Below are 125,592 nucleotides of genomic sequence, written 5' to 3'. Positions count from 1 at the left end.
TACAAATTGAATTCAGGTGCTCAATTTTCAAAAATTTCGATATATTCTCTTTTATTCCTTTTATTTGTGCTTGTACACTTTACCTAATGAATGTAAGGAATACGATAAGGCTAATCGTCAAGTGTGACGGTCCAACTTGTTTCTTGTGTGTCACTTACGGCGACTGACGAGACACCGTAACCAGCTCCACGGCTTCTTTAGCAGTAAGAGTAATGAAATTCCCACAGAAAACCTCGCTAGCGGTCTCTCATACGGGGGATTTGTTGACATATTTCAGTGTGGTATATATGGTTGATACAAGATTTTTTCAACCAGATGAACTTGACGCGCCTTGAATTCATAAAAAGAAGAAGGAAGACGGAGTGTGTGGGTGAAAAAAGGAAGGACGTGTGTTGCAGCGCACACGTTGCAAACATCGGATCAAACAACTTCGACACCAACTATGCCGTTTAAAGGATAAAAAGGATAAAGTCACTGGCGTACCAATCCATTTGGGATACGCCAACGCGTTTTACTGGAGTTCGTAATCGTTGAGGTTTTGGAACGCGTGTTGGCCTATACAATGACTTGCAGGGGTCAGGCGATGATCAAGTCAGTGTTTTTATCCTCCCAGACAAGTCTAGTACCGATTTATCGACCCCAGATGGATGAAGGGCTTGGTTTGCATTAGGGCGGTTTCGAACCCTGGCTACAACGAACCTCTATCCGACTGCGCCACACTCGCCCACTATCCCGTTCAGATGCTTTAAAGGCACCACCCCACGAATCTGGGGTGGCACGGTTTTCAGTTGGGTTATGCCTATACAGAGTCGTAGATTATGGAGAGAAGGGTGATTCCGTCCATTTCTTCCTAATTACCAAAAAAAAAATCCGGAAGATTTGGGTCCAGGCATTCCGGCGCGCTATTTCCTACAACGAGTTCGATTGGAGCGCGCCAGCCTTGTGCACGCACCGCAACTTCCGATCCGTTTTTTGCGGCAATTAGGAAGAAATGGACGGAATCACCCTCCTCTCTATAATCTACGATAGGAACTGTCCTTCTGAAATCCGTACCAGCCCAGATTCGTGGAGTGATGCCTTTAAAACATATGTATAGTCGGGTCAAAACGACAAGAAGCTCAGTGCAGTTTAAGTAAGCGTTTGCGTTCCAAGCGGCTTAACGGACCTAGATCGACGTGGGATCATCGCGAACTGCAGCGATGGGCGGTTCTGCCACGATCCCTACCGCTGCGCTACTCCGCGCCGCTTCGAGTGCAGCCGCTTACGTAACTACACCGATCCTCATGCCCTTATAACCTGAGTATAGCAAATTGTTCAGCAGAGGCTGGTAAACAAATTTTAGATTATCAAGCAGACGAGTGCCGAACAGGTCCCAGCAGGATACGAGTAGCTCGACAAGCAGATCCCTTAAGCTCTTACATCTCAACGATGCAGAGTGTCCAGTCGTTCCAGCGATCTAAAGCTTTTCTAGAAACCTACTAACATCCAACATCCATCATGAGTTAAGGAGGAAATGTTCGTTAAACGCTAGTGCGCCATTTTTATAACGTAATAATGCACGATCTCAACGATGACCACACAATCGTCAACAAGGTGTGCTGTAACAAATGAGCGAATGCACCAACTCTCGTGCAACAACTGACCCTAGTGTTGTTCTGGTTTTCTTCCACGTAGACGTGCTTAAAATAGGCTCCGTAGTTGCACCAGTTTTTAATTTGTGACGTCAAAAATTGGTTTTATCCTGAGAACTCGGAGAATTTTTTGTTATTCTTAGAAGGGTTGCTTTTCATTATTGCTCTTGACTATGTGTTTGATCTACTCTCTCATCTTGAAGAAAGCTTCGTTCATCAATTTCGTCTTCCGTATTCCACGTAGAATACCACAAATCTATAATGTTTTGAACTCTCTTTCGACTAATCGCTTTGGAGGGCAGTTTTTTTTTGCTCCATCACTGTCTTCACCGTAATTTCCTGGGTTTTCTCAGTACAGCTAGTGGTTTCGTTCATCTGATCGTGTACAGAAGTTTCCCTGCAGCTTTTCGTTTTGCGAGGGAAACGAAGAGCAAGAAAACAAGGATGATCGTGTCTGACTTCTTCATGCAATTCTTGTCTCTTGTACGGCAAATTAAAATCCGTTATATTAAGCTTTAGTTCAATCGAAATACTTTCCGTTCGATAAGATCTGAACTCTGGATGTTTCAGGTTCTTTGTTCTTTTTATCTTGTCATGGCGTGTGATAATATCTGTGTTGCTGAACTAACGAACTTATTAGGTGGGCAACTGTATTATTTGTTAGACCTTAGCTTTTCGAAGTGTCCTTATTATTCTTATTTCTTCTTCACATTTTCTTATTTCATATTCTTCTATATGATGTCTAACCATGATATACCTACTGTAGTTTGCATTATAGCCATGTAATATTGCTAAGAAGAATCTTTGACTCCAGGTACTTCTTAATTGTTTTACTTTTATTCTTTTTATATTCCTTATCTGACTTATAAAGTAAAATGTTGTTTGGGGAGGGACACTCGATGCTGCCCTTATTTCTCGAAATAAATAATCAAATCATTCGGGGCCCTAAGGCGTAAACATTAATCTTAGAGGATGATTGAATATGGTTTGACTCCAAAAGCGTCTCTACAGTTCGAAGAAAAAAAGTTGAAATTTGGAACAAATGCTTTGCCTGAGCCAAGAATGGTAGTGTTGATAGTCCGTATTACGAGAACACGTGACATGCAAACTAAAGTTACTAAGAGAAAAAAAAGTAAGTTAGAACGTCAGGAAATAAGCGCACCACTGAGTAGTCCCCCAAACTACTTTTTTTTTCTCAGACTTATGTGTTTTCGTTCCGATTTAATCTCTATAAACTCTTGAATTACCGTTGAAACATCATGTGTTCGATCTTTTTGTAACATAAATGGCTTTTCACTGTTACAATGATCCATAAATCAACTTGCCAGCTGCTTCGCTCGCTGCTTACATCTGCAAATTTGCACGTGTTCTCGTAATACGCACTATCAACACTACCATTCTTTGCTCAGGCATAGCATTTTTTTCTTCCAAATTTCGACTTTTTTTCTTGGAACTGTAGAGACGCTTCTAGGGTCAGACCATATTGTTCATATATTCATACTTGCGTCTCTTTTCATAAACGTTGCAGACACTTCCATGTTACTATGAACACTATGCGAGTAATTTCAGTTGTGCTCGTAACATGCCTCACATCATACGCATCCGGTCATGGTGATCCTGACAGCAATCCGCTCAACATCTCGTAACAGAGGTGGGTAAACGCTTTCCGCATGCCGTAATTACTACATATTCATCGATTCCTGTTTACTCTCCATGCTAAATTGTCACCTGCAAACCTCTTGCATTCTAGATAGTAGAAGGTAGAAATAGTTTTTTTTTTCGGGTGATGATCTTTTCTAAAATGTCTCTGTAACCATAAATTTTGACGTTAAGAGATAGTTTTGTATTTTTGAGCGACTATTTAACAAGTTGAGCTCACACTACTTAAGTATAATCAAATAAATTGCTTCAGTGAGGTGTTATATTTGCATATATGGCCTTCACGCTTGATTTTACGAGGAATTTTGCGCGGAAACGCAGTTTCAATTTTGAGAGCCACCATCGCCTTATTAGTTTCCTACGATGAGTCATTCGAACGTTTGCTCGAAAAACTCATAAACTCTCTCACGAAATGCCTCTATCGTCTTTCTGTATCACAGATCCAGAAGGGTTCCACAGATGTACAAATCCTGTTCTTGAATCACGAGGTAATATGTAGTCATTGCTCCTTCGCTGACGGCTCCACAAACGATTGGTCCCTCCACCCAAAAAAAAAGAAATCAGTTTAACTTCCTTAATTTTTTTTAGCACGCTTTTCTTTGCTTTAACACGATTTCTACAATCTGTGGCCGATGGTATTTGATCTGGTTTCATGACGTCGCCATCGATAGTCCAATTTCTTATCTTATTCGCAGTCATCACCTATAAATACAGCGCCTGACTGCATTATTAGTTGGTTCACTACAAAGTAGCCGTGATTTTTTTTGCCATTCCTACGATTTCTGGGCAATTTCTAAGCATATGTCAATTGATTGAAAGAAAGAAAGAAAAGTAAGGACTTTGTAGTTTCTCACATGAATTAATATTAATGTGATTGAAACTTATCGCTGCGTGTGAACAACGCGCACATTTCTGTTTCACTCTTGTCCGCTTGCACTCTGCTCCGCATCGGTCCAGCACACGTTGCGGTCGTCGAAGCAGATGTAAGTGTAGGCGGCTGGGTCACGGAATGCGGTAGATGGTTGTTAAATAATTGAATTTCTAGGATTTTTTCCCCAATTATTAGAAATTAGCATCAATTTCCTCACGGTCCGATAAAGCGATGAATGTTATATGATTTCCATTTGCTTCCTCTCGTATAGTCTCCGTCATATCCAGTTTACTGCTCGACCGTAGTGCAGGTGAACTCTTACTGCGCCGCCGCTCTCCTTCATTTGTTCTAGCGGCTTATTTTTCTTGCAAAGTTCTTTCCATTCTAACTCTAGTGTCTTGTGGGAAAGTTTTGTCATTTCTTATTGTCAATAATTGATTGGGGGGTTGATGCTAATATTAGTCCCAGAAGCAAGTGTCCGTTTTAGTCAACCCATTAAGATATTAAATGAATGTAAAACAAAGTGTTTGGTCACACCTTCTTCGATCTTTCTTTATCATTCGCAAATGCCTCGTTACCCTAAGTGTGATTACCCGTGCCAATACATTTAATTGTTCTTGTTTAAAATTTTCTCGAAGTACTTGTTAATGTTGATATCAGATCTCGAAGTTTAAAGTTTAAGTAGTAAAGTCCCCGGACTAAATTAGAAGAAAGATTATGATTATTTCGTCTGCATTTACATTTGCGTTCATTCCTGGTATTATCAAAAGGGAAGTTTTTGCGACAGTTATTCTTTTCAAAGCCTCTATTTAGTGCAATGATTAACTTATGCTGTTTTGACCTTGTAACGGTTGTAATGTTATATCCTTACTGTCTATATCCGTCCATGTATCCGCTACACGTTGTGGTATCCACACGCTGTACTTACTCTGCGGCCAACATATCATTGTCCGCTTGAAATTTTGCATTCGAAGAACCATCCCGTAACAAGTTTGGTGAAACATATGGAAGGTTTTTCTTTTTGAAAAGTACGGTAAAGTCTGTCTTGTTTTTGTCTCAAGTTGCCCAATTTGAAGCATTAATTCCCATGTTATCAACACACTTTTTTTTCAAAGGTTAGGTGTTAATCTCTCCGATGCATGCAAAGTTCTTTGGTACGAACTGAGAAGTTATTAGTGCATTTAAAAACGATGAGAACGTTGAATGTGAAAAGGAACAAAAAGGCGTCGACAGTGGACTTACTGGTCTTGTCACCAACTCATCATCCATTTATTTATTTATTTACTACGCTTAATGGCGTGCCTAGAAGATGTGCCAAGGATGAATACAAACAAATACTGAAGATACATAGTTTAAAAAAAGCAGCAAAAAGGATAGCATAAGCAGGGATTAGCCACGTGTACGATTCCGGCACAAAGATGATTTAGTACTCAAGCCCATCCAAAACTCAGGATGTCAGGTATTGAGACCTGAGTAGTTATCAAAGTGTAGGAAGTGTATAAATATAACGCAAATTCTGAAGTGAATTCTCAAAAGTTTAGATGGTGTATTAACTGTTGGGTTTACGCGGTGCTTATAATTGTTATGTGGCACTCTATTTTCCATTTTCGTTCTTTGAAATTAGCACCAGGAAGCCAGTGTTCGCTCTGATTTTCAAAGTGGTTAGATGTAGCATATCACGAACTTGATTGTGTTGTGATCTCTGTGGGGCAATATGGAGTTCGAATTCTGCACTACAAGCACAGGGATGGCCCCGCTCATTCTTTCCTATTCGTCCTCAAAACGGCGTTGAAACTGTCTTGCTTCCTAGGTACGTTAGAACGTCCAACCTTCTTTCCGTTCCTCTCACCAGCCTTCTCATTGCTTGAACAGGCTGCTGAGGAGACCTCATTGACTGCTGACCGCTCGCTAGTGGATGCGGCGCGTGCACAAGAATGCTAGTTTTCACGTACCTCATAGTGTTTTCAGGACAATTACGGTGAATTGAATGGAACCATGGTGATACTCGTAATCTAGAATCCGAACTGTGTATTGCCCCACATACACCCCAACGTTGGCAATTTCCTGGTATGATTTCTTTAAGAATTTCGAAATGCTATGGTGCGAACATTATTCGACTTTTTTAATTTTGCTAAGTTTTCGTCCAGGAGAAGGTTATGAACTTTCATTGCAGTAGTTGATTGCTAGTAGTTTATTCAAAACTATTGCAATTTCAATGTTTTCGCTGCGATGGTTCGAAAGTAGGGAAAAACCAGCTAAAAAGTGACGGAATTTTATTTGGTTGAGCATAGAATGCTCTGTGGTAATCAGAGCGTGAGTACTTGCAATTATCTTCTGAACTTTCTTATGTTCGATTTCCGCTTATTACTTGCACTTTAGAATGACGTTATTTTTTCTCAGAATTCCTGTATTTTATACAGTCGGTAAAGTCACAACGAGTCTCATTCACTTCCGATCGGCGAAACCAAAGCAAATCACAAAAAAGAAAACAAAGTTGGACTTTACACTTGCAGACGTTATTGTCCTTTCTTTTCTCTCTTTGTTGCAACTGTTGCAAAAACTGTTGAAACTCTCGGCATATCAATTTTATAAGTGTTGTGCCTTGTAACTGAAGTTGTTTTTGACTTTGAGTTTGCTTTTTTTTTCAAGATCAGTGAATTCGTGGTTTGTTTGTCTTCACACCCACAGCTAGGGGGTGGCCGCGCTTTAACAAACAAATGGATTTTAGTGTCTGATATTTCGTAATGCGCATAAACCGTATTATAATAATTTCATAATATATTCCGCATTACGTAGGAATTGTTCAACCGCACATCTTCAGATCGTGCAGAAATTGTCATTCCGTGTTCAATCAGTGTTTAAAGTGTACGCTTGTGCGATCACTTTTCCTTTCCTTTTTTTTCAAGCGTCCTTCTTTCACAATAATTAAAATGCTCTCAGGTAAATCAAGATGACATATAGTGTGGTGGTAGACGGCAGCGACAATAATTCACCACTGAGGTCGCCATCACGAATGCACCGTTCCGGTCATGTAAGGGATAACATTGGAAAGGATTTTGGGTGAGTTTTCGTAACGTCTTGTTCTTTTTATTCACCACACATATTAAACTAATGAAATACAATTGAAGACTTGATAGAGCATGAGGTGTTTTGTGAAAAAATCAAGTACAGCTCTTTAGCCAATTTACGATCGAAAAGTAGTTTTATTGCGTCTGAAAAGTTGCAGTCTATACAATTCGTCCTTCGAGGAGACTGTTTTCAGAGGATAGGCAAAATCTTTTGTGATAGGAATTTAAGGGGTTGTCATATACTTTAAAGACGGCTACGCATGAATAACACGCAGTTATTAGGCGTCTTCCATGTTCAGAGGAAATTAGAAGAAAGTGTGATGATTTATTTTTTCAGATTCTAAATTTCCACTCTAAATTGTAAGGAAAAAACTAATAGAGTTGTACACGAGTTGTTTTTTTTTTCTTGGGTGTAAGCTTTTTTCTTCGCAATAACATAATGTAATATTATTGGGTTTCAGTAGGTGTGTTTTGGTGTCTTCAGGTGCTTCTAAATCTGTATTGCAACCATGTTCCAGAAAGTATGAACTGTGCGTGTTGGTGATTACACAACTGAGCTACATACCAATCACAACGACTATGTTATCTACCGCATTTTACGAACCTACACAGGTTTGTGTACTTTAAACATTTTTCCCCGTTTTGATTGACCTTTATTTACTTATTTGAAATAGTTTCTATGGTAAACCGCGACATTTTCGCCTTTCAGATTATTTCCAAGATGTATTTCTTTACATAATTCAACGCTCCGTTTCTTTCCAGCACACATGCTCGCTTTTGAATCAAACAGGGGATGCAGAGAATTCTGTTCCAATTGATCCTGAGGTTTGCCTACTCATTTTATTCTTGGAATGAAATAGACTATAGAATTTTTGGATTTGTAAAATACTAAAATTGGATAATTTTGGTATAGCTTAATTTTTGGACCGTGGAATAGCCTACTATTCTGAGAATATAGTGTTTTACTAAATGCATGTTTGAATAGAAGGTGAGATAAAGATGGACTATCATTCAGAAGCACTGGGAGTTGTAATAAACTTTTCGATCGAATGAAATTTCGTATCGATCGGTATCAGATCGTAGCGGGTTGCATAACAAAAAGCCACCTAAAAAACCGAAAACAGTTTTCACCTTTTCTCCTGCAGCATAGGTGCGACAGAAAAGAGCAGCACCCCTTTCCGGTGAAGGGAGTCTAGCTCATGAGGTGCAGCTTAAGTGAGGAGGATCCCTCCGCCAACCGTCCAAATGTGAAGGGGTCGGAGCAGCGGCTCTGACTACTGACTGACTGCATGTACGTCCTGCGGTTTGAAATGTAGTTCAGGGAAAGTCCGAAATGCTTGGGTCAATCACAACTAGGTCTACTGTAGGTAAATAGTAAGTCATGCAAGCACACGAGTTAGCTTGTGTCTGTCTTTTCGACTTGCTCACATCATGCATGACAACCTGCCTTAATTAGTTTCCTCTCTTCAGATGACTGATGCCGATTTCAATTCCATACTGCTTGATTGGGGTGAAGCATGCCAACAATCCGCCTTGACTGCATTCATGTCGACGACCTTAATGGCTGGTGCTTTGTCCGGATCGTTTGTTGCTGGATGGTTGGCTGATGCTTATGGACGATTGCTAGTGGTGAAAGGTGTTTATCATCAAGAGAACAATGTTATGACATAGCTAAACTAATATGGAAGTTTTCAGCATGTCTACTGTTAGTATGCGCTGTTAACGGCATGTTTTCTTTTCTTGCCACCACATCATGGTTGCTGTCAGCCGCATTTTTGTTTATCCTGGGTGCTGGATGTGGCGGATATATGGTATGTAATCGGTTCAGCTAAATGTTTTTTTTTTTTCGGAGAGTGATCTGAGGAATTATTATACACTTCGCAGAAATTTATTTAAAATATCTCGCTCGTATATGTTTGAGATTTAAAGCAAACACGAACATTTTTGGCGAGCATTTTTTGCGTTCGAGATGTTTTCTGACGTGTTATTCTAGTTAGCTGAAATTAATAGGGCAATCGGCAACGTGCTGTATTTTTAATGCAAATGATTCGAGGGAAGTTCAAGGGGATTTGTACACTTTTTGTAATACGGATTGGCCCTTATTTTTAGAGTCTAACTGAAAAGCGCTGTTTTGAAAATATTGGACTATTAATTTTTGTCTATGTATTGAAAAGGTAGCTTTTTTTTCTGAGAATCTCGAAACCAGTAGTTATCATTCAAGAATGTTGATGTATTGTATGAGAAAACTGTATAAGCGATGAAAATACTGTATTATGAAAGAAGCGAAAGAAAATTGTCATTTCTAGTTAAGAGTTTGTTATATCAAACGATATTACGGTACTTTGCTCGGCCTAAATTCGTCACAGGACGTGCGATGATGAGTGTGTTCATTGGTTCTAAGATATTGCTTTAAAATATTTGTTCTGTTTATTTTGAAGGTTCCGAGTGAAAAACTTCATATCAGGCTGAATTTCTTTTCAGGTAACGAATCTGGTCCTTCTCATTGAATGCTTAGATCATCCCAGATCGAGGCTTTTGGCTGTATCATTGAACGGATGGAGTTTTTCCATGGTGAGATTAAGTCATTCTCCCATTACAATTCTTTTTTTTTGCTAGTTTTCTCATTGTTAGTGTAGTGGTTGTCTATTTCCAATTTCCACATACCCAATGTAGGTTACGGTACAAAACGGTTGTGGTCCATTGCTCCTTTATACTGATTTTAGGACTCTACTACTCAAGATTGCTGGAATATATAATAAGGAAATTAAATGTGGTGTAGTTGCGTGTGCGGTGTACTCGAAGCAGCGCAGTGGACCGTAGCGGTTAGGTACGTGTTGGGGCCCTTGCAACCACTGTCTCCACCGCACCACTTCGAGCGCAGCCGCTTACGCAACTGTACCGTGATTCACTTTGTTTTGATCCTTATATATACATGTATAAATGTATATGTATCTTTTTTTAAAATTTATTTTCAACGTTTTGATGATACCATAGGAAGAATTACAGTCATGATGAAGTTTAAGCCTGAGGGAAATGTATCCCCGGTAATTTTTTTTTTTTGCCTAGGTTTTTGTTGCTTTCCTGGCTCGGTTCACGCAGCACTGGTTCTCGTTCCACCTTCTCACCGCTTTATTGGCTTTCCTTGCATTCCTAGCATTCGTGAGTTGACTTTTCAAAAATTTCATCACTTTCACATATTGGATCTTCTTGTTGTTACCATTTAGAGATGCATGGAATTCTGTCGAATAAGTTTATTCGTAACCTTTTCTAGCAAATTTGGGTTGTGGAAAGCTGCCGATGGCTAGCTGGTGTGCACCGCACTGCTGAGGCCAGATCTACAGCCATGCAGGTTATGTCAAAGCGTGCAGAGGCAGTGCAGTCCTCTGCTGGTAGGATGTTTTCACCAGATATCACAAAGGATTGTTGCAGCAGTTACTGACTGTAGTTACTATTTTTCAGATTGTCACTGGTGGGAAATACTTGGATTCTCTCAGCCAATGATATCTGCGCCGGATAGAAAGGATGCTGCGAGGAAATATACGTATTCGGATCTATTCAGGTGCTGTTCATATATTTTTTCTCTAGGTGTTGTAAAGGTGTAGGGCTTCTGCTGTGTTCCGCATGAGCATGGTTACTTCTATCTTTACATAGTGATAGTTGCAGTCATCCATCTGTTTACATTCCGTTGATAGCGTTGTGCTACTGCTTCGTGTCATCTTCTGTAGTTTCTTTCGGGTAAGTTTCTAGCGTCTTAGATTTTTGATAAGTTACATTTTCTTAACATATCAGAGCTTCATAATTATTTAGACTTTTGTTTGGTGTTTTCTTTGATACGTTTTGTTAGATATTTCTTTTTTTCTTCGTTACAATGATGTTGTTTAGGTTTTATTTCAATGCCGATGCTTTACCCGGGAATCGGTATTTGAATATGGCTTTCATGGGACTATTGAAGTTCATCCTAGGTATATCCCGTAGTTATATTGGTTTCATTCTTCTTCATCTCACTATTAATTGAAGGTCTTTTACCGTTTGCTGTGTCATCATTTGTTGGTCGCCGGCCAATAATTTCTACATCTGTCGGATTAGCATGCTTAGGAGCATGGCTTACTGTAGTGAGGTAAGAGAAGCTTCTTCATCATCTGTTTTGCACTACTAGAATAATCTTATCTTCGAGTAAACGATTAAATAAGTGAATTAAAATCATTTTTATGCTGGAATCATCATTGAAGGCATAAATTTCATAGGATTGTATGCGCTTTGTTATAATCACTCACTTAAGCAGTAAGCTTTAAGAAAGCTCTTATTGTTAGTGATTTGTATCTTGCTGCTCAAGTTTTGTCAAAAGAGATGGTGTGGAAATGAAAATTTTGAAGATTTTTGATGTCTTGCATTTTAAGTCAATTATGTGGTGCCTCTGCTGGCCACTGGTCGCTGGCTGCCCTATCCTTAGTTGTTTCTGGTGCACTGGACCCAGCGTGGAAGATCAATCATCTGTACTCGGCCGAGCTCTTCCCTACCGTAGTTCGAAATATGGCACGAGCTGTGTGCAACGTTGCTGCAAGGCTGGGATCAGTAGCTGCGCCAATGGTTAGTTCCGTTGTTGTGTTGAAATGTTGCAGAATTTGGAGATCAATGGCGTTGCTTAATTTTAGGTGGTTCACCTTCGGACAACACACTATCTTATACCGTATCTAGCATTTGCTGCATTTCTCACGATACAACTTGTCGTTGTGGCAGCTTTTATCCCCGAGACTAAAGATAAACCTCTTCCGGAAGAACTACCGCCTTCGACCGATGCTGCAGCACAAAGTGAGCGAATGCTTGAATGCAAGGAAGTTAGCTCAAGATCACTAGATGTCTAGTCGCACCTTTTCAGCTAAATTTGTTTTCTGGTGCATTTTCTCGTATTCTCTGATATGTAACAAAGCTTGTAGGTACTGTAATTATAAATGCCTGTCGTATTTAATGTAGTTAATAACAAATTTCCGGGTACTTATGGGTTCATAAAAAAAAGCCTTTTTCAAAAACCCATGCAACCTCAAGAGGAAACATTCTGTTAAGATTCCATATTATTCTATCGTGGTAAGAAAAGTCATCAGTTGTTTGGCGCTTTTGTATCTTAGAAAACTACAAGTGATACAAATATTTTTTCCTAAATCATAGATCTAAAGGCGTAGAGCTTTGAAAAAAGGCATTGTTTACGTTTTCCTTGGTCTTTACTGTCAATGAATGGAAGCGCGATAAAAAGTGCAGTGCTCTTTCTGTAATTGCAGAATAAGTGGAAACAATGCATAGATTCTTGTAATGTTTGCACATTTACATCCAAATATAGTAAGCACATCCGTTATCGTTTTTTTTTAGTGTTGTTGTACATATTGCACAGTAAATCCTCTTATTGTTGTTCATTATGTGATTTCTTAAGGTTGCAGTGGCAGGTAACTCTTTGAATTTAATTACAACGATCCTATTGCTGTTAATTTTTCTGAGCCGGTGGCTAATGCTCATACGTTGCTTGTAGTATTTTTCATCTGTATAGTTGTATACCTTGTTATAATTTCATTCGAAAGTGATCTATTCCGTGATATTTTCGTCCTTCTATACTGTTGACTAATTTATTTTCCTGTTAGAGCTAAGATTCTGTTATATCAAACTGATAAATATTGCACTATTCGTAGCAGAGTTCAAAATACATTGTATTGTTTATGATTGTAATGATAGAGGTGGAATGTATCCAGTCAGATATCACCATATACTAGCCGGAGAGGGTAGCAACCGTATTTTTGGCCAGTTGGGAAAATTTCTAAACCGATGGTTTCTATTAGGCTAATCATTCAAGTTAACACGAATGCGTGAACTGCATAAAGTGAGCGAAAAACTGAATATTAACTCTAATAGTTCAATCAGACTCTTAACCACCTTTTGCGGATCACAAAAAAAAAACGCAAAAGAACTCTCATTAACCATATTCTATTGCTGGTGTCTGTACTAATATTAGCAACACATGTGCGCAATGAAGGTAACTTAACCCATCTTCTCATACAGTAGGATCAAAACCATATGAAGCACCGTGCAGTTGCGTAAGCGGTTGCGCTCGAAACGGTGCGGTGGGCCGTTGCGGTTAGGATTGAGTGAGGACCGTTGCTACCATCGTTTATTGCTGCAGTTCGCGATGGTCCCACCTAGATTCCAACCGCCTTCGCCAGCGCGCCGCTTAGAGCGAAGCCACTTACGCAACTGCGCCGTTCTTAACGTCGTTTTGATCCGACTGTAGCTATAGTGGGCAGGGCAGAAAATAACATAAATGTATTATTATTCCATTCAATTATTGTATTCAGTCGATTTTTAGAGATGCGTTTGCGAACGAATTCGCGGATTCGTATTTAGAAATGATGACAGGTGGTAAGAAGTCTGTATTGGAAAAGGAATAGAAGGTAAATGAAAAGTATCTTTATGTGTGATAATATGTTATAGAATTTCTATACATTTATTCTATACTTTGTTATAGAATTTCTATATAAGTTTATAGGTTTTTTACCTCCGTAGGAGAACCAACACGAAAACCAAAGAAAGAAGGGAACCAAGGAAATGGTAATTAGATGTTTACCTTTAAGAATTCTAATGGCGTCACCATGCTTATCAAGAGCATAAAAGGAGCAATAACCACAACTGAGCTCGGCGCGATTCCTTGGTAATAAATAGGAAAGGTGATAACTGATATCAAAGGCTGTTAGGAGGCCACCGTTCAGTTTTTCATGCGATGTATCTCGTGTGTTACCAGCACTTGAATGAAAAATCAATATCGTAACATATTGCGTTGAAGGTTATATGATGGCTAGATGGTAGTCGAACGTTCGCTGCCGTGTTCAATTCCTTTCGCGAAGTTTCTCACATCGATTATGCATGGAACATATTCACGTTTTTGTTCTTACAACATTCGTGTCACGTTTCCGATTTTAATTGGATTCTTACATTTTTCGATATTTTTAGCACATTGACTTTTTAATATTCATGAGACATGGATGCAAAAAAACTGTTTTTGATCTTTCGTCTTCACATCTTTCATATGTGGCTTAGTGGTAATGTTTTTGTTAACTATTACGTAAACTATTTCCTTTTTTTTTTGTTTTGGTAGTTTTTCATTTTTTTCTCGTATAATACTGAATGGATATAGATTATATACGTAATTAAGTAACAACCCATCCTTGAGCTGTACCCAGTTGGACGTATAGAACAATACGTAATTACGCAAGTAATTCCATTCAATGCGTTACGAACACTTCTACGACAATCCGAATTTTCATCTCAGAAGGCATCGGAATGGGACGGGGAAACTTTCAACTATTAGGGACTATAAAACAAAAAAACAAAAAAAATGCTAAAGGTATAGTAGGGTTAAAAAAATGAAGCATGGCACAGGTGCGTAAGCGAGTACACTCGAAGCGGCATGGTGCGGTTAGGATCGTGGCAGAAACCCTGTTAGTACCACTCATCATTGCAGCTCGTGGTGGTCCCAGATTGATTCCAACCGCTTTCCCCACCTCGCCGCTCCAAGCGCAGCCACTTATGCAACTGCACCATTGCTTTGCTGACCCGACTATAGTAAATATATTTTTTGTGAATCGTCTTGCTCGTTTGCGTTACCATGTCATAAGGTTTGAGGTTTGAGGGTTGACTGATACAAAAAACCTGTATATCTGCGTGCAGTCTGATCGAACGCCTCAAATCTTATTTATGTGCTGCTCTCTGTTGTCGAGCACCCTGTGGCATCCTCGTTGCAAGACCTTCAATTGACGCTGCAACTTTGTAGCGCTCGAAGTCAGAATGCTGTATAGGGGTCAAATGTTTTCAACTCAACTATGCCTATACTGCTTATTGGGAAAAAATTGGAGTGTGAGAAATCCTCTTTTCATCTTATTTTACTGACCTGGTCTAAAGCGTGAAGTTAGTGCGATTTTTTTGTGAATAGGAATGAAAATTCCCTTTTAAATGTGTACATCTTTGTTGTTCCAAGTGGAAATTATAGGGTCAGATAAATCTTTTCCTTTGATAGATCTATGGAAATTTTTCCCGACTCTGCGGAAACGCTGATTATTGATCGCATAGGCTCGTGAGAGGCTGCGTACTAAGTTGAAATGTTTGCATGAGTCATCCTTAACGCTGTAATATGTGTAAAATATCCTTGGAAACATATCAAAAGTGTGAAACTTTGGTATCTTTTAAACAAACAGGATTTCTAACAATGTAGCGCTCATCTTATTCTAATGGAATTTTCTTCTGTAAATCATTTTTTTTTCTGACTTTCATCCAACTATCTACTTCCTCTTCCAAGTACTGTTACATCTGTTGCCTCGTCGTCACTGCGTTATATACAGATAAGCTTTCGAGTTCTACTATGTCCGCAGTCACGGAAATCGGAGAATTAGAGTCAGGACAAAACGACATGACGCACCGTACAGTTGCGTAAGCGGCTGCGCTCGGAGCCGTGTGCTGGAGAAAGCGGTTAGAATCGAGGTGGGACCATCGTGAACTGCAGAGATGGTTGGTGCTGGTAAGGGTCCCCTTGGACCCTCACCGCTACACTCCAACGCGCCGCTTTGAGCGCGGCCGCTTTGAGCGCGGCCGCTTCCGCAACCGCACCATGCTTCATGTCGTTTTGACCCTACTATACCCTATATCATATTTAGCCCATTGCATGTGATTGCGTAGTGGACAGTTCTTCTTCTGGAGAAAATATTCAAAATTCTGTAATCTTTGCTCTGAAATGTGTCTCAAAGTCAGTCAGCTCTTTTTCTATGGAGGATTGTGAGTATTTTATGAGGATTTTATTTTTTTTTTGTCTTGGTAACTGTGATTGTTATGGTTTGTTAAGGTTATTTCAGAGAGATTTTTGCTGAAAAACGAAAATTTGGTTTCTTCTATTGAGAGGTGCTGTCTGCAAGTCATCATTAAGAGAACACAAATTCCCCCCTTTTGGACTGTCCCATAAATATTGTGGTATTCTCAATTGCAAAAATTAAAATCTGAAGGACTTTTGAAAGAATGTCATTGAAAATCTACCAGAAAAATGCAAAAGAATTGTAGAAAATAACGTAGAATTTATAGTATAGTCAGAATGACATGAAGCACGATGTTGCGTAAGCGGCTGCGCTCGAAGCGTAGCGGATGAGAGTAGCGATTAAGATCGGGTTGGGATCGTAGCTGCCAAAACTCATCGCTGCAATTCGCAGTGATCTTACTTCGGTTCCAAGAGCCTTCTACAGCGCGCCGCTTCTGGTGCTTCCGCCTACGCGACTGCACAGTGGTTCACGTCGTTTTGACACTATTATATTTCGGAATTAAATTGCTTTTTTAGGTCCTAATTTTGGAAAACAAATTAAGTACAAGATATCGCACCGATATCGATATTTATGGGACCAGCCAATATTTTAAATTAGTTTAATTCAACCTAGTTCAAGCTAGGTTTCTCACAGGCAGGAACTAAAGTGGACCTTGAACTGCTCTCACAAGTTAAGGACCAGGTACCAGCCAGGTGGCTTTACATCTGTACAGAAAGCGGTGAAATTCCTTCTCGGCCAGGATAGTAGCGATGTGCATTAGATTGGAGCTGGATGAAGGAGAAAAAAGTGTGTGTCGAGCAAAGAGAGAATATGCGTTTTGGAGATGCTTCGCTGACGCTCGGGCCATTAATTTTGGTGCCGACTATACTCAGTCTCAGCGACTTTGACGTAACTTAAAAAGTTGTTTGGTCGTACTTTATCTGTGACTCTCTCTCTAGTTTACACTACATTGCTACAGCAATCAAAAAGGTGCCTCCTATTTACTTTGTTCAGAGGCCTACTTATATCGTGGGTAGCGTTAGTTTATCGCTACAACGATCCAAGCACAAGGACCACACAGCTGTATGAGTGAGTTTTTCTTCAGATATTTCTGGAACGGTGTGAAATTTAGCGTTCTTGATCACTTTCAACGTAGATTACCTCTTCGTCCCGTTCTTGAAGGGCCGACAGCAGTTAATGAGAAACTGCAGAATGTTGAGTACATATTAAAGGGCAAAATTGAAGGGCCAGAGTCACTGGTTGTTGAGGGAGGTACGTTCTTTTTTATGCGCAGGTTTTCTAGAATAATTCCCCTTCTGGAATTGCAAACATACAACATACATTAGTGTTGAGTATTACAAATCTCTAGGTTTTCAATCCAGTTCTCAATACTTGCTAACTCCTCTGCTTTCTTTTTTCGATTGCCTACTTCTCTTTAGTGGGCGTTTCTTTTTCTTTAGCGAATTTCATAGGGTGGTTTTAACCACCAGATGTTTGTAATGTTCTTTTCTATGTTGGAAGTTTTAATTTTATTGTCTTGTCAAAACGATCAGAAGTTCGCTGCAGTTGCGTAGGCTGCTGCGCTCGAAGCGGCACGGTGGAGGTTGCGATTAGAACCGAGGGAGACCCTCACTAGCTCTACTTGTCGCTACAGTGAAGGTAGTGATGGTCCCACCTCGGACCTAATTGCTCGCTCTCCCGCGCCGCTTCGAGTGCAGCAGCTTCCACAACTGCACTGAGCTACTGGGCGTTTTGATCCGACTATACCCTCTTGTTTTCAGACTCTATATACACTGGCCTGTACGATGGAAGAGTTGTCCACATTAAAAACGGGAAAATTGTGAAGGAGGTACGATTCACAAAGCAAACGAAATGTGGTTGGTTGCTTCTTTTTGTAATTCTCTATTTCTTTTTGAATTTTTCCTCTACAAATTATCTTCTCTCTTCTTGTTGCAGATGTGAACTTGTGTTTTTTGTAACTTGCATTGGTTAGTTGGAGGGTCTTCGCTTCTCTGCTTGCATTCGATTGTTCGATATTTCTGGAGAATCCTCATTTTCTTTACCTTGATTTTGATTTCAGAATGCTCGTTTTTTCAGGATCCTTCGAAACGGAACCTTTATGTGGTCGTCCGCTTGGAATTCGTCGTCTTAACAAGAAAGAATTCGTAGTTGCCGATGCTTATCTAGGAATTTTCGTTGTGGATTTGAAGGCTGGTTTGTGTACAGCTGTAAAAATTCCGCCATCTTCAATTTGAAGATTAGGCAGTTAATACTCAGCAATGTGGTTTAGGTACTTTCCGACATCTTGTTAAGAGTAACATACCTATTGAGGGGCGCTATATGAAATTTGTTAACGATGTGGAGGTGAGCTAGACCTGCAAATGTATACATATACGTATATTTAACACGGGGACTGCAACACTTTTTATGCAAGGCATAGATTTCCTCAGCTTGGTGCTCTCTCTCTCCCTCTCTCTCGCTTTCTGTTTTTTTCTCTTTATCCTCCCGTCCCAGTCGGAAATACATCACTGTTGTTCTAGTGAACATACCTGGATGAGAAGCCTCTCTGCATTTAATCGTTTTCCTTTTCCTTTTTTTAATATGCATTATTTAGGTGCTTGATGAAGATACAATCGTCTTCACGGATAGCTCATCCAGATGGGATCGACGCCACGTTCTTCATATTATCCTTGAACATGAGGCCACTGGAAGGTCCGCAATATCCAAGACGTTCTTCAGAACTTTTTTCCTCTAATTTCAATTTTTCCTCGCAATTCATACGGCTACTTTCTTCCTTAGAGGAACAATATCACGAGTTTGATGGTGCTGGGGTCTCTGTGGGATAATCTATTGTTTGGCTTCTAGACTATGAGTGTTAGCGTGGCTACGCCCTATTTCCATTTATTTCCACGTCCTCGAAAACTGCGTGGGAACCGCCGTATTTCCTACGATATACGTTAGAATGCTTCACCCGTGTACACGCTCCTGTTCCTTCATTGGTTTTACTTAGGTAGGTCTAGGTAGATCAATGGGGAAAAAATGTAGCCGAGGGTGGAAGGGGAGGGGGGAGGGGAGCGGGAATCAGTGGCGCCCTTATTTCCCGAGGCTCTAACTTACTTTTTTCTCTTAGTAGCTTTAGTTTACATGTCCTTTAAGCCCAATGCTTTCGCCTTGGGACCCCGTTTGATTTGATTATTTACTTCGAAAAATGAGGGCGCCCCTGAGTGCCCTTCCCCCCCCCCCCCAACTACATTAATCTCGAATAATTGATTATCGACCGCTCATTCTTGGACGCAGGACATTCTAACGTACCTTATAGGAAAGGAGGCGCTCCCACAGCGTTTTTTTTTTTTGAAAGATTACGGGGGAATTGAGGGTGGTCACGCTAACACTCATAATCTACAATCCCCAACTCCCTCTTGCCTCAAAAAGACCTCAATCTCGTAATGTGATGCCTCTAAGCACATCTGAAGTAAGAAATTTCAAAGATGGTTCTTTCAGAATATTCAAACACAAAATCTCTACCGGAGAAACGACAGTGCTCGTGGATAACTTATTCCTTCCGAATGGAATCCAGGTAGACCAGTATTGAACAAACTGTGGTCACTTAAGGGCAACATACCACGAATACCATAATCCGACGTGGTGAGGGACGGCACGGCAAAAGCTAGAGATGGAAGTTGCAGATTCCATACAGATCAGGGGAGGTTTCGCTCATCTCCCCCTCAATATTACTAAATAAGGCGTGGGAGCCGCTTTAGTTTCTACGAGGAACGTTAGAATGCTCCTCTATGTATTCGTTCTGGTCCACTCAGCAACCTTTTCATTGGTTTCACTTGAATAGGCAATCGAAGAGAACTCACTTGCTTCCGACCGCTGCGCATCCGGATGCGGCGCGTGTGCAAGTGTGGAGCGTCGGAACTGAAATCGTTGTGAAAAGCGGAGTCTTTCACGGAGTTTTTTCTTACTACGATTACGGAGAGATGTGCGGAGCCGCCCCTGATCCTGCAATCTACGACCCCAGATGGAGTTTGTCCATCGGAAATCCATACCGCGACAGATTCGTGGGGTGATGCCTTTAACCGTGAAATTTTACAATTTCACGAGAGTCATGGTTCTTTTGCTGTTACTTTATTTGTTACTTGGGATCTCGACCTACTTTTTTGCTGTCCTTGCTCGTCCACCTTATTAACGTCGTTTCTTCAGCTGCATCCCGATGGCAGATCAATATTGTTCGCTGAATGTAACATGGCTAGAATCGGCCGGTAGGTATTGGTACCCTTTATATGTATTTTCTTTCTTACCGGAAATTCTTCCTTCCACTATGTCCAACGTAGTTTCTACGATTATGGAGAGTTTCATGCTGCTTTAATTACAATGAATGAATAATTCGCTCGATTTTTTCCGCTTCTGTTCCAAACGAAGCATTGTTGTTGCAAAATGCATCGTGGTTTCTGATTTTGCTGCTATTTAAAGTTAATTTATTCACTTGATCATGGTATTCGAATAATTAGAAATTTGAAATGAATTGATGAATAAAATTATGACTTTTATTTTCTGCTGGCAAAAAACCCAACAACTCCGTAACTTACTGGTTTGCAGGGAGTAGTCTTTGGATTTTTTTTTTGTTTTTCAGACAAGCCGTATTTTGCGAGTTAGCCCATTAATTTTAGTGAATTTACGTAAGTAAAAATGGGATAACACTTTTATCTTGGCAAGATTTGTTTAGATTGAATCTTGAAACAAACGAAGTGACTCCGTTTGCTCTCAATTTGCCAGGTCTGCCGGATAACATCCGTCCAGGAGCGGACAGCACACTTTGGGTAGGAATGGCTGGTATGTATGCTGCAATGGTCCCTATAAAAGTATGGTGAATAAGTTAAGAGGTGAGCAGAATCGAAGATGTTTAGGTGTTCGTCATTCGGGTGCCCCATCAATGATTGACGCGGCTGGTCCGTACCCACTACTGAGACAAATTTTCATGGATGTGAGTCTAAAATCCAAAAAAAAAATATTTTCAAAAACCCGACAAGTGATGGTCGCAAATTTTTTTTCTGCAACGCGTCTTTATTCGATAAAATGTTCTGAGCGTCTTTTTGTGTACTCTCTCTAATTTTTTCTCCTTTTTTTTTATTTGCTATTCGTACTCTATTTTATTCTGGAAGAGTTGCTAGGTCATTTGGCCTTGTTCATGGATGAAAGTGCAACCTTTTTTTTCCGCACGCTCTCACTAATGCTTTTGCTCGCAAGACCTTTTTGTTAGGAAAGAAAAGTTATTATCCATTTTTCAATTATTCCAGCCTTACTTTAGTTCATACCTGAGAGCTGGTGGATCAAATACGTGCATATGGTCCGACCACGTCATGCAATGGTTATTCAACTGAATGCTGATGGAGAAATTGTGCAATCGCTGCACGACACTAAAGGAGCAAATATTCAAGATGTATCGCAGGTGGGACCGAAGTGATCCTTTGAGGCTTCTCACTAGCAAAAAAGTGACAAATTTTAAATTTACTCCGTTCGTTTCTAGGTCTCACAAGAAGGTGATTATCTCTACTTCGGCAGTTTTCATAATAAATACATTGCTCGACTATATATAGGGAAGTAACTGTGAGAGAGGTCAACCTTCCCTGAACCTTGGCATAGAGATCGCAACTTGTCGATTATCAAACTGAAGCAAGAGCCAAGATAATTAACATACTTTATTACGGCTAACGTTTCGGCGTCGTCGCTTTCGTCAGAGCCTAAGTAGCCGCGTTGTGTGATATTAGCGGACCTCCACGCCATAAAATCGCTCCTTAACGCTCCTTATTAAAGTTTTTTTTTTTTAAACAATCTTGGCTCTTGCTTCAATTTGGCAATCGACAAGTTGTAATTGTAAAGTTTTTCTTGTTTTGAATTGTACCTATTTATTTGCTTACATTATATATTTTTGCATTTTTACCTGCGCGCATCGTTCTTTTATACTCGAATGAATTGTTTTTGACCATTGCTGTTGTGCATCAATAATTCGAATATTTAAAGAGTGAGGTCACCAATGTTGACTCGATTTGACATTTCAAAGCAAGTGATAACAAGTACTAGAGGAACTGGTTATCTTAGCGAGTAATGTAAATATTTGAATGGGCAACCATTAGGAGAACCTCATATATTGATTTTTTTCGAACTTTTTTCTTCACTATTTTCTCTGTGTAACACCGAGATAGCTCTTTACTTCTGGTTGTTGGCTCCTGAGCTGCCCGCAGGGCATAATTTGAAACTAATGATAAGTAATAAATCGTAATAGGGTGAAATTTAGGAACAAATTCAATTCTCCTTGTTTGTATTATCTTTGCAATAACAACTTTACAGGCGTAGGAAAAGGAGAAAAATTAGAATTACTACAAAATTCAACTAAGGCTAGGTCATTTTTCGAAGGAGAAGTTGAAGGAAAAGTTAGAAACTTGTCAAATTACAGAACAATGAAGTGTTTTTCATCTGTTTTCTCGTTTTAAACAATTGTGTTTCCAAGATTCAGTTAATTATAATTTCTGCTTTCCTTTTTCTTCTGCATACCGTGTAAGTGCTGTTTATGATTTCTGTGCATATACTTGCTTTTCCGAATTGTTTGAATCGCATATTCAGCTAAAAAGAAATGTATTCTTGTCTGGATGCGTTGTTCGAACCAATTCACCACTGAAATGATATTTTTGATAGGTATCGATCATATATTTACAAGAAACATACATTTCTTATGGAAATGTCTTCTTTATTCTTATGGAATTTGCATTTAAATACTAACGGAAATTACCTTAGAAAAATGCATGATGAGGTAATCTTGTCAGCTGATCGTCTCCAGTTCTTCTGCGCAGCTACTTTTCACTCGTCTGATTTCGATGTGTTTCGATTTGATCCGCATCGATCGATGAAGTAGATCGATAGTGTTTCCGGAGTGATGCTGTGCTCGGAAGTTATGAGTCAGTCAGTCGTCGGACGTTGTCAGCGTTTTTGTTATTGGCTAACATGGTAACGCTTATAAGCGCGGGCGGAATTTTTCTCTGTATAGTCGTTATATTTGCGTTGCGTTGCGTGCATGTATGTCTGTCTGTCTGTCATTTTTTCGTCTGTCTATATCTCTTTAAATATTCCTTCTTCTTCATGTACATATATCAATATCTAACTGCACTAATTTTGAAATCCAATTTGAATTATTTGCCGAGTGTTGTCCTTTTTCTCTGCTTCTCTGCAGTCTCTAAATTCCCCTTTATCTTTAAATATGCAATTTTGCTTTCCCAAATCTGCAGGTAACTGGTTGGACGGCAATCGATTCATCGTCTCTGGATGATTCTTCTGTATGTGTGCACGTTGCCGAACCTATATTCCCGAAATTCTTCCTGCTCTTTTCCCTAACTCTCACCGATACGTGGGGTTGAATCTCTTTGATAATCGATTTCATGTTTTTACGAGCCGGTGGTTGATTGAGATCATCAAAACAAATGATCATCAAACAAAACACAAGAAAATCATCGAAATATATGAGAATGTGGAATAATGTCATTTCGAATGATTTTTGCACATTATTTTAAGATTAGAAAAATATTTCCACATGAGCAGTTTTAGTGCCAAATTTATTTGATGTGTTTCTTTTTTTTTCGGGTGATTTTGCTTGGTCACGTTTCTTTTTCTCCTCCTTTCTATAACTGCTGACGTAGAATCAATCATCCTACGTAGTACATCTGTATTCAGCGACAAATTTCTCATATACTGGAATATTTGAGAAACGGAATATTTTCGTGGCTTTTTTGAGACACCCACATTCTTCAAATTAATTTTATCTTACAATTATGTTTTTTTTTCTTGATTCGGTTTCTGTTTTTTTAAAGTGAACTTGTTTTTTTTTTGTAATTTTAAGAGACTCTGAAGGATTTGACGAAGTGATGAACTATTATATGTTATTCAAACTATTATGAAAGAAAATTTAAACAGTTATATAATAATGTGGGAATAAGAGTGATTAGCGAGTGTTTCATTCCTTATTTGTTCTTAATTTTTTTAGATTTAATTTACTTATTAAGGTTAATATAGAGCGACTGGAAACGATCGATTTGATCGATAGAAATAAAAAAAAAATTTGTGGGTGACAGATGATAACAGCGTTTTTCTTCTGGAATAATTTAACGTTTTCTGAAAAAAAAATACTGCTTCATCATCGATTTATCCGATTGGAAGGAGGAACCGCGTGTTCTTCTTCCCTCTTGGGTTGTACGGGAGGTGAGTCCAAGGTTTTTCGTAACATGGGTGCGGTGTGCACGTCTTGTTGGTTAGAATATTTGAATGAAAATTTATCATCATCGAATATCCGTTTGCATTAAAAGGTATCCAAATCGTGGATATAGATATTCACAGGTAATGGAATACAAAATAATCGAGATCCACGGGAGGCGGGAGTTTTAAATCAATCCTGATCATGATCGAATCAATACTGATTTTCTTTTTCTGTGAAATCTATAAAAGAGAAGGTGAGTATTGCGCTGTTGCTTTCGTCCGATTAAGAAAAGAATTTTTATCTTCACTTGTCTTTCACTGCGGGTTTTTTTTTTTGCTGTGAAATGTGGAAGATTTCTAGAACACAGTTGTACAAAACACATTTGCTCCATTTGCGTCCAATTCAGCTTTATCTTTGGGATTTTTACCTCGAAGAAATTTTTCCTTTCTCAGCGTGGGGATTTTCACTTCAAGCAAGAAAAAGTTGCCAGCTCGAAATTCGGCGCAGATGTAGATGATTTTTTATTTTGATCTCATTATTTTATTTACTTTAAAATTGAAAAAATTAATTGGGTTAGAACGAAACAGAGTAAAACTATTCACATCCACTATTTCCTCCAATTGCATTAGTTCGAAACGTCGATAGCTGGAAGGGGTAAATTTGGTCACGGTGATGTTAAACGTATGGGAAACATCTGACATCTTCCGCCTTTAATTGTGTTTATTTTACCAAAATATGTATTGTATGACAAACTGTTTTATGTTATCTTCATATTACTTTTGAACTGAAGTTATTAAAAATGAAAACATAAAATAAATTGTTATTAAAAATAATTATCATCTGCTTGAGTTTTATTTCATACCAATTTGAATAATGAATAACATTTATCACATCGTCAAATAATTCAGAGTCTCTTAAAATTACGAGAAAAAATAAGTTCATTTAAAAATAACGATTTACCATTTCTTGGAAATTCTTTGCAGAAAAAAAAAACTTTTTTTCATCTTGTATTCATTTTTTGGAAAGGAAAGGTGATGGAACGGGTCTAGGCAAGGTTTAATACAAAAATTACTGTTTATTAGTTATCAGCATCACAATGCTTCCCTTCCGGAATGGAAAGAGATCGATGAAACGTGAAGCTTCTGGTACTGACATCATTGATTGATTTCCTGGAAATCGTTTGGGCAGTGCCGCAAACGTCCACGGCTGACGGTTTCTTTATGTGAAAATGTTGAACAGAAAAGACGATGAGTCATTGTTATCGGCAGCACTCGGCTTCTCGAATATACGAATACATTTTGTTGACGAACGTCATCGTCATGTACATAGTTACATTTGTCGTTAATGGAATCGCTATGAATGTCACGCCCACTCTTTTCTCTACAGTAATCACATGCTAATAACATCATTTATGTCGGCTGCTGATCACGGACTCATCGAAGTGTTCGACACTTTTAGGAAAAAAAAATCCCTTTTCAAAATATTCCTCTATGACTTACATATGTTATTCCATGACATCAACGAGACGAATCGTGACATTATTTTAGGTTACGGTAGTTTTTTTAATGTCTGCAAGAGTTTAAGGACTTCGTTTCTCAATTTCCAAAAAACTCTTTTATTTAACTCTTATTCCTTGAACCATGGCCATCTTTTAGAGAATCTTGTGATGGAAATGTAGTAAAAAGTCAATACTTCGCCGAAAAATGAAAGCAAAATAGAATTTGAAAAAACATTTAGGTAGATTTGAAAATAAAGGAAATCAACGTTTTTTTTTTCCTGTGAAGTGGAAATGAAGAATAAGGTGATTCCTAATTTTATAGGTTTAGTTTGATGAAAATGAGAAAATACTCAAAAATTCATTGCTGAATTAAAATCTCACCAATATAAATGTCTTTTCTTCTAAATATTTTCAAAAATAATTTCTATTTTGCTTCTTTGTATTATTCCGATTTGCTGAGATTTGTGGTTTTGTAAATTGCTGACACTACCTCACAGTTCTAGTTGACATTTAAAAGCGTGACCTAGCACCATTTTGCTGCTCCGTGACTAAAGTATACGGTAGGGGGAATGTGGATCTACGTGGTATGGACGTTTTTCTTTAATTTCATTATTTTTTGCGCCGACTTAGCTGATTTATATCATCAGAATTTTTCCTTTGTTGTTTTTATTGTAGTGTACAACAACAGGAGCCGAACACTATCCTTTAAAAAATCCTTCTAAAGACACCGTGCAGCCCCGCGTTTCTTCTTGTGTGGTGTCTGTATCTCTGTCTATCTACACTCCTCAACAAATACCTATTCGTTTCATAATCGTTTATGTAAATAGAGCTATTCACAGTGTCACCGATTGATACGGTATCCCCGGTGCTAAGGTCAGCGATTATGATATGGGCGTGGCCAAATAGGACACACATACAGTCCGTAACAGTTCCACTTCTCAACTCAGCTGCTCAGCTATTGTTTTTGGTCGTACTGCATTGAGTCATAGGAGCTCTTCCCAGCAGACCACTATTTGTTCACACATCCATCCATATCTTACATATACAAACATATATTTTGCATATTTCCCATACCTAACACATGGAGAAATGTTGAAAGTGGTCCAATACAGATTTCGAGCAAAGTCAACGAACATATCTGGATTGTTCCACGGAAATAACAAACAATCCCCCTGTAGTTTTTTTCAGCGGACGTCACTTTTGGCGAAAAGATTCTTTCTATCTCAAAGAACAGGATGAAAATCTACTCTGTTTTTGAGGATTACGGTAGTCAGAAAATTCTGTAGAGCCGACGGCTGTGAACATCCTCCACGCGTCATCGGGAAAAGTATAAAGAGCGATTATTCGAAGTAAATCAGAATGTTCCGTTTCTTGAATAGCTCAGCGGAGAGTTGTTTTGTTTCCTACGCTTGTGATAATAAGAACAACAGTAAGATAGGGTGAAGCGGCGCAAGGCGCGGTGATAACATAGTCAAACATTTTCAGAAAAATCTTCAATGATTTTCAAGCGCTGTATTGATGATTTGAGGTAATAAGAACTTTTTGCAGTGATGAAGATGCGAATAATAGGTAACCATAGAAGTTAACAGCACAATAACAATAGTTAGGAAGCAGTGTAGTACACTCTGTAAAAGGTTCCGCTGTGGCTGCAGCGTGCGCGATCGGAGGTTCGATTCCACCCTAGTGCCAACCAAAGCTTTCACCTCTTCGGAATCGGAAGTCGGAAGTGGTACAAGACTTGTCTGGAAGGATAAAAACACTGAATTGATACATTGGCTGGGTCCTACGAGTTATTGTGAGGCTGCACAAGCGTTTATGGACCACAAACGATTCTGAAGTGGAATGCGTTGGTGTCGATGCATTCGATTCCTGGATGGATTGCTTCCTTTTGGGGACTTCCTTTATCCTTTACGGCAGCAGTTCCTCTGGTCGGATTGAATTTTTTAGTCAATAATAGTCAATTTAAGTATCTTCAACTGTATGTACGCTTTTTTATTTTGTTGTTTTGTGTTCTTTTAAAAATATTTTTTGTTGTTCTTGTGAAGTTTTGAGCTTTTTAGTTGAAGTAGTTGAATGAAGCAGCACTATAGCAGCGTAGTAGCGCGAGTATCTCCGGAAATATCGACACGAATAAAGTGTTAGGATGGTAAATGTTGCATGAGATGATTGTTACACTTTTTCGTAGCCGTACGATAGTGGCACCTTGGCAGCATCCCCGAGACTCTAGTGGTTGGTTCCCGTCAACATTTTGGACTGGCAAATTCGGCAGCTTACAGTTTTTTCCTGAATGACGAAAAAAGCAGTTAGAAGACGCGTGCAAGCGAAACGATAGTGCGTTCCTAAGTGATCAGCGTAAAAGGACGCACGACATTCTCAAAAAAAAAAAGCGCTGAGGATCAGAAAAGTATCTTAACCACTACTGGGTGGATTAGCGGCTCATTGAACACTTTCCATCTATGGACACATAGGATGCATACATATCGATTGAAATTCGGATGTTTCACGAGGAAAATGCTGTTCTTAATTCAGAATTTTCGCACAGGGGAAATTAAATAGGGGAAATGAAACAATTTCGGGATTAATCGATAACGGAAGTCATCCACTCAGTTCTCGCAAAGCTTGATTCAGCTGTACTTTATGACATATTTTCATGGAAATCGTTAATATAATAGAATGGGGACCGATTGAAAGGATTTTTTTCCCCGAATGTTTCCCTCACTCCAACATTTATTGGCGCAATTTTGCATAACATAGGGACGTCGGAACCTTGCAGGGCCATAAAACTCAAGGTGAGATCCAAGGATGTGACTGGTCACACCTTCTGTTTATGACCCACCTCCGCTTGTTCCGCTTTCCCCATGTCCGTCCCACAAGTGTATCCTTTCGTTTTCGGTCATGCTCTATTTGTTCGACGTCTTTATAGGCGTGTGCTCGCCGTGTAAAGCTGGATATTCACCGCGTCTCGGAGGTGAACCGAGAGGTGATCTGATGTGATGATGAATACAGGGCGTGGTCGCCGTCTCTCACCTCACCGCACAGAGCCACTGCGCCGTTCCTTCTTTTACCGCACTGTTGGGGGCCGGCCCGAATCGTCCTCTTTCCCCTCGAGTCTAGTTTCTCCGTGAAAAACTGGAGCCGTCTCAGATATTTCTATCGAAAAATCGTCAACAACAGTTTCTTACTAGTTATGGACGAGTTTCAACGCCTTCTATTTCACATTCCTTCATTCACACTCGAATAACTTCTGGATATCTCTGACCATTAGATTTTCTTCTTGCGTCGGAGTTGAGTTTCCGCGAGAGAATGCGTTTTCTCATTAAGATATTTGGTCGCTGAAATCATCCAGGAAATTAGCGTTATCAATCCGCTAAACGACAAGTCAGCAAGAATCGTAAATTCTTTAAAATGCGTAGTCATTTTTTTAAAATAATAAACAACTGTGCATTTGAATAAAACGGGATTGTTTCTTCATTTGCAGAAGTTTAGTCTGTTTTTCTTTTGTGTCAGTCGCGTACACATGGATAAATAATAAAACCGGGACCTCAAAATCATGGGTCCCATAATGAAGCAACTAGATAGGAGGATATTTATCAAATATTTCTCTTCATGGGACTATCTCCCTCCCTATTTGAATGACTTCATTCGAATGGCGGCTGTCGACTGCACCGAATATTTATTGTAGTGCTTATGAGTGCTGTACAAACTATATTTTAGTCTATTTTAGTCTATTTTTAGTTAGGATTTACATTTTCAATAGGCATACATAGAATGAAAAATAATTAGCAACAAAACCTTAAAATGTAGGAAGCTATTCCAATGTATTTTTTGTTCTTTTGATCATCAGATCTCGTTGGTACTGAGTGATCACCTTTGAGTATTTCATAGACTTTTGACCTTCTAGGGTATTCTGTTGGCTATTTTTTAAATTTTTTCTTTTGGGTTTTCGTATATTTCAGTGGATTTACAGTTTTCCATAGACCACCTTTCTTTGCAAATCCATCTCAAAATTATGCTTAGAGCAGAGTTTTTATTACGTTTCAAAATTTGGAGCAAATTCCACTCTATTGAAGTCTAAGGTTTTTCGTGCATTGGTCGCATTTTATAGTAGTTTCTGTGAACTGCTTCCACTCTCCTGAGGAATTCCGGCCCTTTTTCTCGAATATTCCGAAGTTGTATAGTCTCCTCCTACATAAATAGATAAACAAAGTAATTTAAATTGAACTCTTCTTTTATTTCGAAGTCTTTTCCTGATCATTAACATCTCTCGTAAATTCGCAAAACGTTTGAGTAAGCAGTCGTCTCCTTCTGTTTTTGAACCATTCGCTACTTTCTGCTGATTAGGTTTTTTTGAAAAATAATTTCTGCCAGAAGTATTAGCACCAAATAAATAAACAATACAAATGAATGATGTATGCATAATTGAAATAATAAACATTTTTGGTAACCTCTTAAGAATTTTTTTAAAACTTGAATTTTATACCTTATTTTTATACCATGAATACCGTGAATTACTAATTACTGAGAATTTCCAGGAAATTCTCCTCTATTGTTATTTTCTTATTTATTGTTTATACATTGCATATTGTGTTTATTAATATTGTATTAAGCAAGCATAAATTTGTGTATGGAAGTGTCCAGAAATATCCTACAGAAGGTCAACATAAGCCTTTTTCATCGCCTTATTTCAGGATGGAGCGAAGAGCATGCGCTAAGCTGTTGATCAAATATATGTAGAACAAAATCGATAGCACACCACGTACATACACACCTAGCAGACATTCTCCTCTCCTATTCATTCATTCCGGGGGCGGGGGCATCGTTCTTTCGACACATCTCATTCTCTCCTATTTCACTTTGAATGCTGAGGCAAACATTCGCTTACAAGCTCTTCATTGTTGCCGAGGGCGCCGCGTTCGTTTCAGCTTCTAACGTGCATACGAATGGGCGTATGCGAGAAATGTCTTTTTTTCTATACATTCACTTGATAAATGATAAGCGAAACCACGAGACATCAAAGCAATTGCGAATCGATATGTATGAGAAGTACTTGATTGTGATCAAAGTTTACTAATTACTTTGTTAGCTCGCATGAAATATAGCATTTTTTCCCCCACTATCAATCACTATCCGCTTCCTGCACGATCGATCGGAGGTTCGAATCTGCCCCAGTGCTCACCAAACCTTTCATCTTTCCGGGGTCAATAAATTGGTACCCGACTTGTCTGGGAGGATAGAAACGCTAGGATTTGAAACATCGGCTAGCCCCCGCAAGTCATTGTATAGGGCGTTCGTTAGCCCCAAACGATTCCGAATTAAAGTGAACCTGGGGGCGTCCCAAGCGGTTTGATTAACGCCAGAAACTTTATCCTTTATCCTTTATCAATCACTGTAGACAATTTCCTCCATTCCAAGAATAAAAGTAGTGCTTTTTCACTTGATTTTTACTTCTTTACTTTTCACGTGCTTATATTTTCAAAATTTCTGTCTATCCATCTATCTTTAACTTCGTACATCTGTTTGTTTGTCTGTCTGTCACATTGTCTTTGTTATCCAGGCGTCGGCTGAATCACTGCCTCATATGTACCGCTATGAACTTTTGGATTTTAGTTTGGCAATGTTGTTTGAAAGGAGTTGAAAAACTTCATAAAAAATGAAAAGGCACTGTGTCTCGCCCTTTACACAATCAATTTATGTTTTTTTCTTGATTTTCTCCTTACTAACTTATCCATGTGTTTATTTTACCAGTTATATGTCGGTGAGTATTTCATTCTCTGTTTATCTCTGTGATTTTACCTCTATGACTTGCTGCCAGGTCTGCTAACATGGAAGTTTTCCTTTCGGCTCCTCGTATATACTAACTTCATTTTCTTTCCTACATTTCCTCTCCACAATTTTTCCGTTATCTTCCCTTTCTATCTCGTTCTCGCTTCAACAATCCTTAGAAGCTCTTAACGACGTCTTTATACTGTGTCCGCAAAGTTTACCTTATTACTAAGCGGTCCGCTTACTCATGCAGACGAGGTCATCCGACGCCGCTCGTTAAACTTCATGGAGCTTGTTTTCCATACACGCTTTGAAACCCCTTATCACGAGGCAATGGAACAGCGATAAACAATTTGTCGCTCACTCTTGAATTTCTCTTTTTTTTTTTTTGAAATTCAAACTCTGCTCTCTGAAAGAAGAAAACATTTCCGAACATTTTACGAGGATCTTTACTTTGATTGCTGCTCAAAAGTCCCTTCTAACTGATCCAGGAAACTGTAGGAGAGCAAAGAAAAAACAAAAAAATTTTAGAGTTTTTTCTCGCACTTTTCCGATCGCTTCACGTAATTAGCAAAGTTTCGGTTTAGTTTTTACATTAACTCAATGATTTTCCAAGGTCTTCTTTAACTTGTTTTCTTCAAGTTTTTTTCCGCAAAAGGAAAGAAACAGAACCAAAACACCATTAACGCCTTTGATGTAGTAATCCTTTAGTCATATGACCGTCCTTTAATGAAATAACTTCGACACGTTGATGTTTTTCTCCTTGAAGAAGAAATAAAACTGACAAATATTGACCAAAAACTGTTCGAAGGAAGCATTTAGTCGAATAGTTCTCGTTACGTGATCTTTGAGGAGGAACCAGAAGAGTTATTTCATCGACTTTCTCCCTTTATGCATTTTTCCTGAATTTTCCAAAATTTACATATTTTCATAATAAATAGCGTTGTTTCGGAAATTTTTCTACTTCTGCCGTTAATCAACCCGTTCGGAATGTGGCATCGCTTTCACTTCGATTCCGAATCGTTTGAGGTTTACGCGAAACACGTAAAGCGCTTGGTTTGGCACAAGGCTGGTGTAGCACAGTTGGTAAGAGGTCCGGTGTTGCCACACGGTTGAGGGTTCGGAACCGCCCTAGTACAGACTAAGCCTTTTATACTTCTGACTACCGATAAATTCGTATCAGACTTGTCTGGGAGGACAAAAACACTGACTTGACACATCGACTAGCCACCGCAATTCATTGCGTAGGCCAACAAGCGTTCCAAAACCTGAACGGTCCTGAAGCGAAGTGAACGTGGTGGCGCATCCCAAGCGGGTTGATTAACGCCAGTGACTTTATCCTTTACTTCTACCAGTTATTCGCGAGTAATATGCAGAATGTGGCCGTCTGAGAGTCCAGTATAAAAACTATTACTATTTATATATTTATTATTACTTGTTTAATGCTGTATACTGCTATACTGCTGTTATTATTATTATTACTATTACTATTATTATTATTATCACTATATTGGAAGTTGTTAGTCCTACTTTCTTTGAGCGATGTGGTGTTTGCTCCTTATTCACTAGTATGTTCAAGTGGCAGTACGTGGAGTAACATAACAACGTTCTAACGTTTACTCCGACTACACTTACATATCGTATCCTTAGAGATTCTGTTTTTCAATTGAGTAAAATGACTGACTTTCAATTAAAGATGACATCTTTTCATGTGGGTTAAAATAAACGGTGCGTCTTCTCGAATGCACCGTTTATTTAGTGGTGTTTTACGTACAACTCATTCCTCATACAGACTTCACGGGTTTTTTTTTTAGATTCTCGACGCTTTTTTTTCTGTATTCAACAAAGAAAACAATAGTTTAACTAAATATGTAACAAGTGTGATGTAGCAGATAATAAAATCGTAATTAAGTTTCTGAGCGAAGCTGCTACACCTTCAAAGAAAATTATATTATTGGTCATAATTATTTGTACCCGAATAGTATTTGAAAAAGAAATTTTCGTACGTACGTAGCAACTATAACTACGTACGCAGAAACTATAACTATTCTTAGGAAAATTATTGTCCTCGGAGTAAGTTACGGGAACTTTCAGGTGTAGTTAATTCCTAGAATGTCCTTTAAAATTCTTAAAATTGCAATTATTACGATTTTTTGTTTTTTTAAAGCTAAGCTGTGCTTCTGAAATATTCCATTTATTTACTTCAGAGATCCAAAGTGTATTATTTCCGACTTAGCGGCTTCTAATTCGTAATTGCGTACAAAAAAAATTGTGTCCTACAGTCGAGTGAAAGCGATCTGCAGCCCACTGGAATTGTGTAAGCGGCTGCGCTCGAAATGGTGAGGAGGAGCTGTGATGAGGGTGGGACCTTACTCACCTCTGCAGTCCAACTGCAGCAAGAAAGGGTCTCACGTCGATCGCAACCGCTAGCTTCACCGAACCGCTTCGAGAGCTAGTGCACCGGATTTCAGGTCGTTTTGATCCGGTTATAATTTATTGTCTGTTCATTCGTTCATATTTTTTTGTTTATACTTTTTTTCTCACCGATCTTTCGATATTGTTCCAAACTATGTCGTTTGGATTTTCATTTCATGGATGTTACTTGAAGCAACCTTTCCACCTCATCGCTGATGACTTTAAATAGATTTGTTAACAAAAACTCGGTAACTACCCTTCTTCTATGTTTTTCTTTGTATTTTTTTCTCGGATACAAGATTTTTCGTCACGCCACAAAAACGGTGTTGAGAGGAGGGTCATGCAATCTATTTTAGCAATCTGTAACACATTCTACGCGTTCAATTAGCGCTATGCGACGCATACGGGGCCAATTCCTCATTTTTTGAATAAAGAAAACTGCGGTGAACTATCGACCAATGTCTAACGTTCAGAATTTCGTTGAGAGGCTACTCGGAACATCATTTCCTACGTTCGCTGCGTTCGCGTCGCGTTAGCATAGTTGAACGCGTTTGGGACCATCTATATTCACTTCATGGTGACTAAAACAAGGCGGTACCATTTACCACCTGTACTCCTGTTATTCCTCGATTCGCTCGAGTGAGGACCACTAATTTTCTCATTTTTTCCTAACACTCGCAGTAGTTGCCCAATGGCTTCTCTTCTCGCAGGGGACATTCTCCAGAGCTTTCGGAGACATTTTATTAGGGGGTTTAAAACTTTTGGATTTATTAATGTAGCGATGAAGATATTTCATGCACCGATATCCATGATTTATCTACCATTATTTACGCTATCGATGTTGTCCATTGGATAATCTTCTCAAAAGCCGGCTAACGAAACGAAGAGGTGTTAGTTAATGCTGGTTTCAGCTAGTGTTTAATGAAATTCAAAATAGTGTTAAAGCAATCACTGGGGTCCGCAACATAAGTTCACGTGAACACATGATTCTCAGTGAAGTCTTGTCGCTTTGGCGTTATACTTGCTTCTTTATCTTCCCTACAACTTATTTATAAATTAGGTTTGAACATTCTCGTTGATTTTCGTAAAGTTGTAAAGATCATTTGAAATATGTTTATGTCCAATTTCTTCTGTTTCTTCAATTTGGTGGCTGCGAAAGCAGTCAGTGAATATAGTTGGGAAATTCCTAGATCCTTACTGGCCATTTTTTTGTATTTGAAGAAGAGAGAAGAGGTTCATATTCCAATGCGCAAACGATTAGATCGAAAATAACGCTCTTGTCTGCTTCTGGGATGTTTAGACATCCCTACAGAAAAATTTCACTGCAGGACGAAAAACTACCGTAATTATTTTCCTTCTACTCCTACATAGTTGTTGATACTTGTTTTACTTTGTTATAATCACTTTTTGTGAACAATTCCATAATGTACAGCTTGATTGTCTGTGAGCATTTCCCAAGGCGGAGATGATCTTAAAAGGAGCCGTTGTGTCGTCTTCTAAATCCTATTTTTTTCCTAAGACCAAACCCTGACCTTTTACAGCACAAATGGGCAACAGCCAATCCTATGATGTTACCAATGTGAGCAGTCGGGAAGCAAAACGACAGGAGAAAACTGGCTCGGTAAAACCATTACAAGACGACTTACCACCGCGAATTCTCGAATCCAATGAGGTTGGTGTTAGAGATGGGAGAGGAACTCTTTCCACTGACCACATGTTGATTCTCATATTTCTTGTACTTTTTTGTATTTTATTGTGAAATTGCGATTGCCACTTAAAGGCATCACCCCACGAATCTGAGGTGGTGCAGATTTCAGGTGGAGTATTCTTATAAGGGATAGTAGATTATGGGGAAGAGAGTGGTTCCGTCCATTTCTCCCTAATTGTCGTAGAAAACGGCCCGGAAGATACGGCTTGGGGCACTTTGGCGCACTTTTTTCCACAAGAAGTTCGACTGGGACGCGCCAGCCTTGTGCGGCGCCGCATCTTCCGGGCCGTTTTTTACTACAATTAGGAAGAAATGGACGGAATCACCCTCCTCTCCATAATTTACTATCCATTATAAGAATACTCCACCCGAAATCTGCACCACCTCAGATTCGTGGGGTGATGCCTTTAAACATCACATAAGCCCTTGTTTTTCCTGGCTACAGTCCATGCAATGATGTTCATACGGAATGGTGAAATTCCGGCGATGCGGTAGTAAAGTGACTGTATAACTACCGAAGTAAGTACCCACTTGGTAGCTTTTATCCCGAAGTCTGCGCTTGACCTAAAAGCTACCAGCTGGGTGCGAGTGATATGCTCACATTCACATGCGAACGGTCGGAAACCGCATCGCTTCCGAAGCGACCTTTGCATATTGCAGCAGAATTCAGGTCATATTGCAACGCTCCACCCCTTGCGCCGCCTCCACCCACCGATTCGTCGAAAATCAATCCGGACTGCCCCGATGGGCAGTAAGGGACGCTACGCGTGCAAGGGTGGCGCGCTGCAGTAAAAGGCATCGTACAAAACAGCATTCTGGAGGCGGCTGTTTGCAGTGATGCAGGGGGAGATGAGCGGAACCAACCCGGTCTCCATAATCTACGACCCCGTATATGGATACTCCAGCTAAAATCCGTACCACCCCAGATTCCTGGTAGGCTGCCTTTAACGATTGCGCAGTGTGAGTCGAACTTTCAAAGAGAATACCGTAGTAGTACATGATGCGTAGATCCAGCGTCAACCTAAATAGCTTAGTTTTGCGAACCTTCAAGGCATCACATCTATAATAATTGGCGCTTCCTGTGCTCTGCCAGTTCTTGGACTGTTAGATAGAGAACTTTTTTGAAGAAAAATTTATTCTATATAACAACTTATGCTTACATCGAATATAGAATGCTATATGTTTAGCATGAGAAAGCCGAAAACAAGGCCCCTACGGAACACGGAGCGCATCATGACGAACACCATATAGAACATCACAAATCGCATGCTCCAGAGCCCCCGATAGAACCGGCGGTTGTGGTTGTATCGCATGAAGAGAAGAAGAGTAATCCAGAAATTGGTGACGGGGTGAATGTGACAGACTTAGAGGTAAGCATAGTGAAAGATCAGCTGAACAGGTGCTATCCATTATTTGTCCTGAATCGAATTATTTCTACTACAGCTTCTTTATCGTGTGGAAGAGCCGGATGCAATACCAGTGGATGCATTCCCCGCTCAATCTCGCTATGACTAATTCCACGACTATTGATTGATGTTGATTTTTTTTTCAGATTCCTTAACTCAAATTGTTTTGTATTCAATGCGTCTAAATATCTTTATACTTTATGTTTTGTATTGTTTGGTTTTTTATTACCTACTACTTAAAACTAGTCCTTACAAGTAACTTTGTTAGTGACTTTGTACTGTTGGGTGTACTATTTGCATGACACATACATTTCCGTAACTATGCAATAAATAAATGCTTTACGTGAATTTATTTCATTAAAGATAGGGTCCTGGTTCGTTTTTTGCATATTTTTTTTTATGCTTGATTCAAAACGACTCAAAACGATGTTCCTGAAGCGCCATTCGATACAAGTATAATAATGGTGAGGAGTTCTTTCTTCTGATTTACAGTTACAGTCGCTTGAAACGTTTAACTTCATGCTACAATGCATATACGGTTACGTATTAAGCGCCGGGTATTCTACTTCTCGCATGTGACCTCGTAGTAGCGTAGCTAACATCTGGATTCTTCGTTGAGGACGAGGTAAACGAGGATTTAGCCACACATACATTTGCAGGGGACACGTTGGAACTTTAAAAAACCGGAAATCCGATGCTTCATCTGCACATCGCACTTATAATCGCTGGACGTGAAGTTCCCCACATACGATGAAACTATTTCAGAATTCCAAATTTGCGGCTTATTTCCATAGAATGATATAATTCCACTGCATGTTAGTTGTTAGGACAAACACCAGCCGTATGATCATCTACTGTTCAAATGGGATGAGATCGAGAATGGATGTCAAGCAATATTAATGGGGAACGGCTTCATCCATAGTAAAGATAGAAGGATTTGTCTCCATGTGCGACTTTCGATAATCCTCGACATGTTGATGTTTCCATAATTGTTTCTTTAATTGAGCCGGACACGAGGTTGTTACAATCCTTTGTTCGTGGCTAACGTTTCGGCAATATCGCCTTCTTCAGAGACTGAAAGGGTGAAATCGAACGTGATTAATCCGATCAAACGCCTTATCCGCCCAACAAAGAAAGTCCGTTTACAAACAAAGAAGAACGTTTACTGTTGGGCCTCATAGCTACCAGTAGAGGACAACATCGTACCTTAGGATTAGCCGACTATCCTGTCACTGCTAGAAGGACTTGAAACATTCGTACCTAAATATCCGCATACTATGTTAAACTTTCATTTTGGAAACGAAGTGGGAGTTGGCGGAACGAGTCTCGAGTTTTCAACTGGGATGTGCCCAACGCGTTTCATTTGTTTCACGATTTTAAAGCTCAGTCCAATTCGCGACGCTTCTTGCTTTCATCTCGCTTTCTCATTCTTGCGATTCTTGGCGGAATGGGTTTTCGTGCGCAGAACACAGTGATTATATGTTAGAGGTCACGGATTGTATGTTAGAAGTGATGATTTCAACATGTTCTTGGAAGAGTGCAATTTGCGAGAGGCAGAAGTTTTTTCAATTCGACGAAATACTCGTAACTGCAACGTTTTTCAAGATCTGCTACCTGCACAATCGACAAAACGATGATGCATGGCAAAAAAAAACAGATAAGCACAGAGGAACGTGATACATATTTCACAAATTAGCTTACCATAACTATTTAAAGCTCCAGATAATCTCAAAGTGGGACATTCACCTCCAACGAATATGACTGATATGTAGCTGACTTGATGGTGGACCAACTCGTGCACGAGGGCATAGAGACGTACGTATTGCATCCGATGCATTTCGTACGAGTCGCCACTGGCGGTTCTGGTTGCTACTTCCAACATCGCAGACCGAGTTTCTACGCATAGAATACCACGATGGTTAATACTTTCTGGTTGCTTCCTGTGGAAAGTGTTTAGTTTAATTTTGAGTTCAAATTCTGGACAAGACCATCACTCCTATCGTATCAAAATTGGCGGCTGGCCGATTTAAAAAGCAGTCTATGATGTACTGCATTAAAGGTATCACCCCACGAATCTGAGGTGGTACGGATTTCAGGTGGAGTATTCGTATACGGGATAGTAGATTATGGAGAGAGAAGTGATTCCGTCCATTTCTTCCTAACTGCCGTAAAAAACGGACCGGAAGATAGGGCTTCGGGCGTTCCGGCGCGCTATTTCCCACAAGAAGTTCGATTGGAGCGCGCCAGCCTTGTGCACGATCCGCATCTTCGGGGCCGTTTTTTTACGGTAATTAGAAAGAAATGGACGGAATCACCCCCTCTCCATAATCTACTATCCCGTGTACGAATACTCCACCTGAAATCCGTACCAGCTCAGATTCGTGTGGTGACGACTTTAAGCCACGCTTTGGATCACAGGTTGTTACCTAGAACGTGTGTCATGCTTTTAAGCCGTTGAGGACGATTTCAACACGCATTTTGTCTCCAGAGACATTAAAATGTTATTCGTTCTAAAATTTGCGCCACCACATATCTTATTTCTCTCTGGCTAGTCTATTGTTATAGTAAAATTGATTATAGGTAATTTTTCTAATGCAGCAGACATCACCAGGATTCAAATCCACATCTGTTTGTTGTGTAGAATACCCGCACCGTAGTTGACAAGCACTTCAGTTGTGTCGATGTCACTCGCACTCTGGATGATGATTAGGCTTGGAGCAGCAAGTGATTTGCAGTTTACAAAACGGTACGAACGGAAAGGGAGCACCGGTAATCGCTAAACGCTCGTTCCGATTGTTCATGCTCAGGTTTGTAGCAGATTTTCAAGTATAAACAACCACGAACGACATGATCAGAATGGTACAATGGGTGTTCTGTCGTTGCGTTTGATTTATTATTATACGTTTCAAGGGTTAACCACTTTGTAGGTCGAATCAATTTCGTACGTTTTTGGGAGGTAAATCATTCAAACAAGGTCGGATCAATTTTGGCACTCTTCTTTCATTGATGACATTGCTCTTACGCGGTGCGAATAGTAATCGTGTGTTGTATAACCATTAATTTCAGTTCATGTGCGCGATAATAGCTGAGTTTGGAGTTCAAAGGTACTTGTACTTCCTCTTGTTCACCTATTTGGTGCACCAACGGCACCGCAAAGGTGAGCTGAGTTTAAAAATTAGTTCAAGGGAAATATGTAGATATAATGGCTGCTAGGTTTTTGGAAGTTTCTTTGGAGGTTTTTTTTGTCCGAGGTGTAGATGCAGCAAATTTTAATATCGTCTGCATACATTTGTTGCGTAATGTTAAGCTTAAGGAGATTTAAGAAAAGTTTGTAGGGCTGTAATAAGTATATTAAAGGAATACTAAGAGAAGAGTGCTCACCAGTTTTACAGCGGAATTTGTTGGAATATGCATATCCTAATATAACAGTCATGTATCTCTTAGTAAAGTATTATCTGATCCATGCTAATATTTTACCTCCGATTCCAGTAGTTTCTAACTTCGTTAACAGCAAATTGTGACAAACTATCGAGTCTTCGATAAGTTGATATCACTTTAACAGAATTCCCTTTGCAGAGAGCTGTGCTCCAGTCATGGATGGTATCAATCAGGTTAGTGCATATTTGGTGAGGCGCCGGACAAGAAACCATGTTGTTCCCTAGGAAAAACATTAGTTTTCAGAAGCCAATACAAGAGCTCATCCATCAACATTCTCTCATGACTTTTACCTGAGTTTAAGTGATGCTTATTATTATTATTATTATTAATTGCTATTGCTATATATTGCTTATCATTATATATTGCTATATATTGCTTATTGCTTATTTATTATATATTATACATCACTCGGACGTTTTGAGGATAGCTGTAGCCAATGCTTCCCTGGATGGATGCTTTTAAGTGTTTAAGTATGAGAAGATCTTTTACACTGGAGTCAGATTCCCTTTCATCGAAGAAGAAATTTACAAAGAAAATAAACAATACGGAATATTCACCAAAAGCTTTGTCTAAATCATGAAGAACTTTATTGCCAGTTTGGTCAATGATAAAAGAACATTTATTTTTGGACTTGACTTTGTTGTTTACATAGGGAAACAGAAATCTAGAACATGCTCTTTTGGCCAGTTGACGTTCGTAGATTGCACTGAACTTCTTGGAGTGGTAATCGAGATTAGAGCAGAACTTTTCGTAATAGGTATTAGGCAGGGGATCCCTAAGTTTCATAACTAATCGGTTTTTCTGTCGTAGAAGGGAGCGTATATGTTTTGGACATCGAGAGCTATGGAGGTCAGGGTATTTTAGTGGGACTACTTTTAAGAATGTCTTATAAATAACACGACAAAACTCGAGATGTACGTGAGAGAAGGAATCGTATTGATCAAACAAAAAACCAATTAAGACGACCAAGATAATTATTAATGCCGACATAGCCAACGTTGTGAAAATAAGGCGATGGCAATGCAATTGTGCTGAGGGCTTCTTCAAAAATCCTGAATCTAACGTGATTGTAGTTAGAATAAGAAAAAGAAGGAAGACGCTGAACATGGGAGAATAAAGCTGTCGAGGAGAGTATTAGATCGCCTAGGGTTGGTTCCAAGATTCCTAGACTGAACTTGACCAGAATTTTCAAAAAAACTTGAAAAATTTCACCTAAGAGCTACTCAAAGGAATGGAATATTGCCAGTCAATTTATACATTGAAATCACCGAGAAGTGCAGTAGACTTCTGTATTGAGTAGTGCCGAACAGTATTAGCCAGAAGGGACTATTTGATAATGCAGTAAATCAAGCCAATCCAGAAACACCGTGCAAGTTTAGATGTTTTCCGACCTCCTAGAGAGTTCGGATACACGTCGAAGCTCATCTTGAAAAACAACTCATTCTCGGTCTTCTTTGCACTGACTGTTTAACTTCATAATTTTAAGCAAGTACGAAATCATTCTTGTCTCTTTTCATCAAGGTTGCTTCGTTTAATTCAAAGTGTATATTTCACTATTACTGCTGTATTCAAGACCTGTTGTTAAGAACAGATAAGAATGTTATTCTGCCATTTGGATTACACTGTAGCCTTCAAACGGATGTTTAAATACAAAGTTCTGTCTCAAACATCCAAGCGTCACATTCCGAAATAAGCACATAGAATACAAACGCTTCGGAGTCATACACTGTGTCCCATGAGTATTAGGTGTAAGATGCACTGTTTTATGTGTGGTTTGGCGCACACCACACAGACTCTTACAATACATCAAAAAAAAAAAAGCGACACCGATCAGAGCTATTTCATTTGCGCACAGACGAAATATAGAGAAAATAGAAACTTACCTGCTAGTGAGATCTTTTACGTAGGTTAGAAATACGTCTTGATAGCGAAAATAATTGTTCGACCACCCGGTTAAGAACAACCTCAGTTCTTTTCATTTTTTGCTTACATGTTTGTTATTACATGTTCCTACTTGTTCTTACAGATGTTGAACAACCTCAGCTCTTTTCTTTTTGTGCTTATATGTTTGTTATTACATGTTCTTACATGTTCTTACAGATGTTCAACAGCCTCAGCTCTTTTCATCTTGTGCTTACATGTTTGTTATTACATGTTCTTACTTGTTCTTACAGATGTTGAACAACCTCAGCTCTTTTCTTTTTGTTCTTACATGTTTGTTATTACATGTCCTTACATGTTCTTACAGATGTTGAGGTGCGCAGACGTCTCATTATGACACCACTAGGTGAGTGATGTATTTTCTCGAGTTGTGGGGTTGGGAGCGGATACACCTACTACACATGTGTATTGTTAAACTTGAAAAACCTAAATTCTGAACTTAAATTGCTTACTTTAAACTTAAACTAGTAAACTTTGTAAGGAAAGAAGAAAAGGTTGAAGTTTCAACTTCGCATATGGTCGCACGTACAACAACGCAAAACACATGCAAAATAACCAGAAACAACTAACCTGAACCATCCTTGGAAATGATGAAGAGATGACAATTAAAATCACAAAATCAATCTTGATATCGAGTTGTCTGCATGGTTTGTGCAAACACTGAGCGTTCGTCCAGTGGAAGTGGCTGCTTGCTCCTGGATCTGACATTGCAACATACACATATGGCGCTTGTCATTATCTGGGCTTCCGCCACCTCTTGGCAGGGTCAAGCTCGAGCGGAGTTGTATGAGGCGTCGTTCGCGTATTAAAGGCATCACCCCACGAATCTAAGGTGATGCAGATTTCAGGTAGGAGTATTCTTATAGGGGATAGTGGATTATGGAGAGGAGGGTTCCGTCCATTTCTTCCTAACTGCCGTAAAAAATGGTCAGGAAGATTTGGCGCCGCCCAAGGTTGGCACGCTCCAGTTGAACTCTTTGTAGATGATAGTGCGCCAGGGCGCCTGAAGCCGCATATTCCGTGCCGTTTTTCACGGCAGTTAGGAAGAAGCGGACGAAATCACTCTCCTCCCCATAATCTACTACCCCGTATACGAATACTCCACCTGAAATCTGTACCACCTCAGATTCGTGGAGTGATGCCTTTAAGGCGCGTTTTTGAGTACGTGGCTCTCGTCCATGTCTAACGCTGGGCTCTTATGAGAACAGACGCCGGCTTGCTCTCTCCTCCCCTTCTCCCCTCACCGGTGTCTCCGCCCAGAAACAAGATGTTTTAACACATGTTTTAACATTATCGATTAGTCTAACAAGCTATGCATCGTGCAACGCCCATCATTTACATGATGCACAAACGCCCTCTGCTCACTGTGTCGAACGTGTTGAGGATTACCATTTTATATTTGTCCCTTTTCAAACAGTATTTCCACAGTTTGCTCCGAGTGGTTATCGTGCTACGTGGAACTGTATCTTACATGCTATTCGCACAACGTTGTGTGTGGAGCAGACGGTCACAATTTGGATTAAAGCTGATTCTTCTTCCCTGTCCCTTGTTACTAAGGAGCATTTGTTTTCGATCTTCGTTCCAGTTTTTTTCCATTCATTAATCTAGGAAGAAAACCAAATACTGTTGCAGATTTCATTCAGTACACCTTATCAAGATAGAGGAAACGTGATCAATAACATTATTTAGTTGATCTAGTAAATATTAATGTTTGTAATTGAATGGGGAGATTTTGTTCAATTTCACTCTATTTGGGTGCGTGCTTAAACTTAGCGCTTGAACTGTCAATTTGTATTTTGTGCACAATAAGCAAGGGTTCAGAACGGACGGAACCTACTCTCATAGGATTATATAGTCGGGTCAATACGACATGAAACACGAGTGTAGTTGCGGTGCATTTGCGTACGCGCTCCAAACGGCGCGACTGAGGCAGCAATTGGAACCGAGTTGGGACCGTCGCAAACTGCAGCGATAGGTGATGCCAGCAAGGATTTCACCACGCTCCCAGTCACTACGCTCAACCGAAGCGCCTCGAAAGAAGCCGCGTACGCAATTGCGTACGTGTTTCATGTCGTTTTGACCCTACTATACTTACTTGCATTCGACCGCTTACAACATGGACGAAAAATTGTCCGAGAATCTAATGAGGAGAAATTGGTTTGAACTAGTTCATCCGGGACAAGGAACAACCAACCAGTGCAGATTCCGTGAATTACAACCCCATCTCTAGCTTTGCTCCTGGGAAACCATGTCACACACCAGATTCGTGGTCTGCTGCCTTTAAGGGATGATAGTCGCGAGCTAACAAGCTCACAAAACACCTACTGAAGCTTTTGTGTCCATTTTGGACGGAATCATATGCTACAAAAAATGAGATCTGCTCTCATTCTAAAAAAAATGCCAACTTAGGAATGCATTACCACCTCTTCTTTCATAACATTTCATCAATGATAAATATTGTTGGATAGAAATGAATCCTCATGCAATACGCCTACGAGAATTACTTCAAGAATATTGAAGGGAACTCGTGAATGTTGCTTTCATACAACTGTTAAAACTGGTAAATGGTGTCGAAGTTGAATGCTAACTAAGGTACATAATTGTGGCCCAGAACTTCAATGAAAAAGGTAATGTGTAGACTCGGATTATTTCCCAGAAGATTTTTATTTGTACGAGTCTAATGCAAATAAAACGATGTGCATCACCCATAAAGAAATCAAACCACCTTACTATACAGACACATTGATTTATTTTCTATACATATTGTATAGAATTTATTGGACATATATCCAGTCATCGTTTGATGGAATTTTCACGCGTGCGACTGCCTTGCCCTCGGAATAGAGCGCCGTGACTACCTTCCAGTCACCCTGAAATATTGTAATTAAACCAATGCAAACAGCATCGATGTTCTCAGATTTTGCATTGCTAGTTCAGAGCCAAAAGCTGTTTTTGCAATCTGAAGATAAACACTCAAAGAACTAGTAATTTACATTAGCATTCTCTATATTAAACTTTTGCAAATTTATTTTGAAAGAATTTTGTATTTTGAAAGAAATTGAATTTATTTTTTTGCTCTTGTTTCACATTTTTCTATCCTATACCAATCTTATATTTGTGAGGATAGCGCTCTTGTATAATCCCATATTCAATCGTGCCGCCATCTACGCTATCCCGTGAGCGTATGCCCTCAAAAAATACATGAAGCGAACATGCAGACAGACATATTTTCCTGATTAGTAGAATGGTAGTAGTTGAATGCACTGTAACACATTTTGGATAACTGCCAAAAGTCTAAAAATGAACAGAAAGGATGAATGTGTTGCAGACACAAACGAACAACCTCCATATCAAGAACTGAGCAGGTCTTCAACTACTAGGAGGGTTGAAACGGGAGAGGGTTACTGTCAGATCCCTTATATAAATCCTAGTGGTGATCTGTTACGTTGCCAAGTTAAGCAGAAGGGGAAAGCAGTAGCCGATGTTTTGTTCCTTATCCGAACAGTAGCCGATGTCTTCTGTAGGGTGATGAGGATACTGATGGTTTTGATTTTTCAGGCTCTGTCAAAGGCGAAACGCTAGCTGTTAAGGAAGAATCGACAAGTACGTGATTAAAACCTGAGCGGATCTGCGGTTGCGATGTCCGCATCGATTCTACTAGCTTCTCACTTTGTGGGAGCGAGTATACAAACAGCTCAGAAAGCAGGTAGGATTCAGTAGAGACATTTCCCTCGCCAAGGTTGGCAAAAGTACTACAACTCACATCCGTACTCCTGATGTACTCATATTATTGATTGCGAACTGAACCAACCTTAACGAAGATCTTTTCAGCAGCATTGATTGATGGGAGTTTTATGAATGATCCCATGCCGGATGTTGCTTCTATCTGAAAAACGATGAAAGATGAGCCAAAGCTGAAAGAAACCACAAAAAGTTAAGAATTCATCCCCAGTGAACATCTACCTGAGCCAGATCGTAAGTACCCGGTGTGCTCAGCATGGTAAGGAACCCTTCATCAAATTCCGATCCTAGAGGCACACGGCTGAATGAGGTTAGAACATAGAAAGTAGTTGATATCTCTTTTAGAATAGGTCAGAGAAAAGACCATCGCTTACCATTTATCCTTCCCAACGAGTCCATTTAGTGGAACTCCTTCATTGCAAACAGTGCTAAGCACACGCGAGTTCTTAGTGATAGTCATGCGGGCTTCAATAGACTTTGTTATCTTGGACGGAGCTTTGACGACGACTTTGCCTGGAAAAATTAGGGGACTTGAAACAATCGTTTTGTGCAACAACATCGCCTTATTATTCGTCACCTTTCATAATTCTAATGATTCCTGGAAGTGACACTTTAGCACGACCATTATTACAAGACGGATAGAAGTTATCGTCGTACGTGCGAGCAACGACACCCTCGGTGCGAATATTCAGTTTATCCGCTGAAATAAACCGAATTTGTAGCCCTTTAAGTGCTCAATTTTAAATCGCCTAACTTCACAAACCATCGAAGTCAGCCACTTTAATAACATTATTCACTCCATCCACACATGGTCCTCCTCCGGCAGCCTCAAGTTCCTCCTCAATTTGGGCCATTAGGAAAGGACCAGGCTCAGCTGGTTCCAGTGTAATAGGTTCAAATTCCATCAGTTGAGGATCTATCAGTTTGGGTTTTGCTGGTTTTTGATTCACGGGTACGGGCACAATCGGTGGGACAGCATTGGTGAATGCTGTGAGAGCCAAGAATACAGGAATGACACGGAACATCCTGAAAAGAAACAATTAGCAGGGTATAATCAATTAGGCGACGATATAGCTACATCGAAGAGACAAATGATAGATCCTAATTTTTTTTTCCGTTGATCTCTCCATTTTATTCTTAATTCCTTGTTCACGTGATTATTAGATTCTATACCCATTTATTTGAAAACGCAACACAAATGTTTATTATAGAGAAGATTAAGAGAACACAGAACTCAGCTGAATTTAACTTACAAACTTTACAGAACAAACTTGGGATTTTCTTGCAATTTCTCCTAGACTATGCTTTATTTTACAATAATAGCACGTTATTTGAGTCAAATGTGTATCATTCTCGCATACATTACTTTCAGTGATGCCTGTAGGATGTTATTATAACTGCAAAGCTAGGAGAAATCAAAAAGAGCTAACAAAAGAGAGGCATCGTCTCAAGAAGAATCTATGAAACAACGCTTTGTTGGACACATTCTACTGTAGCTGTATTATATATGTGTACATCTTATCACGGAATGTTTACCTACCATTTTTGGCAGAAGTAATTTTTGCTCCTCATGATTGATAAGCCACATCACACGATTCTTTTGCAAAATGCTACAATACATCACTGTTCAGCTGCACTTTTAGTGCGATTTTTTAAATCGAAAACCAACTGAAGGGTAAGAGAAGTAGGAAAAGAATATTCAAATATCTTGTTGTTCACAATGAGAAAAAAAAACCTAAGCGGAACTTCTGTCAAAACTCTTGAAGATATCGCTCCACGAATCTGGGGTGGTACGGATTTCCGGTGTAGTATTCGTATGCGCGATAGTAGATTATGGAGAGGGGGATGATTCCGTCCATTTCTTCCTAATTGCTGTAAAAAAGGGCACGGAAGATGCGGCGCGTGTACAACGCTGGCGCGCTCCAACCGAACTCGTTGTAGAAAATAGCGCGCCAAAACTCGAAGCCGTATCTTCCGGTCCGTTTTTTCGGCAACTAGGAAGAAGTGGACGGAATCACACCCCTCTACATAATCTACTATCACGTGTACAAATACTCCACCTGAAATCCGCACCACCTCAGATTCGTGGTGTGCTGCCAAGAGATTTTTTTTTAAATCGTATGCCAGGAGAGAATCAAAATCATTTCATCAACTTCGTATGACTTTATCTCAATCGACAACCATATGCTGAGCATTTTAGGTTATCCTGGTCCGCATTCAGCTCTGCTTAAGACTTCACCATGGTACTATGGTCGGGTCAAAACGACATGAAGTTCGCTGCAGTTGGGTAAGCGGCTGCATTAGAAGCGAGTTAGAATCGAGGTGAGACTATCGCGAACTGCAGCGATGAGTGGTGCTAACAAGGGTCCCTTTCTTTCTTACGTACATGCTCCACCGCACCGCTTCGAGCGCAGCGCACCGAGCTTCATGTCATTTTGACCCGACTGTATGTACTATACTATATTCACTGATCAAGCTCGGTGCAATTGCGTAAGCGGCTGCGTTCTTCGAGGTCGAATACTCGTTAGCTGCGCTCATTACTGCAAGCCAATAATCTGACTGCAACGATAAGTACGGATAAAGAGGGTCCCACCTCGCTTGAAACGCTAGCACCACTGCATCGGTCCGAGCACAGCCGCTTACGTAACAGCACCAGGCTTCAGGTCGTTTTGACCCGACAATAGGTTGGCTGTTGCAACCAGAAGAATATGTTATTTACCATTAAGGACAGTTGAGTAGAAAAATAACGTACGACGCGAAGAGAAAGCTGTTCCAACTCCAATTTCTGAGGAATTCGGTGGTGGCTCTAAACTGTTAGAATGCTCGCTATCGTATTGTAAAGCGACGACGGCGTCATTGACAACGCTACAGTAGGATCAAAAATTTCTGAACCACATGGTTCGTTCGTCTGTCTACCAAGCAAATCTTTCTGCAGGAACCTTCGTTGCAGGATGTCGCTTGGCAATGTGCCAGTGAGACCAAATTTTTGATCCAACTGTTTCAAAAAAAAAGAAACCCCTCATGAAACCTATGGAAAGATTAATGGTTTTGTTCTGTTTCCTTTATGGAGAGTCTGCTTTTTATTGACAAGTTTGTGTTAATTAACGAGTAAAATATTCGAAAAGAACTTTTGTTCCAAATCACAAAAATGGGGACAAAATTTGAAAGCACTTTTTTGAAAATTGAAGGATTGATCCTTCTTTGATACGTGCTTAAGATTTTCACATGTTCTTTTTGTCCAAGAAGCTTAATCTTTGCATCAATGAGGTGATACACATATCAGAACAGCTGACATTGCATAATTGACAGCTTTCCTTGTAATCATAAAAGAGTGACGTTTTTTCTAAACCATAAAACAAAAATTGGTTTTCTATACAAACACGCCCTGCAAATCACTGCTCCATGTGGCGTTTTGATTAATGTCAGGAGATCTAAGGAATTTGTGACTGATTGGTTCAGGATGATTTTTTACCCGACCATTGGCGATATCCTCAAGTTACTTCTGATATCTGAACGTGAATGCGACTGATCCCGGTTGAATCAACTGTATCAAATGCCTGCTATCACAAATACCCCAATAATTATTTTAATTTATAGTGCATTTTTTCAAAAATTTTTTGCTCGATTAGAAAATGTGCTGATGCGATGTCCAGTGATCTTAGCCACATTTTAATCCCGAAGTTCAGGCACATATTATGCTGATCACAAACGTCAAACGGCTGTAAGAATATCAATATCTTCTCCGATATTCCAATATTCTGATAATTTTGACTCTGATTTCAAATTTCAGAAGTTCCGCTATTTTTCAGCTTCAGGCCTTATTTCAAACATCTCGTTTCCGAAGAGGTGACGCAAATTCGGAGGTTTTTTTCCCGGAAATTGGAGAGTCCTTTATCTTTCTACATATTCTATTATTTTTGCCGTACTGTCCTTAAAGGAGTGTGTAATTTTACGTCCTTTAGTGAGCATCTGGTTCTTTACGTGACATCTGTCCCTTGTTTTCCTTTCATATTTGTTGATAACAAGAAAACCATTGGAACTTTCCTTCATGACAATCTAAATTCTCCTCACTTGGACCCCTCATATTGCTGCTGTTGCTTGTTAGCGGAGGTATGCCATATCTTGCGTCATTTTATGCGAGGACATCATTCTGTCATATCGTTGGAGAGAACGGGAAGAAAATCCAGACTTTGAGTAATGCTTTCAAATTGCGTCTATATTATATCGAAGGAGTGAAACTGAAGCTTGAAGCTGAAGTTTGAATGGTCCCCAAATGTAGAAGTGACGTGTTTAAAAAGAAAACTATGAAATCATTCGGCTTTATTTATAATAAGAAAGAGGAAGAAAGCGGACTTCCGGACTGGTCTTTTTTTTTCTAAAAACTCACTTGAAGTCTCTATGGAAGACACCAGTGCACATTTGTGGATGTACAAACTTTGACCTATGAAAATGTGTTTTCAAACTGCTTTTTTTTACACAGCATGCCTTAACTGGAATATTGATCGATAAAGGCAGTTTTGTGAAAGAGCGAAAAAGGAGGGATGAGCCTCACCACTAGATTTCAAATACACCTACAAATATCAATCAAATTCTTCAAAAGATTCACCGTAGTTCAAATCAAGAACGATTTAAATTGCACCGCACTTCAACTAAATTCTAATCCACACTGTTAGAAAATCCACATCGATTAAAGGCATCACCCCACGAATCTGGGGTGGTACGGATTTCCGCGCCAGCTTTGTGCACTCGCGCATCTTACGGGCAGTTTTTTGCGGCAATTAGGAAGAAATGGACGGATTAATCCCCTCCCCCCCCCCACCCCTCTCCATAATCTACGATCCCGTATAAGTAATACTCCACCTGAAATCCGTACCACCTCAGATTCGTGGGGTGATGCCTTTAATGTAATCAGCGAAAAAAAATCGCTATACATGGATTTGAAATTGCATCGATCTTTGTTGATCTCTTTGTCGTTGACCGATCTCTAAAATTCCTTCTTACTCAGAGTTTGAAGCTACAGCCGCAAATAGAGGTATAATGCTTTCTACAGCCCGTTCCATCTTCTTTCTTATTCTAGAAATACAATTTGAACAGATTTGTGGAGTCCAACTGTTTCAGTTCTGAATGATTGCGACATTCAGAATTGAAACAGTTGGACTCAGTTCGTTTTATTTAGTTTGCAAATCCCACACTTTCTGAAAATAATATTTCACAATCGCTGCACATCGGTTTGCAACTGCATCGATTTTCGTTTGTTAATTAAATGCATCACCCCACGAATCTGAGGTGGTACGGATTTCAGGTGAAGTATTCTTATACGGGATCGTAGATTATGGAGAGAGGGGTGATTCCGTCCATTTCTCCTTAATTTCCGTAAAAAAACGGCCCGGAAGATGCGGCTCGTATACACGGTTGGCGCGCTCCAATCGAACTCGTCTTAGAAAGTAGCGCGCCGGAACGCTCGAAGTCGTATCTTCCGGGCCGTTTTTTACAGCAATTAGGAAGAAATGGAAGGAATCACCCTACTCTCCATAGTCTACGACTCCGTATAGGCATAACGCACCTGAAACCCGCAACACCCAAGATTCGTGGGATGATGCCTTTAATAGAAGTTTTCATATTTCTCCAGACTAGTTCAACACGACTCAAATTTCAACTTCCATCCTCCATTCTCCTCTTCGTGTAGAGCAGTTTTGTCCTCCACAAGGGACCAAAGTCTAAAGGTTGCATATAGACAAATGCAATCATTCAAAGCTGTCCGCACTCCGTGATAAGTGGCGCGCTCCAATCGAACTCGTTGTAGAAAATAGCGCGCCGGAGCGCTCGAAGCCGTATCTTCCGGACCATTTTTTACGGCAATGAGGAAGAAATGGACGGGATCACCCCTCTCTCCATAATCTACGATCCCGTATACGAAAACTTCACCTGAAATCCGTACCACATCAGATTCGTGGGGTGATGCCTTTAATTAACAAACAAAAATCGATGCAGTTGCAAACCGATGTGCAGCGATTTTCCCGCTGAATAAGTTGAGATCGGCCAATATAAAAGTTACAGCATGCTGTGGAAAGGTGTCTGAAAACAGGTTTTCATGGAAATGTGTCAAACTTTGTACATCTCCTGTTGTCCTCTATGAAAACTTTAAGAATATATGTACAAAAAAGGTCCTTCTTCTTACATTGCTCCAGTTACCGACAACAGAACATTTGTATTTCGAAAAATATTGCGAGTTCTTGTAAACACGCAAGTTTAACAGTCTATGAATTGTCATTTGACTGGAATTTGGTAAATGTCCTGCAAACCTGTCCGTCGAAACATAACCCATAAGCCAAAAATTCTAATGTTCACCTTACAAGCCAAGAAACCTTTGTCAAAAAGCACTTGAAAAAACCTAACTTCCACTTTTTTCGTGGTTGGGAGAATTGCAGCCGGTGGTCTTTTCACATCAATGTGAGGGATGAAATAGACGGTGATGACGCGCTGAGTTCAAAAATCTCGTTCAATAAAAAAAAAACTACAAGTTCTCGGAGCTGCTTATTAATCCACGATTTATCAGCGATATATGGGAATGGCAGGATAGCGGAGGTGTGAAAGTATTATAATTAACGAAGATTAGCAGAACTTCGCCTTTTTCAGTTGTTGAGTAAACTTCAACCCTGAAGACATATTTAGAATCAGCTGCTTATTAACTTTCGGACGGTGCCTTCAAAGTCTAACTATGGCCACTCCCAAGAGTTCCGACGGTATGCGACGGATTTTGGAACAAAAGTTAGTAGCGGTGCTGTTTCTAGCAAACGAGAATCAGGTCACAGCCAAAACGCTGAATGCGCGTTTCAAGGATACCTTTTTCGTGGAAGAAAAAAAAACCTTCATCACTACAAATGGTTGAGAAGGTCGCACGGAAAACCGCTGTACACGCGACCAATTCGCCGAGGAAGAACGGCCTATCAATATGAATGATTCTTCTTCCACTTAATTGAAAGGGCCCTACAACCAGTGAACATTGTAACAACTTTTTAGAGTAACCATTCACATGAAAACTAAAGGGTTGGTGGCAAGCGCTACTTTTATAACAATGATGCGTTCCAGAACCACATTCTCCTCTGTCCTCTCCATTACTAAACTGCTGACGTAAAAACTGTCGCCATCACATTCGCATTCTAAGATGTAAAAATTTCTTATTTTTGCAATACTTATATTGTTAAAGTCACTGAAACGTTATGAAACGTTTTTTCTATTTTACACTGCACTTATTTCTTATCCTTTGAGAAATTGAGCTTCTCGTGCTGACATGAAAGAGGCGGTACTGCAAACGTTTTTTTTTTATTGATATTAAATCGTAGATAACTTCACTTGACAAGTGCACTTAGGAGGTGGGAAAATACCTTTCAAAAGTCTTGCAGTTCAATTTTTCTAATTTTTCAATTTTCCAGGCATCCACGATTACTTCTGAGGTTATTTCATATGTTGAAAACGAATAAGGTATCCATTCAACATATGAATTGAATCGGTAAGGGGTTTCGAAGAAAATTCGAAATCAACGAGAAGCGCTGGTGGGTAACTTACACATGTCTTTTACGAAAACTGCGTTCAGATCCACATTTTACAGTATTTAATTTAATTAATTTAATGTTATACCCATGTTATACAACTGACATTGTTCTGAAAGAACCCTCACCAACATCGAGTCCCGCCTTCTGCCCCCATCCTCCAACTACCTTAGCATCTGTCGCTCTTCAATAATGATTCTTTTGAATTTTTGAACTACCGATGTCAATGGTGGCAAAGGTAGCATACCATGAATCTGACGTAGTATGGATTTCTCATGGAAACCTTCTATACGGCGCCGTTGATCGCGGAGAACTACGTGGTTCCGCTCAACTCTCCGTGATCGTTGTAAGAATTGGCATGGGAATCGCCGTAGTTCCTAATGCGTTAGAACGCGCCTCTATGTACACGTTCGGGTTCCCTCATCACTATTCATCATTAGTTTAACTTGAAGAGACTTTATTAATCCTTGAAGGCTCGCTCTCGAGGATTAAAAGCATCACCCAACGAATCTGGGGTGATACGAGTTTCAGGTGGGTTATGCCTATACAGGATCGTAGATTACGGAGAGAAGGGTGATTCCGTCTCTTTCTTCCTAATTGCCGTAAAAAACGACGATACGGCCTCAAGCGATCCGGACGATACGGCCTCAAGCGATCCGGCGCGCTATTTTCTACAACGAGTTCGATTAGAGCGCGCCAGCTTTGTGCACGCGCCGTATCTTCCGGCAATTAAGAAGAAATGGACGGAATCACGCCCCCCCCCCTCTCCATAACCTACTATCCCGTATAAGAATACTCCACCTAAAATCCGTACCACCGCAGATTCGTGGGGTGATACCTTTAATAAGGTCTCTCGTTCGTCGATGCGTCGCGTGGCCAGAGGTGCCGCGTTGCAATGCAAGCCGTCGTAGAAAAACGGCGGCTTCCGGGCCGTTTTTTACAACGACTACGGAGAGATGAACGGAACTTCCTGGTTTTCTGCAATCTACGGCCGTCTCTAGAAGCTTTCCATGGAAAATCCATACCACGTCAGATTCGTGGTATGCTGCCTTTAATTTACCACTAATCAAGGTCCCGGCTGGTACGTATTTGTCGGTCCCCTCCATTTCGACGGAATGTGACCAGTTGTTTTTGACCGCTGTATTGCGAGAATATTGTAAAAGACCTACGAAAGAGAATGCATTGCAAAAAAGTTTTCTTTCTCTCTATAATACTGCCATTCAAGGCCTTCAGTAGTTTTCTATCTGGAATTCGTTCCAAAAAGTCTGATTTTTTTTATTTGTAGTACTGATGTTTGAATGTGATTTTAACTTGCATTTTATGCATCACTTTAATCGATGTGGATTTTTTAAGTGTGTAGACTAGACTTTAGTTGAAGTGCGGTTCAAGCGTCTACAACGTTCTTGATTTGAACTACGGTGAATCCTTTGAAGAATTTGGTCGATATTTGCAAGTGTATTTGAAATTTAGTGATGAGGCTCATCTTTGTTTTTTCGCTATTCCACAAAACTGATAGTGCCAATGTTTTTTTTTTCCTCAATACAATGTTTTTTCCCTTCACTTTGTTCTTGCTTTAGTGCTCTTTCTTTCTATTTTTTTCTCGGCGAATATGTGTGCTGTTTGTTTTTTTTTTTGTTTTTCTAGGGTTTTTCTTGAACACCTACAATGCAAGAAGATGATTGTTCCACTTGACTGACTTTTTTTATCCTTGTCACGATTTTTTTTTGGTTTTATAGTGTTTTGCCTTACGTTTAAGAAATGAAGATTTCCACTATTATACATCTAAGAGGATCAGTGTTGCCAACACTTTTTTTTGGGAACCGACTGTGTACTTCTGGTTCCGACCTCTAGTTATTTCCTTCTGGATATTCCTAGTTTTACGGCCGTTGAAATTCCGACTTCCGACTTCAGAAATTTCCAGCCCGAATTTGCTCATCCTTGATCCCATCTTAACAACTCAACAACTTCCACATTTGTGTCGTGGTACAAATTCCATCAGAATTAGAAAGACATTTTTCAATGTGTCATCCGCAAGAAGATGTAATTTTTGATGTTGTTTCAAGGTATGACAGTCCCCGGTGTATGTACATAAAATTTAACAAATAGTCATGAAAGACTAAATAATGATCCCCGTCAAACGAACAAACAATATTCCGGATGTAATTATCACGGAACAAGTTCCTACAGTTCCATTCTTTTCTCTGTCAAGACATTTGACACATTCAAAAAAAAATGACGAGTTCAACCAGACATTTCCTTTGTCAACCGCTGTTAACTTGCAATGGACACATCTACAGATAGCTCCGTTTTGTGCCACTGTGATTTCTTCAATAAGACATTGAAAGCGAATTTTGTTGCCGTGTCTACAACATTAAATCTCTACTATTTATTCTATGTACAAATCAATACATATGAGAAGCATACGCGTAACACGATAGAAGAAGAACTTCTATGGATACGATGACTTCGCAATAATCATAATTTTAGCCGCATCGTTGCCCGCCCAAACATTCCCCTTATCATCAGTTTCATAGCCATAACCCTGAAAAAAAGTAGTGATAGTGAAAAATCGATAGTGATTGAATGTGTTGTTGAGATGTTTAGCGGCATCATTCTCATGGATTTAGTTGAAATAAAGAGGGTGATTTTTTCAGTGGTGTTTTCCTCTCTCCATGTACGTTTCCCCTCCGATCACAACCTCCATAATCTCTGCTACTTACTTTGTAGTAATTCATATAAGACGGTGCTTGAGTGGGGAACTGTGGAAGTAACTTGAGCCCTTCCCATGGATTGTAGAACTGTTGCGCATCTGACAGCGAGACGAGAACAAAACCAATAAGTATCAAACTTTTTGGCAGCATTTTACCTTAAAAAATCCTACAAATCGATTATGCCAGAAAAAAATTGCGAGAAAAGGAAGGAGAACAAGATAAACAGAAAGAAGGTGTGTTGGAAAAAACACTGTCAACTCGAAGTGTTTCTTTGGTCGGTCAGTGGTTCTTTATATAACCACAACGACCTTGTAGCAACATCGCGTCATCGAATTTTACGGCTTCTCCGTCGTAAAATCCCTTGCTTACGTATGTTTCTGCCGGTCAAAAACTTCCACATAATTTGCCTTGAAAAACGACAGAAAATTTCAAATGAACTTGTGTTGGCCCTATTTGGTAGTTCTTCAAATGATCTAAGTGAACGGAAACATTTATATCACTTCCTGAAACAATACAGATAATTTTGTGAGCGTAACCGGTCAGCGATCATTCGGAGACAACTTCAATTTTCACTGATCAAGTTGATCAATTTGATCGGTGGCGCCAAATAGATCAAGTTGTTTTTCGGTTTCGTATAGATCCTCTTCTTACAAATGAGACATCAGATCTGGAATTTGGAAAAATTACTAGAGGCTTTGAAGGAAAATAGAGCAATTTTAAGGGAAAGTGCTTCAAATTTGATCTTCGTCACGGTGTTGGATAGGAACTTCTATTGAACTGTCAAAGATGTGTTGAACATACCTACCTTAGGTAAGGGCAGAAAGGAATTCTTGAATTCTTTGCGTTAAAAAAATGCAATTTATAATTTCCCCTACGTTATCAATACTTAGAAGGGTAACTCCCCCTTCACATTAATCTGACCGACAAATTGTGCACAAAGAAAGTGGTTTTTGCTAGGTTGGAGATGATTCGGTCGCCGTATCAATTCTGCAATCACTAGAACTGATTTTCAAGTAAATAATGAATACATATTTGGACACGGTGCCCTTCCATGACCGTGCGGCTTCGCTGCGATTTCAACTGGTTCACATCTCCTCAAGGGAACTTTTTCTTTACTGTACTTTTGCTATCAAACTAGAATTTGTGGGAACACGAGCACCGTTCACCGTCGTATAAGAAAAATTTCAAAAGTTGGACTGGGGGAAAAGTCGCTACGAGACAATATCTGTGATGCATGTAAAAATCATTTTATTTGTTTATTGTTTACTGACAATGAGAATAAAAAGAACTATCGAATGAATTCTTATTAAGATACAGAAATAGTAACAATCAACAAAAAGAATCAAAACAAAATCAGCAAAAAAAACACTCATAAAACCCTCCAGAATTTTCTTCTACCACTCCTAATTTGAAATTTCACTTCACATATGATTAAGGCATAATAGGAAAAAAAAATCGAAAACAATAAATAGCAGAGAATAGAGCGAAAGGTCACAAATTCAAAGCTTGCAGGATCAAAGAAAAACGTTTTTATACGCTTATTGTAACGTATGAGAATTTACTGTGACATTCTTCAAAGTCCACGCGATTCGTCCAGCTCTCGTCGGATAAAAATGACCCGACGATCGGCGCTGCTACGCAAATGGGTGCGCTCTGAGCGGCGCAGTTGTGCTGGCGGTTGCGGAGCTACGGACACGATGTCGGTTCAAAACGACATGAGGTTCGGTGCGGTTTCGTAAGCGGCTGTGCTCGAACGTTGCGGTAAATCTAGCGGCTAGGATCGGAGTGGGACCATCGCCAACTGCTCGACGAATGCTGCTAGCATGGGACACCTTCGATCACAATGCGCCGCTTCGAGCGCAGCCGCTGACCCAACTGCATCAAACTTCAGGTCCTCATCATACAAACCTCAAATATGAATAATCTAGGAACTTTATCAAATCAATAGTGCTGAGCAAGAAAAAGAACACGAAGAAAACCATTTGAGAGTGTTCTCTTCTGCGCTTCTGGTTATTCAGCGAATGCAAGTCATTCACAAAGCACAGAATATCATCGATCATCTTTATTATATCATCAAACAAAAACTAAACAACAAACCAAACAATCACAACTGATTTTGAAAAAGAAAAGGTGTATGGCAGACGAGTTTTTCAGGCATAGACTTCGAAGCGAAACTTCGGCAAATTCACTCCGAGTAAATCCAGTTTTTCTTCTCACAACAACATGAAAAAAAGGGAGCAGTAGAAAGTTTGCAGTTCCTAACGTAAAAGGAACACAAATACACACAGCGAAATGGCAAACATAACCTACGCAGAAAAAATCACCAACGATAGAAAAGAAGTCTTTGTGCCTGTTCTGAGAGAGATGAAGGCTTTTAATTCATCCATAAAGTCGAAGGACTGATCACTTTTACTGTTTCGTAGAATCATAAACATAAAAATTTATATGCTCTCCCCAGCACATGACTAAAAATAACGCGTCCTTTCAGGTGTTTCATATATTTTTAGATAGTTGTTGATTGTGGCTCAGTGCCGAAACGGTCATCTATAGGTGAGTGGCGCTGCTTCGGTCCTTACCGGTACAAAGTTCTGCATCTTTATGGAGTATTCTCAGATGTACAGACAAACACACGGGAACGGACTAAACGCGTTATTATACAGCATCATTTGTCCTAATAAGGACAGTGACTTGAATTGTTGTTGGCTCCAGGAAACCGTTGCATGAGCTGCACACACGTTCTCTGAGATTGTGCATTGAAGTCAAAAGCGTTGACAAATCTAAGTAGATTGATCAATAACAAACTTTTACTCTCCTGTCATCCACCCACCGAATAGCAACGATTCTATCCATTTTTACGCCACGGAAAGTAACGTGAGGTGGGTTGGAACGTAATGGGTTTCTTCGAAAATCTCTGTATTAGAACCGTGAAAAATTGGGTTCAAGACAATCTTATACATATGTTTCCGGCCCAATGGTCAGATTTCCTCACAAAGCCCCTCGAAGAGAAATATGTTGCTCGTCGTGCCCCTTGCAAGAGGAGAAATCACTGGACGTCTCTCACATGCGATCGGACAAATAAAGGAATTACTGACGCTCGCCGGACGAAGAATAATGGGAGTCAAAATGATCAAGGTAAATATATGGATAAATAGCAATAGCGTAGGCAGAAAGCATGAAAACCGCAACGTAACGTCCCCAAAAGTGAAAATACACATTATCATCATAATGTCAAGTGCACTCTTGCTTATATGTGACGATAGGTATTTCTTAATTCTTCGCTGATTCAAATCACTGATGAAACTGGACAGCAGCGATAACAGTTCCGAAGAAAAAACGATGCGTAATGATGGACAATAGGCCGCGGTGAAGTTTGGCTCGAACAAGTTTCTCTTGATTAGTGTGGAACTGTTGTATAGTCGCCTTAGTCGATTTCGGACGTGTTTCCCAATAATTGTATCTTCTCTGCGGTTCTTCCTCGCTTACTATGGCAAGTTTCATTCGGACTGATTTCAGTCACATCTTTTGGTACTCTATTGTTGAATGCATACGGTAATAGTAGATGATGATGATAAAATAAATAATAATAATAGATGACGATAACAGTATTAATAGGTATTACATGACAATTTTTTTTTACTTCACAATACAGTTATAGCAGAATAAGTTTCGTTACTCACGGCATTATAGAACTATCGATTAAGCTTCGGTCGTTTCACCTAATTTGCTCTCATTCGTGCCTGAAGAGATAAAAGCTTAATGATTTATGGGAGTAAATCATCGAGCTTCTCGTTTCTCCAAATCTCCTAGCGCAAAACCATGCGATCCTCTAACTCTTAAAGACGTAACCTAACGTAATGAACGTAACGATGGGAACATCAAAATGCACTCTTCTGTATCAACAATCGTAATCAGGGGAACGTACGTTTCTCATCCAGTCGTCCGCCAGAAACGAAGCGCAAACCGATTGCGGGCTGCCGACCCTCGCTTTGCGGAAAGATGGAAATTTAGAACATTGAAAAATAATGGGAACTCTTGACGATCTTTTCACCATTTCTCCTTGCTACTGCCTCGATTCGAAAGTAAACAAAAAAACGGTTTGAATTGCAAAATGCAAATAAAAATTTTTGCTGTCTAGTTACAAATAAACATACATGTCAGTCTTGATTTTCTAGTAAGGATGACTGAGAAATAAGGTTTATGTAGAGATCAAAAAGAATGCTTTTCATAACATTACTAGATGTTAGTGTTTCCGGTTTCTCCGAAATTGGAAGCTTTGGACATAATATCCGATGAGTTTACTCAGCCGACAACTTCTACTATCAATTCTGGTATGAAAGTTTCTAAGGTACAACAGTAATTGTGAGTGTTTAGATTTGCATCGATCAATGCCACGCATTCCTTTCTTATACTCATTGGAAGGTGTATTACTCCAAAATCTATCTAAGAGCTTGTTTTTCTTAAATTTTCCGTCCGAAACTACGTCTACGACTTGGACGGAGCAATGCTGAAAACCATTACAATTGGGTAGAGTCGGATCAAAGCGACATGAACCGCGGTGCATTTGCGTACGCACTCGAAACGACGCGGTGGAGGCAGCAGTTGGAACCGCGGTAGGACCATGGCAAACTGCAGCGAACTGTGGTTCCAGCAAGGGCTCTTCTAGTGTGCTCTTAAAGGAATTACTCCACGAATCTGAGGTGGTACGGATTTTCGGTGGAGTATATACGGGACGGTAGATTATTGCGAGAAGGGTGATTCCGTTCATTTCTTCCTAACTGCCGTTGAAAACGGCCCGGAAGATACGGCTTCGAGCGTTCCGGCACACTAATTTCTACGAGTTCGACTGGAGCGCGCCAGCCTTGTGCACGCGCCGCAACTTCCGGGCGGCTTTTTACGGCAGTTAGGAAGAAATGGACGAAATCACACCTCTCTCTATAATCTACGATCCTGTATACGAATACTCCAACTGAAATCCGTACCACCTCAGATTCGTGGGGTGATGCCTTTAACCGCTACCCCACTTCCACCGCACCGCCTCGAGAGAAGCCGCGTATGCAACTGCACCGTGTTTCATGTCGTTTTGACCCTTCTATATATTAGTAACATTGGCGGTGGCTTTAGACTTCATACATGGCTCGCACCCTGTTTATGGGGGTTTCCCGGCTGGAAAACGCTACGCTGCCCTATGATCATACATTTTTACCTCATTTACGTGTACTAATACTCATTACATTCCAGAATTCAATATGGTTTCGTGTGAGTTTCTTGTCGACACAGTGATGAGCGCTTTCACGCTTGTAACGGCGGTTCTCTATATTCGTGTTCTAATAGCACTTCATCGTATCATCAAACGTGCTCCTGAAGAAAAACTGACCGCCTATTTCTATTTCCTGTTCCTCTTTGGTGAATCACATTCACATTTATTTTTCGTCAAATGTTCAAATGAATTTTCTTTCGCTATCAGTTCACATGTTGTTGAATCTATACATGTGTGAATGAAACAAACATTGTGTGTAATGTTTGAAAAGAATTGGAGAATAGAGGTGTGTTAAATAGCACGAAACGAAGGACTCTTCTTATGATTTGGAATCTGCAGTTTTTTTTTTGCAAAAATTATGCTTCAGCATATATTTGGAATAAGATCTAGAAACATAACGCGACTTAAATGTTAAATTGAAAAGCTAAAGTTGCATAGCCAAAAGCGTGTGTATGCGTGCGTGTGTGCGTGCGTGTGGTGTGTGTGTGTGTGTGTGTGTGTGTGTGTGTGTGTGTGTGTGTGTGTGTGTGTGTGTGTGTGTGTGTGTGTGTGTGTGTGTGTGTGCGCGTGGTGTGTGTGTGTGTGTGTGTGTGTGTGTGTGTGTGTGTGTGTGTGTGTGTGTGTGTGTGTGTGTGTGTGCGCGTGTGGTGTGTGTGTGTGTGTGTGTGTGTGTGTGTGTGTGTGTGTGTGTGTGTGTGTGTGTGTGTGTGTGTGTGTGTGTGTGTGATATATGTGGGTGCTCACTGTATTTGAAATCATACCATATTAGAATATAGGTGTGCTCACAGGAGCCGATACTTATGTAGACAAAAGAACTGAGTATAAAACATAAAATCGACGGAGTTTTCTTTTTGAAATATATCTATTGGCGCCTGTAACTCACTGAAAAGTTAAAGGCATCACCCCACGAATCTGAGGTGGTACGGATTCAGGTGGAGCATTCGTATACAGGATCGTAGATTATGGAGAGGGGGTGATTCCGTCCATTTCTTGCTAATTGACGTAAAAAACGGCCCGGAAGACGTGGCGTGTGCCCACGGCTGGCGCGCTCTAATCGAACTCCTTGTAGAAAATAGTGCACCGGAACGCTCGAAGCCGCTCGTATACGGGGTCGTTTTCTACGGCAATTAAGAAGAAATGAACGGAATCACCCTCCTCCCCATAATCTACGACCCCGTATACGAATACTCCTCCGGAAATCCGTACCACTCTAGATTCGTGGGGTGATGCCTTTAATGTTCTTGTATTTGAAGCACTAATGTTCTAATTAAAACAACAGACAGAGTACTCCTGCCAGTGATGGAAAAACGTTTTCAGCTTCAAAACTTTGAAGAGAGTTTTTTTTCTTAAACTTTAGGTTTCGTCAATCTGCTCGTGATAGCAAATCAAATCTTTTTTCAAATACCACAAATCTCTGCATGGCAGCTATTCCTTCATCGATTAGGAGCAATGGGGGCAAGGTGAGTCGGATAATGGATAACTTTCAGTGAAAGAACAGAGTAAAATCGACTAATTTCGCAAAATGTCCAAAATTTCTGTTTCAGGACTCACATTATGATATACTTAGGAACTGAAGTATTCATAGTGCTATGCGTAGCATTTACAGCGATTTTACGTTATCTAACGTTCATCCACCAAGATACGGCTTGTAAATATTGGAACATTCGTCGCGTACGAAAGTGGACGTTTCTCATTGCTGTAACATCCAGCGCCTACGCGTCCATTTATTTCTTCTGTAATTTCCGGGTAAGTTTTTTTTTTTTTTTAAACACTGATCTTCTTTAATATAATCCTTCATACTCATATCGCTAGCGCTTTCTTTTTTTTGACAAATAGCTACCGCTTTTTCTAACAAAAAAGTGAGCTTATAAAGATAACCAAATCACATTTTAGTTACTGAGAGAGCTTGTTCAAAAATTTGCAAAGTAAGCGTTGCGACGTAAGCGCCCGTCAACCACGTGGTACACACAAGTGTTATTGGAGGGCCTACACTGCTACAAATTCGGTCGCACCTATCTTTTGTATTGATGACGATTGCCTTTTGGGATTTTACCACACCGATACATTAATTTTAAACATATGATACACAGTCACAATACACGTACGTCACACTGATACGACACCTCATGTGAAAACTGCGTAAGGTCGTAACCATCATTTTTTGCACATTCATCTCTCACTGCATTGATTGTCACCATCAGCACTTTTGAACGAACATCTAGCTCGTAAACACGTCTGTGCATCGCCCCACAACACCTTCACTTAGATACAATTCCCAATTACAATGCGCTTATGTTATAAAAGCAGTACCATAAAACATACCATAAAAACAAGCGAAACAGAGGAAGTTCAACCAGCCTTTCTATTAAAGGCATCACCCCACGAATCTGAGGTGGTGCTGATTTCAGGTGGAGTATTCGTATACGGGATGGGAGACTATGGAGAGGGGGACGATTCCGTCCATTTCTTCCTAATTGCCGTAAAAAAGGCCCAGAAGATGCGGCTCCGTACAAAGCTGGCGCGCTCCAGTCGAACTCCCTGTAGAAAGAAGGCGTGCGCCAAAACGCCTGAAGCCGTATCTTTCGGGCCTATCTTACGGCAACTAGGAAGAAATGGACGGAATCACCCCCCTCTCCATAGTCTCGCATCCTGCATACGAATACTCCACCTGAAATCCGTACCACCTCAGATTCGTGGAGTAATGCCTTTAAAGGTAAGCGAAGACGTGAGGGCTCAGCGTACTCCATCTAGGAAACCTAAAGATAACCCGACTACCTCTTTCTCGCGGATGCGGAACAGGAGCCACCCGCGAAAATCGCCGCCGCTGACCACAGCTGACCCGCCTACAGCGCCTCACGCTGCGTAGTTACGGACGCCGTTCCACTGGTCAGGGGGTCTCCCGCCCGGGATCATCTAAAACTTACCTCTATCCTGCTTCCGAACCACCCATTGCGGACAGTTGAGCTGTGAAGGCTGCGAATTTAGAAGTTAACTAGAGGAAAGGAGTGGAAAGAAAATTGGCGTCACAAGTTTTGATAGCGTTGACGCCAATGGTTTTCTCATGGCAAGTCCCCTGATTTGTGCAAAATAGTACGAACTAAGGAAATGAGCACATATTATAGATTAAAGGAGAATAACGAGAAGAAATAGATATTCTTCTATCCAATTCAGTGATATATCAACATAGCCATATCAAAGTGTGATGTGCTATTATCATAACCAATACTGACCTCATTTGGGGAACTTCACACTTATGTGTTAAAACCCAGAATAGAATAATCTTCGAGTATTGCCCATGTTCGACTGTCTTTGAATCTCGGCATGTTCAAACGTAGTTTTTGTTTGATTTTCTTGAGCTGTGGCCAAGATTGTTATTGATCGTCTTTATTAAACAACAGCTAACGTTTCGGCGTTATCGCCCTCGTCAGAGCCTCTAAAATTCAAAGCCATTAGTCACTTATCCTCTTAAGCGCCTCATCACCCTACAGAAAGCATCCAAATGGTGGGCAAACTCAAACAGCAACACATTGGCTAGTGCTTACCTCATTAGCTAGACTTGGTAACGCAACAGACTACCACGTAGCACAACTATGAGTCACAAGGGTTTTATATACGGACCTCACGGCCCGGCCTGTAGATCTAAACCCGCATAGGTCTTGATATGGGGATAACTCGTTTGTGATCGCAATGCACTCATCCTTCTTGTTCATTTTTGGAGTTTTGGCGATTATCCAAAAGGCCTCTCTTGTTCTGCGTGCTGTGATCTCGGACTCGTAGGATAATGTATTAACTTCTACCTCCTTGGATGACATATTCCACGCTGTGCTTCAAGTGGAGTGAAGGGTTTAGATTTTGCGAGTCCATCTAGATGCTCCTTGACCCTGATACACAGCGGATGTCCCGTTCCCCCTATAAATTGTCACCACACAATCTGCACGTGATACGATACACTACTCCTGATACCATGCAATCACACTCTCTGCCATACGGGCAAACCACGCAGCTGGGAGTTGTGCAGAGTCGATCATACGTACCAGCTGACCCTTGAGGTTCGCTGGAGGTATTTCCACAACCCTCACGTCATTCTCTAGACTCGCTTTTCGGAGACAGTTCCGCACCGCTCTGCTCATATCATCAGATATATAAGGTAAACAGAAAGGGATCTTTTCCAGGCCATCCACTACGTTGGATCTTCGAGAGGGATGTCGTGCTTGTCGGTTAACACCATCTACAGTTTGGTACCCATTGGATATTGCCACTTTATGGGCCAGATTTGCAGACCATGTTTTTTCTGGCCACTCGGAGAGACTATTGCCGCCGTCTTGTACATGTTACCTACAACAGATTTCTTGATTTTGCTGGGATGCGCTGAAAGATAGTGGATTAAGATGTTTTTGTTACGGGTTTCCGGTACCACTTAGTCTTCCATATCCCATTCCGCAAGTAAATGTGCACATTGAAGAAAGCCAAGCAGTTGTCTATCGGTCTCTGCCTTGTGGACTTAATGTGCGGACACTGCTGATTGAGAAGATTGAAGCACATGTCTAGTTCTGCTTGTGTTGAGCAGACGACGCAACAATCATCTGTGTAACGATAATACAGCAGTGGTCTGTGGTCTATTATAGGCTGAGAATAATCTTCACGTAGCTACAAAAGAACGCTAGTGATAAATACATCTTGCCTCCGAACGTTTGTTTGTGTAACTGACAGAAAAGTATTCAGATAAGTGTTCTAGCAAATTCTCATACAGATATATTGTTTATATAGAGCCCATGTTGAGTATTTCAATAGTTTCTTGAATTTGTCTTTTACTGGAGAAAACCCCATACAATTCTATAAGCTCATTTCTACATTTTTCAGCGTTTTATCCCTTTACTTCTATCTATTCTACGCTTAAAATATATACGATCATTTAGGTGTATGAGTGACAAACACACAGCTCTGCACCTTTAAATAAGCCGTTAGGTGCAATGCATGCCTGCGAGGCATTCCTCACGTCCCACGTCAAACATTGGTGTTTTGGACACTTTCTCTGGCCACTTTTGCAGAACAAAATGCACAGAAAGCAAAAGAAAAATCTAGAAAAATGTAGTATAACAAAGAGCGTCAAAGGTTTTTTTTAAAATAATCTCTTGTAATCCTACGGATGAATGGGTAATTTCCATCTAACAATTGAGAACAAAGAAAACATTTTCATTCATAATTCTAAACGGCCTCCCACTTGTCTGTACTTTAAAAAAAACTCTACCATATAGAAAGCTTCAATTCACCTCTGTCATTGTACACCTCTGCTTCTTGTTCGATTCATGTAGCTCATCGTAAGAGCGGTAGCATCAGCGAAATAAGAGGTGGAAACGTCAGTAAGACGTAACGCACAAGAAACAACGAGACTGCTGTACCGGTATCGCATGACGGTATCGCAGTGCAATTTTCAACGCTCAGTGATCTTCTGGAAAAGCGGCGGCACATCACATTTATCTGTTTCTATATTTATTTATTCTTTACATGTTTATCCACAAAAGTCTGGACGGGTGTAATGTAGCGGTTAGAGGTTCCGCTTCCTGCACGATCGATCGCAGGTTCGAATCCGCCCTAGTGCTCATCAAGCCTTTCATCCCTCTGGGGTCGATAAATTGGTACCCGACTTGTCTGGGAGGATAAAAACACTAGCCACAACGGCTAGCCATCGCAAGTCATTGTATAGGCCAGTTACATATTCGTAAACCTCAAATGATTCTGGATTGAAGTGAACGTGGGGACGCATCCCAAGCGGATCGATTAACGCCAGAAACTTTCTCCTTTATCCTTTATGGTTATCCACGTGAAGAAACCTCCAATTACTTATTTGCTCAGGGAATAGGTAAACAGCTGAAATACTGAAAGTTTATTGGGAGCTTTCTTGCAAATTATTTAGTAGTTCGAACCTGCTCTGTTAACGAAAAAGTGTTGTCCCTCTAAAGACCTAGGGATGGCAAAGTTAATCTTAAATGTAGGGCCACGTGTTATCGATTTTTGTATAGAGAATAAATCATAGACTTACAGACTAGTATAGAAGATGTTATGAGCCATAAAAAGATCATTTGCCCTTTTTCTTAGGAAGAGAGATTCTAAATCAACAGTCCATTTCATACGCAGGATCTGATCGTGAGTTTTCTGGCAAAGTTATTCTGAACTCCTTCGACTCTGCTCATAGCTTCTAGGTTATGAGAGCTTAAAATAACGGTACCATACTCAATGACTTCAATAAACCAAAGAGAGATTTGAAATATAGTGTACTATAACTTACCGTAGGACCACAACACGATCGATACCACCGCTCATATCTGTGTTGCGTTCAGAAGAAATATAGCGTCCCGCTGGATTGCATCCCCTTTGTTGCAACTATTCGAGTCGGAAGATATTTTGCTTGAAGATCGACCACGCTCTGGTCGTCGGAGTGACTGGAGTGATGAAGCTTCGCCGACGCTTTCAGAGACAAGCTCAATGCAAACTGTCGACAACACTTGGGTGCTGCTGTAAAACAATCATCAGATCTCTCCAAGCTCTTGGTTATAGAAAAGTGCCTCACGAATTGAGTGCCTCTCAGGTGGCAACAAAAATGACTCTGTGTCAGTCTTTTCTTCTGGGCCCACACAAGTAGCACTGTCTCTTCTAACTCATTACATGATATAAGAGTTGGTTAAAGCATGCTAATAATGTACGGCTAAAAAGTTGGCTATCGCATTGCGAACCACCTCCAAAAGTCCCGAAAGGAGAATGGGACGAAAAGAAGATTTTCAGTGTTGTTGGTGGGATTCCGGAATAGTGCTGTACTCCTATCCAGGCACACCGTGACCTCCTAAATCCATTCACCTCAACCACAGAAGATGTCAGATGTAGTTTGCCTGAAGCGTAAGCAAATCGGCCATGGTACTCCACTTCATGGCAATGCCAGTGTTCATGGCAATGTTCCTACTCGGATTTAATTTCCCGAATTTTTCCGAGAACTAGTTTTTGACGATGCTTTTTTTTTAAATTTCGATCAATGGCAGACTTTTTTTTAGACTGACTGGTTCCCATCTAAAAGAAGAGTTCGGTTTCTTTTTGCTGACGAATCTATCACCTGGGTTGGAGTGTCTATTTTTATTCCATTCACATTAGCTACAATAGCACTTTTATTATACGTATATTGTTACTGGAGAGTTGTCAAAATCATCACAGACACACATACCGTAAATCTTTTATCGATCATAGTTTTTCATACGTTTAGTGTCGAATAAGAATGATTGATTCAGGGTCTAAGAGCAAGTACGACAGTAAAAATGTTCTTATCTTCTACGGTAATTACATCTGGTAAGATTTTTATTGTTGAAAAGTGATCTAATGCGCTTAATTTTCTTTGCTTTAGGAGCATACCTATCAGTTCTTGTGCGAATGGTGAATCATATGTCTCGTTTGATACAACAGCATGGTGTTCTCAGTCCGACACTTTCTTCAACCTTAGTTAAAATGGGTGAGAAATTGATGCTTAGAAATTTTATTGCGCACCGTAGTAAATTGTTATTCACAGGAATACTGATATCATCGTGTTCGAATCCGTGGATCCTGATCTCACTATACCCAGCGGTATTCTCTCCTTTAGGATTCTTAATGCTTTATTTGACGAACGTTCCTCTTCTAGATCAGGGAAGAAACATTTCCATGCTTGAGAAAGAAATCGAAATCTGCAGAAAATACCTCGACTAAAGGTGATGGCAACATGGTAATGATAAATAGCTAAATGTTCTTTTTTTTTTTGTCAAATTATGTACTGTTTTTAAGATTTCTTTTCAAATAAAACTTACTGAAATCTAACCACAGTCTTTAGGATCTACAGCAGATGAAGATTTCTTTCCCTCATTTTTTCCACATATTTCTTCTTTTCCTGGATTTGAGAATCCAGAAATTTGGGCATCCTCACAAGAGAAATATGGTTATGCTCCGATTATGCTTCGAAACACAGTTAGCCCATTAACGAGAAGATATCTGGCACAGCATGGGACAAGCCAGTTTTACCATTTACATTTATACTACTATACTTCGAAGAAGGTAGTAGTATAAATATATATACATAATATATATATATATATATATATATATATATATACATAATATATATACGAAGCGGAGGCGGGTGTGGTGTTGCGGTTAGAGCTTCCGCTTCCTGCACGATCGATCGCAGGTTCGAATCCGCCCTAGTGCTCACCAAGCCTTTCATCCCTCTGGGGTCGATAAGCTGGTACCAGACTTGTCTGGGAGGATAAAAGCACTGACTTGACACATCGGCTAGCCACGGCAAGTCATTGTAAAGGCCAGTTGCACGTTCGTAATCCTGAAACGATTCCGAATTGAAGTGAACGTGGGGACGCATCCCAAGCGGATTGAGTAACGCCAGAAACTTTATCCTTTATCCTTCATTCTTCGAAGAAAATAAGTCCATCATGTACAAAAACCTTTACAAATTAGGAAATCGTGCTATATAATAGCAGGCTTCTTCTGTCACGCGTGTTTGTGTCTGTAACGAAATTCCAGAATACAGTAAGACGAGTCAAACGGAGTTAGGTAGGTGTGCTGAGGCCTCAAAACGATAAAATGAGGCGAGACGGGTCCTATGACTTCGCATTGGTGCGCCAATGCTAGAAAACTTGGGTTAGACGAGTTCCAGGAGTCCAGTTGGTGCACAGCGATGCAGTAGCACCGCACAATAACTTCAATTGAATTTGTCAATGGGTAAACAAAACGGTAAGGACTGTTCATAGGCGGGAAAGCTGCATGTTGCGTTTCATCTCTATGTACTCTTAGCATAACTATTCTCCTGAACCTTTGCCTCACCAGATTGGTGACATCCTCTCTTGAGAAAATGGAAACACGAATGCAAACGGTTGCTTAAATAGTAGCTAACAGTCAGTTCACGTCACTTCGTGTTCGCACATTATTCTGTGCTAATCGCTGAGGGAAAAGAGGAGGAAAACTCATACTTCGAATAGAATTTTCAAATTGTGGCGGTATCAGAGAAATTTAAAAGGGAAATCTAGTTTGAATACTCTTCAAATATACTGCTGACGCCACTGGAAAACCACGAAATCATCGCTTCGTTAAAACCATTCCATGAATGTTTAAATTTCTAGAAAAAAGAACGAAGAAAGCGTCATTAGAAAAAAAAACCACATTTAATTTTCCAGAAAGTGCCTTCGTCTTTAATTAACAGAGAAGGCGCGCGAGGAGAGCAGCACAAGAAATCAGATGTCCGGCGTTAGCCGGATGTTCGAACTGCTGAGAAATCGAAGCGTTGAGAAGTGTAGGATTGACCGCTGAGCAGAGTTATCGTCAAGGCGTTAAGGAAGCTCAGCAGACACCGAAAAACTCGACCGAAGTCAAGTCTTCCTTATGACTTATGCTCCGCTGATATTTTCGTAAGAGTAACATGTTCGGTTGGATTCAATGCAGTCGATAAGAGGCTCCGTTGTGTCTGCACAATCGAAACCACCCTGGCACCAATCAATCTTTTCATCCATTCGGGATCGATAAATTGGTTGGCATCACACACGTTATTCACGAAAATACAGTTACTGCAAGACTATTTATTTGTTGTAAACACCACTACTAACTAATTTTAGTTCATACAAAAGAACCAAAATAAATTGTTTATTCCCGTATGGGATGAAGACCAAGCGGATTGAATAACGCCAGACTCTTCATCCTTTCTCTTTTATTCTAAAGTGACGGCGGCTTATACTCCTTAATTCGTCCTCACTAAGATAATTTTAATTGAAACCCTTTATCGCACAACATAATGAACTGCGTCCACGTTAGCACGAAAACGCAATGCTTTCATTATTACACGACCGTTATCACATTAAAAAACAATTTCACGATTCTTCTTCTTTCCTTTCTGGAACCGTTGAACTGAAAAAATAGATCTTTTTTGGGTAAAAATTAAGTGTTTCTACACTTGATCCAGTCAGGATTTTTGGCTTTTTTTGAATTTAGATTTTAGACTTTTTTGGATCGCTCATAAAAAAAAACAAAAAGGTCGGTCAAGTCTGGATGAGTCAAAAGAAGCGCGCAGCAGTAGTTTTAGAGTCTCTGGCCAGTGCCAAAAAAGATGTGCAGTAGCGGGAATTATAATGTGCTCTTCCTTCACATAGGTGTGATTAGTTGCTCGTAGTTCGAAAGGTGGAACACTTACGTGTACGAAAGCAGACATACATGCGGAAAGCTCACCTAATTCTAGAAATTTCTATGATGTGCTGGCCTAAAAACAAGCAACGTAATCAATGCTTGAGTGGTTGAAACTAAGAAGAACTAGCCATTTTTGGTTCGGTTGGACTTCTGGACGATCTGGATGACATGGAAAGCGATCGGTTAGATTGCGACGTGAAAGCTTTCGCTGTACGTAATGGTGTTGTCGGCGGTGATTCGACGACTCGTTGCTCTGGAGGTTTCTTAAATTCTTTTGGTAATGGTCTACGACGCATTGCTGAGATTATTACAGGCGCCGCAGTAATTTTCACTGCAGCTGCATTTTTTGATCCCTCTGCTCGAGATGCCGTTCTTACAGAAGCTTCACCGGAAATCATCAAATTTGAACTTGAAAACGGTTTTGGTTGAGTTTTTTGAGTGGTTTCCATTGGTTGCGAAGCCAGTATCGGAGCCATACCCGGAGATGCTTCAAGTGGTTGCATCGGCTGAGCAACATGAAGAGGAGTTAGCTGAGCCGATACTGCTGCAATTTGAGTTTGCGGAGTTGACTGTGTCTCCGGTGGATACACCTCAACCGCTGTTTTAATTGATGATTCAGCTGGAGATTTGGCGGATTTCTTTGGAGCAGTCAGGATTGGTGCATCAACAATTTTCATCTTATCGATGCTACTCGACTTCCTCGCCGACTTCGATCTAGCCGTCTTCAGCACCGTTGCGCCGGATATCGATTGTGGTGCCCAAAGCTGCAATTTAGTTAGAAATTCAAGTTCTACTACGTCAGACCAGGTATTTCCCTTACACTTACCACTTTCCTAGTTCCCGGCATTTCTAACGTTGAAATATAACTGGCTAGAAATAGACGAATCATTCAAATAAAAATGGTTAATTCAAGAAGTTCTATTTCATTGATAACATAGGGTTTCAGGGCTACAATGGTGTGAAACCAGCAGATAGATGTATTTTTGTCCTCAGCCTTATAGGCATAGCCCACTCGCTCCACTTAATTCGTTACTCTCCCTTAACCCACAGTTACACTGTCCGGCACATAATTTTGAGTATTCTAAAAAAGGCCAGGCGAGAACTGTTCCCCATCTATGCAGTGTGTCTCCGGCACGAAGCTAGGAGAGGAAGGCAGTGAAAAACAACGAGAATTTGCAGTTTCAGAAGGGTAACAGCTATGGCTGAGCACAGCTTATCACAAAATACAACCAACTAACTCACGTGGCACCTTAGGATGCTTCGACAGACCACCTACGTACATTTCATCTTGCTGTAAACATCTTGTTGTTAACATTGGTTTAAAGGGCGTAGGTCGCGATATAGCGCGGAATTATCGACGGAGCATGAAACACTTACTTTCAACACAATTTTCGAATAGTCTGGAACTGCTTTCAAAATTTTTAGTGAAACTCCTTCCTGAAATCCTTCCAACGTTAAAATTTTGGTGTATTCGCAAGGGTGTTTGTTGCTCGCATGAGTGTGACAATACCGAACTATGCACAACTCGCCAGATAAGATTTCTATCTGACTCATTCTATCATCAGGGGGGGGGGGGGGATCGCAGCGATCCCCGCAACCAATCGTCATCCATTGGACGCGGATCGTCGCCGTCAACAATGGACTAAATGTCGCAACGACTGCCTACCTTTTCCTTTTCTCTTTCCCGCTTTTTCTTTGCCAAATTCAATTCGAACATTTTGTCAGGAGATGGATAGCAACGCTTCGTACTCTCACTGAAACTCTTCATTAAACGGACAAGCCGAGTGCTACCGTAATCGATGATAACCGACCTGTCAGAGACCTGCTCGCTATGACTCGCTCCCTTATCCTCCTCAGCTGGTGTCCGCTCTAAGCGTTCGCTGTACACACCTTCATCGATGTCGGGCGATTCTGCGCTTACCTAAGAAAGTGATTCTGCTTTGGTTACGGTAACAAAAAAAAATCGATTCGGACTTACTGCATGTTTTTCACCAGAAAACTGTATACATACCCAACGCAACATATATAGTATCGCTGCAACTGTGAGGAAACCAAAAACCACCTGGAAATATGATGACGTGACTGGGGTTAGTGGGTTTTAATCGACTAATGATCGATGACTGGCTTACTATGGCAAGAATTGCCAATGCACGCAATTCATGCGCATGATCCGAATGATCACCAACTAGTGGAGTCATTGATTCCTTAGGTGGACCAGGTGCGCCTCTATAAGAATAACGTTACCATTCTATTTTGCGTCTACGAGAGAATGCGCGGACCTTACCCGGATGGTGGTTGGTTCTTGTCCATGTCGTCAGTGAGTAGTATCGAAGAGGCTGTCCACTGAGAAACTCGGCTGTGAAATAAACCATACCCATTTGAAGAAGATGGATGTTATGATTTGCCTCACAGTCAACAATGATACCGAACCGATCAATGAGCATCTTTTATACGTCGGAGAACTTTGGAACTTTTTTTTCATTTTTCATGGCAGAGTAGAGATGAAGAGTCTTCAATGTTTCCTGTTCTCTGTCCTTCGACAAAAGGTTAGCCATGCTTTGCTTCTCTAATCCTTTCCATGCGTTGTCTTTGAATATGTTTGCAATTGCATTACACACGGGCCTGTACGGGTTATCGGAACTACCAAAGCGTTATAATGGGACACGGCGTAGGATTCGCTGTTTCGGGGACCAACGGAGCTTTGCGCGAGGTATTAAGCAAGCTCTGTTGATTTGGCTAAGCAGCTTTTCATTTCATTCATATTCATTAACATATTTCGATATTCATTAACAGCTAACGTTTCGGCATCTTCTCCTTCGTCAGAGCCTGGAAGAAATCAGAGCCATCACTGATTTATTCCCTCAAGCGCCTTATCACCGTACGGAAAGCATACAAACGGGAGGTTATCTCAAACAGCAACACTTCGGCTAATGCTTACCTCATTTGCTAAATTTGGTAAGTCAGCAGACCACCACGCACCGCAACTACGGGTCACAAGGGTTTTTATAGGGACCTCACGACCTGCCTCGCAGACCAACAATCGCACAGATCTTGATATGGGGCTAGTTCGTTTGTGGTCGCAATGTACTCTCGTTCCTGATCATTTTTGGACTTTTGGCTGTGATCCAAAATGGCTTCATTGTCCTCTCATTGTCCTACGCGCCATGATCTCCGAGGAGGACGTCGTGCTTGTAGAACAACACAGTCTTCAGCTGGGTACACATTGGATATTGCCACTTCATGATACTGGTTTACTTTATGGAGCGATGCAGAGCTGTCTGCGAAAAGCAGGTCTACAGAACGACGTGAGGATTATGGAAATACCAATAGCGGGCCTCAACCGTCAGCTAGTACGTAATCGTATGACCGACTCAACACGACTCCCATCTGCGTGGTTTGCCCGCATGGCAGAGACAGAGATCGCATAGTATCAGCAGTGGTGTATTGTATCACGTTTAGGTGGTGCAGAGACGACTACATAGGAGAAACGGGATGTCCACTGCGTGTTCGAGCCAGGGAGCATCTAAATAGATAAACTCGCAAAATCCTCTTTTCGCGTGGGACACGAAGAGCATCATAATTTTCTTTGAAGGACTTCGTAAAGAAATCTGACCATCGGGTCGGCGTTCTTCCTGTAGTGTGCTTAATATCGCGGGAAACCCTGTCGCTCACGGCTCTGGTCCAACGGTTGTCGTTAAAGCGCATCACGTGTCCGGTCCACTTTATTTTACTTTCCTTGACAAACGCTCCAAATCCCGTCCCTCACTTGCGTGAAACGGGATACTCCTAGCATCACTCTCTCAATTGCGCGTTCAATGACGCTCACTGCGTTTTCTTCCTGCTTGCGGAATGCCCAGGTTTCCGAAGAAACGCTCACCGTAGAATAAGTCATCAAAACAGCAAAACAGAGGCAGAAGTTGTTGTTCTTTCGTTCGAGTCCAAGATCATAGCACGCAGGACAATAGAGCCATTTTGGATCACGGCCAAAAGTCCAGAAATGATTGGGAAGAAGAATACATTGCCATCACAAACGAACTAGTTCCTTATCAAGATCTGTGCGGGTTTTGATCTGCGAAGCGGGCCATGAGGTCCCTGTAAAAAAAAACCCTTGTGACTCGTAGTTATGGTACGTGATGGTCTTTTGCGTTACCAAATCTGGCAAACGAGGTAACCATTAGCCGATGTGTTGCTGTTTGAGCTTACCTGTCGTTTGTATGCTTCCTGATATTCAACATGCCAACAAATAAGGACAATCGAGCATGGGCAATACTAAGATCTGGCTAAGATTATGCTGATCTCTTCTTCAATTATTCTTGTCTTTTTTTTTTGCTTCACAAGCACACTGGGAAACAGTTCTCTTCGTTCAAAGAACGCTTCGTTCATGGAGGAATGATGCAACAGTTTTCATTAAAAAAATTTGTTGATTTTCATTCTTTTCATGAACTGATTAAACGGTGCCTCTTAAATAAGCTGTGGAGTAGGAAAATATCAAATGAACGAGGATAAGGAAATATTTATTTATTTTTTATTTACTCATCTGCATACATACAAAAAAGCGCGCCAGGAAAAAAAAGAAAAAAAGAAAAGCTGAGTCAGAACATAACACAGAAATATTGGAATAAAGATTTGTCTGAAACAGATCCTACATTGTATATTGAAATCAAATAAAAGTCGTATACAATTCGTTATTATTGTTCAGTTTCTGTTTTTCTTTTCTCTTCCTTTCTTCCTTCGCCCTCTCCTTCCTCATGGCCACCTCTAGCATCCTTTCTAATTCCTTCATCCTAGTATCATTGTAGCAGCTGATAAGCAATATCAACAACCACGTTTGACCCATTCCCAAGGCGGCGGATACAGTGACGAGTACGGTAGTGCCGATGTCAATCGCGCCTTTAATTCAGACTTTTTTAATTTAGATTTTTTCAAAAGAATACCGTAATCTGTGGACTTACTTTTGTGTTCGAGATAATCAACATTTAATCCCCTTGCGATTAACTGTCCTATAGAACGCGGATCGTTCATTATAAAGTATGCCAAAATACAGGTGATCACAAACGATAGGGCCACGGTTGTTGATTTGAGCACGATTTTCGGCACAATCCACGAAGACTGCTCTTTTGTGATACCGTACCAGCAGGCAGCAATGCCAATCAGATGAAAAGTGTATAATATTCCGACGGAATACCACAATGATGTGACCAGTGGAGTGTACCTTAGTGGGAGAAAATCAATAATGTACCCGATCGATCAATAAGAAAGTTCTGAATGAAATAAAATTAATAGCAATAAAATTTATTGATGCTACTAATAATAGTGTAATAATAATAGTTATAATAAGTATTTCTCTGGATTTCTTGTTATCCATTTTTCGTTTCTTAGTAACGTGAAGGATTCATAATGGGTGCTGTTGTGTGGAACGGAAAAAGATATATCCGTTAGATTAGACAGGAGAAAAGAATAAAATAATTTCTTCTAAAGATCTAAGTACGAACCTCTCTCTAATGTGTGTTGTTTAAAAGTATAAACGGATTTTCAGGAGGAAGAAAAAGGAAAACTTAGAAGTATTGAGAATTTGATTAATCCCAGTATCCCAAGCGTTGGTAGCCTGTGGAATAAAAGGAGAACTCTACAGGTAGGTTCATCCCAACATCTACAGGAGTCTCTAATTTTTCGCATAGATTCTGGAACATAGCTACATTGCCACCACGACGAATTGGGCCCGGTCTTGTATTCGCTGTTACTGTTAATGTTGTTTGTCACAATGTTGGAGTAAGGTGGTGGAAGGGCCTTTCATAGCATGATCTCTGCATTTTTTGACCTACGAGACGATCCATCGTAAAACCCTGACGATTCATAACTGCTTTGAGATGGTCCGTTCCGTTAACAGTTTTAGCTCATAGAGTAATTACTAGTAAGTATTAACCTACATGGTTGTTCTATGAGTACACAAATTGTTTGAATAATTTTTATGTGATGACTTAAATGTTTTGAAGGATAACTAACATACGACAATTGCTTTCCGGACGTTAACGAAGACGATGAAGTCGAAATATCAGCTCTTAGTAAGGATCGACAAAAATTTTGATCTACCGATCAATCTACCATGATAACAGCTGTTCGTGCGTAGAGAAATTTACTTCTCAAAATTTGAAACACGAAAGAATTTGATGAATATTTTTCAATTAATGAAATCGAAATTGTTAATATTCCCAGAGAAAAAAAAACTTAGAAAATTTGTTCAAAAATTATTTTAGTCCTATTTTTGGAATATTTGCGCGAATTTTTCTTGCTAGAAAATACTCATCTAAATTGTTGCATAAAGGACTTCTTTCTCTCAAGATCAAAATCCGCAGAGATCTTAACGTAAAAAAAACAGGAACTCGAAAAGCGAATCTGTATTTTTTGGGAAATATTTTGTTAACTTTCTTTCTAAAGAATAAATATGTTTTTTTTTCTCGGAAGAAAAAAAACCTACCCAAAATTCAATATCAGCTGAACACATTTCACAAAAGCAGCCGTTAAAAAGCACACATCCACTACACCAATGAGAATTCCGATAATTTTTGTGCGTTTTCGTAGACAAAATTTAAATCGTCTCAGATCAAGATCGGATATAATTAGACGCATCGTTTATTACACAAAGTAATCACTGAAAGATGAACTGTTAATCAATCGATAATTCACAACACAATAAACTGATGTGTAGATGAGGAAAATCAGTGAATTAGAGTCTAATGCTTACCCGGGTGGAAATGATGCAGAGAAACGTTGAGTGTCCGGACAAATATGCGTTTAGATGCGGAGGACCGCATCAGCGCAAATTCAATTTGATGACTCTTTGGAAATTCGTGTCCAACTTTCTCTGTACCTACCCATTTTTCGTCGCAAAATATTCAATTTCATCCATGTTCTAAACATTTCGAGGAGAAATAGAGAATTTCCGGTTTTTCTGGACATTGGACATTGTGACACAGCAAAGATTGTTTATTTATCTGTGGGAATTAGTAGGGGCAAACTCTGAGTTCACGTAATTACTGTAAACAGTTCATTTAATGGTTAAAGGCACCACCCCACGAATCTGAGGTGGTACGGATTTCAGGTGGAATATTCAGGATATTACATAGGGGCGGGTGTAGTGTAGCGGTTAGAGGTTCCGCTTCCTGCACCATCGATCGGAGGTTCGAATCCGCAACGTTCGTAAACCTCGAACGATTCTGAATTGAAGTGAACGTGGGGGCGCATCTTAAGCGGATTGATTAACGCCAGAAACTTTAAAAACTTTAACTTTATTAGATTATGGAGAGGAGGGTGATTCCGTCCATTTCTTCCTAATTGCCGTAAAAAAAACGGAAGATGAGCAGCATGCACAAGGCTGGCGCGCTCCAATCCAACTCCTTGTAGAAAATACCGCGCCGGAACGCCAGAAGCCGTTTTTTTTACGGCAAATAGGAAGAAATGGACGGGATCACCCCTCTCCCCATAATTTACGATCCCGTATACGAATACTTCACCTGAAATCCGTACCACCTCAGATTCGTGGGGTGATGTCTTTAAGTATTGCAGTTTGGATGTAATCATCAGCTTAGACATCACCTTTTTTGATACTATAGAAGTTTAGCGTAGATAAGTGGGGTCTAAAGCAATTACAGGAACAACATAGTTATTTACTCACCTAGTTCACCTCCGGATAAGGCAAACTAATCGAGAAACGCCAGGGATTTCCCGAATTCACTGATTCATTTGCATGATCCATGGGATGAGCGCTTGGGAATTACGGTAGCTGTGTGATGGAATGTTGTTTATATCAACAAAATTATGAGATGTTGATAAGTAGTGACACATTGTGTATTGCATTTATTCATACTATAAGATGTATACGGTAACTAGTACTACTGACAAATAAACAAAAGTGACGTGATTATATGACTAGTTGTTTTCAAAACGACACGCTGACGGTTAGTTCGTTGTTCCCCTAGCAATCGTAACAAAAATAATTGCAAAAAAAGCGTATTTGCCTTGTTTCCCTGAATCAAGACTACGGCATCACAGCAGTGTGCGGCATCTCAAATGTGTCAAGATACGAGTTTTTCTTTCATATATTAGAATGTAAAATAAATTATAAATTATTAATTATTAATAAATTATTAAAACAACTGAAGGAATGAGTTCACTATTGATTGATTGATTTGGACAACCTTTGACGATCTGTCATACTAAAATAAGTACTAGGTTCCCTACAAATTTTTTTACACACGAACATATCTTTTACAATTCGATAGTTTCTTGGTCGCACATTGACGATCATTCGATGAGTATCTGATAGGTTTATAATTCCATAAGACCTGATCCTGGGAGTGCTGACCCTCAGAGAAAAACGTAACGGTGGATTTGAGGTCGGTGAGAAAAGCGGAATGAAGAGAAAAACGAATTTCTTGGAAATGAATGAAAAAGAAAAACAGATTCCTCGGAAATGAAAAGAAAAACGGATTTCTCGTAATGCTGAAAGCAGCGCATCACGATTTTGACGCGGTGCGGAACCCACAACGAAAGCGTGGAGTTCGGGAAGTAAATCGCGGAAGACTAAGGTGGTTCTCCTCATCTTCCCATAGCCGTCGTAATAAAAAGAGTAGGAACCGCGTTAGTTCTTGCGAGGTACGTTGGAGCGAGCCTCTATGTACAGAGTAAAAGTATAAGAACACCACATTTATGACACTATAATATCGTTTTTGGGGCCCGCTCGTGGTCCTGAAGGTGTTTTATTGACGTACTGTATTCGTTAGGTCTTGCTTACTAAGTTTCGTGGATATCCATTGACTGCAAAAGCCATGGATAAGATATCTGCACACCGCACCTCAGTAATACTGCTGCACAAACGCGGAATGACAAAGGCCGCGATCCTTCGTTTTGACTCGGCGAACCGTCGGGCAATTAATCCTCATCAATAATGATCCCATATGTTTGCCACGAACGAGGATCGTCCAAAATCAGAATGATCCCACTGTGACGATGAGTCGACTTGTAGAAGTCGTCCGAAAGCGCATCGACCGGAATTCCAGGCACAGTATGCGTCAGATGGCTAGACAACTGAAGGTGTCAGAGTATATCGTCCGAACCACCGTTAAGAAACGGCTAGGGTTGACCGCTTATTGTGTTCGAGAAGCGGTTGTCCATTCGGACAAGAACTAGCAAGCTCGCCTGAAGAAATGTTGTACTTTACTCTCGGTAAAGAGTAAAGTACGACATTTCTTCAGGCGGGCTTTCTTTACGAGTAAAGTACGCTCGGACGCGCCCTGGAGAGCACTTCAAAATGGTATTTTCCGACAAGAAGCTGTTCACTGTCGAGGCCGCTTCCAATCAACAAAATCATCGGGTGATTTCTAGGACGTCCGGAAAGCTTACACGAAAGGAAGAATCAAAAGAGGATAACTGTTTCCCAACCCAGGACCTCAAGTTGGAGGTGAGGAACCAAAGGAGAGGTGAACGGCGGCAGGTCTCGGTTACTTTCTTCGGATAGTCGTAGAGCCGCCGCCACAATTCGAGAAAATACTTTGGCATCGACCATATGCCTGATCAGGCAGCAGCTCTAAGAGACTTCACAAATCGTTATCGATGTTGGTGCGTGGATGTTCGGTCCATCCTAGAAGCTTCCGAATCAGTTGCTGACAGCAGCGTAGGTTCACCTCATCCGATGCCTCCTTAATGTATGCGGGCTCCTGACCTACCGTACGGCATTGCCATCATTCGTAGAAGAAGATCGCCCGGAGATATGTCGATCAATTTGCACCTCAACGGTGGCACAGCCGAACCGCGGCGCCCTTATATACCCACATCTGAGTTTAACCCCAATGAAGCTAAAATGGCTCTTCGGTTTTTAGCTTCACTGGGATAAACTCAGAACTTTACCTCATTTGAGTCTTGATCTGTGACCTCCGGAATTTCTAAATCACCGAAAGTTACCAACCTTAGCAAGGATAAACTCGATGATGGGACAAGGATCAATGGATTTGATCTCTTGTTAGTTTGCATCAGAAAAGTCTAGAATAACCTATTTTCATGTAGTGCAAGAAATTTCCATTTTCACTCAACTCAAAAAAAAACACCTGCAGTTTCAGGTATGTTAACTAAAAATTTTGTGACTTTGAAGGTAATTGAAAGATTTGAACAATTATGCACCAATAAAATAACTTTATCAAAACTAGTACTAGTTATATTATTCTGTCTAAAATAATCTATGCATTTTAAAAATAAATTAACATGCAAATTCAAAAAAATGGAAACAATCGATAAATTCGTGAAGTAAATAAGAAAATATGAATGGAAGTTGATGACTAAATGTTCTAAAGAATCACATCGTCCCGTAATCCAGACTTTGAAAACACATGCATAAATAATTAGGAGAAGGAAAAAAAAACAAAAAAAAGAGGGTCAATTAAGAAAAAAGAGCAATATCTCAACTTTTTAAAGATAGATAGATAAGTGAAACTAAACGCACCAAAAACCTTAAAACAATATTCTGATGATATCATCGTGTATTGTCGCTAAAGCCAATACATCATAGTTTAGAAAAAAAAATAAATTACCACTTTTATCAACAAAAAAAAAAGAGAAAAACTAGCGAAATTTTCGAAAAAAAAAATGCTCTGTAAATCCCGCACACAGGAAATTCAAGAATTTAGAAGAAAGTATAGCGTAGTGGTGACAAGTAAAATACCATCATAAGGACTATGGGTTACGGTAGAAGAGATAAGCTGTGGAATAAATTCTGATTCGGAGAGTCGTGCGTTTGTGGCACGGACTCGCGGCTCTGGGATACGTCTTCGCAACGACAGAAGCGATTTACAGGAAGCTGGTAATTGATCCGATATTCCAAGCTGAGAGTAGAGCTGTTCAAAGCTGAAAGAAAAATTTGCGCACGTTGTCGCGGACATCTATCACAAGTTCACGGACAACAGTTACAAGTATAAATTGATGAGATGTCACAGCTTATTAAAGGGGAGCGCTTGGAGTTGACCTACGTACCTTTCGGTGTTGCTCGTTCATTAGTCTCCAAATACTAACAGTAAAATTTTTACAATTTTTTTTTTTGTGAAAGCAAAATACCACGAAGCTGACTATGTTGGGTCTTTCCACGAAAAGATAGAGCTAAGAGTGTAGATTAGAAGTATGAACGCGATCACTCCCAATTTTGCCTAGTTAAATAAATTAAATTAAATTAATAATCAAATTAATAAACTAAATAAATAAATAAATAAATAAATAAATAAATAGTTGTCCTGAAACAGTCGCGTGGAAAACACTCCTATCGATCGAATTTTCCCACGAGGCACCTAATAATGCATGTCACGTACGGGAGCGCAGGCATTCGCGACGCGTTGTGCGAGCGAAAGGACAATCAATGACGGGGGTGTTGATACGTTCTCCACACCGCTCGCAGGCACTCGCAACGTGTACGTGTTTGTTCGCAGACGCGGCGTGTTGTTAGGTGCCTCGTAGGAAGATTTAGAGCAACACGGTTGTTCTTCACACTGTTTTTCAGGATAAATAAAAGGAATTCGGAGTCACTAGAATCATATCTATACCATCATCCTCAACGTTTCGTCGAGAAATCCTAACATCTTCAGTTTCGTGGTACGTTGTTTTTAAAAATCAGCGCGAAAGATCTTGATGGCTGCGTTGATCCATGCGCAACTTTTGGGACAGCGACCATCAATCGCGATTGGATATCTGTTTAACAATAACGAAAAGAGAAGTTCCAAGCTATTTGAGAGATTTGTCTAAAATCCCCGTTGGGAATAGACACCGATTTCATGGATTGCATTGAATACCTGCTGAAGCCAACGGTGATAAAACGAAGCATCATCACCGCCGCCTTATCGCCACAACCACCTCTAGTCACCGGCTCGACACATTCGATCATTGCACCTAGTTTTCTGAAAAAGAAAAAGAAAAACAAAAAAAATGAAATGTATACGTATCGATCATAGCGATGACGTCATCCCATACCTGCAAAGCGCCTCGAAATGATTCCGAAGATTATGCTGTTCTTTTCGCATCACTGTTGTGGAGAAACGATTACTAGCCACTAAGGATTCGTTGATTTCACGGCGACATTCCTGCATCGCTACCGGTTCGAATCTTAAAGGACGGTGATACAGTATGTTGTATTATGTGATTGTATGTATGTACAAGTTCTGCATTTTTTTCCAATCTTGACATTTTGTGGAGGATACTTTCTTGTATTCTAGCATTTAAAGATACGTATAAGATCAAATTAAGAAAACTACGAGGAAAATTCCTAAGATCTACAGGAATCCGGAGATTTTAAAGCGTTAAGAAATCTCATATCAACTCAATCTTAAATAAATTACAATTAAATTATTTATTTGTAGAAATATAGTATATATTATGTAATATAGTATTACATGTTATATTATTATGTAGTTTATTACCACATTGTATAAATATAGTATAGATAGCATATGCATATATATTTAGCAAAAATACAAGAGAAAAAACATGGAAAGTTAATAGTTCTTCGAGATTTTTCTGGGAATTTGCAGTTTGGACATAGTTTTTTTTTATATTTCCGTTACAACGTACAAAGTAAACGTAAACATGTCACCTTTTAAAATATGTTTCGTTACAAAAGAAAACACCTCGGTGCGAAAGTACCGCAAGATAAGTGCTGTGCCGGTTTTTAAATCCCCTGATTCACGAATCTCCCGTCAGGTTCACGTCATACTCATTTTTTTTTCGTTTCGGAATCCTCAATAGGTGTAGAAGAGTACGAGGATCGCGTGCGCTTCTATACTCTTCAATAGGCCGAGAATTTGCCTGCATTTAAAATTAGTCTCTTCAGTGTGTGAAAAGAAAAAAAGGTCAGCATCAGTCACGATTTATTGCAAGACTGCGGGACATGAAAAAAAAAACCTCTTTTTAACTTTATTTTTAAAAATTTCATATTAGTTAAAGTTTATTCAATCAACGAAACCCCATTGCGCTGAGTTGGTCCGCTTGAATTTCCAAGCTAATTAACTAATTTCATTTTAGTTAAATACAGATGTGATTAAATAAATAAATATTAGAGTTTTGTATATCCTGAATCTTATTCTTCAATAGCTATGAATCATGTGAGTGAAAAAATGTGAAAAAAAAAAGATTTAAAAAGGATGAAATGAAAGACAGCAAGCATCTTTATTTTCATTTTTTTTAGAGTTACTCACATCCTTTAAAAAAAAATCAAGGATTCCGGATTTACGTCTGTTCTTAGCATATACATATGCCTTTCTCAAGGAAAAAAAAACTAAGACAAAACTACAAAAAAATATCGAAGCTTAACTCACTTCGCTAAGCACGGCAACGATTCGAAGAATTCTGAAATACTGTAGGGTATTAATGAAAAAATTATAATTTTTAAAATTTTCATAAATTTAAATTCAAGTCCAAAATTTCCCATCATTACGTCAAGAAAAAAGACCTCACTTGTGAATTGAAAGAGGAAAACGAACAAGAATTTGAAAGAAGGAAAATAAATAATTAAACAAAAAATTAAGCACTTGATCGAATGGAAAGCAAAAACAACGAGCTAATCACAGAAACGTAAAAGAAATTATGTGAGGAGTTAAAAACTATGGAATTTATGCTGAAACAAAGTTCAGATGATACAAAATATGAGAAAATATGCCGATGAATGGATGAAGAAATAAAGTAAGAGTAAAAAAAGAAGTAAAGGAAAAGGAAAGAATGCACGAAAGTAAAAATGGAAAAAAGAAAAATTAGTTTAGTCTAATTAGTTTAGTATTTAGTCGAACGAAAAAAGTAAAGCATAAAAGATAAAGTTTCTGACATTAATAATCCGCTTGGGACCGCTTGTGCCAACGTATTCGACTTGAAGCTAAAAAAGGATCTGACAGAAGAAAAGAGGTAGAAAAGATGAAAAAAAAAACGGACTTTCTTGTGTTACTCCCTTAGTTTTCTTTTCTTTTTCCTGGAAAATATTGAAAGGCAATGCACTGAGTCAGAATTCTAACAGAATGATTCTTTTCTGTTCTTATGCAGTTTCCAGAAAGTACTCTTTTTTAAAATAAAATAAAGTTTTCAAGTTGAATTAAGTAGAGTATATGTGCACACGATAAGTTCATCATTCGATTCTCGAGGTTTTTTTTTAGGAGAGGTTTCATTCACAGATGGAGCTATGCCGCAGATTCACTTCAGATTCTTGGGGTGATGCCTTTAAATCGTCCTCTATCGCTAAGGGACGTAATATCAGGGGATTATTATGGGGAAGAGGGTGATTCCGTCCATTTCTTCCTAATCGCCGTAAAAAACGGCCCGAAAGATGCGGCGCGTGCACAAGGCTGGCGCGCTCCAATCGAACTCGTTGTAGAAAATAGCGCGCCGAAACGATCGAAGCCGTATCTTCCGGGCCGTTTTTTACGGCAATTAAAAAGAAATGGACGAAATCACCCCCCTCCCCTTTCCATAATATACGATCCCATATACGAATACTCCACCTGAAATCCGTACCATCTCAGGTTCGTGGGGTGATGCCTTTAAAAACGTGAAGAAAAAAAAATAAAAATTACCTGAGATGACTTGATAGTTTTTATTTTATTTGTATTATTTCAGATCATCTATTTCATTTCGTTTCTGTTCCAGAAAGTTCTAGAAACCACTGAGTCTGATTCCGGTCAGAAGCTTTATATGCCTAACGGTCACGTTTTCCTTGAGGAGAAAAAAGCTCACATGAGTACAGTCGTTGCGCAGTTCTCAAGATAGCCTCCGGTACTTGTGTTGACTCAGACAACTGCTACGCGCGTCTGGAGAAGAGAAAAAGGAACATGCACCAAACAGAGAAGGTGCACCGATCGCCGCAGTATCATCGCAAATATCAAGTAACGGTAACTATCTGAGAATATTTATCTTTTAACCAAAATAAAATATTACCGAAAGGCAAAGACAACTCCGAAAAAATGATTCATCCGTGAAAATAATTAGAAAATATAATGACAAAAGGCGAAAAACATAAAAATTTAATAATAAATGAAAAATAACTTTCTAGACAGTTATAAGGAAATAGAGAAACCTGTACTTGTATTCAGAATCATTTATCCAACGGGATATAATCTAGCAGGAAATAAATAAAAAAAAGAATAAAAATAAATAAACAAGTTAAAAAGTAAATGAATATAAATAAGCGAGTTTGGCCTGCATCTGCATCGTTTTCAAAAGAAAGAAAATAAAAATGTATGCGTGAATTAAAGTCTTTTGCGGCTGAATGTATATGTACACGGACTTCGTTTCGTTTTAGCGCTGAATACGTTTCAAATTAACGAATGATTTGGTCCCGGAACGAAATCCCAATTTTGTGTGCTTGGATTTACAAATTAATTAAGTAATTAAACCTTAGTTAAATAGAAGTGTAACTAAATAAATAAATGTCGTGGTGATGATCACAAATAATAAGTAATAATAAACAAAAACTAAATACATAAATAAACCAAATGAAACAATAAAAAGTAAATAAATAATAAATGATGAATACAATAAATGTAATTAAATAAGTCAGATAATATGGTCAAAAAAGTGAGGTGAGGATAGTAACGTTCCCGTTTATCTTCGTAAAGCCATATTCATTGGATATGAGTTCCGAATCCGGAAATAATTGGAGCAAAAATCCGCCGAGAAACTTGTCTTGTCTGGATGAAATATCCTCTCTCTTAAATCCCCGAACCGAACGAACGGACGGAACGAACGAATCCAGCACGCATTTCTTTTCAGCATGCTTTCGATGCTCTCCGGAAATGCTTCAATTGTCGGCGATGTCGTGCTGGATTTATTAGTTTGTGTCAAACCGCGGCAACGGCTGTACTGAGATTTGCCGGACGTAAACATCACCACATACGAGTTTGCTTTTCATCTTCGGCAAAAATGTTCACGTACAGTTTTTTTTTCCTCGGAAAGAAAGAGCAAAAAAAAACTAATTTGCAAATTAGTGCAAAAAAAGTCCTCATCCTCATCTCTTAGGTTTATTGTTGTGGTGTACGGTAGTAGAAGGGGGATCTACAGATTCAGGAAATCAAATAATCATAAAGGATCAACGAAAAGAGGCAGAGAAACGGAACACAGTTGGTAAAATCCTCATCTCTTAGGTTTATTGTTTACGCTGTTTATTCTGTTACTTCAATATTTTTTCGCACACTAAGTAAGTGGTAAGTCTAATTGTGAACGATATCCTGAATACGGTAGCTGAATTACATTAATTCATGTAGCATAATCTCAAGGGAATCGAAGTGCTTGCGAGAGATTTTCTTACCAAAAGTGCACTTGAGAGTCGCTTCATCTTCATCGTTTTAGCGTTCAAAGACGCGTTCCGCCAGGAAGAAAAAAAAAACAGCAGCCCAGTTTCACTGGGACCTGTCCCATGTCAAATTCAAACCCATAGCCCCGAAGTAGTTTAAGTGCACTTCGTTAATCTTTACAGCATGCCCTAATCAAACACCGATCTTCATCCGTCAACCATTACGACCGCGACGCGTAAATCCACTCCTTTAAGTGACTCTACCCGTGGGGGTCATAAACATAGCGCGAAAGATTAATGTCGATCGGTCCTGTCGCGAATGATGAACGCATCGTATTTGAAGTCAGCGTATTGGTGTCTCGAAACGAAAACATATACATATATTCGGAGTGCGCACACACTCGTGCGCACATCTTTCTGGACAATTCTCTTTAATCACACAAACTTGCCTGATGTCAATATTAATTTTCAAGAGCAAGACGACCCTTCTGACGTTATCGCAAGTTTTTTTTTTCAGGAGAGCGTTGAGAAATTCGGTGAGCTTTTGGAATATGCGTGCCTACCGTAGCCGATAATTATCCTAAGCCTAATTTCCTAATTTCCTAATTACCTAATTTCGGACGTGAAAGATGGAAAGGTGTAAATGTGGTCCTTTTACGAAAAAAAAAACAACTAAGGCACTATATAAAAGAAAGACGTAGAGAATCTAGACTAATCCAGACTCAAAAAGGCGTAAGAAAAATTTCAGTCTTTTCGAATACAAAAAAAAATAAAGTAAAAATATGAAAATAGTCCTGGAAATTTCCGAAAAAGATGGAAAACTATTGTTTGTTATCATTATCTTTTGTCTTTCGCTTTCTATTTGTATTGTCTTCTGGATTATTTCTCCGAAACATCTACAATCAACATTGTCTTGAATTTCAGAGAATTCCAAGGTTATTTGGATGAATTTCTTTGTCCATCATTCAAAAGAATACACCCCATGAAAAACCTTCCAATCATTTTGAAGGCATTGCGAATAGGAGGTGAAAAATAGAGGATAACATACAAAAAAAAAACAATATATCTCTTTTCTTTTGTATGTTTTTTTGTTGCCCTTTTGTAAATAGTACTAAGTAGATCAACTTAACTTAAGATAATCAATTAAAAAGTACTAAATATATTAATTAATATGCAAAAAAAACCAGTAAGAAATAATGCTAGGAATTGAGAATGCCGAAATGTGGAAAGGTAGAGGTTCAGAGCCGGAAAGACATAGGAAAGAGTAGGAAATTTATAATAAACAACGCTAGTTCAGTTATAATTGTTGAAAGACTGTGAATTCGGGAGAGGTTTAGAGAAAGAAAATTGTAAAAAGGTAGAGTGAGGGAGGTGAACTTTTTTCCAAGGAAAAAGAAGGATAATCAGATATTTCGAGTTGAGCTCATAATGCTGAAAGTTTCAGCGCGAATCTACTAAATATGAAAATGGATGATAAGAAGAATGAATGAAAATGGTGAAAAAAGAAATTTCGCGAAAGTCAATGGAAGAGAACTGGAAGAAAAAAGAACGTAGAACTAGAGCAAAAAGAATAATTATACTACTATTTGCTACATAAATAATATCATAAAAGCAAAAATAGAGAATAAAAAAATTTAAAAAAAAGAGATAGTTCTTTAAGGTAAGATGAGCAACAAAAGAGGGTAATAAATTAAGGAAACAAACAGAAAAAAAATTACTGACACTTTCAAAACATTCTGTTTTATACATTGAAGAAATAGAGAAGAAAAAATATTTGAGAGAGAAAGCAAGAAAGGAGAAAGCGAAGGCAGAAAAAGCCATGAACCAGGGAGTAGATCATAAGAGAAAAGAGCGGAAGAAAAGAAGAGTGAACGAATGAATTAGGAACGGGAAATATAAGAAATATAGAAAATGGAAAAAGAAGAGAATAAATGAGAATAGAATAGGAATATAGAGAGAAAAATAGTGCAGGAAAATCTCGCTCACAAGAAATGAGGTCGAAAATTTCCATGGGAATATCGTCGAGAATTCCCACCCACCTGTCCTATGATCCACACATATAAATCGTATTCCGGCATATGTTTGACGTACCCGTGCGGAGGATTCGGACGTTTTTTCGCATTGTTCCAGACATGCGTCCACTTTTACGTACGCTCTGCAATGAACTCGTCCAAACGTGAGGGTTAGAGACGTAGAGTGCGCTAGAACAATTACGGAAAACTTACTGGCATATTAATGAAAACGCATCTTGCGTATGTTGACGATCATGTGAATGACCAGCAAGCTGTGTGAATGATAGTTGTCCGAGTTGTTCGCTTTGTAGCATCGGAGTCTGCTCCAGCGACTACAACAGTGATGATAAGTACCAAGAAAAGTGACTGATAAAAAACATTTTTGGCAGAAAATCCACGGTTGGATTGGCTGGGATTATTTCTGGAACTGCTTACGAACTAAAGGATAAAGGATAAAGTCACTGGCGTATCAATCCACTCGGGATGCGCCAACGCGTTTTACTGGAATTCGTTAATCGTTGAGGTTTTGGAACGCGTATTGGCCTATACAATGACTTGCAGGGGTCAGCCGATGTGTCAAGTCAGTGTTTTTATCCTCCCAGCCAAGTCTGGTACCAATTTACCGACCCAGAAGAGATGAAAGGCTTGGTTTGCACTAGGACGGTTTCGAACCCGCGACCGTGTGGCTACAACAAACCTCTAACCGACTGCGCCACACCTGTCCCGCTTACGAATTAGGAATTTAGAAATGTTGGAAGGAGAAGAAAAAAGGAAAGGAAAGTTTAGGAACTGCTTACGAAAAAGTGCAAAGAAAGCCGATCTAAACGGAACTGATCGCGCACAGAACGCTAATATTTTATGTCACTGACGCCAAAACGAATCAATGGGAGAATTTTTCAAAGAAAAAATCGATGCACTGCAAATTCATATCTAAATAAAAAAATGTATACATAAATATATTCATATCTGGATCTTAGCAACCAAACTTAGTTCCTAATAGTAACTGAGAAATAATGGCATTGAATCGTGAGCCAAGTATAAACGACATGTATGCTGCGACAAGAAGTGACAGAAAGCTATGTTTTAATTAAGTGGATGCAAAATTTAAGTTGCAAAAAAACTTTAATTCACAATTTGAGAATTTTCTAGCAAAACCATTATGGAAGTGAATTAATAAACGAATGAGCAACCGAGGATATTCAACAACAAGTTTAAGAAGTTAAAGTTGCGAGCGAGCGACAGCGGGTACAAATATTAGATGGATTGAAGTATAGCCAGGTGATTTAAACGTCTACAAACAAAAGCAAAATTAAAAAGCTTACACTTTGCATTTCTCGAACACATGGCTCAATGCAATCGCCACCAGGAAGTCCACCAGTGACGTGTCTGACTGAAAATTTTGAAAAAATTAAATTTTAAGGCAATTTTAATAGAAATAAAAACAGGAATTACATCTCTGGATTGGCCAATTCAACATAAAAGAGGTTTGTGGAATGTTAAGCTGCACAAAAGCAGGCCTAGTTTTTTGGTGAAACACATCTATGAGAGGTAGGTCCTAGCTAGAAATGCTACTAATTCAAATAATGAAAGTGAATCCACTACTACTATGCGATTCACTCACTGATTGATAGCAGTAGTACCGCAGCAAGCGTATGACACACCATGCTGCTTTATCCGCTCGCAAATATCATTTGATTCACCTGGAAGAATAGAAGGTTTCGCAAGGGACCAGTTCTCGTAGACGGTGGAATTTTTCGACAACAAATATTCTATGTGATTTCTTATACGACTGCTGCTTTTGCATGTGGAAAAAGAGACGGAAAAAATTCTTTCTTTGCTATACACATACATATCGGCAATGCTTCAAGGGATACCGTAACCGCAGGGTAGGAAAACGATCAAATGAAGGAAGAGTAGGGACCGCCCTCTGTCGGAGCCATATTTCACAAGTTTGACACAAAGAACACATTCATCATTGTGTATGCATTTCCAGATGCGTTTAAAAAAGCATTTGAGGTAATATTTTAAATTATTTTATTTCAATTTAAGAATCGAATCGATGGTAGCCATTGCTATGTACTAACGGACCATGATAACAGAGAAATTCTCAGAATGTAAAATTTTTCGCGCGAAAAACAAGAGCGACAGCAAATTTGACTACTAATTAAACTGAAGCAGTCGAATACGGAAAAAGTAGTAAAAAAAACAGAAAAAGTAGTATGTAATAGTAAAAACAAAAAACACAGTAAATAGAGTAAAAAAAAGTAAAAGAGAATGTTACTTGTAACAGCTTAGATTAAAATTTAAATTTTTTAATTTAATTATTAATTGTTAATTTTTTTAAGAAATAAAAGAAAAACGAGTGAAAAGTGATAACAAACAGTAAAATTAGAGAAATTAAATAAAAATTAAAGTTCGATGCAATTTCTCCTCTTTTTTTCTGGATTATGTTCGAAACGATCTCATCAACTTTACGCAGAATTTATTTAGTATCGTCTAAAAAAAGTGACTACTTTAAATTCATTTTTGCACTAGTTTTAAAAATTTTAAGCATCTTGGATTGAGAAATAACGTTAAATAACAAATAATACAAATAAAATAATAATAATACAAATAAATAATAACGAAATAACGCAAGGGTGCTGTGCCCACACACTTTTAGTAAAAGTTCAAATGCCACGATTGAAGATCCATAGAAGTTCAGCTCACGTATGATTTCAGATCCGAATAACCCGCTGAAAAGCTCGGAAATTTTGTGAGGTGAACAAACTGCAAACGCACAACTTTAAGCTCCGCCCCCTCGCTGAAACGCACACACACAGACACTGTGATTTGAAACGCAAAAACCATAGAATACAATGTAAAACCTCCGATATCTTCATTCCAAGAAGGTAAAAATGCTTTTTTTTTTAGTTTCAAGGGCAATCTCCACCATTCAATTAGCTATTTCAATCAAAATACTCGCGACACCTAGGTTTTTATTCATTTAAGGGACTAAAGGACATCTCGTCTTCATTAAGGACTTAAATTTCAATCAATAAAAACGAAAAGGTGAGAAGGGAAAATGGGAGGGAGTTGTTAGCAGCTAACAGCTCTGAAGTTGTACGCAAAAAAATCTAATAATAGATTAACGAAAGGAGCACAAATATTTCCTTTGAACGCATCTAAAAACACGGAAAAAATTCCAAAAGTGGCCTTTTCTACGATGTCCGTAATTGCAGACCACATTGGTTCCATTATCCAACGTGTTCGCTATTATTCAGCCATATATTCTGACCCTCTTCATTAGGATCACGCATACCTAACGTTATTAATTGAGCGCGCTCTTGAGCCAATTCAAGGATCTCGCCAATATTCAGTTATGGGGCCGAATGGGCCGGATTGACACAGCCTAACGGAACAAAAAGGGATTTTTCAGTTATCAGTTAGATAAATTTGATTTTTTTGCTAAGAATACTTCAGAAAAATGCTGAATGCTCTTTGTTTTAATCCATCTTTAACTAAATATAATACAAAATTGACTGTTTACGAATAAACCAACATCATTTTGTGTTCTATTTCGACCAATCGCAACAACAATCCCCGGTCTATCAAGCACAACTGTACATCAATCGATATGTAGGTTTTGCACGGAACTTTTGAAATGATCAAACTTTTTCTGGATGAAAGAAGATTATATTCAATCAACCATTCCAAAAAAGTGCAATGAAAACAGTAAAAACGGACACAAATGAAAATCTCCTCCATCACATGGGAACCTGAGCTCCAAGAATGGGAAGAATTTTTTTTTCAAATCAATATTAAACAAGGCGTATCAATTAGCACTCACAAGTGCATCGGAAATAATGTGGGACTCAAAAAAATGCACTGAAAACAATGAAAGGGTGGCAGCGAATCTTCTCGAGCAATTTTTAAGTTTTGCGGGGTCGTTTTTTTTTTTGAGTTTCTACGAGTTCACAAAATATTGACCATTTTAACGTAAACTTTGTTGCCCCGGCCATTTTTTTTAAGTAAAAAAGGGCCAAAAATTATGCATTGAGCAGTTTATCAAAGAAAAAACAAAAATATAAACTATGATAAACTAAAATATTGTTGTAAAGACTAAATGAAACTGCAAAGGATTCATTTACTTTTAAGGGAAATAGGAAATAAAATCTCAGAAAAATAAAATTATATCTTGTGGAAAAGTGCTTAATTTCTCGAGAAAAAAAAGATCAAACGGTAAAACTTTCAGGCTTACAGAATAGAAACCGCATCCGCAGCTAACACAGTTACGGCTGGAACTTTTCAGTACAGTAAGTACTGTGGCAACATTTCTCGCGCTTACATGTTTTAAATCCCATTGATTTTCAAAAACTGCGGATTAGAATACGGGTTTTAGTCAGGTTGGAGTGGGATAAATATGCCCGTATTTGTGTCTATACTTTACAAAGACGCAGTTATGTTATATTTTTATAAAATTAGATCAAAATGCCTCTATAATACACTGGGAGTTGAAGTTCCTTCCCGGAGAGGACTCCCTTCAGGACTATTTTACAAGAAGGGATTTAATTATTCTCTGAAAGAAAAATTACAATTAAACTTTAAAGAAATTGATGTCATTGATGTGAAATTTATTTCAAAGAATTATGGTCCATTCATCAGAAACGAGAAAAGAAGTAGATATTACATGAAATACTAGGCTAACCATGTAAGGAAAGTTTTGGAAAAGAAAAAATAACCTAAACTTAATGAAATAAAAACCTAAACCTAAATGAAATAAAAACTAAAAATTATGACGTTGGAGATGGACGAAGGAAGAAATAGCCCCATAGCTATTAAATCAGACATAATTTCAAAAAAAAGGTGTCTGTGAAATTTATTTGCTCCTTGTAATGGTAAACAGTCTCACATCCGGAAAAAAAAGCACTGACTATAGGTGTTCAGCACTAAAAGTGTTGTGTCGAACAATTTATTTCGAGACAGGGGGACAATAAAGGTTGTTTGTGAACCGAACTGAAGGCGTGGTGCGAAAAATTGCCGGAACTGAGCATAATTTAATTTATTCGAATAACTTCACGTACTAATAAGGGGTTTTCTCGGCAGACGTAATCTTCATATGTTGTTGTTTTTTTTTCTCGGAAGATATCCGCAGAGCTCCCGGAGAAATCGGAGTTGGACAGAGCACCAGGAAAAAAAACGAGTATCAATTTAAACTATGTCAACTAGCGGATTTCCGAGCGAGTCGAGCTGAAAATCACTGAAAACGTCAAGAATGGCTCTTGTTAGCGGAGGATGGAGAGAGTGTGGAGACGAACAGAGAAGAAAAGCCGAAAAACATCGCTTGAGGGCATGTTGTTGATGGATGTTTTTTTGCGTGTGGACAAAGATTGATGCTAAAGATATTCCAGCTATATGGATATGACTACGAAGGCGAGAGTTCGCAGTCTGAAGATTTTCTTGGCACGATGTCAAAAGGATATTCGTTTTTCTTTTTGAACATAGTATTCAGACGGGAGTGGTCGTAATTATCGTGGCACCGACCGGGTATTTACCCGAATGGTCGACGAACGAATGACTTCAAGTTTAGTGGCCACGAAATTCACGCCTCCTACTCGAAATCTCAAGAACAATCGAGACGAATTGGACGCGACACATGCTCTAATGGAACGGACGTCACGTACGGCCACTAAGCGCCGACGAAGACGACGATGTACACCAATCGGTGAGGTCCACATCAGACCAGAGGGGAATTTCTTGTGGATGTGTCGTGAAAAGAACGTGGTTGCCACGGTACCTCACAATTCCTTACAAGAAAAACAAATCGCAGGGAAAATTTCTGGAAAAAAACAAGAGGATAGAAGCATAGGAAAAAGTTATGGCTGAATATTGAAGATATCGAAGAGAATAGAATGAAAAATTAAGGAAATAAATAAACTTATGGGAAAATAAATAGATATCAAGTAAATAACGAGCTGTTCAGAGCCGAGGATTATGTGAAGTTGATGCGATGAAATTTAGTAATAATAATAAATTTATTAAATAAAAATATAATAACGATTAAATTGAAATTTAATAGTTCAAATGAATGCTAGAAATCAGAACTTCGTCAGCATAAGAATGAATTCCTTGATTTTTTGATGATTTTTATTTTATGACTGATTGATGAATGAAATTGAATGATTTTTAAATGATAAGTGATAAATTGAAAAATTTACCTTATTTAATTTATCAAAAAAAGCAAAGTGTGACACTCAACACAAAAATGTAAAGCAGTAATGAAGTGTTTAAGATTAAGCAAAAAAATCTTTTAAATTATTTTCTACTAAAAGATATAGATTTTAAAAAACACATCTGATAATACATAGCTAAGAATTTTAAGAAAGGAAAAAAAGAAAAGAAAAAATGCGTAGCTAAAAGAGGAGAATTATTTCAATTTTTTCTAACTAAGCTAACTAAAGATATAGATTTTTCAAAAAAAGCACTGTTCAAACCTAGTGAAGTGATTTCAAAAAGAAAAAAAAAAAGAAAAACTCCAACGCTAAAAGAGGCGAATGTAAGTAATTATTAAATAATTTTTCATCCATTTTATTCACATTTCGTATAAAAATATGTAAACTATATAATATAAAAAATAAATATAAATAAATGAACTCTATTTCTCTCCCCTCTCCCAACCGCAAAAGTAGTTTAAGAATGAACAGACAAAGACATAGGATTTTTCCTTTACTCGTCATCGGTAGCAATTAGTTTCCAGACTTTTCAACACTGCTGAGAAATAAAAAAGTCTTACACCAAGTCATCAGCTATTAGGATGCAGTTGTTCTCAATAAGTACTGTGGATATTACCTGTTATTTTTAGTTAGGGGGGACATCTCTCCGATTCCAAACGAATTTCCACTGCCTTACGCTTAATAATTAACGCAGATTCAGCGCAGAGCATACTTAAGCGAGATAATCATCGTTTGAAGAAATAAAGCGTGCAGCCCATGTTCGACTGTCCTTTAATCTTGGCATGTTGAAGCGTAGTTTTAACTGATTTTCTTATAAATGTATATTTAATAAAGAAGATCAATCAATCAATTTTGGCTACAGCTCAAGAAAATCAATTAAAAAGGCGTACAGCATCGAATAATTCATTTCGAGGATACACCACCCACGCGTTCGACGTTCGACGTCAATTCAGGATCGTCTGCCGTTTATGAACGCGTGTGCAGTCAGCGCCCCTATACAGTGACATGCGGGGGCAAAGCGATATATGTCAAGACAATGTTTTTATCCTCCATAATAAGTCCGGGCCCTAATTTATCGCGAAGGGACCCTGAGGGATGAAAAGCATGGTTGTGTTGGCATGGCGGTTTTGAACCATCGACTACTGTACTGTCGTGGCGAAACCTCTTCCCGACTGCGCTACACCCGCTCACAAAGATTTGCAAAAAAATATATAAATAATTCTATGCTATTTGTTCTACACTTTTCACGTGGTTTTGTTTTCCTCTCGAAAGTTTTTCTTAATAAGATTTTTCAATGTGTCATTCAATAGCCTTATAACTGTCTACTCTTCTTTTTCTGTTCGTGACTCTCTAGTATTTTTATTTAGTGCACTTATATTCAATGTGTTTGAACATCTACAATGGATTCTTGTACCGACTCCACCACATTCCCTTACCATCGAAAACCCCGAGCAATACTTTTTTTTTGCAAAAATTCCGTCTACCATAGAAAACTATAGAGTTTTTAATGAAATTTTATTCTTAAATTTCCAGGTGACCCATCCACACTGAAATCTTTGAAAAACATTTCACCTAGTGCGCAATGATGTGTTCTTCTTTATATAACGTCTACTAAATAGAAAAATAGTAGATATAAGAAATGAATGAGAAATTATTTGTACTTGTAGACATTTTGTCTTTTTCACCCGGAGGATACTGTGAGTTTCATCTGCATAATAGTTTTTCCCGAGAGTTTTCCTGGAACTTATGCGAGCTGTAGCACCAAAACGTTCGTATTTTCGGAGAACACTTTGAGAAACCTGTTTCATAAGCAAAAAAAAAACTAAACTATTTTAAATGATGGGATAAACGAATTAAAAATTGAGGTGAATAAAATAAACAAATAATATAATATAATAAATAACAAATAAATAATAAATTAAGGTAAATAATAAGGTAAGGTAATAGCAAAACACAGACAGAATATGCCGAGGTTTCAAGACAAAAGAACATTCGAACTATAAATTAAGGTATCTAACCAATTATATTCTTCTTAAATTTTTTGCCTAGGGAGCAAAAATAACCCGATTTCGCGAGTTACCTGAGGCGGTGTATATTTTCATGCGATATTTTGAAGGGTTCCAGGATTTCTTTTACATTTCGCGGCCATACCTTAAAGTTTTGGAGGAATTACATTGTAATATTTTGTGCACGCTACTCGCTTCTACCCCAAACACGTACAGCACATTTTTTCAACAACAAAAAAAAACAACATTTAATACGAAAAAACTGGAGGAAATTCGACGATCAAGAAGAAAACGAGTGTTCTTTTTTCGGCCGTAATGACAATGGAAATCCACAAAAAGAAAAATGAAGAAAAATTTGAATATGTTCGCATTATATAGCGGAGAAAACAGCTGAGCTACGCAGTTTTCATTCGCGCGTTCATCCGATGCGTCCACACCACGCCACGCCCCTTAATCCAATTTCACACGAACGATGAAGCATGAAACATATTCGCGCCACGAGTATCAGGAGCTCACTTTTTCCGAACCCGGACGCTTGCCGTTCACAGTTCCGTCAGCTGCACTTACGTACACTGTGACCCTTGCGGCAATAAATCTCACGTCGCCGCTCCAACGTTAAAGCGTGGGTCCCGTGTGTAATCCCGTAAGTCGAATCCCGAATCTCTGATAAACTACTACTGGTGCGGAATTATCTGTTTCGGCCTCCCGGATGTCTCCCGAAGCAAAGAAAAAAAGACTGGCTTTCTATTTTATGAGATGGCTCGTGCGCTAGGACATTATTTCGAAAATAGACAAGTCGAAGAGATTTTTCTAACGCTTTCACGAGATTAAATTCGCTTCCGAACACCCATTACAGAGAGATTGAAGGGAGGAGTGAGACGTTGGAAGGAGGACAGAGATTTGCCAACTTAAAAACCCTATTATTATTTATAATAATTGTAGTTACCAACAAAAACCACTAAAAAACAAAAACAAATATCTAAGGAGATTAACACCTATGACGTCATACTTACGAGTAATAAAAAATTGTCGAGGTTTGGTAAAAAAAAATACGGGGGAATGAAAAGGAGAACACACCGTCCATGGAACTTTCGCGGCACGGTTGGTGTACGAGTTCTCCATAAAATCGAACGAGAGTTTTTTTTTTCCAATGAGCCCAAAATGTCCGAATACCAAACACTTACACCACTTGACTGATTCGTGTTTGCGATCGAAAAGACAGATAGGAAAGAGCGAAGCACGCATAAGGACAACATCAGCACGTAACGGCTTTCGGTTACAAATGTTCGACACGGAAAACTCGTCCATTTTTCTTGTCACAATAGTTTAGCATAGAAAATAATCGCCAACAATTGTGGGGCAAACGCAGATATTCGTGGACCTTTACACCACCGAGAGAACTCGTCCAAAATGGCCGAGTTGTCATGCGCATGATGCATCTGTTGGAAAACGAATTATCATATCAATTGCATAAAAAAAGACCGTGGGGCACGGACAGATAGACAGACCGTAGGGCACCTTAGATCTAGACTGGAAGTTCTTTGAAAACTAGGAAAACCTTTAAGGAAAAGTCTCATTCGCAAAAAAAAAAATTAGGATGATGTATTGCTGAAAACGTTTTACTCCGCCTACGTAAACAAAAACAAAGGAAATAAAATTGGCCAGATTGTGATTCGGCAGGAGGCGGAGCATTTATTAACTGACCAATCAAGATCCCTCGTTGGCAGTTCGGTCTGCTGCAGGTGATTTCATTCAGTTTTACATTAATAATTATTCCATTTTGCGGCCAAATAAAAAATTTAAAGGAAAAAGCAAAAACTCCGAAATATTTTATTTTACCTTTTCCATTTCTCGTTGTATATATTCTCTGAGGAATTTATTTGAACGAAAAATTTTTTGAGTCAGATGAGTTACATTAGCGGCATTAGCTTTTATAAAAACTCTACTAATACTACCACAATTAATTAATTATTACATTTTATTATTATTATTATTATTATTATTTTATTATTATTTTTATTATTATTTTGTTATATATTATTTATTTAATTAATAATTATTACATTTTGTGGTCAAATAAAAGAGGTTTAATGGAAGAAGCAAAAATTCTAAATCAAATTTGTTTGAGTGAAAATCTTAAGTGAGGAGAGTTACATTGGCAAAAACCCTTAGCAAAACTTTTTTGTCGGAATTTTTGTGGTTTGTAAAAAGACATATACAAATATATTGAAAATGTTTATAAAATAAAACATTAGACTAAACATTTATAAAGTTATAAATAAAGGCGTTTATATATTCGTATACATGGATTACTGCTTATGTCCAGAAAAAGTAATCCAAAACCTATGTTCTATTTGCTGCAGTATCGTCGAGATGCGAATGTTCATTGCGTTTTGCGGGAAAACAGAGTGAGTTCAAAATTAAAAGAAAAAAAAGAACTAATAGAACCAGTAATAGGTTCTTATTTCGTAAAAATTCACCACTATAACGATTACAAGTAGAGAACAACATTACCAGGATGAACTAGTACATAGTGTTCATCCTGGTGCCACTAAAGGTTTGCCGATGAAAAGCCCTAGAGGCAATCCAAGTAATGGAACGTTTCACGTTCTCAAGTGTCACATTTGCCCTTTCAAGTTGAGAAATCATCTAAAATGTGAGAAAATGGCCGACTTCGGGTTCGATGAGGTGCGCGCAGTCTACCCTGTTGGCAACCGAAAAAGAATTCCCGAAAAGCTTCCAAATTTTCAAATTGCTTACCATGGAAATAGAAATATGGAAAAATACGCTAAGAAGTTGACCATTAATAATATCTGGCCTGCTCTACAAGTCGTTCTTTTCTCAGGTTAGTGAAAAAGAAGAAAATCCCAGAACTGCTTCTCTCAGAATTGTTTTGAAAATCCTATTAGTTTCTATTTGTTCACTGTTCAGCCTTTTAATGATATAAATAGTGTGAAAGGAAAAACATTGTGACGAACTATGTACGCACTAGGACTTATCCGGAAATATTTTCACTTTCGGTCACACATATGAGTAAAGGAAAAAATTTCCTTCATAGTTTGTCTATAAGAGTAATTGTAGTGATGGTACCACAAAGACTTGCGGAATTGTTCTAGAAATATGATCGTGGTAAATAATAAGGATCTATTGTGGGCGGGAAACTAATTTATTCCTCAAAAAACCAAAGTAGATGTCCGAACAGAGTAAATGTAATAGATTCATATAAAAATATTAGGAAATTACGTATATACGAAGAAGACAGATGCAGTTACAGAAGGCTTGTGATACTCCGCCTGCTAAAATAATTTCCTGCAGAGAAAAAAAATCACGAAAAAAGCGAAGAACAATTGGGATTGTTATGAACATCTATATTTGAATATTTCTCTCGATTACCAATAACCTAAGTATGTAAATATGGGTTAAAAATACGCAAATTTCGAAAGTAAAAAAGCAAAGAAAAAAACAAAGCAAAGAAAAAAACAAAAAAAAATAAATTCCAAATGAAAAGATTGCACAAGAGCATATTCCATCATCGTCGGTAACAGATTGCAGCCGAAGAAGAAGGAAGAAGAAGGAGGCAGTGGATAGAAATCCTCATCATTCACATGAATCAATATCAGCACATTGAATATAACGTCAAAAATAAATTAATAAGCATTATTCCGGCCGATTTCTACTATAAACAACGTGAAATCCTAGGCGATCAGCTTAAGCATAGCTCAGCTACATACGTGAGCAAAACGTCGACAACGCTTTCATTCATAATAAAATACGAGTTGTAGTCCGTAGATTTTACGTTCCCGAATTAAATTCTCATATTCAATGCAAAAATCATGCATGTGGAGCTGCATGAAAAGTGCACGATGCAGCACGTTCCAAGCACTTCGATCCCTTATGCATGTCCAATCACCTCATGCCTTGTGGGCGGAGCTTAGCCACTAAGTGCGCGCTTCTGCGCTCTGCATGCCAAGCAAAGCATATATATATATATATATATATATATATATATATATATATGTATATGCTATAACAAATATATATATATATGCTATAACAAATATATATATATATATATATTTTATATGAAATCTGAAAAATTGTGGGATCAATGAGATCGGTGCAAGGGAAAACATTGGATAATTTTTTTTTCTCATGGAACTGGTGAATGTACTGATGGATTTGAGAAGTTTTGTAGCGCAGATGTTTAAAAAACTGCATAATATGAGGTTATTATTGTAAGTTTGCTATTTATATTATTTTATTTTTTACTTTTTTCACTCTCAAATTTTCAAATTTGCTTTGACCGGAAGAGCTTAAGAAATTGAATTAGGTCAATTCTATAATTCTTAAATTCTAATTAACATCATTTAATCCTTACATGATCAACTCTATTTTGAATTGGGTGGGTGTGGCGCAGTCGGTTGGAGGTCCGTTGTAGCCACACGGTCGAGAGTTCGAATCCGCCCTAGTGCAAACCAAGCCTTTCATCCCTCCGGGGTCGCTAAATTGGTATCGGACTTGTCTGGGAGGATAAAAACACTGACTTGATCATCGGCTGGCCCCCGCAATTCATTGCATAGGCCAACACGCGTTCCAAAACCTCAACGATTACGATTTCCGGTAAAACGCGTTGGCGCATCCTGAGTGGATTGATACGCCAGTGACTTTATCCTTTATCCTTTTTATTTTGAATTAAGGCCAAGAAATTCTAAGAATTGGAGTGCACATAATTTAAGAAGTTTAAGAAAGTTTCACTTTTTTAAATAGTGCAAAATTTATAGAACGAATTTGAGAACGAAAGCGCAAAAAAGTGTGCGCACGAGAACGGTCAAAGCAATACATTCCACTACCTTACTACTTCTTACTTATTTCTTTCTTCGACATCTCTAGTACTACATATCCCTAAATAATTCCTCTCATTTTCTCCGCTTTTATTTTCTCCTTCCATCACCATCGCTAGAATTATTTCGAATAAAAAAATCAAAATATGATGATGAGCTTAACCAGAATGAATAGAAAAATAGCGCTGAAAACCTCGTGGTTGACCGTATTATCACACCTGATTTTCTGTGAGGCATCCCCTGGGACCCTTGTCAATGTGAGCAGAATATCACTCCAATAGATGTATGCTATTTGCTGTAAGCCGCACAACACTAACTAAACTAAACACATGGATAACGATATTTTTCCCGGGAATATAAAAACGCATGGGAAATTTTCCCGACGATTTCCACATTCTCGATCTTCACTTATCCGAACAATTCACTGATGCATACAGAGATAAAAGACAGACTGAATTTGATCTCACAGATTATATATTCAAAAATACCACGGAAATATAACAGAAATAAAAACGAACTGCAGCCGAAAAAACTTTGATCAATCATTACGCATTATTCACTTCCACATTTTTAGCTAAAATACGATTTGTCTACGAAGTCTTTTTTCGATTTTTTTTGTTCTTATTTTTTCTACTTTTACATATCTTTGTTTTTTGTGCTACTATAAATTTGATTTTGTTTCTACTATCAATTTTCTTTTGAATTACCTTTCCATCCCTGCTGAAGAGCCTCAAGGTAGGCTAATCTAATCGAGGGATCGTCTCGGTAGAGGCGAAACCATCCACCTTTTCAATTTTTCCCTCTGTCATTTCCTTTGTGATGTTCTACTGTCAATCCATAAATCAGCTACATTGAAATCAAAGCCATTTCCTGGTTTTTCGGCGCTCGGCTGTGTAGCATCTTTTCAGGTGGACATAATGTTTCGCGTAGAAGATTGGTAAGTCACCGTAACTTTCAAAATATAGAGAAAGAATAAGAAAAAAGTGGCATAAAGAGATGTGTTGATGTGCTACGCTGTGCTAATAATCAAAATTCGATGACATCAATGCTTTTGAACTCTTCCACGTCTTTGCCCATAAAGCTGCACTCTGCGGTAAAAACCAAATAGAAATCTCTCTCTCTTCTCCCGCTACCCCAAGATATTTGAAGAAAAAAGTCATGGCAAATAACTGGATGAAATATAATCTTCAGCAAAAGTACACTTGAATATGTAGGAAAAAAGTTCTACGGGAAAAATCTGTAGAACGAAGGTTTTGGGGGAAAAACTACTAATTTTTTTTACACTGTAGAACTTCCCTTATTCTGAGTAGGTGCATGAATTTTAAATGTAACATTGTAAAAAAAAATTCTCACAACTACTTACAAATTTCTGACAAATTTCCAGAAACGTTCGCTCGCCACCATTCAAGAAAATTAGAAGCTCACATATTTATTTTGAGAATGGGACCTGAAAAATAAAAAAAATCGCTCTTTTAAGAGTGAACGAAAACTGATAATACCTCAAAAAGCGCCTAAAATCCTCTTTTCCGTTAGTCCATAGTATCATATGGATACTGTATTGTCCGGCGGTGAATAAATGTTAAACGATTTCATTTCGAGCGCCGCAAGAAAGGAGAAACACTTAGGTGCGAAGAAATCGAGAGCTTTCGTGGTTTTTTTTTTTTCAAACAAAAAATGTTAACATACAGGCAAACAAACAAACAAAGAAGTTCACATAAAAATGACAGAAAAAAATTCAAAATAGGCTGTTAATTTCGGCGAATTTGAATCGAGCATCCGGTAGAGCCAGCGAATGATAATATTTGTACTTGAACAACAACGAGACAGGCTTTATTTGCAGGTTTCTATGTAGTAGGAAAGTAGTCTCAAATGGATGACATTAAAACCGCGACAGCTGACAAAAATGCATCCGCAAATGCAATTTTAAGTATCGGTTGTCACCTCATTTGATGGCATTGAGAAGAAGATAAGTCAGTAAATGTAAAAGTTGCGAGCTCTTCACAGCCAGCTACTTTATTTCTCACAGCTGTTCCAGAACTGCTATTTGGAAACAGAATAACTGTCAGTTAAAAGCAGTGCATCGAACGAAGCTGACGATGTCTGGATTCGGAATCCGAACAACGAGATTTGCGTCTCCTTCATAAATTGCGGTCACAACTACCCTCTCTCTCTCCTCCCTTTCGAGGGCTTTTCGAGAGCTTCTAAAAAGGATTCATTTATTGAATTTTATTATTATTTTTTTAATCATTTTTATTATTACAAATGTAACATCCTAACAGGTTAATAATACCCCTTCACTTTAGATTGTCTGGAGACGGGCAAGACCTCCTTCATCTGGAAGGGGATCGGCTCCTCCATATCCAACCTATGGTTCGGATCTATCCACACATAGAGAGCATAGTAGGGGTGTAGTTCACGAGAATTAAAAACCACACTCACTTCCAGCAAGTAATCGAGAAAAAGGTGTGTGAAACAGCTTTGTGTGATCTCTTCCCAACGATGCAATTACTTCCGAAAACCACAACGTGTCTACGATTGTGCAGATAGAGAAGCTCCTGCTGTTTACTTCAGCTGTTCAATTTCTTTTTTTTTGCTTCTGTTTTTTTTATGACACCAGCTACATAGCTGGAATTCTGCCTTGATAAACTCTTCAGCATACCACGAATCTGGGGTGGTGCGGATTTCAGGTGGAGTATCCGTATACGGGATCGTAGATTATGGAGACCTGGGTGGTTCCGCTCATCTCTCCCTGAATCACCGCAAGCAGCCGGCCCCTGATTGCTGTTTTGTACGATGCCTTCTATTGCAGCGCGCCACCCTTGCACGCGTAGCGTCCCTTACTACCTATCGGGACAGTCCAAATTGATTTTCGACAAATCGCAGGGCGGAGGCGGCGCAAGGGGTGGAGCGTTGCAATAGATAGCGTCGTACAAAACAGCATTCTGGAAGCGACTCTTTGCAGTGATGCAGGGAGAAATGGACGGAATCACCCCTGTCTCCATAATCTACGATCCCGTATACGGATGCTCCACCTGAAATCCGCACCGCCTAAGATTCGTGGTGTGCTGATTTTAAATATCGTCCCTACAATTGGTCTTTATTCTCTCCTAGCGATGATTAGCCGTCCAAGAATAGCAAAGTTAGTGAGCCAAACCGCTTGAGGTCACCTCATCCGTTCGCCCAGCGCGCTTGACAAACGTGCCCGTAATGGGTTAAATCTGGAACCCAAATCTTGGTAACCATTGTTGTTGTACGGTAACGTTGTGGGTTTAGTAAAAGGATCTCGTGAGAGGATTTCTCACCTTTTTTAGCTGGCAAATGACCTTCCAACTCACCGTACAAAGTTTTACGAAGAGCCAACCCTGCTGTAAAAAGCCTGGGGGATTTTTAGTGACCTCTGTTCCTTCTTGTTTCCACGTTGTGGTACATCCGCGAGTGTTTTCAAATAAATATAATAAATATTAGTTGGATTGCAGACATTCGACGAGGACAGAGTTGCCCGAATTCTATCGTGTAATAAGTTACGTCGTTGGAAGCACTGGATTACACTCTTGACTGTTTCACACCTAATTTACTACATTAGTAGGGTGAACTGAGCGGGATCATGCTAGGATTACCATGAAGATTTGACTGTGATAATTCTCTTACTCTTCTACTACATCTCTACTAATTCTGTTTGTTGGGTAACCCCAACATCGTCAATTTCGTGTCTTTAAAGGCATCACCCCACGAATCTAAGGTGGTTCAGAGTTCAGGTAGAGTATTCGTATACGGGATAGGAGACTACGGAGAGGGGGGTGATTCCGTCCATTTCTTGCTAGCTGGCCCGGAAGATGTGGTGTGTGCACGCGGCTGGCGCGCTCCAATCGAACTCGTTGTAGAAAGTGCCGCGCCGGAACGCTCGAAGTCGTACGTTACGGCCCGTTTTTTACGGCAACTAGAAAAAAGTGGACGGAATCATCCTCCTCTCCGTAATCTACGATCCGAATACAAATACTCCACCTGAAATCCGCACCACCTCAGATTCGTGGGATGATGCCTTTAACAAAACGTTCCAGCCCCCACATTTCTGTTACCTCAAGCAAAATTACCAGAAAGTATAGAAACTGACGGGTTCACTGCAGCATGTTTCCTAAAGCTATTCTGAAATAATTGCTCACTTATTCCTGTGACGTGTTTGAGTGACCAAAAGGCAAGAGAGAAAATAAATAAAAACCAAGATACATAACTAAGAATTCTGTAGGTCAAGAAGGAAAAAAGTGAAAATGTCACAGTAGGAAAACAATGAGAAGTAGAACTCCTTGACTGTACTTCATTGCACAGCTATTGCTGTCGAAATTTTTTTTCCTCAATTTTATGTGTTTATTTATTTATTCGTTATTAAATTATATTACTGTTTATTATTTTATTATTTTTTTCATTTTATCTATTTATTTGTATCATTTTTGTGTTTTATTTTATTTTATTCGCAGCTATATTTCATGTGCATTTGTAAATTTTCAAAGGCAGCACGTCACAAAACTGACGTAGTTGAAACCTGTGGGAAATTAAAGAGTTCAGGGTGTAGATTACAAATATTTCTGTGACTCCGCCCAATTCTCCCATCGGCATGGATAACGGCATGGGAACCATTTTACTTCCTACGAAGTACGTTGCAACGCGCCACCTTTGTACAAGCTACGGTTCTCTCAGCTGCCCACTGATTGGTTTTACTTGAGTAAGTCGTTGGGGAGACCTTATTGATTTTCAACCGCTCGCACGTAGACGCGGCGCGTGCACAACGGTAAAGCGTTTTCGCGCACCTCACCTTTCACGCAGTTTCTCAGGCCGTCTTTCATGAGGATTAGGGTGGAATTGAGCAGGCCACGGTCACATTCGTGATCTTCATCCCGCACTCTATTTTTTCTCACACGTTTTTTATATAGTCCAGTTTCGTGAGACGCTGCCTTCAAAGGACAAAATGGATTTGCAGCTCCGAGTTTGCACATCGGATGCGTGAAATCGGTGAAAGAGTTGTATTTTTCTTGCATCTTTCAGACGGTACGTGCCCTTTCCACACGTTTTCTTTCTCATAAATATGTGCAAACGTGAGATTCACCACGAATCTACAAATAACATGAATTACGATGTCAGTAAGCGCACTACCACGACTCCAAAACACAAAAGCGATCCGTCTGTCCAACAGGAAGAAAAAAAGAGTGCATTCGGTATTACAGAATGAATATCCATGAAAAATGTCAAGGTCTACAAAGGAAAAAATACTCTCGTTGTGGGTTTTCTTTGAAAAACTGAGTAGCAGTGGAAATAGTTGTCTAGGAGAACTCATTGTTTATTATGGACCCTAATAAAAATATAAAGGTAAAATCCTTGGAGTACTCGTTTTGTCCAACTCGTCTTACTGAAATCCGTTATCTTTTGTGATTGGAACGCGTGTTGGCCTATGCAATGACTTGCGTGGGCCAACCGATGACTGAATCAGTGTTTTTATCCACCCAGACAAGTCTGATGCCAGTTTATCGCAGGCTTATCGGATAACAGGCTTGGTTGGCACTGGTACGAAATCGAACCATCGACGTTGCGGCCCCAATGGATCTCTTACCGGCTGCGCTACACCCATCGTTGTACCACAATAAAATGCTGGAATTCTCCAGGAAAGAGTACTTCCAATCATTTGGATATATCTATTGCACCTCCTCTTTGGCAGAATCATCATGGATGAATTAGTTGGACGAGTTTTCCATTGCAAAGGAACTGTTTTAGTGATAAAACTATATTAAGTGGTAGTATCAGTTTTTGTTAGTATTTTGGATACGGTACAGAGAAGCATGTAAAGAAAAAAAAGCGAGTAAAGTAACGGTAAGGTAAAGAAATCTTATGAAGACAACAACACGATAATTTTTTAGTCTCCGGGCTGAAATTCCGTTGGTTACAGCAGTAGTACAAGAAACATACTCCAGCTGCTGTACTGTCGTGCTTTTGTTGCATACGATATCACAAAACCGCAAGTACGGACGAGTTCACTTGATCCACGGACGAGTTTAAACAAGTGCGCAGTTGTGTAGGGTTGAACAAAAATAAATGAATATTAAGTAGATAATAGTAAAGATAGTAATAATAAGATAATAGTAAGTAGTAGTAAATAGTAATGAATAAATAGTAATTTAAACGCATAAATTAGATGAGTTGTTTGATTCTATGGGGTATAATTGACTAGTGTCTTCACATACCGCGACAACTTTCGAATCCAACAAATTTTAATTGCGTCCATCAAGTGCAGACGGAAAGAGGTTCCACAGTGACTGAACGATGTGTCGCTGGTCCAACTCGTTCCAGCCATGCTCTTTATTACTCCGGGAAGTGCATCAGAACACCAGGGCATATCCAATTGACTGCGATTACCCTTCCTGGAAGAATTTCAGCATTTTATTGGGGCCTATGGGGCGGGTGTAGCATAGCGTCGGTAAGAGATCTGTTGAGGCCGCTTCGAATCTTCGACAGTTCGATCCCGTTCTAGCGCCAACGAAGCTTTTATCTCTTCGTGATCGATAAGTTGGTACCAGACCTGTACCTCAAAGAGGGTTAGTCAATGAACGTTAGCAAGATCATCCAGGGAATGAGGTAAAACTGCACAGCATAAAATGTACTGCATTGATGGGTCCTTCTTCCTTGCCCTTGCACACCAGCGTGTTTGTCTTTCAGTTGAAAATCAGTCTGAGGTTGATCAACACGTATCCGAAAAATGTCTTGCGAAGCTCCGCCAATGTGTGATGTCAGTATTTTTACGCTCATCGGGCAGGCACCAATTTACCGATTCTGGAAAGGGATGAAGGACCTTCTTGGCTCTACACAGAGCGATTTCAAACCATCGGCGATGCGGTCGTAGCCGTTTCTCTCACTGACTCCGCTTCGTTCTTCACTTCCATAATATATTAGGTGAAATATGCAATCAGAGAGCCCATAAAAACTCACTCACACGGCTACGACCGCATCGCCGATGGTTTGAAATCGCTCTGTGCACTCACATAAAAATCCTAGTTGCAAACCATAAATTCAGTTCTTTTTCAGCAAATAACCTAATTCTACGCTAAGTCTGTTCTTTTAGGAACAGAATTTCTTCACAATAACTCAGAAAAGCTTGTCCAACGTGAGAAATCCATGAGAATCTGGATGAATGAATTGCAATATCTTTTCGTTAGCTTCCTGAACGCTCCGCTTTATCAACCGAAATGCTCATTTCGGTTGCTGACCTCACATATAAGGTGCGCATCTTTGCACGCGCAGCTACGCGTGTTCGGTATTTTATTTGTTCTCGTTGAACAATATTTGCGTAACACCTCCCGCTAGTAGCAGAGGCGAGACTAGCCAGCTATCTGGCTATTCACAGATACACATCTGGAACATTTAACGAACGACTCAACGATTATGCAACATACCACCATGGAAAAAAGACGATTAACAGTTTTGGTAAGGATCATTAACGTTTTTTTTCTTACGTTGAGAACAGCACCTAATCGACCCAATGAGTGCCGGGTACGTACGAGTAAATACTGTCAAAGACGTTCGCATCGTTCGTGTTCACCTGCGAACGTTTCCGTTTCGATCCGATCTCCGTGCACCTGTTTTTAGGCGCTAAGGTAATGTACTCTGCTCCGTTTATGTCAGCACTGTTGTCATCTCACGCTACACTCGGACGACGGAAAAAAAGAACTTTCAACTCTATTCATCTGCGCGTGTTATTCGCGCTCAACACCTTTTCATCGTGATTTTCTCACTTCTCCTTTGATGAAGTGCTCGAAAGTAGAGTGTCTTTACAAATAGTATCAATTTTATTGCGTTCACCACCGTTGAAGAAAGAAAAACGAGGCGGCAACATTAAGAACCCGACACGTGCCCCTCGGAGAAAATACGGAGGACGTAAGACGGATGAAAGACGCTGTCAACACAATAACGCTATGAAGCGTCCTCATCAAAAATACACGGAATGTTTGCAAAACTTTTAACACCCATTACCATTGCTGAGTTTTTACGGGATAAACTCGAAGAAATGTGTAATACTCAGTGCATTTCCGAGCCGTGACCGAAAATGTCAACGCTTCCTCTAAGGATTTCCAAAAATTAAGACGGAAAAGCTTATCAGCTGTGGAATGACAAAGTTTGTTGACCAATGAGAGACAGCAGGCACCTACCAATCAATAACGATTCAAACAAATGAAATTTTGGAAAAAATCTGTTGAACGACAAATACCTACACTAATGTAGCTAACTGTAGGCCTGTATCTCAGCAGGAGAAGAAGGTGATGAATGGGATCCATCCAGATTCTTAGGCCTATTCTTTCCCGATTTTCAAATAACTGATCTCTAACTGTACCTCGGACTGAAATAAGCAGCTTTTCCAGAGGTGTGTGACTGTGTCAAGAAAAAATCCGGGGTTTTATTTTCTATGAACGCTTTTATGAAGTTTTCGGATGGAACCTGACATTTCGGCTTTTTCACCGTTCGATTGGAACAATCTTGCGCTTATTCCTTTCATGAAAAAAATTTTCAAAAAATTAATAATAATAAATAATAAATAAATAAATAGATAAAGATTGATATAAATTTAATAAACTGTTAATAAACAATAAGTAACCATCCCAGCTTAAAATAACTTATCCTGCACTTTTTTTCTAGATGTAAAGGGGTCCTGATCAGAATTTGCCCCGAATACTGTTGATACAAAATATCCGATTACTCTTTGGGAACATTTTTGCATCGATAGTGCCAGGACCATTGTTGATTGTTAAGTAAGGCTTAAAGATGTTTAATAGAAAAATAGAATGGATAAAAAAAGGAAGAGATAGGAAAAATAGAATAATTCAATAGATTAATAGAAATCTTTTAATAGAAAAAGGAGACAGACGTATGCCGAGGTTCCCAGGCACGAGTTCGGAGTTCGGATTAATCCAGTTTTGTTATATTAACGAATAAGTCAGAAGATACGTATGTAGATAAAATTGGTTCTGTAACAATCAGTCTAATATAAATAAATAAATAAACCATGAGATGGTAATCTAAACAAACTTCGCAATCAAAGCCAAGAGACTGAAAGCAGAAAAAGACATCTTAACCTTAAGATTCGAAGCCCTATGTGTTTAAATGAGGAAAATTCCATTACTTTAGAAAGATCATATTTATTCACGGATTTCTTCATGAGGAAAAAAGAAAAAAATAATGAAAAGTGAAACAAAATGGTTCTAACACCAATCGGGAAACTGGACGACAGGTACAGTTTGCCGGATAAGACTCCATATATGCAAAATTCATGGGACTAAGCAAAATTCAGGCAAAAAGAGCTACAAATTAGGGTTAGCGCTGGATTTCAAAACTTGCTTCCAGCACAATCCAGTACCGTATCACTCGCCTTAGAAATCTTCGCATATTCATGTAACTTTTCCACAATAACTTCAATCGCCTTTGCGCGTGTCTATATGCGGTTGTTTTTTTCTAACGATACACCTCGACGAGGACCGACGGTTACGAGCGGAGCCGCGAAACTTCGTCGTGGGCGGGGAGGATGTGTGGACGGGCCGACGGCGATTCTCTATTTAAGGTGGCCAACGCCAGCTGAAAGGACACACTCCACACCTTTGCAGATGCACCTATCTACTAACTTATTTATTGCGCTCGCACTCGTATTACCTGGTAAGTGTTCTCAGTTACAATTTATAATACAGTATTACATACAGTATTCTATTGTAGATAGAATAATAGAACGTATATTCTTAGCGAAATTCCCTGTTTCATTGATTTTCACTAAAAATATTACAAGTAAACGAAGGTAAGAAAGCGAAATCAAATCAATACAACCACTTTTCGGCCTACAGTAAGCAAAATGCAATATTTTATGGGACCCAGAGAGTTCAGAGTTTCACCAACTAGATTAGAAATAAACTTAAGTAAACCTAAATAACGCATTCAAAAGATGAGAATAACCGTAATTTTCGTATCGTTTAAGAAAATTGGTGCAAGATAGTCTAATTTTAGATTTTAGAAACGGATTTACTGAAATAATTGTTGGCATTGGTATTTCAAACGTTTGTAAGCTCTGTGCTTCAGTCTTTGGCAATTTTTATTTCCATAACAGCTAATTTCATGAATTTCCAGTCAAGCGCCTTAAATGGACAGAGCAGCAAATGAATATAGTAAAGAAAATAAAGAAAATATAGAAAATATAGAAATAGAAATATAGAAAAATATTCGAAACTACTCCAAAATTTACATGATTTCTTCTTTCATTTCCAATTTTTATTCCTTTTTTTTCCATCTTGGATTCGCCTCTCCACAAAATCCTCATATATTGTGAAATAAGAAGAAAAAACATTGGATAGATCCTTTTAATAGTTCTCTTTCTCATAATGAAGAGAAATGTTGCTACCATACTTTTGTACTCGAATACGGTGGCGGTAGAAGTCCGCAATAGACAGAAAAGGGATTGCAACGTTGTATCCGTTGATAATCTAATAAAATCAATAAAATTAATAATTCAAAACAAGCTCATCTTTTTCGGTGGGGATCTACCGTGAGATAATATCCAAGGGAACACGTTATCTGTGCAGGACCCGAATTCTCACTAATATTTCAGTGTTGTCCACACCAGCCACCACAGAGCAACTACGACAATGGATACTAGAGAACCGTAAGAACATCTATGGAGAGAATTCAATCACAGACGGTGACTTAGCTAGTACCATATTACGGTAGGTACAATCTCTACGTTTCAATCAATAAAACACACATAGAGAGAAAGAAAGTGTACATATCGATTGATTTCGCGAAGAATTTACTCATTTCTCGTTGAAACTTCCTTTTCATCATCGCCTCATAGGAGCCATGATCCACAATTTCTACTTTTCATACTGCTTTTTCCAATCCATAACATTAATTAGGATTTTCCTTAATTCGAATCATCCACATTTTTCCAATTTTCGATAGGAAACGTCTCCAATTTCCGAGATAATTTCCGCAGCCAGAGGTCAAAGAATGAAATGTGTTAATTATTGTTCTTACTTTGAATCCAGTAACAAAATATTGAAATTAAATTAGTTTTAAACTAGTTCCACTGCATTTAAAAAAACTTGTGGGAATCACATTTGAAAAACTGGAAGATAATGGATGTTCGAAGGAAAAAAGGGGGGAACTCATCCATGGAGGGATTTCGTGACCAAATTGTGGGGAAGTAGAAAGGCAAAAAACACTTCTAAAACATAAAGAACTATTATTTCGAAGGCAATGATTTTTTTTGTGGGAGCACAGAAAGTAAGAAGTACAGAAACAGTGAGCCCGAGATATCCATAGAGTCGGCCGAGAATTTCCGTGTAATCGATACGAAACGTGCTTACATCTGGGATCTGAGGCAAACGGTTTTCATGAAAATGGCTGATCCAAAATTTATTCAATAAAACAATTCTAAGAGTTTTTCTATTTGTGCGTAGTCTCCAGAGAGATATTGGAACGTTCCTTTTTCGCACAGCCATATAATTCTTCGTGATTTCAGATTATTTGGCCTCGAAAGAGGTGGCTCGACAACCGCTCCATCAACAACCGAATCGACAACGCTTAGCACCGAGATCATTACCACCACTCCCACTACAACTACCGTTACAACCGCCGAATCAACGACACCGCCCACAATTCCACCAATTCGTGATGGTTAGTCTCTTCCACACATATATCTATACATATAGCCGATCACCTTAAACGTCCTCCCATCCATGGCGTCATATCGGTCGAGACAACTTGAGATTAGCCTGATCACCATCACGTCGTCCCTAATCAGCTTATCAGCACCGAGGACACAATTGTTTGTATCGCAGCTTTTTGTCGTTCGCGCATCGTCGCGTAGCGGCTGCGATTGCACGGTTGTTTGCGTTTCCGAATCGTAGCCGAGCCGCGGCGGTGAGATGAGTGACGGTTTCCTTCACACGAACACCTCTTGAGAATTAAGCGGGACCGAATTATCATTGATCTCGAGCGAGCTTTACAGCTATATGGGGATAGTGGAAAGGATTTGAATAGAATTTCCAGTATAGGTGAGGGAATCACAAGTCCACGTGTGGAGATGATCTAAGTGACTGGGTAAGCGAGGTCGGCAAGGAGCGAAAAAGCTTCAGCCAGGTTTCCAGAGTTCACAGACTTCAACGGTTCAGGGGATCCTGTGCGCAACTAATCATTAACACATCCGTTATCTGCGCAAAGTCGTTAGCCCTTAATCAATCCTTAATCAACTGCACCGCAAACAAGTGCAGTCCAGTACAATTTTCCTCAAAACTTTTTCCGGAAAAGTTAGAACAATACCTATACTTAAACGTAATGTGTAGATGTCTGGAAATCTCAATGAGGACTTATAGAGAAGCGCGAAAAGCGATCTAAGCATTCCCAATAATGCCTAGAACTTCTTCTCCTGTAACACCTTGGGCCCGTTAGATCTGTGATCAATCCTATTTGTAAGCTCACCACCATCAATTTCGAGAGTTTTGCCCCGAACTAAATTAGCAGTGGAGCGCGCTACACATTTTCACAGCTATTTCGTGAATATATATTTTATTTCCAACCGAGATGAGATGATGAGATGTCTACCGAGGTATAAGCACCTATAAAAGAATGCTGTGCAAAAAAAAGTTGAAAAATCTCAACTATTCACTGCTTATCACGGCGAAAAGCCTCATTGAGAACATCTACAAACCTCATAATGAGCAATCGACTCGATTTTCGCACTCTCTTGACATTATCGAGCAAAAACAACGTAAAAGTCGTGGTGTAACCGTCAAAATTGACGTACAGTACCAGGAGTGAAACCGTTTTGCACTCGACGTGCTTCGTGCTGCAAAAATGTGCGTGTCAATTCACGGGACCTTCAAAAACAAGCCGCTCCTCATCATCACCCACTTTTGTGTATCTGTTATTTTATCTTCACTCTATAAGAGGCACACGTGATGGGCGGGCGCGATAAACACTCAATGACCGCGGCTACGAGACCACTTCTCGCTCAACATTACATAGCGGGCGCAGTTGGCTGAATGATCATCGAAGGAGGATGGCCAGCATAGGAGGGTGTTTGCGTTCGACGACGACGAGAACGACGACGAAGCGTCTCTTCCGCACATCTTCAATTACAACGATGCAACAAAAGCAGCAAGAAATCGCTCCCGCCCGCGCGCAAGCGATAGGCTATTGAAAGCCAGCTCTACTACAACGTGTGTTCTTTTTTTTTAAAGTACGTCGTATGTCACGATCCGATTACAAACCTCTTCGCTTTACAGCAAACACAAAGACTTTTAGCAGTTAATCCTAGAGAATCAACAAAAAGTACAATAGAATTGCGTGTTCTACGGGGAAAGACTTGAAAGTTCTCGTGACTTTTCAGGAAAAGCTTAAAGCGTCCTTTTTGAAATCATCACCAGCTTTTAAAACATCCCAAATAGTGTTTTCAGGATTTTAAGATGTTTCTTATTCAGATATCAAGAATGTATTATTATAGTTCAAAAAAAAAAAGAAACAGTTCCCTCCAGTGTAAAAAAAAGAAACTGTATATCAGTATTTTCTCCCACTAAGCCAGTAGAATATTTCGAAAAATCAGTTTTTGCTACATCTTCACCACCAAAGTAGAAACCGCATTGCATGTGTTCTGCCATAGATTCCGAAGAATTAGTGTGATTCAAGTGCTTTTATTATCTTTTCGAATATTTTGAAGAGTAACTTTGTGTTCTTCTTATAAAAAAAGATGGCATCGAGAAGGTTCTGGAAATCATACAAAAAAGCATATCCGATCTTATGATCTCCAATATATAAAATTATTACAATACTTCTTTAAACCTTTCAGATTTTAATACTTCTGCAAGTAATGCTTCCAGTTCATTTACATAAAGCGACACTACGTATACACTTTCATGTCAGCACAAAAAAGGAGAAGGACATCTTCTTTCTCGACTGACTTCTAGGATTTCTGAAACAACGGCCCATAGTTCCTATGTAATCCTAGTATAGGAACCACAGCTTGTTCTGCTATTCTAAATGCTGTGAAGGGTCCAGGGAAAATGTTCTCTACACAACCAACAGGAAGACGAACACCTACTAATCTTAGGTCGACCGTTCTTCAACCAACTGTAGCAACGGGAACTGTAACAAAATGATCCTCTTGCATCCTAATCCTCTTATACCGATCATCAACAAGGTACGACGAGCACTTCCTCAATGCACATCTTCGAGAAGTGTGATAATGCGGTGGCGGTAGCGAGCTATGCATATTTGGCAAGATTATTTGACGCAGAGTGCACGGCCTATGCGCTGCGCTTCACGGCTTCTGTGTTTGAACAACCTCCAAGACGCGATTAGCTTTGCACCCTTTGCACCAAGGACACACAATTTTACACACACACACACTTTTGGTGAAGACATTTCGGGACAGAACTAGACCAGATCCAATTCTTTACATTTCAGTGTGTCCTTTCAATGCTGAACCGTTGATGATCGGTGAAGATTTTTCGTTCTGTCGTGCATCCGCGATTGGTGACTGTCCGGTAGGATATCTTTGCGACCAGTCTTTCGTTCTGGGCAGATCCATCTGCTGTCGGGATAACCGCATCAGACCAATGCCAAATCGACCTGCAGTAGGTGAGCCTTCTCTACGTCTTCGTCTTTGAGTCTTTCTTTCTTTATCTTTCTTTTTATCTTTGCATCCAGAAAATTTTGCTTGATTCAGTTCGGCCCAGTTCACTGCGTCCGCCATTCAGCTGGAATACCATTACACCCACAGCTTCCCCTAAATGGAACGCCTTCACTACGCCCAAGAAGGCACCATGGTACATTAAAGATAGGTACTGAAAAGAAGACAATTGCTAGATTGGCTAAGAACTGAAGTTCTCTTCAGGACAACTTGGCCTTCCGTGTACAACCGTGTCACCTCGGAAGCGACCTCTGCCGCAACGACAACCACTGAGGAGATCACCACCACCACAACTACCGAGCCTAGTACTACTATGACGGAAGAGTTAGTTGAATGAAAAGTTATCTTAATTTTGCAAAAGAAGAGAAAAATCATCGAGAAGGTTGTACCTTAGTGCCCTGAGGCAGGAAACAGGTGCAAAGACAGAACTAAGCCCGTCAATTCTACTTCTACTTCTCATCCAGTAGCTCCTCGCACTGAAAACGCGCTGAATAACGAATCAGCATGAGATCAGCGTACAGGACCGTTCTGCCTCCATTCCATATTATTAAATGTTGCAAACACATCAAATATTCACAAAATATGTCCCTATAAACTCATACTAAATGCTCCAGAGAAATCGAGACCAGTACTCTGGTTCCTAGCACCACAACTAAGGCAGTGAATCCATGGGCAAGAGTTTGGTCAACAACAGCTACTCCACAGAACAGTGTCAGCGTCAGCGTTCTACAAGCAGGAAGTCTCCGACCCTTGAGGGTATTTTACTAAGCCTTCCCAAGAAGTTTGTGGAGCAGATTTTATTTTTGCAAAATGCCGAGTTTCAGGATGGCCAATCCGAAACTGTCGGCGCTATTACGCTCATCAACGACAACGGATTCTTGGTCCTGGTTGACACCGGTGCTTCAAGCGACACTGAGCGATTGCTTCAGAGTATGTTTTAATCTTTGTTTCGGAATTGCTACGTATTTGTGAGCATATTTATTACAGGTCTGGCCAAAGAAAGCGTCACACTCGACCAAATCAACACTGTAGTGATCACTCATGGCCACCCCAGTCATATGGGTAACATGAACTTCTTTGCACAGAAACCTATTCTGTTCCATTCCATGGAGTACATTGGCCGACATGTTACACCAACTGAACTTAGAGAGGTAATATCGTAGTTATCTGCTTTTGTGTCGGCGATCCATAATCGTACAATGCTGTTCCAGCGCCCATACCGCAAGCTCTCGCCTCATATCGAACTGTGGAAGACTCCCGGACACACTCAACACGATCTGACCGTACTTATCCACGATGTTGCCAGCTACGGCACCATGGCTATTGTCGGTGACCTAATTCCCAATGAGGCACTTATCAGCGAGAGGGTGAGTTGTCATATTGGTTCGAAGGTGGAAGGGGCGAAAAGAATTGCTGAAGAGGATCCGAGTCTCACGAATGATATCCTGAACCATACTCTTCAGCGCGATATAATGGACGAAGAGGGCGTCTGGGATTCCGCCATCAAACGTCAGAACGCCAACTTGATCATCTGCATGGCTGACTGGATTGTACCTGGACACGGTCAACCATTCCGTGTACTGCCGCACTACAGGTAGGTTCAAAGGATTTAGTAGTGATAACGTGTTCTTTTAGAGAAAACAATCCTTTTGCCTTTCCAGACAAAAAGCCGGCTGCACACGACTTTTGGCTCAGCGACACATCGCGGTTTAAGCGTTAACAACGAGTGTAGTTACTCGGATGTTTTCTGCATTTCCTTCTTTCACTTTCCATTGTTTCTGTGCTCAATGAAATTGGGCTGTTTTTCTTTCAGTTTTTTTTTTGGGCGATGTATCGCTTAGTCCATTTAAGTATGTACTATGTACGATGTTTTCATTGTAGTCGACATGTTGAATGTGTTGTTTTATGTCATTTTTCCTGTGTGCTTCAATCAGTGTCCATTGTTCGTTATGAAGGCTTTAAAATATCTTTTCCATCACATTCCGCAATTACACAAAACAGACCTTACATCTTTTTGCTCCTATTAATTATTGGATTTGAAAATTTGAAAACGGACAAAACAAATAAAACAGAACAAACAAAGAAAAGAGAACAAAAATGACGAATAAACGCAAAAAATCCCTTACACTTGGATATTCGTTACTTGCAGTCGGTAGACAACTGCTCCATACAAATGTCCGCAGCGCTTCTGTCGCTACTTACGCATTTTCTTTGCTTGAAGCACACTTCTTTCTCCCTTCTAGTTAGTCCAATTCGAAAACGCATCGCAGATGTACTGGTAAACATTGAGGTAAGATTATACGGATTCTCCTTCTACACCACTACATTCTAAAACCTCAGGTTAAAGGTTCTGAAAGGTTGAAGGAGCTGAGTGGTCGAAACTCTCATTTCGATCACCCAGCTCCTTTAACCTATCGGAAGACGTCGAGAAACGCAGACTTCAAACAAACCTACAGAAAGGACATCAGTAAATAAACTAACCAAATAAGCACCAATAAGAATAGTAAATAGAAAAAGACTAGAAGTTGGAGGTCAGAATCGAAGAAAAAACAGAACCAGAGGAAAATAAAAATAAATAGTACAAACTATGTTGTTTGCTTCAGAAAAGCGTGGTTTGCCACGCAAATGCACGGAGTGAGTGAAGTTCAAAATGTGCTTGTCATTTATTCTTCGAGATGTTCCGATAAAATCTTCCCGATATAAGCTCCACAGCTTTAAAAAAATATCCATAACACTTTTACATGAGGTTAAAGTGGACTGTTGAACGCAACTTAAAACTAGTGGCACGGTTAGGTCCTTAGTGAGATCCGTTCATTAAATCTACGTAGTGCACTGAACCAACGAGACAATGTTTTCGTCACAATATAAACTGGACAACAACTGTAGTTTCAACTTCAACCAAACTTAATAAATGTTAACTAATCTGAGTATATTTCAAAGATAACAAGTTTCCAACCAAATAATCAACCAAGAACTCAAATCGAAATTTCTACAAGCTAATAAAAAGTAGCTAGTACTACTGTGAAAAGTCCTCAAATGTCAACTTGATAACTACCCTAAGAGAATCGGTAAGTTAAGCAGTGTTTACTATTGTCATGAGCAACTAATTTTCAATTGGTGTCTCAGACTTCCTTAACAACTAATGTGTTGATAATTTTTATAAGCCTTTTTGCTCGTTTGCAATAACATGGCACCAAGTTGCCGACCGGCGCCCAACTCGACGAACATCGGAAATGTGTAGTCCTAAAATTGTCTCAATCATATTCGATAAACGAAGGACTACTTTTATGATTTGGCTGTTTGCCTAAATTTCTAATGCGCCCAGAGTTTAATTTCTTGCTCGTAGTTCCAATATATCATCGTTTATTTCGCCTCGCTAGTCGGTAAAATTGGCCTTTGAAAAAGACGAGTTTGTCGAAACGTCAGGCCAATAAAAAAGTTTCACTTAAACCTCGTTGGCAAAACAAGAAAACATAAATATCATCGTTTACTTAAACTTCACTCATGCTTACTGTTTTTTTTTCTCCTTTATCCTGAATCACATTGAGTGAGCACAACATTTGTTAAGGAAAAGTATTAATTGTTGGCAAAAGTGTGTTGATTCTAAAGGTGATTACTTTGATTATTAAAGTTGTTATAGGAACTAGCAACAGAATTTGAAAGTTGCTGTTTGAAATCGGCCATTATTTCTGTACCAACCTAAAAGTAAAGAGCACTATACATTCAGACTCCTACTTTTGGGACTAAGGTTCGTTTTTTCCTTGCGGTTCAGCGTGTTTAACAACAGATCGCGACCACCTAATCGGTTAAAATGGTGGAACAAAACCTCCTCGAGAGGTATAGGAAAACTATGAATCACCTATTTTCAAAAACCTCCAGTCCCATCAGCTGATGTGTTGACAAAAAATAAACGTCATGCAATTTTTTGAGTTACTATATTGACCATTGATATGCAAATACTACAGAAAAAATCGTACCCATAATTAATTCAAACTCACGCGATGCTTTCGATAGAGCAGCTGTTGTATCTGCTCCCATTTGACAGGATTCGTGACTTGTTTCGTGATTGCGTTCCGAATTTCCGACTACAACCAAGAATGAATGAGAATGTAGAAAAACCCTACTTTCACACATGGTATTCTTTGAAGCTGCACAACTCATGAGATTATTACTACTTTGTTACGGTCATTTCCGCTTAGCATGCGCTCCGTCCAGCGCAATAACAAAATCGCCATATTTTGGTTAAAATAACAAGCAGCAACTAACATTCTTTGCAGGATAGACATGTCCAGTATAATTTGAGTACACATTGCACCTAGGTTTGTTCAGTTCTACTCCAGCAATTGCTTCACGAAGTCTTGCTACCGCCGGCTCCATTTGCACAGTATGGAATGCGCCACTTACTTCCAATCGTTTCAAGACCTAAATTTCATTAGAAGACCTTTCCATCGACAACTTTTCACAGGACCTCACATATTTTTGCAGAGAACTCCTCAAAAATTCTCACCGTGAAGTTATATCTCATTTGATTCTCCTCCAGATATCGCATGCATGTCTCGCTGGCACCAACCACTCGAACTCCACAGAATAAAAAGTTTGCGATTTCGCAAACCTCCATTTCACCCTTCTCCCTGAAAGTCGATATCCGCTTAGATCACGTGCGCTACAAATCGCTGAAGTTCTTGCAGCTTTCACAAAAAAAAAGATGCATAGAAGGCCCTTCTTCGATGGAAAGATCATTCTTTTCGAGTGTATAAACCCATAAAATCAGAAATAGAACAAAACAGGTCACCGGAAACGATTACGGAAATGGTTTCACGCACCTAGACACCATTTTTGCATCATTCATGGCTTCTTGAAGTCGTGATGAGGCATTTACCCGCACAGTCATCATACCACTTCGAATTAACTGATTACATTCATGCATGGCTTTAGCACGAGCATCCACCACTTTTAATGCTAAACGAAGCAACAGGTATCATGCAGAGCAGCAGTGTTAATTCAGTGGAATTTATTTATAAAAAAAAGCCAGTTTTGCGCACTCCTTACCATCATCAAAACTAAGAACTCCTCCTGCGACAAGTGCAGCAAATTCACCAACACTGAATCCAGCTACGTCGGTGATACGATCAGCTATCGTCTCATTGGAAGCTTTGAACTTCTCTAACGTTGCTACTGATGAAATAAACACAGCCGGTTGGCAATAAAGCGTCTGGTCCAGTCTAAAATATTCCGAGTCTTTGGGTAGAATTCATGGCAACCTTTCAAACTCAGAGACACGCAACAACTGACTTAGTCTTCGGACCTTCTGTGCACAGTTTATAAACATCATATCCGAGAATTTCGGAAGAACGTTCGAAAACGGCTTTGGCTTGTGGACAATCGTTGAGCTAAATAGAAGTAGAGAGTGAGTAGTTTTTTAAAAATGTAGCAGAGGAAGTAAGAACAAGTATATTCGGGTCAAAACGACATGAAGCACGGACATTTACGCAAGTGGCTGCGCTTCGGTGGAGCGCAGCGGCTAGGAGCGTGATGAAACCCTTAGTAACACCTATCGCTTCAGTTTGGGACGGTTCCAACTACTGCTTCGTTTTGACCCGACTATAGAAGAAGAAAGATACAAATGTATTTGTGTACCTTATTTCCCATGCCAACATATTGCGCACCTTGGCCAGGAAACAAGCATACAATTTGATCTTCAAGTGGAATATGGTCGAATACGATAACATTGGGAGCCTTCTTTTTATTGCCATATCTAAACAATCCATAGTATTTTTCAACAAAATGCTTCCAAATTAAAAACCCATCTCTATAGAATAACGTTCGGCGATCAATTCGACACTTCCTTCCTAATTAACATAGATAAGAGGTCACAGCCAACTGCTTCTACTAGTTAGAAGTAACATATCTCACTTCTTTTCTGTCCGCAGCATCACTTATGGCCACTCAGAAGTGGAAATGCTGAACAGAACAACAAGAGCGAAAGGACATCCATCGATTGCTGTCAGACAAATCAAAATCACCGCTGGGAAGTCTTCTACACCAGCGTTAGCACTTATTGACTTTCGATACATCTCTATACAAATCACAAATTTTCTTTGTTGCAACCATCGCATTACCACCGGATAGAAAATAAAACAGCATGCAATGACGTAAGTCTTCTTCAGTTGGTTGTCACCCCATTTTACAACGGTATAATAAAAACCTTTGAATTTAATTGTCACAAAAGTCAAGGCCACGAGTTGTAAGATTGCCATATTAAACACGTCCTTATACATTCATGCCCTTAACTGGACTGAAGCAAATATTCCACACTAATAATAATTGATTACTTATCGGTATCCCTAATATAGGAAAGGTCAAAACGACATGAAGTACAGTGCAGTTGCGCAAGCGGTTGCCCTCGAAACGGTGCGGTGGCACCATGCCAGTTCGCAAGGGTCCCACCTCAATTCCAACCGCTATTTCCAGAGATCGCATCGCTTCGAGCATAACCGCTACCGCAGCTGCACCGTTCTTCATGTCGTTTTGACCCGACTATATATTGTGAAATCAACGGAAATTATATTTAACTGTAAATGTGAAAAAGAACAAGCTTCGCCACGTGACAATGTCCTAAAATTTGAACGTTTAAGCTCTCAAACTATTTTTTCATACTGATAAACTGATAAACCTTCTCTCCTTTTCTAAAATAAAGAACGAACAGCGAATCTATGTAACATACCTAATTTTGTTCCTTTCTTTCAACAACTCCTTTGACGTTTTTTCTATATGCTCCTTCACATACTAAAATCAGTATTGACAGAATGAAAAGATCCCATGAAATACATGAGGAAATGAGAACTAAGGGACAAGAACTTTACCTTATCTGGATAAGGCAACTTTGATGTTGGATCTAGAATAACGGAGTGTACATCCGCAAATGTAGCTCCTTCATCCAGTATACCAGGATCATGGGATGTAGTTGGGTTGGCCGGAGCTCGCCTTCGTACCCATCTACAGACATTTACCAACGGGACACTAGCACGACGCATTCGACCGGAAGCAAATATTGGTTGGAAATCTGAAGAAATGTTCGTTTAGTTCCAAGAAAACAATTTGGAGGGTACACGCCCAGCACGACCACTATCCTCCCTCAGGCATTCACCGATGCTCATGTATGTACAGTAGGATCAGGATGACCTGAACACGGTGTAGTTGCGTAAGCGGCTGCGGTCAAAGCGAAGCGGTTGGAAATGAAATGGGGCCTTTGCGATTATAATGGAGAACGGTGTCAGGAAGGGTCCCTACTCGATAATAACCGCTACGCTCCACCGCACCGCTTCGAGTGCAGCCGCCTACGCAGCGGCACCATACTTCATGCCGTTCAGAGGAGACTAAGAGAGGAAAGCAATGAATGAAGATGCAGAATCATTCGCTGTTTAACAAACACGATCTCATACTGCATCCAGCTGCATTTTTCGTCTGCAGTAGATCTTTTCCTTCAATTCTTTTGAAAAAAAAATCCCATAAATCCCAGCGTAGACTGATAGCAGCCGCTACGAAACTCCGGCGGCTTCATGTGAGCACCGACACCCGAGAATTATTGCAATACGTTTGTTT

General features: G+C 39.4%; 14 protein-coding genes across 23 annotated transcripts; 8 read left to right on the top strand and 6 right to left on the bottom strand.

Annotated features, from left to right (window-relative positions):
• Nucleotides 1-7,111: 7,111 nt before the first annotated feature.
• RB195_017251 (uncharacterized protein) lies at nucleotides 7,112-13,825 on the top strand (the record flags this gene model as incomplete). 2 transcript variants are annotated; one of them, XM_064184171.1, is made up of 16 exons in its annotated part: nucleotides 7,112-7,221; nucleotides 7,748-7,841; nucleotides 7,992-8,054; nucleotides 8,700-8,865; nucleotides 8,925-9,040; nucleotides 9,711-9,800; nucleotides 10,296-10,388; nucleotides 10,501-10,618; nucleotides 10,689-10,788; nucleotides 10,893-10,964; nucleotides 11,112-11,191; nucleotides 11,247-11,346; nucleotides 11,627-11,816; nucleotides 11,882-12,064; nucleotides 13,626-13,660; nucleotides 13,756-13,825. In XM_064184171.1, the coding sequence occupies 16 exons, from the start codon at nucleotides 7,112-7,114 to the stop codon at nucleotides 13,823-13,825; spliced, it is 1,680 nt and encodes a 559-aa protein (XP_064040052.1). The 2 variants fall into 2 exon arrangements, with proteins under 2 accessions (XP_064040052.1, XP_013293526.2); XM_013438072.2 differs by lacking the exons at nucleotides 13,626-13,660; nucleotides 13,756-13,825 and having other exon boundaries at nucleotides 11,882-12,091.
• Nucleotides 13,826-15,990: 2,165 nt separating this feature from the next.
• Nucleotides 15,991-21,653, top strand: RB195_017250 (uncharacterized protein; the record flags this gene model as incomplete). 2 transcript variants are annotated; one of them, XM_064184170.1, is made up of 14 exons in its annotated part: nucleotides 15,991-16,031; nucleotides 17,060-17,134; nucleotides 17,202-17,317; nucleotides 17,827-17,922; nucleotides 18,143-18,259; nucleotides 18,336-18,409; nucleotides 18,660-18,757; nucleotides 19,547-19,622; nucleotides 20,252-20,310; nucleotides 20,775-20,881; nucleotides 20,956-21,032; nucleotides 21,357-21,497; nucleotides 21,576-21,588; nucleotides 21,646-21,653. In XM_064184170.1, 14 exons carry the CDS (start codon nucleotides 15,991-15,993, stop codon nucleotides 21,651-21,653), a joined length of 1,098 nt encoding a protein of 365 aa, XP_064040051.1. The 2 variants fall into 2 exon arrangements, with proteins under 2 accessions (XP_064040051.1, XP_013293527.2); XM_013438073.2 differs by having other exon boundaries at nucleotides 21,576-21,653.
• A 13,859-nt stretch (nucleotides 21,654-35,512) lies between these two features.
• Nucleotides 35,513-37,189, top strand: RB195_017249 (uncharacterized protein; the record flags this gene model as incomplete). Its single annotated transcript, XM_064184169.1, has 3 exons — nucleotides 35,513-35,638; nucleotides 36,862-37,044; nucleotides 37,118-37,189. 3 exons carry the CDS (start codon nucleotides 35,513-35,515, stop codon nucleotides 37,187-37,189), a joined length of 381 nt encoding a protein of 126 aa, XP_064040050.1.
• A 3,277-nt stretch (nucleotides 37,190-40,466) lies between these two features.
• Nucleotides 40,467-43,167, bottom strand: RB195_017248 (uncharacterized protein; the record flags this gene model as incomplete). 2 transcript variants are annotated; one of them, XM_064184168.1, is made up of 4 exons in its annotated part: nucleotides 40,467-40,497; nucleotides 40,558-40,738; nucleotides 42,402-42,414; nucleotides 43,030-43,167. In XM_064184168.1, 4 exons carry the CDS (start codon nucleotides 43,165-43,167, stop codon nucleotides 40,467-40,469), a joined length of 363 nt encoding a protein of 120 aa, XP_064040048.1. The 2 variants fall into 2 exon arrangements, with proteins under 2 accessions (XP_064040048.1, XP_064040049.1); XM_064184167.1 differs by lacking the exons at nucleotides 42,402-42,414; nucleotides 43,030-43,167 and having other exon boundaries at nucleotides 40,558-40,730.
• Nucleotides 43,168-45,233: 2,066 nt separating this feature from the next.
• Nucleotides 45,234-47,225, bottom strand: RB195_017247 (uncharacterized protein; the record flags this gene model as incomplete). Its single annotated transcript, XM_064184166.1, has 6 exons — nucleotides 45,234-45,329; nucleotides 46,271-46,345; nucleotides 46,423-46,501; nucleotides 46,575-46,713; nucleotides 46,778-46,900; nucleotides 46,964-47,225. 6 exons carry the CDS (start codon nucleotides 47,223-47,225, stop codon nucleotides 45,234-45,236), a joined length of 774 nt encoding a protein of 257 aa, XP_064040047.1.
• A 1,215-nt stretch (nucleotides 47,226-48,440) lies between these two features.
• Nucleotides 48,441-55,263, top strand: RB195_017246 (uncharacterized protein; the record flags this gene model as incomplete). Its single annotated transcript, XM_064184165.1, has 5 exons — nucleotides 48,441-48,487; nucleotides 50,163-50,310; nucleotides 53,634-53,654; nucleotides 53,727-53,753; nucleotides 55,123-55,263. The coding sequence occupies 5 exons, from the start codon at nucleotides 48,441-48,443 to the stop codon at nucleotides 55,261-55,263; spliced, it is 384 nt and encodes a 127-aa protein (XP_064040046.1).
• A 936-nt stretch (nucleotides 55,264-56,199) lies between these two features.
• On the bottom strand, nucleotides 56,200-56,611 carry RB195_017245 (uncharacterized protein; the record flags this gene model as incomplete). Its single annotated transcript, XM_013450294.2, has 2 exons — nucleotides 56,200-56,292; nucleotides 56,471-56,611. The coding sequence occupies 2 exons, from the start codon at nucleotides 56,609-56,611 to the stop codon at nucleotides 56,200-56,202; spliced, it is 234 nt and encodes a 77-aa protein (XP_013305748.2).
• Nucleotides 56,612-59,470: 2,859 nt separating this feature from the next.
• Nucleotides 59,471-69,477, top strand: RB195_017244 (uncharacterized protein; the record flags this gene model as incomplete). 3 transcript variants are annotated; one of them, XM_064184163.1, is made up of 10 exons in its annotated part: nucleotides 59,471-59,593; nucleotides 59,819-59,948; nucleotides 61,700-61,864; nucleotides 63,076-63,178; nucleotides 63,263-63,464; nucleotides 68,762-68,929; nucleotides 68,993-69,050; nucleotides 69,106-69,210; nucleotides 69,268-69,323; nucleotides 69,379-69,477. In XM_064184163.1, the coding sequence occupies 10 exons, from the start codon at nucleotides 59,471-59,473 to the stop codon at nucleotides 69,475-69,477; spliced, it is 1,209 nt and encodes a 402-aa protein (XP_064040044.1). The 3 variants fall into 3 exon arrangements, with proteins under 3 accessions (XP_064040044.1, XP_064040043.1, XP_064040045.1); XM_064184164.1 differs by lacking the exon at nucleotides 68,762-68,929; XM_064184162.1 differs by lacking the exons at nucleotides 59,471-59,593; nucleotides 59,819-59,948 and adding an exon at nucleotides 60,847-60,880.
• A 2,128-nt stretch (nucleotides 69,478-71,605) lies between these two features.
• RB195_017243 (uncharacterized protein) lies at nucleotides 71,606-74,228 on the bottom strand (the record flags this gene model as incomplete). Of its 2 annotated transcripts, XM_064184161.1 has the most annotated exons (12): nucleotides 71,606-71,642; nucleotides 71,961-71,991; nucleotides 72,047-72,077; nucleotides 72,164-72,682; nucleotides 72,745-72,788; nucleotides 73,161-73,209; nucleotides 73,296-73,355; nucleotides 73,585-73,672; nucleotides 73,730-73,839; nucleotides 73,897-73,980; nucleotides 74,048-74,144; nucleotides 74,203-74,228. In XM_064184161.1, 12 exons carry the CDS (start codon nucleotides 74,226-74,228, stop codon nucleotides 71,606-71,608), a joined length of 1,176 nt encoding a protein of 391 aa, XP_064040041.1. The 2 variants fall into 2 exon arrangements, with proteins under 2 accessions (XP_064040041.1, XP_064040042.1); XM_064184160.1 differs by lacking the exon at nucleotides 71,606-71,642 and having other exon boundaries at nucleotides 71,977-71,991; nucleotides 72,047-72,682.
• Nucleotides 74,229-74,419: 191 nt separating this feature from the next.
• On the top strand, nucleotides 74,420-77,610 carry RB195_017241 (uncharacterized protein; the record flags this gene model as incomplete). The annotated part of the gene is made up of 2 exons (XM_064184158.1): nucleotides 74,420-74,464; nucleotides 77,455-77,610. The coding sequence occupies 2 exons, from the start codon at nucleotides 74,420-74,422 to the stop codon at nucleotides 77,608-77,610; spliced, it is 201 nt and encodes a 66-aa protein (XP_064040039.1).
• RB195_017242 (uncharacterized protein) lies at nucleotides 74,849-75,346 on the top strand (the record flags this gene model as incomplete). The annotated part of the gene is made up of 1 exon (XM_064184159.1): nucleotides 74,849-75,346. One exon carries the CDS (start codon nucleotides 74,849-74,851, stop codon nucleotides 75,344-75,346), a length of 498 nt encoding a protein of 165 aa, XP_064040040.1.
• Nucleotides 77,611-80,846: 3,236 nt separating the features above from the next.
• On the bottom strand, nucleotides 80,847-91,894 carry RB195_017240 (uncharacterized protein; the record flags this gene model as incomplete). 2 transcript variants are annotated; one of them, XM_064184157.1, is made up of 10 exons in its annotated part: nucleotides 80,847-80,994; nucleotides 81,059-81,113; nucleotides 82,630-82,811; nucleotides 83,744-83,848; nucleotides 83,922-84,053; nucleotides 85,262-85,292; nucleotides 90,258-90,373; nucleotides 90,444-90,562; nucleotides 91,553-91,620; nucleotides 91,852-91,894. In XM_064184157.1, 10 exons carry the CDS (start codon nucleotides 91,892-91,894, stop codon nucleotides 80,847-80,849), a joined length of 999 nt encoding a protein of 332 aa, XP_064040037.1. The 2 variants fall into 2 exon arrangements, with proteins under 2 accessions (XP_064040037.1, XP_064040038.1); XM_064184156.1 differs by lacking the exons at nucleotides 81,059-81,113; nucleotides 82,630-82,811; nucleotides 91,852-91,894 and adding an exon at nucleotides 91,683-91,707.
• Nucleotides 91,895-95,768: 3,874 nt separating this feature from the next.
• Nucleotides 95,769-119,703, top strand: RB195_017239 (uncharacterized protein; the record flags this gene model as incomplete). 3 transcript variants are annotated; one of them, XM_064184153.1, is made up of 12 exons in its annotated part: nucleotides 95,769-95,934; nucleotides 113,911-114,025; nucleotides 114,823-114,977; nucleotides 117,765-117,938; nucleotides 118,027-118,141; nucleotides 118,195-118,314; nucleotides 118,605-118,746; nucleotides 118,815-118,920; nucleotides 118,978-119,141; nucleotides 119,202-119,357; nucleotides 119,454-119,584; nucleotides 119,652-119,703. In XM_064184153.1, 12 exons carry the CDS (start codon nucleotides 95,769-95,771, stop codon nucleotides 119,701-119,703), a joined length of 1,596 nt encoding a protein of 531 aa, XP_064040034.1. The 3 variants fall into 3 exon arrangements, with proteins under 3 accessions (XP_064040034.1, XP_064040036.1, XP_064040035.1); XM_064184154.1 differs by lacking the exon at nucleotides 95,769-95,934 and adding an exon at nucleotides 112,922-112,970; XM_064184155.1 differs by lacking the exons at nucleotides 113,911-114,025; nucleotides 114,823-114,977; nucleotides 117,765-117,938; ... (6 more) ...; nucleotides 119,454-119,584; nucleotides 119,652-119,703 and having other exon boundaries at nucleotides 95,769-96,095.
• A 1,419-nt stretch (nucleotides 119,704-121,122) lies between these two features.
• On the bottom strand, nucleotides 121,123-125,024 carry RB195_017238 (uncharacterized protein; the record flags this gene model as incomplete). The annotated part of the gene is made up of 10 exons (XM_013436585.2): nucleotides 121,123-121,233; nucleotides 121,989-122,075; nucleotides 122,257-122,412; nucleotides 122,498-122,621; nucleotides 122,814-122,949; nucleotides 123,040-123,212; nucleotides 123,283-123,380; nucleotides 123,628-123,745; nucleotides 124,715-124,776; nucleotides 124,854-125,024. 10 exons carry the CDS (start codon nucleotides 125,022-125,024, stop codon nucleotides 121,123-121,125), a joined length of 1,236 nt encoding a protein of 411 aa, XP_013292039.1.
• Nucleotides 125,025-125,592: the final 568 nt, after the last annotated feature.

This window comes from Necator americanus, chromosome II (assembly GCF_031761385.1).
Source record: "Necator americanus strain Aroian chromosome II, whole genome shotgun sequence".
Lineage (NCBI taxonomy): Eukaryota > Metazoa > Nematoda > Chromadorea > Rhabditida > Ancylostomatidae > Necator > Necator americanus.
This window is presented reverse-complemented; position numbering and strand designations above follow the sequence as displayed.